The 144,179-nt window shown below is 42.1% G+C and overlaps 3 protein-coding genes across 9 annotated transcripts in view; 1 reads left to right on the top strand and 2 right to left on the bottom strand.

Annotated features, from left to right (window-relative positions):
* Positions 1-6,397, bottom strand: part of depdc5 (DEP domain containing 5, GATOR1 subcomplex subunit) — a 22,954-nt gene extending 16,557 nt beyond the window's left edge. For 6 of the 7 annotated variants that reach the window (XM_077242985.1, XM_077242987.1, XM_077242988.1 and 3 more), the window contains exons 1-17: positions 6,215-6,394; positions 5,902-5,977; positions 5,707-5,794; positions 4,812-4,858; positions 4,642-4,727; positions 4,450-4,533; positions 4,324-4,373; positions 3,592-3,661; positions 3,435-3,513; positions 3,283-3,344; positions 3,125-3,194; positions 2,971-3,043; positions 1,648-1,751; positions 1,319-1,393; positions 1,090-1,224; positions 949-1,010; positions 768-841 (exon numbers count right to left, since the gene is read on the bottom strand). In XM_077242985.1, coding sequence (XP_077099100.1) covers positions 768-841; positions 949-1,010; positions 1,090-1,224; positions 1,319-1,393; positions 1,648-1,751; positions 2,971-3,043; positions 3,125-3,194; positions 3,283-3,344; positions 3,435-3,513; positions 3,592-3,661; positions 4,324-4,373; positions 4,450-4,533; positions 4,642-4,727; positions 4,812-4,858; positions 5,707-5,794; positions 5,902-5,971 — 1,229 coding nt within the window. In that variant the 5' untranslated portion in view covers positions 5,972-5,977; positions 6,215-6,394. Of the gene's footprint in view, positions 1-767; positions 842-948; positions 1,011-1,089; positions 1,225-1,318; positions 1,394-1,647; positions 1,752-2,970; positions 3,044-3,124; positions 3,195-3,282; positions 3,345-3,434; positions 3,514-3,591; positions 3,662-4,323; positions 4,374-4,449; positions 4,534-4,641; positions 4,728-4,811; positions 4,859-5,706; positions 5,795-5,901 lie in introns of all 7 variants that reach the window. The other variant, XM_077242991.1, reaches the window with a different exon arrangement.
* Positions 6,398-24,010: 17,613 nt separating this feature from the next.
* Positions 24,011-87,495, top strand: LOC143750151 (sodium/glucose cotransporter 1-like). Its single transcript, XM_077243031.1, has 15 exons — positions 24,011-24,186; positions 24,698-24,769; positions 53,953-54,057; positions 55,396-55,455; positions 55,590-55,694; positions 56,352-56,457; positions 65,683-65,763; positions 65,859-66,070; positions 73,613-73,748; positions 75,913-76,020; positions 78,837-78,987; positions 79,092-79,260; positions 79,471-79,686; positions 86,755-86,860; positions 87,159-87,495. Exons 1-15 carry the CDS (start codon positions 24,052-24,054, stop codon positions 87,371-87,373), a joined length of 1,977 nt encoding a protein of 658 aa, XP_077099146.1. The 5' UTR covers positions 24,011-24,051; the 3' UTR covers positions 87,374-87,495.
* A 53,881-nt stretch (positions 87,496-141,376) lies between these two features.
* The window catches only part of rab36 (RAB36, member RAS oncogene family), a 5,733-nt gene continuing 2,930 nt past the window's right edge, over positions 141,377-144,179 (bottom strand). The window contains exons 9-11 of the mRNA XM_077243028.1: positions 144,074-144,164; positions 143,844-143,960; positions 141,377-143,753 (exon numbers count right to left, since the gene is read on the bottom strand). Of these exons, the coding sequence (XP_077099143.1) occupies positions 143,698-143,753; positions 143,844-143,960; positions 144,074-144,164 (264 nt within the window). The 3' untranslated portion in view covers positions 141,377-143,697. The remainder of the gene's footprint in view (positions 143,754-143,843; positions 143,961-144,073; positions 144,165-144,179) is intronic.

Raw genomic sequence — 144,179 nt, 5'->3', positions numbered from 1 at the left:
CATGATTGGGGAGGATTTTTTTAAGAAAGACCATAGAAAGAGAGATGGCTGAGAGACACTACAAAAGAGAAAAGCTCATAAGAATATCACTGGAAAATTAAGGGTTATGAACAGGAAAGAGCTTTATGACCCGCATTAATATTAGAAAAGAGAGACCTAACCGGTAAGGCCTGAAAACAGACACAGAGGTTGCATTGTTTCAGCTCCATACATGAGTAGTATTGGTTTTGCTGTTCTTGTAATGTTAGATATAGGAACAGGACGAATGTCATTGGAGCTGGTATGCTGCTGGCAACAACAAACTCTTGCTTGTGTACATACTCTTGTGTACTGCGTGTTCATTGTTTATTCTTCCTTGTCGTTTGCCATCTTTGTATTATTTTTCATGCATTATTTTACTTTGATTCAGCTACGATAAAGAAATATACACACTTGCATTGCGCATTCATGCACTTTAGGGGTGGAACAATGAAGATTTCAAATATTAACAGTGTTTCTCAGAAATCATTCACTGCACTGTTAAAACAAATGAAAAAATATTGGTTGTATGATATTCGTTAAAATAATAATAATAATAATCAATATAATGTTTTAATAAAATACATTATTATTATTTTACTATATTATAAATACATATATCACCAGCCCATATCAATGGCACTCAAAAGTGGGTAACTTGGGCCAGTAAGCAACCACATAGTAACCACCCAGAACACCCTAGCAACTACCTTCTAGTTTGTACTGTAGCAACAACTCTCACATCTCACCTATGGTTGATCCAGTGAGGCAGGTTGTAGTCATCCCCAATTCTGGAGTCACCGTGCACTGTGCGGTTATGTAACTAATATACATGATAAAAAAAAAAAATTTCTCACCCTATTCACAAGTATTAAAACATTCATATCTAATTTTATGCTCAAATGCCGACCTAATATGGCGTTTGCTAACCTTGAAGAGTGGAACAGCGTGTAGAGGCTGCTCTCCCATGCATACTAGATCTACACCGATGCCTGTTAGGAAGATACCATACCTTTAGCATCCGCCGCAGTTCTACAACACAAACAGCGATTGTACAATGCACTCACTGACCATTGTCGATCATGCGCTGTTTGGTGAGTATCATGAGCAAGCGGTCCACCTCGAACACGCCCACTCCTGGAGTAATGACCACCGACATCTGACCCGTACGATCAAAGTTACGGTTGATGTAGTGCTTATCAAAGACTGAAAGAGACCAATCAGGACACTGATATCAGGACAAACAGCTCTACTGAACTGCCATGGCTAAAGACAATGAACTAAATACACAACTACAAACCGTTGAAAGACAAGTTTATAGCTTCGAGATAGTTTCCCTGAGCAGAAGTGGAATTATGCCCACATGGATATCCATCTGCAATATTGAGACATGAACAAAAATGTGTTTGTAAATCTGCTTTACAGAGATTACAGAATTGCAATAATGCCATATTCATAACACACATCTTTCCACGCTCACTGCCAAATAAGTATACTTTGCACTCAACTGTGAAAATGAAGTATACACAGGCCTTAAGAGACTTCTTTCAAAATTATAAAAAAATTCTTTAAGACCCCAAACTTTTGAACGGTTGTATATATTAATCAGGATTGGATATACATACGCACCTGCTACTTTAAGACGCACCAGTACAGGATACTGAATGAAAAGCTTCTTAATGGTGATGAGCAGAGACGTCCACTCATCACGTCTTTCATTTTGGGCCACCACCCTGGAAGAGAATAAAAATAATGACTGCTGCTTAAACCAGTACAAAGCAGCAAGTTTTAAAGGGCTTAGCTTTATTATATCATTATATTATTATTACATTATATTATTATATCGCTTTATAATGAACAGATTTAATTTGACTTTTATTCACATATTCATTCATCAGCTCACACATCAGTTGTGGTAAACGGAAGCTTGTTTGCTTGATGTGCGAGAACTAATGAGTTTCATTCTTATGTGTTAAGCAGCACGTTTGAGCTTCAGCAAGAACCAATTAGGTTTGTTCTCACGCGTCAAGCATGTTTGGATGAGCTTCCGTTTATGTTCAATGATCAATGTTATTAATATGTGAATAAAAATCAAAATTCAATCTGTTCATCATATAAAGCGATCGAGTCTCTTCAGAAAATTTGGACTAAATTGCTCGATTAATATGGATTACACAGTGTCCTAACCAAACGTGATACGATAAGATTCCATCAACAAACAATTTGTCTGTTCACACCAGATGCGACACGACTATGAGACGCGATAAAGTCAATCAAAATTCCCAGCCAATCAGAAGAGCATGTGGGCAGGCTCTTTTTGCAAACTCCCTGCCCTCACAATGAAATGGATAAGTACATAATCAAATTGATGAATACTACACCATTTTAACATTATTAAAAATACATATAGAGTTACTGAAACAATCTTTGTCATAGAATACACTTGTCTGTTCTCAATGAGTTGACAGTTTAAACATTCTAGTTTCCTTTTATTTATTTTGAAGATCTGTTCATTGTTGCTTTCCGTAAGGCTATAAAAGAGACACAAAATGATATTCAAACTCACATTAGACGATTTTAACAATGAAAAAACACATAAACAGTACCATTACTCATAATTATCATTATTTTTTGTGATGCAGTGACGTCGCAGAAAAATCATTGCATGTCACCATCTTGTCTAGTTAGGACAAAAACTCTGATTAACATGGAAAAGATACATTTCATTGCGTGTTGCGGCATCGCGTTTGGTTCGTACACGTTGTTAGTTTTACGATCTCTTTATGAACTTTTTGAAGCGTCAAAGTGCTAGTTACGTAGACAGTCAATGGAGAGTACAGAACTGGCTCAGAGTTTTATTAAAAATATCTTCATTTGTGTTCTGAAGATGAACGAGACAGAATTTTCATTTTTGGGTGAACTACTGCTTTAATGCTTAATGAACATCCAGACCTGTAGAAATCCTCATAATACCGCCCATCATGGTCTTGTCGGACTGATGCTCTTTGCATCTCTGGGAACTCTTCTACATGAAGAAAGAGACATATTCAATTATTATAATTCAAATTATACGACCCAGGCAGTTTTTTAAATATGAAACATTTACCTAGTGATTTGGCCAAGTAGAAGGTTCGAGAGAACAGCACTACTGTAACCTCATGACTGCAGTTCTTCTCCTAAAATTAGAGGTTACATGTTAACAAAATGCCATAATGCCAATGCACTGAGTGATGCAAGCAGCTATATGATGGAATTGACACTCACTTTCCATTTGGCAAACAGATCAGAGAGGAAACCATTGACAGCTTTCTCAAAGTAAAGATCACCTGGGAATTAAGACAGCAGCTTATATGATCTTATATAACAGATTTATTCTTCAAATACACATAATGGTAAAAAAAAAAATGTCTCTTTACCATAGATATCAAAGTCCCACATCTCACAGCTCATTTGAATGAATATATAAACCATCGCAGAGGTGGATCGAAAAACAACCTAGGTGAATAAAACGGTCACGTTATGTGAACAAAAGTGATAATAACACTAACTGCATTTCCAAAGAGACATTCTCACCCTTGTATCTTCACTAATGTAGCCACAAGTGACCTTCTCTCCTTTAACCCACAATTCACTGGCCTGGGCCCTGTAATCATGATAAAACAATTTTTTTTTTAAGTTAAACATATACTACCGATCAAAAGTTTGGGATTTGTAAAATGTCTTAATATTTTTAACAGTCTCATGCTCAACAAGGCTCCATTTATTTAATCAAAAATACAATAAAAACAGTAATATTGTAATATGGTGGTGGTTGAGGAGAGATCCCCTGATATGATTGTACAGCGCTTTGGGTGTACAGTAGTACATATGAAAGCGCTATATAAATGCCTCTACATTTTAAAATATATGAATGAAGGAAAGAATATGTATTCCTGTGATGGTAAAGCTGAATTTTCAGCATCATTACTCCAGTCTTCAGTCAGATGATCCTTCAGATATCATTCTAATATGCTGATTTGCTTAATTTCTTATTATTATCAATGTTCAAATAGTTTTTGCCATGATACAATTTATTTCAGGATTCTTTGATGAAAGTTCAAAAGAACAGCATTTATTTGAAATCGAAATCTTTTGAAACATTGGTAACTCTTGATCAATTGAATGTGTCCTTGCTGAATAAAAGTACTAATTTATTTAAAAAAAATCTTGCTGACAGTTGAGTACTCATGTTATGAGATAACACTTCAGAGATTGACCAATCACATTGGAATATTCCAGACAGCTTGTAATAATGGATGTTGTTACCTGATTCCTGCAAACTCTACTTTCTGTGTCACATATGCACATGTGCTCACCTGAAAGAACATCATGGAGACATAAAGACCACAGGTGAGGCATCAAAAATTAACATTTCATGCAGATCTTACTCACTAAGCTCTTCTTCAGTCTCCACATGTCTCCTCGTCCAATATACTGATCTTTGAAGGTGAGCTCCACCAGATCCAAAGTCACATCCTGTTCAATTTCAAATGGAGAATTTAGGTAAGCTGTGAAATATTGTGAATATATTCTGTAATAAATAGTAGGACATTGTGCATTAAAGAGTATTTCTGTATAAAATACCTTTGGATCTACAATATTGATGATGACGTCCTGGTAGGCGCGAAGCTTGAAGGCCTGAGCCACTGTTTGATCTACACTGATAGTTTCTGTTGGTGGAAAAATCAACACTGACATGGCAGCTGGTTAATAGTTACCAGTACAGAAAGTTATGCAAATAATTTAAAATTAACCTTTTTGCAGGTCTTCTTTTAAACTCTTGACCTGCAGCAGCAGAGGACTAAGACAAAGAGATTAAAAATACAAGAATATTATCAAGAAATATGTACAAGACAATATTCAATATTGCATGATACAAAGACAATCAAAGAAATGCTTGGACAAAATAATATTTTTTTTTCACAATGCAGTTACAGTTTTTAGTTAACCACAATATTACTTGTTCTAGTTTTTCTAATAATTTTAGGATTAAATTGGACTTTTTTGGCGGTCAAAAGTTGTGAATAATTATGATTTTTTTTTTTTTACGTTTTTGAAAGAAGTCTCTTACACACTCACCAAGGCTGCATTTATTTGATCACAAATGTGATAAAAAAAACTGCAATATTGTGAATTAGTATTACAATTTAAAACAACTGTTTTCTATTTAAATATATTTAAAAATGTAATTTATTCCTGTGATGTTAAAGTTGGATTTTCAGCATCATTACTCCTTCGGTGTCATTACATCATTACGTCTTCAGTGTCACATGATCCTTCAGAAATCATTTATTATTATAGTTTTTTTTTTTTTATCCCAGATGAGAAATGTTTCTTGAGCATCAAATCATCATATTAGAATGATTTCGGAGGATCATGTGACACTAAAGACAGGAGTAATGATGCTGAAAATACAGCTTTGATCACAGGAACAAATGGCATTTTAAAATATATTCAAATAGCAAACAATTATTTTAAATTGTAATCATATTTAACAATATGTATTTTTTTTGTATCAAATTAATGCAGCCTTGGTGAGCATGAGACACTTATTTTCAAAAACCTCACAAAAATCTTCACAACTCCAAACTTTGACCGCCAATGTATTTTAGTGAAATTGACCTGAAATCACCAGAAAGCTCCTCTCACCTGTACTCATCATTTGGATGTGCAATCTCAACAATATCCCCCAGTTTAACATGAGGAAAGACTTTAGGATTCATCATCAACTCATCATCTGTGGAGAAACAATGCGTGTAAAGAGATGCAAGCAAAAACAAACCAGAATCATAAATTAAAACTAATTCAGCACACATATATATTATGTATTAAGGATATTCTCACCACTGCCTCCAAAGCCCTTCTTATGCACCACAAGTTTGTAGGACTTGTTTGCCTTCATGGTAACTGTCATTGTAGTCTTCAGTTGTATAATCACACACACACACACATATTTACATGCAGAAAAATGTCCAGTGGTGAAGCAGTCTGCAGAATTGCGTTTTTATTGCTGCATTCTTCCAATCGACATGACATGCTTGAACAAAAGTTTCAAATATCACTTAAAATGCTTGGAAATGTAGAAGCACAATCAAACTCATGACAGTCTCTCATCCTGCTTTTGTTTACAAGTTAGCGTGACGCATTTCTTACAAACCTGAGGACGCTTTGCAAAGACGTTTTCCAATTGTAAAACAATAAGGTAGAGGGTAGATATTCATTTATAAAATGACGATGGATAGTTTAACATACATCTTCCAAAAATAATGCAACATCTGAACTGTTTTCTGAACTAAGCGTACGGTTGCTTCTTCGGGTTTATAATGAAGAGTTGCACAGCGCCACATAGCGTGCGGGAGATTCACTTTCCTCAGTCGCTTTGGTACATTTCTTGAATCATCCTTAATTTGCAAACCAGTTAGTGCAAATATATCGTTCAAACAGCACCAAACAATATATTACCTGCAAAAGCGTGTAACTTAGTTAATCATTTAAATTATTTACGTCAATGAGATATCAGTGCTATCAGAATGACAAGTCATTATGACAAGTCTCCCATGTAGCCTACTCACTTTAACTTTTCAAAAACCTTTAGTTATTTGTAATTGTTTTGTTATTTAAAGTGTCAAAATAATGTGGTGCGACCGTCCGGCCATAACTTCTGTTTTGGAAACGTTTTTGAAATTACTCTAACTTAAATGTATTCAAATGTATTTTCTGCACTACTTGGCATGATTTCCAAAGTGTTTTGTAATCCTGTAAAAAAATTCAAAGCATTTGTATTTATATTTCCATCAAAATATACAAACAAACTTTGTCCGATGATATCCATTTGATGAAATTTCATGTGGTGCAACCATAGACAGTAAAAGACCATCAAGGAACTAACATTTTGGGAATTTTATGTTGAAAACTATACAAATACAGAAAGTTACATCAAATACCAATTTACCAAGGACCCATGGAAGCACCCTTATTGGAAGCACTAAGGAGGTTTGTAATTCTCTCAAATTAATATTATTATTTTTTAAACTTTTTAATGTTTGGTAGTTACCACATTTGGATGTCGTGTGGTATGACCTAAAAAATAATATTAAAGTTATTTCTACAAATATATATTTTTATTATAAATTTTATAGTTACCTTCTGTGGGAAGCTATAGCTTGTTTTGTTTTGGTGGCCAATTCTGTGCCTGTAAATCTTGACTGAATTTGAAAATATCATGTGGTGCGACCACTGCAGACTGTTTTCCACGATAAATATATGTCCTAGATTGTCAGTTTTTGTGCTTTTATATCCAATTGACCGTTTATATAAAAAAGAACTCAAAGTAGTATCATTTGGAATAAATATTTATAAAATTTGGGATATTATTTTTTTAATTATTTCAGACGGTTTATGATTACTCTTTGTACAATATGAGAAAAATGCAAAAACAAAAAATTAGAGCATGTAATTTCAGTTTAGTAATAATACATGTATTAGTAATGTATTTATTATTGCCTATTTATTTATTTAAAACTATTTTAATATATTTTACCAGATGCCACTGCCATGCGAAGTAAAAATTCTGACCCTGCAGCAAGAGTACCTTGCTAGGAGAAGAGTGAAATATTATTACAGTTTAAAATAGCTGTTTTCTATGTGAATATATAGTAAACTGTAATTTATTCCTGTGATCAAAGCTGTATTTTCAGCATCATTACTCCAGTCTTCAGTGTCACATGATCCTTCAGAAATCAATCTAATTATTATCAATGTTCATATTTTTGTGGAAACTGTGATACATTTTATGTCAGGATTATTTGATGAATAGAAAGTTCAAAAGAACAGCATTTATTTGAAATATAATATTTTGTAACAGTATAGCCTAAATATCTTTACTGTCACTTTTTATCGATTTAATGTGTCCTTGATTAATAAAAGTATTAATTACTTAAAAAACGATTGGCCCAAAATGTGCACTTATGTTTTCGATGTGATTTTTATAAAAAGTGTTCTGGAAAATTCTGTGAAATTTGTATAAAATCTGGTTTAAATTATTATTATTATTTGTTATAAAATGTATTGTTCATTGATCTCTTTAAATATTTGTAACTATATGAGGTCTTCCTGTCATTTGGAGCGACCACTCATCATGTGGTGTGACCAATAAAAGCAATTTCTGTATTAAATTTAAAATAAAATACTTATTTCTGTGGCTGAAATATGAATCACTGATACAGTATGCTTAAGTGAATGATATTTTACAATTTTTATGAGTTTTATGTGATTTAAAGGGAAAATAAGTCGGTTAACTAGATTTAAGAAGGCAACTCTGAAATTATAAAACAAAAATGAGATCATTACTTACAAAAACTCAAAGGAAATGCAAATTTGTTTCTAAACACTTTAATTTAGCCTGGTTAAAACCAGGCCATTCTCAGTTGTAACTGAGTTAGGGTCTGGCAAAGCTTCATAGACAAATCATTTCCAAAGGGGCGTCACCAACGGACGTAGCTCAAATGCCTCAGGGCGCAATTGGATAGACCTAAAACCAATCAGAGCGATGAAGGAGATGACGTATGCAGGGCGACGTTATAGAACAACATTTGAATACGAGCAGACACTAGCTCTACATTTATTTAAAATTAACAGCAAGACAACTGGAAGTGAATGTGCTTTCCATTAAATAAATCACACACAGTAAACAAAAACTTAACAAAAAAAAACTTTGCAATGAACTTTGCAATTTAGACGCGCAAACTGGGTGCCGGTGTGGTGAGACGTACATGCTCGGGCAGATTAGGCTTGAATTCGTTCATCCTCGGATGCTGCGCCGCGCTCGCTGTTACAAAAAACCTGTGCACACAGGCAAGCGAAATGGGGTCTTGCCGGTCTTGCGCACCGAACGCGTCATTTTTGCGCACCTTCGTGCTCGTGCGGACGCGTCGAGTATAAACAAGGCTTTACTCCGTGTCAGCGCGCGCTCTGATCGATAAAGGGGCACAGACCTCTCCCGAATCATCTCCAGCAGTAGCAACCTCCGATCACACCACTAACTCCGCCTCCGTTTCCCTCGTAAGCTGATATTAGTATTTAAACATTCTCTATGATAAATGTTTGTGAAAAAAATATTTTAATAACATGGTTTTGGCGGTTATAGAGTTATAATGACGGTGTTCAACTATAACCGTCACACATAGTTCCACGGCGGCATCCATCTTTGTAAATGTACAAAATAGGCTTCACCGTCGATGTGCTGTCATCATCGTGTAAAGCCCGCCCCAACGTTTCTGATTGGTGCCGATATTTCGAGGGATTGGAAATGGACTTCAATGAGCTCTTTGCCAGACTAACTTTCAGAGCAAATCTAAATTTGCCGGAAGTTGTCTGGGTTTTCCCAGCCTAACTTTAATTACTAAAAACTTGTAAAAAAAAGTTAAGCATGTTAATTAATTTTAAGATAAATCACGGTCGCCACACGTGACCTTTTTTAAGGCTATGGCCAATTCATCTAGATGAAGAAACACTAAAATCACTTAAATTAAAATAAAAAAATTTATATGAATTTATGTGTATACAACATCCGTAATGTTTGAACAATTTCAACAGGTATTATTATTTTTTGTATTTTAAAATTGGCCTGTCGAAAATCCTTCAGAATGAAATCAAAAGAATGAGAAATTGCTTTTTATGAGGTGTAGGCTACAATTGACTATAATTTCAATATATAATTATAGTTTGATAATTTCAGTTGTGATCTGAGAAATGCACCAAAGCAACTGAGAAAAACTGTAACAATATTGGTTCTCTTACGAGAGGTTCTCTCGTATTGCGTAAGTTTAGCTTACGCTACGGGAAAGATTCATCTTCTTGAGATATTGAAGCCAAAAAATTATACTTAATTTTGTATTCATTGTCAACGCAGTGCAGCAGCTAGCAGACCTAGAGCAGGCCATGTCGAGTGCTCATTGGCTGCCCTGCGGGCAACTGCTGCAGCCTACCAGTGAGCCCGGCATGACGTCACGCCCAATGAAAGGCGCCCGCGCCTTCATAGCATCACAGCCCGCTGGAATGGGCGTAGCTTAGCGTATAAAAGTAGGGGATGTAGGCTGACTTCTCTGATTTTTCGTCTCTTGAGCGAGCTCTTCACATCCCTCGATCTGAGAGAAGCCACCACCGCCGTTGAACAGCAAACAGACAGCTTAGGAAAGCGGTGAGGAAGCCGGCCGTCTTCGCCACCTTCAGCCATCCGTGCGAGCTACGCTATTCGGCGACTTATAATTTACCTTGCCTCCTATTCTAAAAGAGCAGCGAGTGTCTTTTTAAAGATGCCTCGCGCTTCCTGCGGCTCGTGTAGAGCCCCGCTCATCGCCAGAGACCGCCACTTGATCTGCGCTCTCTGCCTGGGCCCGGAACAGCTCTGTGAAGCGTTTCCGCTGTCGACCCTGCGGGCTCGACTCGAAGCCTTCAACACCGCAGTAGTCACTCCGCCCTCTGTGGGACCGCGCAGGAAGAAGCACCGTTCCCTGAGACAGCCGGAACCTGTGGCCACAGCGACGCGCTCGCAGGAGAACCTCCCTCGAGCCTCGCTTTCACCTTCCCCTCACCGACGCACAGCTGCCGCTCACGAGCCTCACTGCCATCGCATCTGAGGATGAGGCCGAGGGACACCCCACGAGAGACTGCTGCTTCATCCTGGCATCAGACAGCGAGGAATGGTCGCTTCACTCCGCCTCCTCGTCGATCCAGAAATCCACCCGTACCCGCGCTGGAGCTGATGCAGAACTGATGCGCCTGCTGACGCAAGCTGTTGACCGTTTCGGGCTCGAGTGGTCGCTGCCGAAGGAACCCGCGCAGAACAGGCTCGACGGCTGTTTCCTTCAAAGTCGCCACCGTGCAGCTTCAGCAAGCAGGCCCGTTCCATTCATGCCGGAACTTCACTCGGAGCTGACGAAGTCATGGAACGCACCATTCTCCTCGAGACTTCAGTCACAGGCCTACGCGTCGCTCTCCCAAGTGGACGGTGCCGCCGAGAAAGGGTACACGGCTATTCCCCCTGTGGAAGAGGCGGTCGCAGTGCACCTTTGCCTGACCTCCGCGAGATGGCGGTCACGGTCAGCCCTCCCGTCAAAAGCCTGCACAGCCACTTCCGCCTTGGTCGGCCGCGCATATGCCGCCTCTGGCCAGGCCGCGTCTGCTCTCCACTCCATGGCTGTGCTACAGATCCTGCAAGCCGACCTCCTCGGTGAATGGGATGAGAAGGGCCGGGATCCAGCTGCGGTTACAGACCTGAGAAGTGCGACGGATCTCTCTCTCCGCGCCACTAAAACCGCAGCTCAAGCCATTGGACGAGCCATGGCCGCGTTGACTGTAACAGAGAGTTACCTCTGGTTGACGCTCGCGGATATGAGGGAAACTGAGCGAGCCACCTTCCTGAACGCACCGCTCTCCCCCACTGGTTTCTTCGGCCCAGCGGTAAACGGGATCGTTGACCGTTTTTCTGAGGTACAGAAGACCATGCAGGCCATGAACCACTTCCTGCCGTGACGCTCGAGCTCCGCTACAAGCCGCTCTCGCGAGAGACAAAGAAAAGAACAGCCTCCTGTGCGAGCCAGTGCCCAGCGTCCAGCACAGCCTCAGCCTTCGCAGCGACGTCAGGGCGGCCGCCCTAGGTCGCGCTCAGACAGCCGTCACAGACCGCTGCCCCCCAGAGGGCCTCGGCAGAAGATCACGCTGAAGTCTGAGCACGCGAAGCCCTGCTAACAAAGAGAGAGAAAAGACGCGCGTGCCCCGCTGCGGCCGGACTGCCGTCAAAGTTTATTTCCCTGTCAGTCCCCTTCAAACAGGCTACTGCAGTGGTTCATTTAGCAGCCAACGAGCCGGTTTGTTCACCCTCTCGCCTGCACACAAACGCTGTTTTCACGGCAACCCAGAGAAATCTCAAAAAGAGTATAATGTCTGGTCCGACTCACGCTGTTGGTGTTTTAAATGTAGTGAAAGTGCCCACGCCCCAGTGTTCACACAAGCACTTCGAATCTCGTGTCACTCACAGAGCACACTCTCATAAAGCGCAGAAAAGCCGCTCGAGTGTTGAATGTAAGAAATGTGTCCACAGGTCTGTGCCCACTATCTGCCCGCTCTGTTACACAATCTAAAAAGCAGGTTATGAATGTAAGTCTCGTGCCCGCCAGAGAGCGTTCACGCTTGCTAACACAAACCTCCCCCCGGGCTCCGCCAGCGCGTTTAAGTGTTATCACAAAAACGCAGGGCATTAATAAGACGCTCCCCATCTATTATGATCGGTGCGTCAAATACACTTGTAACTCTCGTGCCCGCGCACAAACGCTCACGCTTACAGAAAGCTTTTCCGCCCGGAGCGCTGCTCGCGCGTCAAAAAGTGAAAAAAGAATGTTCCCCATCCCTTATGATTGGGACATCTCACATAAATCAGCCGGTTTCGGCTTTCAGCGAGCAGCCATTGCCCAGAACCGAGAGCGCGCGCGCCGCGGTTTCGGCTATGGTTCAGTTTCACAAGCCCGCAAATGGCGGCGATCCGAACCCGGAGGCCATTCACCCCCTAGCGGCTCACATAGCTGCGTGGGAAACTATCCCAGGGATTTCAGGATGGGTGCTGAGCACAATAAAGCAGGGCTATACACTTCAATTCATTCGCCGTCCCCCGTGCTTTCAAGCCCGGACCGCGACGATAGTGAATGCGGAAGTAGCACACCTACTTCACGCAGAAATAGCAAAGCTGCTGTGCAAAGGGGCTATAGAAAAGGTACCGTCTTCTCTGAGCGAGTCAGGTTTTTACAGCCGATATTTTCTCATACCCAAGAAGGACGGAGCCTTCAGACCTATCCTAGATCTGAGATCTAGATCTGAGCGGCGCTCGCCCCCCTGAGAAGTCAGGGGCTGCGATTAATGAACTATCTGGGCGATTGGCTGATATTGGCACAGTCAGAGACAGAACTGCTATCTCACAGAACAGTGCTTCTCAATCACCTGGAGAGCTTGGGTCTCACGGTCAACTGGACCAAGAGCTCATTACTGCCCAGCCAGTCAATTTCATTTTTAGGAATAGAACTGGACTCGGTGACCATGACAGCTCGTTTATCGACACAGCGCGCGCGCCGTGTTCGCCACCTAGCCACATCTTTCCAGAAGGGCAGCTTTCTCCCTTTGAAAACATTTCAAAGGATGTTGGGCTGTATGGCATCAGCTGCAGCGGTGCTTCAGCTGGGCCTACTGCGCATGCGCCCGCTCCAACGCTGGTTGAATGCTTGCGCGTCCCGCCGAGCCTGGGTTTCTGGCGGCCAGAAAATCAGAGTGACTCAGACCTGCATAGCGGCTCTGCAGCCCTGGTTAGTAGCCGACTGGTACCAGCAGGGAGTGATGATGGGAACCATCTCTTATCGGAAAGTCATTTCGACAGACGCGTCCAACTCTGGTTGGGGCGCGCTGTTTGAGTCAGACCGGTCTTCGGCCAGTGGTCAGACCAAGAGAAGTGTTTTCACATAAACTGTCTGGAAATGATAGCGGTCGAGAACGTGCTGAAGCGCTTCCTCCCGTTCATACAGGACCAACATGTTCTTGTCCGCTCGGACAACATGTCTGTGGTATCCTATGTAAACCGTCAAGGGCGGTATCAGATCCAGAAATCTCTGCAATCTGACGGAACGCCTCCTTATTTGGTCTCAAATCCACCTGCGTTCGCTGAGGGCGGCACATGTGCCTGGCCATTTGAACGAAGGCCCAGACAAACTGTCCAGGGACAATGTTCCCCCAGGGGAATGGTCCCTGCACCCCCAAATGGTCCAGAAGCTGTGGCGCCTATTCGGCAGAGCAGAAGTCGACCTATTTGCGTCAAAAGACAATGCTCAATGCCCGACTTTCTTCTCGAAGGACGAGGACGCGCTGGCCCAGGTTTGGCCCAGCCCCCCGCTATATGCTTTCCCTCCGGCCTCTCTGTTACCACAGGTGATCAAGAGAATCAGGGAAACGCGCCACTCGGTGCTCCTCATAGCCCCGCGTTGGGAGAATCAGATCTGGTTCCAGGAACTAGCACGGCTGTCACTTACAGCTCAGTGGCCGATTCCGGTGAGGGCAGATCTCCTCTCTCAGTCTCGCGGCGCGATCTGGCATCCCCATCCAGAGCGCTGGTCTCTGCACGCATGGTTGATCAACGGGTACTCGTTGCCCTGCCAGAAGGAGTGATGAACACGATCACGCAGTCTAGAGCTCCTTCCACGAGAAGGCTCTACGCGTCTAAATGGTTGGTGTTCTCCGGATGGTGCACCGACAGAGGTCTGGACCCACGGACATGCGGGGTGGCGCATCTGCTCACCGTCCTACAAGAGCTGTTGGATAAGGGGAGGTCCCCATCCACGCTCAAAGTATACGTGGCGGCCTTGGCAGCGTTCGCAGAATCGTCGTACGGCCAGTCACTGGGAAGACATGACTTGGTCATCTGCTTCCTTAGAGGAGCTAGAAGGATGAACCCGCCGCGCCCCCCGTCGGTTCCTATGTGGGATCTTTCATTGGTCCTCGAGGCCCTGACAGCCTTTCCATTTGAACCACTAGACTCCGTGGGGTTGTAATATCTATCACTGAAAACCGTCTTTCTGACTGCACTGTCATCAGTAAACCGTGTGGGGGACCTGCATGCGCTGTCTGTCAGCGCGTCGTGTCTTGAGTTCGGGCTGAATGACTGTAAAGTCATCCTCAGACCTAGACATGGCTATGTTCCTAAAGTGATGGGCACTCCATTCAGAGCGCAAGTTATTTCGCTGTAAGCTCTGCCAGCATCTGACAGCGAAGGTGAGGTGAATCTCCTCTGCCCTGTCAGGGCGCTAAGATTTTACATTACACGCTCCGCCTCCTTCAGGCGTTCAGAACAGCTTTTTGTTTCGTTTGGTGGGCGCACCAAGGGTCTCGCCTCCTCGAAACAGAGCCTGTCCAGATGGATAGTGGAGCTATAGCAGCTGCTTACGCGTCAAAAGGTCTGCAATGCCCTCTGGGCATCAGGGCTCATTCCACGAGAGGCGTGGCCTCGTCGTGGGCATGGTCCAGTGGGATTTCTATCCATGATATATGTGTAGCGGCGGGCTGGAACTCTCCGTCTACATTTGTCAGGCTTTATAACCTAGAAGTTCCTGCCTTGCAGGCTAAACTTTTGTCAGTTTGAAGGAGAGGTATATTCTGCCTAGATCTTCCTGCTCAGATCACTCTCACGTGACTCAGCTCTCCTGGTTGAGCTGCACTAGTAGGGTATGTGCCATGTTCCTATACAGACCAGCCCGCTGCTCTGTATTCCCTATGTGTGCTTATGTACAAGTAATGGCCCGCGTGGCTGGCCACCTTATTTTTTCCACTTATGGGGTTCCCCTGAAAGTTCCGGGTCTCATGGTGGATGCTTTGCTGTGACGCTATGAAGGCGCGGGCGCCCTTCATTGGGCGTGACATCACGCCGGGCTCACTGGTAGGCTGCAGCAGTTGCCTGCAGGGCAGCCAATGAGCCCGCGAGATGGCCTGCTCTAGGTCTGCTAGCTGCTGCACTGCGTTGACAATGAATACAAAATTAAGAATAATTTTTTGGCTTCAATATCTCGAGAAGATGAATCTTTCCCGTAGCGTAAGCTAAACTTACGCAATACTCGTTCCCTCTCTAGAGAGAACCGAGGTTACGTTAGTAACCGAGTATCGTTTTCTTGCTTGTAGTCAACAATAATCTGCATTCACAACACAATATAGTCGCATGACTATTTGTGTCATGGTATACAAATTCATTGCTTCCTTCTCGTCTTGTGTTTATGTTGTTGTATGAAAGCGCGTGTATTGTGGGCGTGACTGAGTGTCATTGCCTGATCCGCTCCAGCTGATCATCATCTCATCTCCAGCTGCAGTCTATCTCATCAATCTATATATACTCACCGTTTTCTCATCCCCTTTGTCAGATAATTGTTTGGTGTCTCCTGTGTCGGTGTTCCAGTCTTGTCTTCCTGCCTTCCTGTGTTCGTGTTTACTGTGGATTATCGTCGTCTTCTGTGGATTATCGTCGTCTTGGTGTGGGATTCGTCGTGTTCCGTGTCACCTCCTCACTGCACGGTTCCCGTTTCCTGACCATTGAAGTCCCTGCGCCATCCTGCCATGCCCGTCCAGCATCAGTTACTTCACTTAATAAACCTAAGTAATACTTGCATTTGCTTCCTGTCTTCTATTGACGACCATGACAATTTGTAACTATTTCACGTTTCGACAAATTCATACTCGATCTCTTTCATATGTTTTTGTACGGCCTGCCTACACTGAGAGTTTGGTTTAGAGGTTATAGGTTAATACTTACATTATTTTATTACAAAACGTATACTTTCCTATGAATCCCTTTGTAGGAATTTGTACAAAATTGCAACTTTGTAAAATACTTACATTTTCTCATGAAATAGAGTTAGCAATTGAAGCTGAATTAAAAATAATTTTAATATGAAATAAAACATTTAAAGGTGACACAACTGTCCTGATATCATAATAAATAAATCAGTCTAATTAAAGGAAATCTTGATGAGAAAATCTTAAGTAGTTTGACAATCTTTACTATTTATAATAATAATAAAATAATATTATAATAATAAAATAAAATTGTTTTTAACAAAACTTTTTATCAATATCTGAAAAACCTGCTGAAAAGTCACGTGGTTCAACCAACATGCAGGGGAAAAAATCAGGAAATGAAATCATATAAGACCTCTGTGGAGCCTCGTGAGTGCGTCAAGGTCAATAAGTCTTTTAAAGTGTCAGATAATTTTACCTTTTTATGACAAGTCTTTTACACCCTGAACTAACTTTGGTTTGTCATAAAACGGTCAAATTATCTGACACTTTAAAAGACTTATTGCCTTTGATGCACAGTATTTGTTTTTAAGACAGTACACTTTATTAGACATTAATTGCACTAGTATTAATTGTTCCTCAAATATATACTGTACATATACATACATACATGTAAAGAAACTTTGAACACGTTACATTTTTTAAATGGTATGAAAGTTTTTCAAACCGCATGTAACAAACTTATTCATTAGCCTGTACTGCCTACGCGGCATCATTTTCAAAGCTGTTTCTTGGGTGGAGATGTTTATGGGAGACTTGTATTATGAAGTTAAATAGCGTCTGATTACATTAGCGTTCATTAAAATGCCTAAATATTGGTGGCATTTCTGAGAAACACCTGCTCTTTGATCAGTGTAATCTTGCTGTTTTTGATTATGTAAAAATTCTGGCAAGAGATACCTTTAACAGACCATAAGTAGTGATATGCGGGAGTACATTGTATGATAGATTTATAACAGTATAATAATAGTGAATAAGATGAAGGCCGTGCTGTGTTTATGATTATAAGACCACATCTTAAAAGATAAATGTTCATGGCTGTGATGAGACATGATGGTATTCTTAAAGGCATTGTTGAGAAGTTGATGATGCCAAAAATGTCTTTGTCAACCAGACCTTATACCATATGATCTGTTTTTAACTTTAATCTGTACACCTTTAAAGCTAATCCATCAGTGTCTGGACCAAAAGAGAGCAGACTATGAATTTCCCATTAGATTTCCAAAACAAAGAGGATAGGTCATAGACATTGAGATTTAGCTGCTCATGGTATCATGATATAACCAACAAGATATTCATTTACTATCTGAACCTGAAAATGTTCAAGGCATCCTTGGTTAATGATTGATCCTTTAGCCGCACATTCAGAGTGTTGTTGCACATTTCTAAAGAAAAATATGGTTATCTAATGAACTAAAAGAATTTCAGTATTCATAAAACCTGGATACCTGGTACCTGGATGACTGACTACTTCTGGCTACATTCTGTGCACATCTAATGAACACTTTACTATCCCATGTGGCCTCGGGTTAGGATAAAATGGCAGTGAAGGGACACAATTGATGCTTTAGGGTGGAAGGGTGATTCATATCCATTAAATGATCCATCTGTAGTGGTGGAGCCCAGTATGCAAAATTTAGTTTGATGTTTAAACAGCTATTTTCACTTTTATTTGCCTTCGAGCTGCAATGCCACTTTGCACCTCAGGGTGTCCTCATAACGCATTTGGTTACCTAACGTAACCTTGGTTCTCTCTAGAAGAGGGAACGAGTATTGCGTAAGTTGCTTACGCTACGGGTAAAGTCATCTTTTCTCGAGACATGAAGCCAAAAAATTATCCTTAATTTTGTATTATTATCAACGCAGTGCAGCAGCTAGCAGACCTAGAGCAGGCTGTCTAGTGTGCTCATTGGCTGCCCTGCGGCTTCTGCAGCAGCCCACCACTGAGCCTCACGTGACGTCGTGCCCTCTACGCATTACAGCCCGCTAAAATGGGTATGGCTTAGCGTATAAAAGAGAGGCTCGGAGGCTGCTTCCCTGGTTTTCATCGACTGAAGCGAAAGTCGCTTGTGGCGCGAACACAGCAGGTTACGCAATACTCGTTCCCTCTTCTAGAGAAAACCGAGGTTACGTTAGGTAACCGAGTTGCTTACGCTACAGGAACCCCTTGTCAATGCCGTGCGCGCCAAGCATCCTCTTCATGAGTCCAAGGGAATCCTAGGGAACACAAATAAGCGGAAAACAGGCGACCAGCATTGTGGGCCGACACATGTACAAAAGCACTCATAGGGAATACAGAGCGGCGTTGCCGGTCTATATAAAGCATATCAACCCCTATATTACAGCTCAACCAGGAGAGCTAAAGTTGCATGAGAGTAGCCTGTGCACGATAACATCTGGGTAGAACGTACATCCCATTTTTACTGACAACAGTCTAGCCTGCAAGGCGGGAACTTCCAGGTTATAAAACTTAACAAATGTGGACGGGGAGGCCCAGCCTGCCGCCACACAAATGTCATGAATTGAAATCCCGCTGGACCAGGCCCATGATGAGGCCATGCCTCTAGTGGAATGAGCCTTGACGCCCAAAGGGCATTGCAGACTTTTAGACGCGTAAGCAGCTGCGATAGCGTCCACTATACATCTGAACAGGCTTTGTTTCGAGGCAGCGAGACCCTTGGTGCGCCCACCAAACGAAACGAAGAGCTGCTCCAAGCACCTGAAAGGGGCAGAGCGCGTAATGTAAACCCTCAGCGCCCTGACAGGGCAGTGGAGATCAACATTGCTCTGGCTATCGGATGCTGGCAGAGCCGAAGTGAAATGACCTGCGCTCTGAAGGGAGTGCCAATCACTTTGGGGACATAGCCATGTCTTGGCTTGAGGATGACTTTAGAGTCATTTGGTCCAAACTCAAGACATGCAGCGCTAACGGACAGAGCGTGTAAGTCCCCCACACGTTTGACTGATGACAGAGCTATCAGAAAAACAGTTTTGAGAGGTATTTTAGATCCACAGAATCTAACTGTTCAAAGGGATATGTTTTCAGGGCCTCCAGGACCAAAGAAAGATCCCACATAGGAACCAACGGGGGCCGCTGGGGATTCATCCTCCTTGTTCCTTCCTACTGACTGGCCGCGCGTCGACTCAGCTAACGCTGCTACGGCCGCCACATAAACTTTGACCGTGGAGGGGGATCTGCCCTTATCCAATAGCTCTCGAAGCATGCTAAGCAACCGTGAGACCTCACACGTTCGTGGGTCCAGATTCCTGTCTGTGCACCATTTGAAGAAAGTAGACCATTTAGACGCTTAAAGCCTTCTCGTAGAGAGAGCTCTAGACAGCGTGATCGTGTTCATAACCCCTTCTGGCAGAACAACGGGCATCCGTTCATCAACCAAACGTGCAGAGACCAGCGCTCTGGATGGGGATGCCAGATTGAGCCGCAGGGTTGAGAGAGGAGATCCCTCCTCATCGGAATCGGCCAAGGGGCTGTGCGTGACAGCCGCATCAGCTCCGGGAACCAGATTTGGTTCTCCCACCGCGGGGCTATAAGGAGCACCGAGTGGCATGTTTCCCTGATTCTCTTGATAACCTGTGGCAATAGTGAGATCGGAGGGAAAGCATGCAGCGGGCCGCTGGGCCAGATTGGGGCCAGCGCGTCCTCGTTCTTTGAAAAGAACATCGGGCAATGAGCGTTGTCTTTTGACGCAAAAAGGTCGACTTCCGCTTTGCCGAAAAGGCGCCATAGCAACTGGACTGTTTGGGGGTGCAGGGACCATTCCCCTGGGGGAACGTTGTCCCTGGACAGTCTGTCTGGTCCATCGTTCAAATGGCCCGGCACATGCGCGGCTCTCATCGAGTGCAGTGAGTGCTAAGACCAAACGAGGAGGCGTTCTGTTAGATCGCAGAGGGTCCTGGACCTGACGCCGCCCTGAGGGTTCACGTAGGACACCACAGACATGTTGTCCGAGCAGACTAGAACATGGTGGTCCGTATGAACGGGAGGATGCGCCTCAGCGCATTCTTGACCGCTAACATCTCCAGACAGTTTATATGAAGGCATTTCTCTCGGTCTGACCACAAGCCAAAGACCGGTCTGCCTTCGAAGACCGCGCCTCAACCCAAGTTGGAGGCATCTGTCGAGATGACCTTTCGATAAGAGACAGCTCCCATCGTCACCCCCCGCTGGTACCAGTCGGCAGCTAACCAAGGCTGGAGAGCTGAAACCCACGCTTGGTTAGGCACCCGAGCTTTCAGCCAGCATTGCAGCGGGCGCATACGCAGTAAGCACAGCTGGAGCACTGCTGCAGCTGAGGCCATACAGCCCAGTATCCTCTGAAATGATTTCAGAGAAGCGATGCTGCCCTTCTGGAAAGATGCGGCCAGGTGTCGAACACGGCGCAGGCGCTGTGTCAATAAACGAGCCGTCATAGCCACAGAGTCCAGTTCTATTCCCAGAAAGGAAACTAACTGACTGGGCAATAATGAGCTCTTGGTCCAGTTGACCGTGAGACCCAGGGTTTCCAGGTGACTGAGGAGCACTGTTCTGTGAGATAAGAGTTCTATCTCTGACTGTGCCAAAATCAGTCAATCGTCCAAATAGTTCAGAATCCGCATGCCCTAATTTCTCAAGGGGGCGAAAGCCACATCCATGCACTTTGTGAATGTATGGTGTGCTAGGGACAGGCCAAACGGCAGGACGGTGTATTGATATCCCTGACCGTCGAAGGCGAATCTCAAGAATGGCCTGTGACGGGGATTTATCTGAATCTGAAAGTAGGCGTCTTTCAGATCGAGAGAGATAAACCAGTCCCTCGGAAGAATTTGCACGAGAATTTGTCTGATCATGAGCATTTTGAACGGTCTTCTCATAAGAGCTTTATTCAAGTATCTCAGATTTAAGATAGGTCTAAGAGCTCCGTCCTTCTTGGGTACGAGAAAATAACGGCTGTAGAAGCCTGACTCGCGCAGAGAAGGAGGTGCCGGTTCTCTGGCCCCTTTGCACAAAAGTTTCGCTATTTCTGCGCGGAGTAGATGTGCTACTTCCGCATTCACTTTCGTCACGGTCCGTGCTCGAAAGCACGGAGGACGGCGAGGGAACTGTAGTGAATAGCCCTGTCTTATTGTGCTCAGCACCCAATCTGATATCCCTGGAATCGCTTCCCATGCTTTTACATGTACAGCTAGGGGCAGAATGGCCTCCGGGTACCGATCGCCGCACTTTGCGGGCTCAGGAAACTGAACCGGAGGTATGCTTGGTGCTTGCACACGGCGGCTCACTGACAGCGGTGGCTGGCTGTTTCATATGTTCATATGTTTCCATATCCCGATTGCTTTGAATGGGGAGCGTTTTGTGATAACTTTGTGATGCGCGAGCGGTGCCTGGGACGAAACTTTTGTTAGTAGGTGTGAGCGCTCAAGAGCGGGCACGTAACTTACATTCATATGTGACGTCCCGATTGCTTTTAATGGGGAGCGTTTTGTGATAACTTTGTGATGCCCGAGCGGCGCTGGGGCGAAGCATTTGTTAGTAGGCGTGAGCGCTCGAGAGCGGGCACGTAACTTACATTCATATGGCACGCTCGGACTCCCTCATGTCGGCGAGCGTCAGCCAGAGGTGCCTCTCTGTGACGGTGAGCGAGGCCATGCATCTCCCGATAGCCTGGGCTGCGGATTTTGTGGCACGAAGGGAAAGGTCCGTTGCGCTCCTCAAATCCGTGACGGCAGCTGGATCCGAGCCCTTCTCATCCCACTCGCAGAGGAGATCGGCCTGAAGGATCTGTAGAACAGCCATAGAGTTCAGGGTGGACGCGGCCTGTCCGGCGGCTGACCAGAGCTGACGTGGTCTTGCATGCTTTGGACGGGAGGGCAGACTTTGAACGCCAACCTGCAGAGGGCGGACAAAGGTGTGCTGCTACTGCCTCCTCCACTGGGGGAATTGAATTATATCCCTTCTCGGCGGCGCCGTCCACCTGGGAGAGCGTCGAGGAGACATTAGAGTGGAGTCTTATGGAGAATGGTGCATTCCACAACTTAGAAAGCTACGTGTGGAGCTCCGGCAGAAAAGGTGCAGACCTGGAAGTGGGCGTTTGGCGGTGGCGATGAAGAAAACCGCCGTTGAGTCTGTTAGGCGCAGGCTCCTTCGGCAGTGACCACTCAAGACCGAGCTGGTCGATGGCCTTAGATAGGAGGCGCACGAGCTCCGCGTCCACGCCAGCCCGAGTCCGGCCAGATTACTGGACCAAGGAGGAGGCGGATTGTGACCAGTCCTCACTGTCCGAGGCCAGGATGGAACAGCTGCCACCTGCGTCGTCTCCTTCCGCTTCATCACCTGAAGCGACGGCAGTGAGGGCCGAAGCCAGCAGCTCCGCGTCCGGGAGGAGCGGAGAAGGAGAGAGAGAAGCTCGAGGGAGGGGCTCCGGCGAACGTTTCACTGTGACTTCAGGCTCCGGTGGTCTCTGCAAATGGGCGCTTCTTCTTGCGTGGTCCAGAAGAGGGCGGAGCGACAGCTTCAACACTGAAAGCTTCGAGTCAAGCCCGCAGGGTCGACATCGGAAGCTCCTCGCAATAGACGCAGCCTCCCGAAGAAAGAGCGAGGGCTGCGTGGTCTGGGCCCAGGCAGAGAGTGCAGATCACATGGCGGTATCCGGCTCTCTCTGAGCGGGGTTCGGCACGAGCCCCAGGAAGTGCGAGGCAATTTGACAAAAATGCCTTGCGCTCTTTTAGAGGAATGTGAGTGTCGCGGCGGCGAACATGCACAGCAAAGCAAAGAGCAAAAGGATACTCGTCGCTGGATAGCATAGCAGACACGGAAGGCTGAAGGCGGCGAAGACGACCGGCTTCCTCAGACGCTTTCCTCTGCTTGCTGGTCGGTGGTTTCAACGGCGACGGCTTCTCTCAGGATCCAGCGATGCGAAGAGCTTCGCTGAAGAGATGAAAAATCAGGGAAGCAGCCTCCGAGCCGCTCTTTTATATGCTAAGCCACACACATTCTAGCGGGCTATGACGCGTAAAGGGTGCGAAGCCACGCGAGGCTCAGTTGTAGGCTGCTGCAGTAGCCACAGGGCAGCCAATGAGCATGCTAGACAGCCTGCTCTAGGTCTGCTAGCTGCTGCACTGCGTTGACAATAAATACAAAATTAAGGATAATTTTTTGGCTTCATATCTCGAGAAAAGATGACTTTACCCGTAGCGTAAGCAACTTACGCAATACGAGAGAACCTCTCGTAAGAGAACCAGTGTTACAGTGTGTACACTAATGTCTGGAAATTGCAGGAGTTGATCTTTAGCTGAATCAATGAAACCCATTAATTAAGACGCAGGTGATGTGGTTGAGGAAATTGCTTTTACACTTTACACGAACCCAGTCTTACACTTCCCACTATATAAGTTGATCATTAATAATTCTCAGTCTCAGCTTTTGACAGTTGTAAATCACAAACACACTTGTATAATTAACTCTTAGGAGGTCACACCCATCTGTAGACGCACACGTATAAGTGGAAGCGTGTGTACACACGGTCACACACCTGCAGGTGAATGTTTGAGTCAGGTCTCTTAAACATCCTTTCAGAGGGACGCAGTGTGGTGCTCCACTTGCCCTGCTTAAACACCATCAAAATGGGGGCAGATTATTTTGGATTCTCTTATCTCCGCAATGAGAACAAAAGAAATATCACCATTTATATTAACAATCCAGCGGACATCTCTGTGATTGTTATATATTTTCTGGTGGTTCTGGCTGTGGGAGTATGGGTAAGTGGCCGATAGTTTACATCCAACAATATTTTTACCATTCAAAGACTTGTGAATTTTTAACCTTGCGTCAACAACATATGAATGTAAAAGGGCTGTGTGAGATAAATCTGAAGAAAGAATGAGGATTCTGACTGATTTTGCAAAAAGTTTATAATATAATATAATATAATATAATATAATATAATATAATAATTGGAATTCAACATGGGTGTTTTTTTTTTTGCAAACATGATGAAATCTATCAGGAAAATAAATTGTTGTAATGGTCCTTTTTGTTATAAATGTACTAATAGATAACAATACTTCTATCTATTTACAACAACAAAACAACAACAAACAAGGCGATAGAACGCCAATCCATCAACACTTTGAGACTACAAATGTGAAATGTTATTGAGAAATGTGTCTGCAGGTATGACACCATATAAAGTCAAATGTGAATTTGTCTAAAGTGTTTAGTGTCTGGAACTTTTCTTATGCTGAACTTAATACCTCTTTTTGTTCAAAGGCAATGGTACGGACCAATCGATCAACAGTAGGAGGCTTTTTCCTGGCTGGCAGAAGTATGGTGTGGTGGCCGGTAAGGAAATGGCCATGGATGGTGGATGTCCAAGCTTTAAACCTTAAAAGCATTTTGTTTTGTGCGCCAGATGTGATGGACATAAACAAAATGACAATGCCTATCTGTTGCTATTTGATTATATTATGCCATGTCCCGTAACACACAAGATGTACAGGAACTCTAGTAGAAAAATAGGCCCACAACTTTAAAGATCCAGCAGTAAATGTAATTGTACACAAAGGGTACTTTTTTATCCCTATGCACACCAAACTCCATCTTGAGTGAGAATTATTTTTTCTGACCCAAAGACAAAAATTCTCCTGCTGTAATCCTTGGAGAGTCTTTGGCCACTTAATCCTCCCTGCCTTAAATTAAGACAATATAGACAATATAGACAAACACATCCTCTTCGTAACATTTCCTGTTAACTTCTTGATTATTGCCCTGATTGAAATTTAAATTTGCCTTGAAATTTAAATTTTCAAACTATTTCTATCAGAAAGACTCGGAAGGCAAGATAATATCACAATGACATGTATTAATTAATAGACCAACAGAAGGTGATACCACTTTCATTTGAGATGCTGTATGTATTCTTGCGATATTAAAGTGACTGTTCCAAACCATCTATGTAGGACGATTAGTCCTTCAACTGCTCAATAATTTTCTGTGGCTTCTAATGGCATTGATGGTGGTTATTCAATGTTCTCATATGGCCTTAACACAGATGACTTAACCTCATTGTTCTTTTTAACCTGTCAACGTACATTGGATACAGTGGCCCGTTTTAGGACTGTTCGAGAAAAAATAGAGTTCAACCGTGGCTGAAGGCTACTACTCGAGCTATAAGGCTTGAGTGCAGAAGGGCGGAATGGCGCTGGAAGAAGGATAAATTACCAATCTCTTTTGGTTTTAAAGGAGAATTTGTCTAATTATAAAAAAAAAATCAAAGTATCTCTGTAATGTCATCTGTAATAATTATCATAAGCCAGCTGTTCTGTTCAGTACTGTTAATGGTGTTTTGAACACTCCTCAAGCTACTTGTTTAGAGCCTTCTGCCGAAATGTGTGAAAAAATTCTATCACTTTGACACAAAACATCACATTTTTATTGATAATATTGACGCTGTTAGAGCTAATATTTCTTTTCCGTCTACTTTTTTATCCATTTTTACTGAGTGCTCTGGTGTTATTAATCAGTTTGAGCTAGTAATTAGTCTGTGTATTTAAGCCCTCATGTTTGCCCTGTGTCTTTGTCTAGTATTGAATATTTCTTGTCCAGGTTCTTGTTTTCAGTTACCAGTTCCCAGCCTTTTTTTTAGAGGTGTCAATAATAATCGACCGGCGATGCATCGCAATGCACGATTCAACATCGATGCGGCAAAGTGCCATAATCGATTATGTCACTGTTTCTTTTCTGGCCTTGGACAATAAAATTTTGAAGTTTCAATTACTTCCGGGGGCATAATAACAACAATAAAGATGGCTGAGGCGGAGGGAGATGACCGTGATAGATGGGTAATCAAAAACGCACCCAAAGCTTGGAAAGCGGACATCTGGGCACATTTCGGATTCTACGAAGTTAATGGGAAACTAGATAAGACTTACGCGGTGTGTAAAACCTGCCACACTAAAATCAAGCACGTTGGCAATACAACTAACTTATGGTCACTGCTGGGAAAAGTTGTCTGTTAGTGCTCTATTTCATTTCAAATAGTTCTAAAGCAGAGAGAAGAGAAACATTCGTCAAGCACTGAAAGCAGTGATTTATGTTTTCTTTTTCAGGTTTGAAAATGCCATATCCAATACAATTTTATTTTATTTAATGACATTTATGTCAAAGATACAGGAGAGTTATAATACACACATAGCAGCCAATAAAATCTGTTGTTCAGTATCTGACTGCTTGTATTGCCTCATGACTGATGAAAAATTGCCTAGTGTGCAGTAGAATTTTGATGCATCGCAATGCATCATAGAATCGAATTGAATCGAATCGTTACCTGGTGAATTGCAATCGAATCGAATTGTGAGGGCAGTGCCAATGCACACCCGTACTTTGTTTTATGTTTGATCAAGTGTTGATAATTAAGGTTGCATTTGGGTTCTCAACCAGCTTGCCTCCAGGACCATTCATTACACTATATAGGTAGTCAGACTGTCTCCTCTCCAGACTGTAGATGGTCCAGAATATAGCAGCTCGTCTGTTGACGGGTACACGAAAGCGGAAAGACATTACCCCTATTCTCGTCTCCCTTAACTGGCTACCTGTCCATTTCATGATTCATTTTAAGATTTTGGTATTTGTTTTTAAATCTCTTAATGGTTTAGCACCTAAATATCTTCATGACCTGATCAAGCTGTATGCTCTGCTAAGATCACTTAGGTCTGCTGACCTTGCTTTTAATTGTACCACGGGTAAAGTTGAAGACCAGGGGGGACCGAGCATTTGCAGTGGCGGCCCCGAAGCGCTGGAATAGTTTGCCCGGTATCACTTTATTTCGCTAGTCCACTTTAGACATTCTAATGACAATAAGTAAGTTTGCAGCTACATGTCAACTAGCCGTCATTAGTGTATAAGTAGACTGTCTGCTTAATATCTGCTAACACTTTATTTTGATGGTCTGCCAACAGAAATTATACTGACTATAAGTAACTTGGCAACTACATGTCAACTGTAACAAGTTAGCTCAAAGGGGAAATATTAATAATAACTCATAACTTATTCTGATTAATTAAACATTACAATCAATTAACATTACAATCAATTAATCAGTTCTTCCAACAAACTTTTTTGATTATTCATTTATTCTAAGAAAAGGGTATCTTTCATGGCCACAGAAAAATAATTCTTTCTTATGATGTACTTAGAGCATGTAACAGGTTCAAGATCGTAAAATAAATTTTGTATGCAAGCAGAGAATCAGAACCAAATACATATTGTGCACAAGTTTTATTAACAAAAACAGGAAAACATTACTAACATACAAACAAATACACATACAGGGGTAAATGGTAAATGACAGAATGAAACCGGAAAATTAAATGAAGCTACGGAGAAGATTCATTGAACATGAAAAGAACCATCAGCTTATCAATTTCAGAGCACCTCATTAAATGTATAATTGCATGGCCTTTGCAGTGGAGACATTTCTTAAAGTTATTGAAAATTGAAATTGTTGATGGTTTTGCGAGTGTCTAATATTGAAGTTGCAATCTTTTTCTTCTCCGTTGGATGAAGAAGATATGATGAACTTGCATGGTTAGTTCGACTCTGTTCTCATGGCTAGAGTGCAAATTGTGGCCTGCCGGCCTTGGGCCTGAGAGGACACACAGAGCAAATGGTGGGAGTTGCGATGGACTTCTTCTGTATTAAATGAAGATGTTTTGCCAAACTCCTGAGGTTGTCCTTGATTCTGTTGTGGTTGAGAGAGTCCTATCTCTCCTGAATGAGCTCATGGCTGGTTGTGAGTCAAGGCCTGTTACCATGGGGCCTGCTGAGGCCACGCAGGACAGCACAGCACCTTGAACGTACCGAGAAGAAGCCAAAAAAAAGTCGGAAGAATTGGTTGCTCATTCAGTGATGGTAAAGTTGCAGTTTTCTTCTGAGCTGGATTGAAGAAAATACAGTCTGACTCTGTTGTGAGAGTGAAGGCATAGCAGGCTGTGGTCACAGCCTGCTGGGGCCCATGAGCCACGTGGGGTGGGTCCCCACAGACATCAACCCGAAGAAGCAGAAGTGAAGGCCAGAGGAAGAGAGGACTAAGAGAGGGAAGGGCTTGTGGAGGTGCAATTTAAAGCCTGAAAAAGGTCCCACCTCTCTGGGTTGGCTCGACCAATAAGAGAGTTGGAGTTTCCAAGCGGGAGAATTTGATTTATGGATCTTTGTTTTAAGCGTTCTCATTTGCATGTGCAGCTGAATTGGTTGCTGATGAAGAAACAATGAAAGATTCTTGTAATACTAATATGTTGTTGTTATGGACATATCATTTACACAGTCATTTCGATCTTCAAAGTACCAATTTAAAGAGACCAAACATGGTATAGGTGAGGTTACATTGACCGTTGGTTCTATCAAAATCCAGTATCAAAAATAAAAATTAATAGAATTAAAGGTACAATATGTGGGAATTTTGCAGTAAAATATCCAAAAACCACTAGGCCAATGCTATATATTTTGTTTAGTTGATTACTTACAATATCCCAAATGTTTCCAACTATTTGTAAATCGTGGGAAAATTGCGATTTTAACCAAGGAAATGGGACGTGTGAGCAGGGGTGAGGAGTCGCCACTCAATGACGTCATATCCGTGTTACCCCCGGTTTCCGCCAGGTTTGCGCTTGTACTGGCTATAGTAACCATGGCGAACAGACGAGGACAACCGAGTTATGCCCATTATGCCTAGCAGGACGCTCACGGATTTGTTCAACCATTATGGGCCATTGCAAGCAGACTTTGAGACAAAAAGAGGACTAAAACGAAGATCAACATCTTTCGAGATGCCGAGAGCTTCACGTCCGCGACTAACTTCGACTTGACAGAGACAACTGTGTTGCATTTTACTTTATTAGACAGGTGAGCAAATGTACATTCAACTAATCAATGCTATTTAGTTCAACATGATGAAATGTTAGAATATGATCTGAATGTTATTCTAATGTTGATCTAGCTTACTGCTAGATCTCGTACAGCCAACAAACAACCTAACTAACAACATGCAGCACACTCAAATGCGGTTTAATGTGATAGTCAGAAGAATCAGAATCAGAAAGAGCTTTATTGCCAAGTGTGCTTGCACACACAAGGAATTTGTTTTGGTACTGAGGCTTCCAGTGGACATATACAAATACAACATGAAACATAATACTACAAATTATAAGAATAAAAAATAAAAATATAAATATATGAGAATAAAACTATCACAGTTGGGTTTAGTCAGAATAGACATTTTCAGATTTACAGATTATGAACCTATTTACAGTGTTTTGAATATTATAAATAAATAAATCTACATATAAGTATCACCTGAGTTGTGGGATATTGCACTAAACAGTGGGAGTATTGCACTTACAGGCATATGCCTTGGGAGGAGTGTTAACTGTTCAGGAGGGAAATGGCCTGTGGGAAGAAACTGTTCCTGTGCCGAGATGTTCTTGTGGCCAGTGATCTGAGTCTCCGTCTTGACGGTAACAGTTCAAACAGGTGGTGTCCAGGGTGAGTGGAGTCTGTGATGATTTTACCTGCTCTCTTCCTCACTCTGGAAGAGTACAGGTCCTGGAGGTTTGGCAGGGGGGCACCAATAATCCTCTCCGCAGTCCGGACTGTCCGTTGTAGTCTCCTGATGTCTGATTTGGTAGCTGAACCAAACCAGACAGTGATGGAAGCGCACAAGACAGACTCAATGACGGCTGAGTAGAACTGAATCAGCAGATCCTGTGGCAGGTTGAACTTCCTCAGCTGGCGAAGGAAGTACAGTCTCTGCTGGGCCTTTTTCACAGTGGAGTCAATGTGATTGTCCCACTTCAGGTCCTGAGAGATGATAGTGCCCAGGAACCTGAATGACTCCACTGCTTCCACAGTGCTGTTCATGATGGTGAGTGGGGGGAGTGCTGAGCTGTTCCTCCTGAAGTCCACGATCATCTCCACTGTTTTGAGCGTGTTCAGCTCAAGGTTGTTATAACTGCACCAGGCAGCCAGCTGTTCAACTGTCTGTAAGCAGACTCGTCACCGTTTCGGATGAGACCGATGACAGTGGTGTCGTCTGCAAATTTCAGGAGCTTGACAGTGGGGTCTTTAGAAGTGCAGTCATTAGTGTACAGGGAGAAGAGCAGTGGGGAGAGAACGCACCCTTGGGGAGTAGTGTAACTGTTAGAGCAAGTGAAACAGCGCTGCGTTACCTTAAGTTTCATTCGTCTAATAAACTGACCTGTGTGAGTATTAATTCAGCACTTAGCACTTAGCACTTTGCACATAGTGTAACTGTTAGAGCAAGTGAAACAGCGCTGCGTTACCTTAAGTTTCATTCGTCTAATAAACTGACCTGTGTGAGTATTAATTCAGCACTTGCGTGTAGTTCGGTAGAATAAAATGTCCTTATTCCTTTATATCCCGGGACTCGCGTTGCGTGTGGCAGTGGTATACGTCTAGCAATCGCACCCTGCTTCATACCACAGTCATGTTAAAAACATCAATGTATTCACTCATCCATAAAAGATCCATCAGCTTGACGACAAGATCCATACTTACGTTTAATGCGGAATATACCTCATCACTATACACCTTTGTTATTGTAAGTGGTTAGCGACCCCTAGTGGCGAAAATTCCTACATATTGTACCTTTAAAAGACACTACACAAAACAGTAAATCATTCACACAATTTTCTGGGGTGCATGTTCATTTATAGATCCGTTCGTCTATGATTAATGCAGCAAAGTTTGTTTTTAAGTCTGTTTCTGTCTTCTCTGTCTGGACCACATGATCACATTTTTAACAGCAATAAAACCAACTTATCTGATCGTAGTCATGGTAACCAAAGACCCTTCTTACCCTTGTTGGGGGATGGGACCACAGATCCCAGAGTGAGTTTTAAATATTATTTGTTAGCTATAACAAATAATTGTGTCTGATTTGTCTCAGCCATTACACAACTTATTCTACTAACCCAAACCCTAACACCTAACCATAACATAACAGTCTACTAGAAGTCTTCTACAGTGTACTTAAATTCTAATGAAAGTTTGTTGACATGTAGTTGCAAAGTTACTTATAGTTGTCATGAACCAGGAGGTTTCTTCATTTTTTTTCTGTTATTTATCTCTCGCCCACACCTGCAACCACTTAAGGCGGGCATACACTGTGCGAAGTCTGTGCGATTACAGCAAGGTTCCTACTCACACTGAACGAGTAAATCGCATGCGATGGGATTTTATGTGCTCACACTATACGGTCTGAACGTTGAGCTGCGACTTGACTGCTTACACTATACGTGTGAAATATGTGCGATAAACCCCCGTGCTGGGTTGGTAGACGATATTATGTATCCAGAGATAGTCAAAACAAGCATCAGTTATCAATATCAAGATGATTTAGCACTTCCAATTTATGTATTAAATTATTATTAGTATGATTGTATTAGGGAAGGCTAATTTTATTATTAAATTGATCTGCTATTATAATTAATTTGCCACGCAATAATTTCACAGCACATCACCCTAATGCGCTGTGAGCATAATAAAATATTACATAGAAGCTTACTACTCGAGGAATAATAAAATAATAATAAAATTGTGTATGCCTATAATTCATTGTAATCAACCAAAATGTTTTAGACAATTTTCAATGAGGATCCTCATTGAAAATTGTCTAAAACATTTAGGTGGATTACAATAAATTATAGGTATATAACTATATTAACAGTCTATAATATATCCGAACACTGCAATAATTAGTGATCAATGAAAATTAAAAGAAGGTTTATTTCAAAAACATTGTTTAACAAATTAATAAAAGAGGCACGGTGCTACATCGCAGCTTGGAAGATGTGGGTAGCCTAATAACTAGGGGTGGCACGGTTCACAAAAACCACGGTTCGGTTCGCATCACGGTTTTAGGGTCACGGTCTTAGGTTCTGTATGGTTCTTGTTGTTATTTTTTCTTTTAATCTTTAACACTCCAGAAATGTACTTCAGCATATGACATAGGCTATAGCTTAACTATCCACAATTCAGGATACAGTATTAAAAAAAATGTATATAATCATGCACAAACTGAATTTGACTTGACTTTAAGCACATTATTGAGACCATCTCTGAGGAAAGCTAGGTGACATTTTGATACAGCAAGAGAGAAGACATTGATGAAATGCTTTTGTTTATATTTGGCAAAAAAGGAGAATGTGTATTGCTATCTCTACAGGGACTTATGTGCATTTTTAGCACACAAAGATTAAAATTAACTTGCATTTATCAAACTGTCAACGTCAGTGTAGCTCTTACAAAATGTTTATCTTTTAAAAGAAAAAGAGAGAAACTCTTAAAGCACTATCTTTTAAATAAGTCAAAATATGTTACACATATTGCCTATAATGAGGCTATAACAAAAGCAAAGGCATAACCATAAAGTAAAACATAAGTTCAACCTCAACACAAAAACAGTATCAACAATCCTTCTATTCCCTGAGAGTGAGGATAATTTTATTTTCACTTGAAATTAAAGTGCAGTATTTGGAAACATATGACAGGAGTTCTTATCTAAACTTGGTGTCACTGTATTTAAATATCATAGGTAACATGAAATCCAAAATGTTCCCACACACCGGATTTGTACGACGCTGGCGCATCCTCCAACTCTGGTTAGCATTCCTTATATCTCCCACTTGACATTTCTATAAATGACGAGACCTGCAGCACTCCATACTCCACTTTTACTGTAGGCTTGTTCGACTTGAACCGGCGCTGCACACATCGATCGGTTTATGACATCAAAGTACCACGAGAGTGATTGAAAAGCATACGGAGCCGTTGCTCTCGCGGTACTTTGATGTTATTCATCGATCGGTCTGTGCAGCGCCGGTTCAAGTCGAACAAGCCTCATATGTATGGACTGCATTTATATATAGCGCTTTCACAGACCCAATGGCCACCAAAGCGCTTTACATATTGCCTCACATTCACCCATTCACGCACTCATTCATACACCAACGGCGGTGTCAGCCATGCAAGGCGCCATCCAGCTCGTCGGGTGCAGCTGGGGTTAGGTGTCTTGCTCATGGACACCTCGACTCTTGGTCAGGTGGAACCGGGGATCGAACCACCAACCTTTCGGTTTGTAGACAACCTACATGAACCACTGAACCACATCTCTTATTTCGCACGAAAAGTAAACACACTGTCTGAGGTCACGGGCACGAGGTTACATTGCGCATGCGTCCAACGTGCGATGCACACACGCACCGAACCGAGACAAGCGAACCGAACGGTTCGGATGTTTTTTCATGTACCGTGCCACCCCTACTAATAACTGGACGAACTGGAGGTAAGCAACAGTAATTTGTAGCTAGTTTGAACTACAGAACTTAAAGAGTTCCCTCTTTTTGTTTTTGTTTTGTTTTTTTTGCTGCAGATTGAAATGGTTAAAATTCTGTTTTCGCGCAGGCGCAGTGAGGAAAAGAACAATGAGTTTAGGGCAATCGGTTCGTAGCTCTGCTTCAACTGTGCGATATAGTCACGAGGAGCGACCAAAATTTCTGACATGGCAGAAATTCATCTGACCATCCGAATGCCGATCGGGAGAGGTTAATCGCCTCTCGGTACACTGCACGAACACTGCAAGACAAACGACGCACGACAAAGCTGAAAATCGGCCTGAATCAAAAAAAGAGTCGCACGAGTCAGAATTAGGCTCAGAATCGGACGAAAATCGCACAGTGTATGCCCGCCCGCCTTTACTCTCTGTCATTCACGCACACACTCTCTCTCTCTCAGCTGTCTCTTGTTACTACCAGCAATCATGTTGATTTTCTACTCACCTGTTTCTCTATCCCGCTGATTAGGTTTGCTTTTTCATGCTTTCCCTTTTCTCACCTCTTTGCCAGATTATTTCGTTATTCTCTCATGCAAGAGTTCTCTCTGTTCGTCTCGTTCCTGTCTTGTCTGAGTCTCGTCTGGGCCTCGCCCCATACAGGTATTGCTTTATGTTTACTGAGAAAACGTTCGCCCTGTACTCTGCCCAGTTACCCTACTGCTGAAGGCTGGCTTGCTCCGTATCCCGCTATCTGTCTTCCTATGCTTCTCTGAGAGACCCGCAACCAGTCGCCACCCGGTCCCAGATCAACGTGCAGTTTCGGTTCGGTGATAATTCAAGGAGAGGATTTCTGTTATATTGCCCCGACTACCGGCTTTGTTATTCTACATTTTGCCTGCGTTGGTGGCTCTCTCCTTGTTTTCATTAAAGACATTGATATCTGCAATTCGCTCTTGGGTCCTCTCTCACATCCCTGTCCTCCCTTCTTAAGGACATTTGATGTCCTTAAGAATATATATTTGCAGTATAAGGAAGAAAAACCATCTCAACATATTTTTTCAGCTCCTTTTTCAGGAGCTCTGCTAAGAACAGGTTGATTTTATGATGTCTAATTAATATTCATGAGCCTCTCTTCTGATTGACCTGTTGTTTTCTGAGTGACGCATGGCCAGGCCAACCACAGGTAAGTAGGGTCATGTATGCTGTAGCCTGGTGTGGCTTGGTGATGCTCACAAGTAAGGTAAGTAAAACACGTGTAATCATAGGCGGAGGGTGAACCAACTCCAGGGTAAGTCTAAGATGTGCGTTTCCCCTTGATGCATTTAAATAGATTTCCTACCAACTATAACCATGTAGTTTTAACCAACGTGTTGCCTAGCAACAACTTAAACTTCCCAAGCATAAATGCTTCCGTTAACTAATTTGTTATTAACGCAACTGCACGTTTACAAACTGTTAATTTTAGAAAAAAAGCAAGCAGCACTGTATGCCTGGCAGCTAAAATAAATAAAAACTCGCTTACCTAATGCAGCAAAATCCTGCGTTTAGACCTGGCATCATATGCGTTGATGATGTCCTCGTTGTTTCATTTTGTGGTTATGTCATTCTCAATATACAGCAGACTCAAGGATGAAAGTCTCTCCTGGCACATTGTTGAACGCATCCTCTTTACGTGTCGCATAGCTGAAAAAGATATCTCGCATGTTACAGTCCCCAACAGTAATGTTAGAGCCAACTTGAAAAGTTTTTCAAAGTTTGGATAAAATCCAGTTGAGAGTGCCTCCTTAACGAAGTCAGGAGATGTGTGACGTGAGTTCAGTTTCAGTAAATTCATCTCAGTAGGCTACATGCCAATTTAGGGTTGATAGAGAGGGTGGTCGCATATTTATTTAAAAGAAACTGCGTGCCTTCTGGGTCACATTTTAGCACTGCATCCATACTCTTCGCTATTCCCATGGTCTGGGTCATGGTCCTTTGTGCCCAAATCCACAGGTGTGCTGCTTTTATTTAACACACTCAAAGATCTGTTCACAAGGCCTGATGCAGCCAGACTCACCGGCTGTATCTGTGAAGACGAGCTTTCTTCTATGTTTTTGTCAGATATTTGCACACTTGAATTGTATGGGTAAGGGCTGTTGTTTAGATCGTTGCAGCTTGAAGTCTTTGTCTTAAAAAATATTCGTATGTCCATTGTCAACTAAATTGGCTGCAAGCTCAAAATTAGGCTAATAGCCTAAATAACTTTTTTTTTCTCTAGAGCACATAAACCCGCGTTTTTAGGTGAGTAATGGATATGGGTGTCATAAACTGTTTTTTAAAATGAATGAATTTGTATTTAAAGTGATCACAATTAAATAAAAACATTGTAATTTATGAATTATATTGCTTTCATTTATTTAAAAATTGTTAATTGAAAAAAAATCTTACATAAATGAATTATCTCTGCGTGTGCGCACGGCATGCAATTTATGTTTTCCACAGACCACAGCTGAGCCAGCCCAGTCGCGCTTATCATTTGGTTTTGGAGTGGAGGAAACTGATCCTAGACCAGCAATGATATGCAGCTTTTCTTTATAAAAGCAACTAGTAGTAGCAGGCAGGCTGCTCTTGAGGGAGAAAATTTCACTTGAATTGTATATTGCTAGTCTCAAGTCCGTGGCCAGGGGAAGGCTAAGCCTTATGGGCGTATATGTTCGAGCCGGACTCAGACCCCAAATCAGCGATTTGTGTTTCAGAATGGTAATTAATGGTTGTTGTTTTTTTTTACTGTTATTATAAGAGCATTATAATTACCATTATCCATAATCACCATAATCATGCTGCATGCAGATTAAACATTAATGCTAACTTAAACTGTCTGTAAACAAACTCAGACTTCTAAAATAACGTTACACATGCAAGTACACTAAACGTTAGTTTCTGTTAGCAAAACAAAAGACACAGAGACTAAATGAACTCAATCTCACTGTCTTTAACTCAATAAAAACCACAGACACCAACTGTGTAACTTAGGAAAACAAACAATGTATTTTGTCTTTTTTTGTCTTTTTTTTCTTGTTTCCAACAGATTTTCTATCAAAGCTTGTGGCAACCATAGACTGTAGAAAACAACACGGCAGCATCAATTTAGCAACACTAAAGTTAGTGTTGCATATCCGTTTACAAACTATAATTTCAGATTATGTTGGCTCCATAATGTAACATACAATGTGTTAGAAGTTTATTTACGGGTTGCGAATTTGAGGTCTGTTGAGGTGTATAAAATGCACAGCTACTTTATGCAGGCTGTGTACATTTGTCTGTGGATTTACTGTCTGAAACTTATATGGTATTTACATAGCCCCTAGACCTCTGTTATCATGAAAAAAGCCAGGAAATTTCACGCTTTGTGAGTGTTGCTTTTTTATTGTGTTCTTCTGTGCTGTTTGTCATGGTTCTGCCATCCTGTCCTTGATTTTTCCTAATCTTGTGGCAGGATCATGACAGACCCATGTTTTGTGTACAAGCACATGGCCTTTTTTTTGGGTGAATCTAGCTGTGAGTAACTTGTTGGAAGTCTTGTTTAAGCGAAATGTTTGTTCCTGTCTTAGTTGTTAGTTTATTGTCTGAGTCTTAGTCTAGTCTAGTCTATCCTGTCTTGTTTTGCCCCATCGTGGGTTGTCTGGATGGAGAGTCTGGAAGCCGCTCCTTAAGGTGGGGGTTCTGTTATGGTTCTGCCATCATGTCCTTGATTTTTCCTAATCTTGTGGCAGGATCATGACAGACCCATGTTTTGTGTACAAGCACATGGCCTTTTGTTTGGGCCATGTGCTTGTGTTGTCTCGTTATGTAACTCCGCCCCCTTGTTACCCTCGTCTTGTCATTATTGTTTAGTCAGTTTCACCTGCCTTCATCATTAGTGTTCCCCATTTAATCCCCTTGTGTTTGCTGTCTTGTGCCGGTTCATTGTTTGATGTAGTGACATGTGTTGTGTGAATCTAGCTGTGAGTAACTTGTTGGAAGTCTTGTTTAAGAGAAATGTTTGTTCCTGTCTTAGTTGTTAGTTTATTGTCTGAGTCTTTGTCTAGTCTAGTCTAGTCTAGTCTAGTCTATCCTGTCTTGTTTTGCCCCATCGTGGGTTTTGTTTTCTGTTTTTGTCATTAATAAACCCCTGTTTGTATTATTTGCTGTCTGCGATTGGGTTCATCCTTCATCCACATAACACTGTTGACTCATTGATATGTGATTGTACTGATATGTGTGGTTGATGTATTACATCTCGGATGTATTAAGCGAGGTACGAATAATGGACCCCAGGTGTTAGTAATCTGTACCTAATCTGTGTTTCAGAAAGACATTTTTTAACCCTCTAGGGTCTGAGGTGTTTTCTGGGCTCTGGAGGTGTTCTGACATGCCCTGGCATTTGTGACCGGTCACGGAAACTAGGGACACAAGTTGGTTCTGGGGCGTTTTGAGTTATTCATAGATTTTGAAAGTGTAGTCTCCAAGCTTTCCAACGATGTGTAACATGTGGAAATCTGATAATATTTGGAGAAGTTGTGGCCATTTGAAGATAGGCACTTAAAAAAGCTCAAAGATGAGAAAATGACCTTTAAAGATTGTGCAGTTCTCACCTGTCTCTGCTGCTGGGAGTGACAATAGGGCTCATTTACATCTCATTTAGATAAGCCATACCCCCTAACACACAAAGACCAATATGCCATATAGCCTTCATGTAACGCAAAACCAGCAACAACACACAAAGACCAATATGCCATATACATATAACGCAAAACCAGCAACAACACACAAAGACCAATATGCCATATACATATAACGCAAAACCAGCAACAACAAACAAAGACCAATAAGCCATAGGCCTACATACTGTATAACGCAAATAGCGCGTGTGCCCAAAATGTCAACAATATTAAAGTTTATGCAGGAGGCAAATGCATGCTGGCATTTTTCTTTAAGCAATCATGACAGGAATTTTCCAAATAATCACATTTCACCTCCTCAAATTACTGTTGCAAATCTCTTTACACCACTTTCTTATGTGCGTATACACACACAAATGAAATGTCCGCAAGCACATTATACCATCAGCAGGTTCAGCATCTTAAATAACGACTAAAGAGAAAATGATGCTTAACTTACATTTCAGAAACGCGCACGGCAGGCCTTCATCGCAGCAAAGGTCTTAACTGCATCCTCTATTTCGATTCTCTGTGCCAGTTCATGTTCTATGGAGATTGTTGCCAGTCCATTAACTCTGTTCCCTGTTCACAAAACGTACCCCATTCAAAGCAATCGGGACGTCACATATGAAACAGCCAGCCACCGCTGTCAGCGAGCCGAGCTGCCGCATTCAAGCACTGAGGGCGCGCGCGCCGCGCCAATATCTCCGGTTCAGTTTCCTGAGCCCACGAAGTGCGGCGAAAACATTTTCGGTTTAACTGCCACGGTTCAGCTCGTCTGCGACAATCTTTGCGGCATCCATCTTCATTGAATTTTGATATCAGATAGAGCCGGCCAGAGCACAGCATAATAAGTAGCCATGCGGTTCACTTGGAGGGCGGGGGCAAAAGCGCCGGGTTATTCAGTATGGAAATTCACACAGACAATGACACGCCACGCCCCCACTGCATGCTATAATCTCCGAAAACAAGCCGATTTCAACCTCAAAATGTAAGCTTTTAAATATACCAATACTGCTATCTCAAACATGGAGAGGCTTCTTCGTGATTTCAATTAACAGATTCTGCAAAAAATTGAAATTCACCAATTTTGAAAAACTCTTCTTTCTCATTTTCCTCAAGTTGTGCTGCCGACATGTGTCCCTGGTTTCTGTGACGGGTCACATTTGTGCTTATTTCTGTTACTTGTAAAATTTTCATGGCTAAAGTCTGATTACACTGTATTCAGCACAAATTCTGCTACAATACATGCTCATACATGCTCTGCTCATGTACATAAAAGCTTGTAATTTTGAGAAAATGGAAGCTTTAGCGTAAGTTCTGCCAGGACGACTCAATTGTTACATCACTTATTACTTTCTCATCTAACCAATCTAACATCTGGGAGCTGGTCGATTTGGGTATTCAGAGTGATATTGTGTGAGGAGTGTGGGATTGAGTGTGAGGATATCATCATGTAACACCCAGGAGCGTTCCCCGGGACCGTAATCCTCCCAGTCGATGAGGTATTCCAGTCTGGGACCCTGCCGTTGTGAGTCCAGGGTGGCTCAAACTCTATAGATGGACTCTTCCTCTGCAATGTTGGGAGGAGGAGGCACTTCGCCGTCACCAGATTCAGTGGGAGGGGAAAACAGAGGTTCAGAGTGAGGTTTGAGGAATGATATGTGGAAGGATGGTGAAATTCGGCAATGAGGTGGTAGGTTCAATCTGTAAGTGACTTCATTGAGCTGCCTCTGCACTGTGAATGGACCTATGTACCGGGGACTCAGCTTACGGCAGGGCAGGTGGAGATGGATGTCCCGCATCGAGAGCCATACCTTCTGTCCCGGTTGGTAGCGAGGGATAGGTGTTCGGTGGACGTCAGCTTGTCTCTTGTGTCTCCACACTGCCTGTTGTAAATGCACGTTCCATACCCTCTCGCTCTGTTTGAACCAGTGGTTGACAGCTGGAACCTCCGAGGGCTCAGACGACCAAGGAAATAGAGGAGGTTAGTAACCTAGGATGCAATGAAATGGGGTGAGCCCTGTGGTGGATCGACATAGAAAATTTTGAGCATATTCTACCCAAGGGAGGAATTGGCTCCAGCTGTCCTGGTTCAGGTGGCAGTAGGACCTCAGGTATCTCCCGATCTCTTGAATCTTTCTTTCAGTCTAGCCGTTAGTTTGAGGATGGTAACCGGAGGAGAGGCTTTTCGGATATTCCGAGGAGTTTGAAGAATGCCTATCAGACTTTTGAGATGAACTGGGGTCCACGGTCCAGCAGTATGTCTTCGGGGATGCCGAAGTGGCGGAACACGTCTTGAAATAAGGCTTCGGCCGCTTCGAAGGCTGTAGGTAATCCCTTGAGGGGAATAAGCTTGCAGGCCTTCGAGAAGCGATCAACAACTACGAACACGCAAGAGTTGTGGTTGGAGATGGGTAGATCAGTCATGAAGTCAATGCCTATGTGTGTCCAAGGTCATTGAGGATTGGGAAGAAGAACCAGTTTGCCCTTTGGGAGTTTTCGGGGAGTGTTGGTAACGGCACAGATTGAACAACCCTTGACATACTGGGAGATATCCTGAGGCATGGTGGGCCACCAGTAGCGTTGACATAAGAGCGAGAGGGTACGTCGGCTACCTGGGTGTCCAGAGCCCGGAGTATGTGCTGAGGCCTACCGGCGGAGCAGGGTTGGAGCAGTTGACTTGGATGATCTGTGTATCAATGGCCCACTTAATGGGACTGACGATCATGGTTGGAGGGAGAATGGGTTCTGGAGTTGGGTCATCCGGGGTTGATTGATAAAGGTGAGAAGGCAGTTCTCTACAGTTCTCTACAGTACAGAGCTCTACAGTTCTTGGTTCCTGGTCGGTATGAAGACAGTAAAGTTGAATCTGTTGAAGAATAAAGCCCACCAGGCTTGACGTGGGTTCAATCTTTTGGATTCTCGTAGGTATTTGAGATTGCGATGGTCTGTGATAACTTCAAACTTGTGATGTGCTCCCTCCAGCCAGTGCCTCCACTCTTCAAGTGCTAGTTTGATGGCAAGCAACTCACAATTTCCTATATCGTAGTTCTGCTCTGAGTAGAAGGCGCATGCATTGAGTCCCGGAGGATCCCTCTGCCACTGTGAGAGGACCGCTCCGACCAGTGGATGAGGCGTCCACCTCGACGATGAATTGCAGATCAGGATTTAGGTGAACTAGGATCAGAGCAGTTTGAAAGGCTTGTTTGAGTTAAAGGAAGGCATCGGAAGCTGCTGGGGTCCAGGACAGAGTCTTGGGCCGGCCTTTGAGGGTTGACGTTAGAGGAGAACTGATAAGACTGTAGCTATTGATAAATCGACGGTAGAAATTAGCGAATCCATGAAAGCGTTGAAGTTCCTTTATGGTTAAGGGTTGTGGCCAGTTTTCTCTTCCACCTTCCTCTGGTCCATCTGGATGCCTTCATGGTCGATGATGTATCCCAGGAATTGGACGGAGGTGGTGTGGAACTCTCATTACTTGAGTTTGAGGTAAAGTTGATGTTGACAGAGCTTTTCGAGGACCTGCTTAACGTGGTGGCGATGTTCGGCCAGGTTCCGGACGTAAAACAAGATGTCGTCAATATATACCACGACGAACCGATGAAGGAACTCCCGGAACACCTCCTTCATTTAGCCTTGGAATACTGCTGAAGAGTTGGTCAGGCCATACGGCATGACCCGGTATTCATAGTGGCCTGAAGGGGTGATGAAGGCCGTCTTCCACTCGTCTCTTCGGCGCATAGTCCAGTTTCGAGAAGATGTGAGTTCCCCTCAGCTGCTCCAGGGCGGCTGGGACCAGAGGAAGTGGATAACTGTACTTAACTGTGTGGGAGTTGAGATAATGGTAATCAATGCACGGCCTCAAGCCTCCGTCGTTCTTGGAGACAAAGAAGACACCGGAAGCGGCAGGGGATGTTGATGGACGGATGAATTGTTGCTGTAGTGCCTCCTGGATGTACTCCTCCATGGCCTTCTGTTCTGGGATGGACAGTGGATATACTCTGCCCTTGGGCAGAGTAGCCCCAGGTAGTAGGTCTATTGCACAGTCCCATGGCCGGTGTGGTGGAAGTTGAGTTGCTAGCTGTTTGCTGAAGACATCCTGGAACGCCCGGTACACTGGAGGGATCTGTATCTGATGAACTACTTCTGGACTTTCGATGCAGGTGGAGTTGATGGAGAATGATGATCGCTCAGGAATCGTGGATGAAGGAGAGTGAGTGTTAGATGGCTTCGGGACTGAAGAGAGACAGGATTGGAAGCAGTGGGAGATAAATGCCTGATGCGACCACGGCCCAGCGGCTTTCCTTGGATAGTGTGAATTTTTAGGTCTTCATCACAACGTCTCCGGTGGACGTTTAGTTTTTGGAGTAGCTGGGTCGAGATGAAGTTCCCTGCCGAACTGGAATTGATGAGGGCTTGCGCTGAGACACAAACGGATGAGGTCAGGATATGAACAGTGGTACGGGAGAGAAAATTAATTTGAGGTGGAAAATGAATTGTACTTACCGCCAGGCGTGGTGGTCTAACAGGGCAGGAGTTTATAATATGATCTTCTCCCATGCACTACAGACACAGTCATTGGAGAATTCGTCGCTGACGCTCCGCACGAGTCAGGTGGTAAGAATCGACTTCGATGGGTTCAGGTGCTGGAAGGACAACTGATGGTGCAGCGGGATTCAAAAGGGAACAGGCGGTGAGGCGTTGTGAGACTCAGATGGTTTTTTGAATGAGATTTTCTAACCCTGTAGCATCGTCATACAGGACCATTAACTGGCAAACTTCAGCACTGAGTCCTTGACGGAAGGCTGTCACGAGTGCAGTTTTGTTCCAACGGCTAGTGGCTGCCAGGGTCCGAAATTGGAGAGCATAGTCGCTGACTGAATTTTGTGATAGGGTTGATGCGGTTTGTCTAAAAACGTCCTTAAAGTGACTGAAGAAGGCTGATAGTGAAGTGATTATGGCAGCGTTGGACTGACACAGTGACTGGGCCCACTGGAGGACGCATCCGGACATCAATGAGATGATAAATGCCACCCTGGCACGACAGAGGAAGTGAAGGGGAAGTGTCTCTTTATAGTGAACAAGAGGGCGGATGGTGCTGATCTGGTGCCTCCGTTACAGATACACTATGGAAGCAACAATTACAACAAGTCTGTTTGAAGGATGGACCAATCACAGCTCATGACAAGGAGCCACTAACGGCATTCTAAGCACGGTCTTCCACCATTGTATGCGAGTAGGGAAACTTGGTGAGATACCTCGCTATGTTCTCAGTGGGTTACGCAAGTAACCTAACATTTTCTTTCAAACAATCGCTTGATATCTCATTATGGGAATGATATAGCCAACTACCTTAATGCATACTTTCTGAAGCTGCTAAACAGACCCGGCAAGAAAGAAAGATAACCTTTCAATACTGCAAAGAGCCAACTTTAAGAACTGTATGAGACATAGTAAGCACAGTGACATCAAGATGTTAAAATCTGAAAGATGCATGAGGGGAAGCCCAGCTTGCCGCAGCACAATTCAAATGATCCCTTTGAATAATGCCCATGAGGTAACCATACCCCTTGTAAAATGAGCCATTAAGCCCGCTGGGGAATGAAGACCCACAGATGTATAGGCCAATTCAATCGCTTCCACCATCCAATGGGAAAGGTGCTACAAGGAGATCTACATAATACATAATCCTGTTTACATAATAGCGTAATGCTCATACAGGAAACAAAGTGTGCAATTTCCACTACTCTTCCAAGAAACAGCTGGTCCCAGCGCAATGGGAGCAGCCAGGGTTCTCCCTGAAGCAGCTGAAAAATCTCTGCCATCCACAGCCTCTGTGGACAACGGGTGCTATCAGAAGGACAGATAATCCATTTACTTTTGAGGGTGGAAGAAATTAGACTCAGTGGTGGAATGCATATAGCAACACATATGGCCATGGTTGTGCCAGTGCATCCACACCCAAAGGTAAATTTTGTCCCCGAGAGAGAAATACAGCGGACACTTTGCGTTTGCTTGCGAGGCAAAGAGATCTACGGCAGCCCTGCTGTGTATCTTCCAAATCTAATCTACCACCTGTGATTGAAGCTCCTACATTCATGACTCCCGGGATGTGCGTTGCACACAACGAGCTGAGGTGCACAATGCCCCGGACAATCAGCTTGCAGGCTAGATTGTGCAGTTGCAACTAATGCGTTCCCCCCTGGCTATTGATATGCCACCACCAGTGTGTTGTCTGTGCTAACCAGAACACATAACGTCTCTGGTTACGTATGTAACCCTGGTTCCCTGAGAGGGAACGAGGCACTGCGTTGAGACGCGGTGGGAACGCCCTGCGTGATTGGGTCATGAAGCATTTGTATAATCAGCCCAATGGAAAGATGAGACGTCATAGATGACATCATAGACCAGTAAGCTATAAAGCACCCCTAAAAAAAACAGACCGCGTCAACTTCTGGAAAGCCTGAAGCAAGTCGATCAGGGCATGCAGGAAGTATTGCAGGAGAACGCAGAGTCTCGTTCCCTCTCAGGGAACCAGGGTTACATACGTAACCTGAGACGTTCCCTTTCAAGGGAACTCGAGCTGCGTTGAGACGCGGTGGAAACCCCATACCCACCACACCATAATGACAAATGCCCTTTCTGTGTGAAGTCTTTGCGCACACTTAGAAGCAAGCAACCTAGCCCCAGGAGTGGAGAGGTCTAAGTCATAAAATCTGACAAATGTATGTGGTGAGGACCAGCCTTAGAGGCAGCCATACTCCATGTAGAATGGGCCCGAACAGCCATTGGTGAAGGCTGTCCGGCTGCTTCATAAGCAAGTGAGATAGCCTAAACTACCCACTTGCTCATTACCTGTTTAGATGGAGAGCAACCTTTCTTAGGTGACCCGAAGCAGACAAATGACTGCTCAGATTGACGCCACAGGACAGCTCTGTGAAAGTAAGCATCGAATGCCCGAACGGGACATAACAGATTAAGTTTTTCCTGATCTGGGGTATTAAAAGGTGGAGGATAAAAGGCCTGCAACACTATTGGGCCCGCAACATTAGCAGGGACCTTACGGGTGTAACCCGGCCTAGGGTAAACCAGGTGCAAATTCCAAGCATGAAGGAGCAACCGACAGGACTTGCAAATCTCCAATTCTCTTGATAGAAGAAATAGCTAGTAGAAATACGTTTTTAGAGTGAGGAACCTTTCTGAAACCTCTTCAAAAGGCTCGAAGGGAGCCAAGGCCAGACCCTCAAGTAGAATGGCCAAATCCCAAGCCGGTGCTCTAGAGTGCAGTGCAGGTCTCAACCTCAATGTACCATGGAAAAAACAAATAATAAGAGGATCTCTCCCAAGAGAAGTGCCCTTCAGAGGGGTGTGGTAGGCCGATATAGCCGCCCCATATACCTTTAAAGTAGAAGGAGATAATCCTGCAGAGAAACGGTCTTGCAAGAAATCAAGAACTGTACCAACAGGGCAGTTAACAGGCTCTAAGTGACTTCCACCACACCAGGTGGAGAATAATTTCCATTTCAATGCATATAGTTTTCTCGTGGAAGGCGCTCTGGATTGGAGAATGGTCTCAATGACCTCAGTCGAGAGACCGGATTCTATGAGCCAGGCCCACAGTTTCCACAACTGCGGATGAGGGTGAAATATCGTGCCCCTTGCTTGGGACAACAGGTCCCTCCTGACTGGAATCTCCAGAGGAGAGCCGTCTAGAAGGGACACTAGGTCCGAGAACCATACTCGGGCCGGCCAGTAAGGGGCTACTAATAATAGACGGGCCCCTTCCCGGTGAACCCTCTCCAGAACACCTGGAAGCATGGATATCGGGGGGAATGCGTACAGGTGCAGTCTCTGCCACACCTGCACCATCGCATCCAGTCTGAGAGGAGCTGGGTGCATAAGGGAGAACCACATGGGACAATGGGTTGTATCTGATGATGAGAAAAGGTCGACTTGAGCTTGACCAAATTTCTCCCAAAGGAGCTCCACCACCTCCGGGTGAAGTCTCCACTCCCTGGGCCTCAGCCCCTGTCTCGACAGGATATCCCCTCCCAAATTCAGATGCCCCGGAATATATACTGCCCTGAGTGACAGCGTTTTCCCTTGGGCCAATAGGAGGATCTGATGTGGTGACTTGACCTCAGACCTCCCTGATGGTTGATATAGGAGACCACCGATGTGTTGTCCGAGCGGACAAGCACATGGTGGCCTCTCAGATCTGGCAGGAAATATTTGAGGGCTCGAAATACCACCATCATTTCCAAACAATTTATGTGCCAGGAACATTGATGGTCCTGCCAAAGACCTTTCGCCGAGCGGCCACTAATGACCACCCCCCACCCCGTGAGGGAAGCATCTGTCGATAGCGTGACGCTTTGACAAGAAGCCTCCAGCACTGGACCCTGGGCGAGGAACCAAGGTGTTTTCCACATGACCAAGGCACAAAGTAGTTTTACATTCTTTACGGCTGTGAGAATCGCAGAAATACGTGCAGAAGACAGACGTGCTTGCATTGTTGTCGAATCCCACATTACACCTAGAAAAATGGTCCTCTGAGCTGGGAGGAGTACACTCCTTTTGATGTTGAGCCACAACCCCAACATCTTTATGTGGGACAGAACGACATCTCGATGTTGAACTGCCAAAAGCTCGGACTGAGCTAAAATCAACCAATCGTCGATATAATTTAATACGCGAATGCCCTGGAGTCTCGGAGGAGCTAGAGCTGCATCCATGCATTTTGTAAAGGTGCAGGATGATAAACCTAGGCCGAAGTTGAATGGCTGAATATAGTGTATTAATATAGACCTCATATTATAATCTCAAACAAAAAAGAATACAAGTTAGTTTGCATACAATCGTAAGAGAACGAGAGAAAGGGAAAATCCCGTCTGCTCAGTTCCCTGCGCATATTATACATTGCAGAGGAAACATTTTCTCCCGTTCTTAAGAGGTTCCCTTTCAAGGGATTGCGTCATGAAGCACGTGTATAATCAGTCCAATGGAAAGACGAGACGTCATAGATGACGTCAAAGACCAGGAAGCTATTAAGCACCCCTGAAAACAGATCGCGTCAGCTTCTGTGCCTTCAGCAAGTGCTCTGTGTGATCTGTCTCTGTCTATTTATTGTTGTTTGTCCACAAGCATATTTATTATATTAGACAGGAGTATAATAGCAAACACCTTTGGATCATGTGTTCGTCCCTGCCTTCACTTCCTTACGCCATTCATGTGTTGTTTGTTTGGGAGTGGAGCATGCACGGTCAGCTCTAGTAAATTGGGGCTGACCGTGTTTATTCATAAATTCCCGACATGTAACATTATGCACTATCGAGAGTTTTAGCTCTGCTCTTGTTGGCTTTCTTCTCGAGAGAAAATATTTCCGGGCCAGAAAGACTGCAGTCAACTCTATAAGATTTATGTGAAGTTTGTGATGCTTGGGCTACCGTTTACCAATCTGCCATTACACAGGGTTCCTGCACTGATGAAGAGCCATCACACCCTACCTGTGCGTGAGGTGCCGACAAGGACACAGGTGCCTCACAGCTACCCACAGCTATTATCCTTCTCTCCTAGACCTTTGCGAGGGATGCCACAGAGTCTGTTTGTAAACCTAGATTCTATCTCCTGGAATGAAATCAGCTGGCTTTTTGCATAGTTGATTCTGAATCCCATATTCATGAGATGAGACATGATTATCTCTGTGTCCCCTTCTGTGTGCTCCCGTGAATGAGCACAAATCAGATAACTGTCCAAATAAGCAGATATTCTGAGACCCTTGTGACTCAGCTGTGATAACACTATCTTTATGCACCTGTTGAACACACCGGAGCTAGGCTAAGCCTGAATTGAAGAGTAACAAATTCGTACACTTTTCAAAAGGAAAACCTGAGATACTTCCTGCACGCAGGATAGATGCTTATGTGAAAGTAAGCATCCGTGAGATCCAAACGAGTGAGAGTCCCGACTTAGTGCATCTTAAATTTGTACTTCCATAAGTGTTTGTTTAGAGCACATAGTTCCATATTTATCTTTCTTTGAAATTGAAAATGATGGGAGTAATAGCCCTTCTGAGTTTCCCCCACTGGAACTTGTCTTATAGCTTATAGCTTATTTTTTTGAATTTACTGATGAAGAATTAATAGTACAATTATTTAATCAATACATCCAATGAACAGAAAGCATAATCAATTATCATAATCAATTACAGGAAAAAATAACCTTTTCCAACTAAAGTAAATAAATTACTGGCAGGATAATAGCATAGGTATCGCTAGATCAAGATGTTTAAGTTACTTAGATATTTTTGTGAGTGGCAAACACAGAAACCGTGGATATAATGGTGTAATAAACGAAACTATGATAGACTACACACACAACTAAACTAAGCAAAGATTGTATAAAGAATCAAGAAAGTGAAGAAAGAGAGAGAGAGAAGAAAAGAGAATGGCAAGATTACAATCAGTTACCCACAACCTACGAGAAACATCTGAGAATCAGGGTCACCTTAAAGGGGCACAATAACTTAAAAACACATCGATGTCATGGAATGGGTGAACGGAGACGAGGATACAAAAGCAGGTTGAGGTGATGTTTATTAAATAATACAAACTAAGCAACCCCGAGGGGGGAAACAAGAAAGGCTTCAGGCAAAAACCGGATACACAAGGAAACAGGAAACGTTGACAACGAACCAGCACAGGACTACAAACACAGGGAGGCTAAATAGAGGAACAAACAAAGGAGGGTAACGAGCAGGACAGGTGGGACAAATTAACCAATAATCAGATAACAAGATGGGAAGGGCTAGACAATAGACAGGAGAGCACATGGCACAAGGGAAACACATGACAAGCCATGTGCTCACAATAAACAGAACTAGAACACAAGCACATGACAAACCGGGAAATGTCAGAGCTCTGTCACCCAGTAAGATAAAACCAGACAGAAGTGACAGAACCCTGACAATCCAAAGGCTGCGAATGGGTACTTGCATTGATTTTGGTTGCTGTACAAGTCCAGATGCGGGAGATTGAGATTCTTGATGATTTTGCCAGGAGTGTGCTGAAGTGTTCGTTTGGGTTCTTGGGGTGGTCCACATTGAATCCAAAGATATTAACTTAGTCCAGGTTGAATCCAAAGAAGTTAACTTGAAGATAAGGTTGCCAGAAGAAAAACAGGAAACGTTGTCTCAAAGAGATTATGCCAAGATCTGAACTAATCAGACACTCTTAAAGGTCATATCAGTTCACACCCATTTGCTGAGGTGACCAATCAAAGATGACCGGGAGAAAGTCTTTGTTCTATCTTATTCCCATTTGCATGTTCATGGTGGCATGGAGAATTTGTGCAGTCTTTACACAAAAGTATGGTAAAAAATATTATGATGTAATTTATCATAACAAGTTGTAAACTATTGATTAAGGATTCTTTTGATACCAAGAGGGGATTTGAAGACATTACAGCAGTGATACATCATCTTTGGATATCAACATTTGAAGTTACTCTTACATAACTGAAGAATCTTAATTAGGCTAATAAAACATAGGGACATGCATAAAAAACACAGGAGAAATACTATATTCATTTGGGAAAGTTTGTGGGTAAGAATGGAGTCAATGTCCTTTTGTATGGCTAGTGCCGTCAGGTCTCCTCTGCTGTCTTTGAGGTTTGCAGACACAGTCTCTTGCTGAGATCGTTCAATTGAGCAGATGTGATAACGGTCTTTGAAGAGAACTGGTTTGATGGCTGATGACAGGGGAAGGTTTAATGATGTCTAGAGCATTTTGATTAAGTCCATTCGTTACAGTCTGCTTCCAATACCCGAGCTGTAACTCCATTTGCTACAGATGCTATGATCCCATTGAAAGGAGGAGGGTGTTTTACAGCGAACTGAAGCCTTTAACTCCTGGTTACAGTTGCGCAGAACACTCTCCCCAAGTCTCCTAATAAAGACTCTTTATTAGGAGAGTCTCCTAATAAAGACTCTCCAAGTCTCCCAACCCCAGAGGTTTGAACGATTCCATAGATGGAGTTCTGCTGTCATCTAGTGGACAGATTTATCTCTTTTTTGTCATTGTTATTGTACTGTTTTTGTCTCCCTGCGCCCTCCGCATTTAGCCTGGATGAGATGGATTTTTTGCTTTGATCCCAGAGGCTGAAATTCTTTGTGACAATACACTCTAAAACTTGCGCTTTTTCCCACCTGACCAAATTGACCTTTCGCCGGCCCCTCCCCCAAAACGGCCATTGACCAATCACACATCACAGCAACCGTTACTATGTGAGCAGGTCCGTCAAACATTGACTCCAAGCAAGATGGTGAAGCGGTGCCCACGGCGTTTGTAAATCGGACACTAGATACCCTGAGAGATTGTCTGGAGGAGTTGTGTTCAATCCGTTTCCAAAGCCGAAAACACAACGTGAGCGGTGCCTACAATGGATAAAAACAGTGTGGACGGCCCCACTCCCAGTTACATGTGTTGAACATGGTTAACTCGCGTGCAGCGTGCGTGAGACTGACACTGAGATTTGTCAAAGAAACATGGAGAAAGCAGATCAAGAGGATCCACAAAGGAATTACGTTTTCTAAAGGTTTGTTGTTAACATGATATTTTCGGGGGGAAATGAGCAACAGTCACTAGCAGTGCAGCACCTGTAGGCTAACGTTACAGTTTAGAGGAGTGCAGGTTCGCAACGGGGAAAGCATGAAGCTTGCTTGACAACATCAGTTCATATATCAATATCGTAACGAATATAACCTTAAATAATGTATGATTATCTGCATCTTTCTGTCTCTTATGTATAGTTACTTTATAAACACGAAAATCGCATTCAGCATGACACGCAAGCGGTTGCCGTGGTAATGAACAACCTGCTCATTAAAGAGAATGTATAATCCTGTATCGGAGGCAAATTACTAAATATGCAGCGTGACTTATATATTTCTAACTCCAAACAATTGGCCACTGAACCAGCTTATAAAATCTTCTTCAAGGCTGTGCTGGATGCATTTGAGGGACAGGTCATAGGGTTTCTCAGATTTCGCTTGAGACAGTATAAGCATTAGCCTCGATAGTAGTCATGTCTCCTTCATTGCGTATTTTATATTTTGAATTTATCCCTCCACTGCATACTGTAACCCCTTTTGCCTCGATCTGGAGGATATCGCGGAGGTATTGATCCAAAAAAGGTCACTGACACGCACCGGTATACCTCTTCCCGTCATGGCAATCTGTCACGCTGGTCGTGTTTGACCATTTGTTTGTCGGCCATAGCAACAGTAACAAAGGGGGGCGGGGCTCGGCGAAAGGCTAATTATTTTGGTGTCTGAGTTTTTTGCACTCAAACTTGTGGTATTGCTGTCAGAAATCCACAGAACATTTTGTGTTGAGGGGGAGCTGAACTGGCCTGAACACAATTTAAAACCATTTTTCCATCCAAACTCCAAATCCTTTTTTTGGGTGGGGGAACAGACATGGTGACTATCGGGAGAGGATATCACAGAAAACCCTAGGTGCTATTCGTCCCTCCCATGCAGAGATTCCATCCTAGGTATCCCTCTTCTTTTTGTTGAAGACTTTGCAGCCTCCGCCGCTAATGACTGCTTTCCCCATGGCTTAGCGTTCAAAGCAGCAGGGGGATGAGCCACCTGCTCTGTGTACTGGGGTTTTGCAGTCCTGTACGCATTCAAGAACCTCCTGTTCTGCATCGGAGGAACAGGCTGCGGGAGAACAGAAGGACACAGTGCTCTTTTACACGGCAGACAGATGTCAAATGCCTCGCCTACCTTTTACTGAAGTTTGCACCACTGTCTCTTTGCTGCCATGGCCTGGGACGAACAACCCACTTGCAACCCGGGAGCATCGAGAGAGTCAAATTTCTACCATCCCCAATGTTTGAGAGATTAAGCCAAAGCCACCCTTCGCCTGCAACAGCAAGAGCCATAGTACAGCCGCATGCAGCGTTGCACCGCACCACACGTTGTGCATAGATGAGGTTTTTTATGTTACAGATCTCCTCCCAGACCGCCAAGTTTGGATTGCAAGCGGATTGCTGACTGCCCAGCTCCTCGAAAAACTTGGCTTGATAGGCCATCAACAATGAAGTCACGTTAAGTGCCCGCTCTGCCAATGCTGATTATTAATATATTTTCTGGTACATGGAAGTGGTGAAGCGTCCCATTTTCCTAAGGAGGGAGGGACTGGCAGATGAGGGTGTGGTCCGCCTGTTTGGATGTAGGTGGTGAGCCACTGACTGTTCAACTTTAGGAGGGTTAGAGACAATCAAAAAATGTAAAACATCCTATAAATTTACTATCAGCAGACCAAAATTGCCCCAGGATAAGAAATCCTCTCCTTTACTTTTATTTTCCATCCGTTGAAAATGACAAGTAAATGCCTACTCTGTGAGCGCTTCACAAGTTATGTTTGTTTATACAATCTGGACACTCAGTACTGACTTGGTGACTGCCTGTTTTACGCATTTTATTGTACAGGTAAGTTAATTTGCATTCTAAACTAATGTGCTGCTATATTGTAGCACACAAACACGCATACAGCCAGTATCTTGCACATCATTTGCAGATCGCAGGCACACAGAAAAATTCAGGAGCAGTTATCTTTTTGTTTAAATCATCTGGATACTCAGTACTGATCCTTTGAATGCACGTTTTAAAGAGTGTAATGTACAGGTATAGTAGGTTTATCGTCATTCTAAACTAATGCACTGGTACACTGTGATACACACACTCATACAGACGGCGCACAAGCCCCGAGGCACGTTCTGATTGTGTCTCTTCTTGTGCTTAAACAGACTTATACACCTTACCAATTTGAACATTCAAGCGATTTTACGTAAATCATTCAAGCATAAGAAGACATGAGATCATAAGAGATCCGAGTTTGAGACCCGGTTCAGTCTTTATTAAACCAACATCAAAGTTTTTTCACAAACTTCAGCCTTGTTACTGATATGGCATGATAATGACCCTAACTGCCCATCGATTGAAGGAAATCTTTTGTGGGTCCATAATGCTATGATGCCCGATGCGACACAATTCATTACAGCTGATATGCTTTTCTCATGCAGTATTTATGGAGCAATCATGCTTTGGTCCATGATATAAAGTTATCACTTTATAAACTTTACGAAAGTTTGAAGCTTTTTATTTGTTATTACAGAGTTCATTGTTCCAATCGTTATTATTTGAGTTACACCTCAGGTTGTGCACAAGAAGCAGTTTTATTTGCTTGTCATCATGTTGATTGTATTGCCAGATATAGTCAAACAATAGACAGAGTTAATAAATTCGGAAGCAAGACGCTTCACATACAGTTCTTTGCTAATGACTTTTGTAACCATTTTTGCATGCAAAAAGGTAGCAGATCATTTAGATATGGATTTCTTTTGAGTTTACCCCTCACACTGAATATCAAATATTTTTAAATAATACATATAATATGAAGCAAAACTAAAGTATCTTAAACTTTTTTCAGATTGGAGCCTCTCTCTTTGCAAGTAACATTGGAAGTGGGCATTTTGTGGGACTAGCAGGAAGTGGAGCAGCTGCTGGTATCGCCATTGGAGGCTTTGAGTGGAATGTATGTTTAAAAAAGACTAATAATTACATTTATGATATTTAATAATTATGATGTTTCATAAAATATGTTTTATCCTACTATCTATGACTAAATGGATCATTAAAAAATAATTATAAGTTTTATAAGTATTTTACATATATATAGCCTATTGAACTATATTATTGCAATTTTTATAAATAAAATTTTATTAATACTTAAGGAATAATAAAAATATCAGATATGCAGAACTGATTTTTAATTATTATTTTATATCTGTCTTTCAACGCAATAAAAACAAATGTATAGCCTAATTATTAATTAGAAGTATACTATGCATTATTATTATTATTGTTGTTGTTGTTGTTGTCTTTGTTGTTGTTGTTATGGATAAGATATTAATAATATAATAAGGAACCAATTAAACATTAATGTTATTTTAATATTTATATATTGTTATAGTATTTATTAATATTTTAAATTAGCTTTTATTTGTACATTTTCATGTTTCATTTGAATTTAATTTTAAATTTAGTCATTAAGTTATTTATTTTTGTAATTTTTTTATATTCCTGTTTAGCTATAATTTATTTTTATTTCAGTTAAAGTTTTAGTGATTTAAGTACTTCATTTAAACTTATTTTATTTCAGTTAGTTTCCAAGGCAATATTTCTAAATTCTAATATAATTCTAATTAAGTTTGTAGTTTTTATTTTATTTCAGCTTAATTTAAATAAATGAAAACACTTCACAATAAGGTCTCATTTGTTAACATTAGTCAATGCATTAGTTAACATGAACTAACTATGAGCAATATATTTTTTACAGCATTTATTAATCTTTGTTAAGTTTAGTTTGTTCATTAGTCAATGTTAGTTTACATTGCAAAACTAATGTTAACAGTTACAACTTTTGATTTTAAAAATGCATTAGTCAATTAGCAAACACCATCGCACACATGCAGGTGATAAGTGCGTGGGGAAAAAGACCAAATAAGTTGGTCAAAAAATCTGCAAGCCTGATGAAGGTCGTGAGACTGAAACGTTGCTAATACAATTTTGATACTCATTTGCAAGTACTGATAGTGTGCGGGAGTTCCTTGTTTTATGTAAAAATGTATTAGTAAAAGTAGAAATTAACAACTTTATTTAATTAGCATTTATTAACATTAATAAATGCAGTAGTATTTTTCATTGTTAGTTTGTTAACTAATGTGTAAACTAATGTTAAGAAATGAAACCCTATTGTAAAGTGTTACCCTTTTATTTTTAGTAAACAATTACAACACTGATGGGATTATGTGTAGAAAATATCAAATCAAATATCTGTAATTACAATCTCTTTTTAATTTTCCCCTCTCAGGCACTTGTTGTTGTGATTTTTCTGGGATGGCTCTTCGTGCCAATCTACATAAAGGCTGGGGTATGCTTACATTTCTTCCTCTCCAACCAGCATTACAGAACAAATCTTTCAAATATTGCTTACTTACATAACATGACTGTGTACTTTATCTCTGTGGTATAATTTTTATGGTCCTTTGTTGGCGTTATCTGCAGGTCGTGACTATGCCGGAGTACCTAAAGAAACGCTTTGGTGGGCAGCGTATCCGTATCTATCTCTCTGTGCTGTCCCTGTTTCTCTACGTTTTCACCAAAATCTCCGTGAGTCCAAAATCTGTCTCAGCCCTTACAGAAAAGTACAGGTATAAAATGGTAATAACATGGTACTTTGAGAGGTAGTTGTCATGCAATACTTCTAGAAAACTTTAACATACTATCAGTGGTGTAACATGCTACACCCAATCGAAAACTATTTTAAAAGCATTTTGACATTTCGTTAATTGTTATGAATGCAGATTTTTTTTTTTACAATGAGAGACTACATGCACACATCAAGTACAAGAACATTTTAAATAAACTACTTAAGGCGTAAAATAAATTGTAACCAGTTTGTGTATCAGTTAAAAGACCAAAAATATACACTTTCCCTTATGCTTTTATGACTTAGAAGTTTTACCATACATTTGCTTTTTCCCCTTATGTGTATATTGACAATAATTAACTGAAAAATGAGTTGGAACTTGCCAAAATTTTTACAATACGGTGCTGTCTTTCCAGCCTCTGTATTTAGTTTGCTGATAATCTTACATCTTACATCTTCATTAACACAGGTTATAGTCTGAATGGCGGTGATTTCCTTGTAGAAATATATTTTATTGGCATGTGAATTCAGACTAAAATGGGTTTAGATTATAAAGATAAAGACTTTGTTTTGAAACGGACAGTTCAAACTATTTTTCTCCCTTTTCCATTTCTCAGGGGGACATGTTTGCAGGGGGCATTTTCATTAACCAGGCTCTGGGACTGAACATTTACCTGGCTGTGATTATTCTACTGCTGATTACAGCTCTTTATACAGTAACAGGTCTGTTGACGTAAATTCTGCAAACTTGCACTGTATTGTATTTATATATATATATATATATATATATATATATATATATATATATATATATATATATATATATAAGCATGTGTGCTTATATATATGGTATTTAACGCATACAGTATATTTGAATTATACTCAAATTCCATGCATTACATTTTTTTAAAATCATTTTAAGAGATACAAAAAAAAAATTATATGGTCCTTGAAGTTTATACTACAACAGAGAGTAAAGTCCAAGGTTGTAGGACCATGTGGTGGGATGCTTATTGTAGCGTGATATGTATGTGTTATGAGAAATTGTCCATTCTAACAATAGATGATAAGCCTGCAGTGCAAGGCAAGCTGCATAGTGACTTTAAACTTTTGTCAACCCCATGGTCTGTTGTGTAATAGGTTTATCTCAGGAACAAACCAGCCCACCAATAAACTATAAGAAATCAGACATCATCCTGCCAGCTGTAAACATTTACATGAGCTGTGGCTGTGAGTGTTTGTATGCTCCTGCGGCTGCTAAACTGCTGTTGTTGAAGCTTTAGAGAAATAATTTTTTTTGAAACATTTATCAGCCAAACCAAAGACATGTGGTTCGACCAACATGTAAAAATGTGCATTAACCCTGTGGGGTCTGAGGTGTTTTCTGGGCTCTGCCAGTGTTCTGACATGCTCTGACATTGTGCTTATTTCTGTTACTTGTAACATTTTCATGGCTAAAGTCTGATTGCACTCTATTCAGCACAAACTCTTCTACAATAATATGTGAGCAGTATGTATGTAAACGTTTTTAGTTTTGAGAAAATGGCTTTTTGATTATTTGGATTTATTTACAACACAACATAATCCAAAGATACATAACAAAGGACAAAAAGGCACATTATTGAGCACACTGATCTAAACAGAGAGACATGAACAGTCACACACCTTTGTGTCATTCCTGAAACAGTTCCTGTTCAACATATCTGTCATTTCCAAGGTTTTTGCTTTTTCATTTTACCATGTTCATGTACAGAGACTTGTGTGACAGTTTAAGTCGGCAGGACTCATCAGTGGCATCTGGTCTCTGTAAAAATAAACAAAACAAAAACTGTGAACATGCTGATATCAGGAGCAGCTGCACGATTTGGGAAAGAAAATCTAATTGTGACATTTAGACACTATCACTTTATCGCACTATCACTGCTGGCCTGTGTCCGCAGTGCATCCTGGTGCCATAGCCTCTGTTGGTAATAGATGTGATGCACTAGGAATCTTTTTTCATCAGACCAGGCCACTTTTCTTCCAATCATCCACGTCCAATCCCGATGATCTTGGGCCCATTTCATGTGTTGTCGGCGATGTCGCGCAGTTGGCATGGGGACCTGGCTGGGTCGTCGCCTACGCAGGCCCATATGCAGAGGCTGTGATGAACTGTGTGCACATTGCCCTGGTCACCTCTGTTGTAGCTGCTGGTGATTTGTCGCACTGTGGAACAATGCACAACAGTCTCCGCTCCCCTCTGGCATCAATGAGCCGCAGACGACACATGGCTGGATGACTGTTCATCGTTTGGCCATTCATGCACCACTTTTTTCATATGTACTCACTACAGCAGCATGTGAACAACCCACAAGGCACGCCGTTTCCGAGATCGAAGTTCAGAGGCGCCGTGCCATCAAAATTTGTCCTTTCTCTGAAACAATAAAACTACATATAGCCTACACACAGCTTAAAACAAAACATGAATGAAACGTAAATGGTCTCCATTGTATGCATGTCAAACATTATCATCATCATTTGAATGCGTGGTGACATGACATGACATGCAGTACACTGTAAAAAAAAATCCTGTAAAAAAACGGCAAATCTCTGGCAGCAAAGTTTCCAGACGGTTTCCGTTAAATTACAGCAAATAACCGTTTCACAAAATTACATGGAAAAACCGTAAAAATACAGAATTTACTTTACAGTCAAAATTGATTAAATTACAGTATATTACTGTTGATAATGGCTTATTAAACCGTGGAAAAACGGATAAATGATGTCAAATTACATTAAAAAGACATTTAACTTTCAGGTTAAACTGTAAATTTAGGGTTTTATAAAGTTATTTTATATAATAATGCTGTCTATCTACAGTAATTATCTTTTAATATATAGTTTTTCTGTGTTAAATAACAATGAAATGATGTATAAAAATGCATAAATTAAAATACAAATGTTTGTAAATTTAGTTTTATTTTTTATTTGTACAGATCCAATTTCACAACTTTGACCAATCTCTATTTAAGTACTTAATAATAGCAAATTTACAGTCACTTTCTGTTGATTAACTAAATGTATGAGTACAGAATACCTGCACATTTACAGTATTAGTAACTGAACAAACACTGAACATCAAGATAAGTGATTAATTGGAAATAGAAGCTTAGTATATCATTTAGAACATGTAAAATTATCCACATTAAAAGGCAATTGCTGTATACCTTTATAGTCTAATATAACTTTTTTTAAACATTTACAATTACATTTAATCCAAAGTGATTTACCAATTAAGATAACGATAGAAGCAACAAGTGCAGAGACAAGTCCCAGTTAGTCTAGCACAGTACACATAGCAAGTTTTTTTTTTTTTTAAACAAAGATTTAGTATTATTGGGGCAAGTGTTTATGAAAAAGGTGGATCTTTAGCAGTTTCTTGAAAATGTGTTGAGTTGCGCCAGTCATTCTACCAGCTGGAAACAGTCCAGGTAAAGGTCATTGAAGAAAGTGTTTTTGTGTCTCTTTGGGATGATGGCACCAAAAGGCGCCGTTTATTTGCAGAACACAAGCTTCTGGAGGACACATAGATCTAAAGTTTATGTATAGGGCAACCATTAAAGAGCACTCTTGCTGCAGCATCTGGATCAGTTGCAGAGGTTTGACTGATGCTGGAAGGCCTGTCCAGAGAGAATTACAATATCCAGTCTGGATAGAGCAAGAGCTTAGACCAGGAGTTGTGTAGCTCCGATAGGAAGGGCCTGATCCTCCTAATGGTGTAAGGCAAATCAGCAGGATCACAGCAAGTATGGTTTGACTGAAACCATAAAGCAGTTCTGTCCTGGCAAGGTTGAGTTGAAGGTGAAGGTCATTCATCCAGCAAGAATGTTCCATCAGCTCATCTGGCTGGAATGAAAGGTAGAGATGTGTGTCATTAAGATAGCAGTGATAGGAAAAAACATGTTTCTAAATCTAACCGACAGAGCCTAGTTACAAAAAATTGTAGCAAAACCAAACCTTGTGCACACTTTTAGTCCAATCACATGAAATCAGAAGACTCGTCATTACTATTTTTTTAAAGTTAATTCTTCCCATACCTTGTTTGCCATGATCATCTGCTTTCCACAGGACCTGAAATCACAAAAAAATAAGTTATTTTAAAACTCAGTATTACACATGTCAGAATGTGTTGCATTGGGACAGTGCAAAAACTCAACTGACTATGATCTGGAAGCTGAGCAGGAAAGGTTACCAGTATGTTTTGAGCTGATTTTAGCTACATATAAATTAAAAATGAATATGATTTACCGTGACCTAGCTGCATCAGTTACACATAGGGGTTCATTATGTTATACTCATACTCTAGTCTTCGCTGTATTATTAACAAGTAACGTTACAGAACTGAATTCGATTTCTTAACATTCTTAACAAAAAAGGTAGGTCCATTTTTAGTAAAACTGTGGTTATTAAATTGGTAATAAATCTGCCAAAAACGTGGTTACTACAATTTTACTATAATAAAATCAAGGATGTTTTTTTAAGACAAGAGTTTCAGCTTCCAGACAGGGTTTCAAAATGTCCCGCCGTTTAAGAGATTGATTGACTGACTATCATAACGAAGATTTTATACAAAATTGGACGGATTTTGATACGCATAACAAGTCTACTAAAGCTTGTTTTAGGTCTTTAGAGATGTTCAACTGATCTAAACAGATGGCAAATTGAAAGGCATGCTGCAGTGTTTTGCCCTCCACTTCTCGGCAACAGTTATGACTGAACATTTATGAATGCTAATGTTACCTTGGAAACTGTCAATTAACACAAATGTAATATAAAATATCGTTTACATATTATAGTATGAGACTCTTACCTCAGCCGGTGATCGGTTGCTTGGCATGATGATGTCCGCTGTGACGATCCAGGCTCACTGAAAAAGGGCGCGTTATTTCCGAACGGACACACGGACTGTAACGTTAACATAACTCATGTGTTCAGTGCTCCTGCTTACGGCTGCTCCTGACGAATACGATTATAGCTTTGAACCACTGTGATCGCAAACAATCCACTTCACAACCGTAGACTAAATTCAAATCTCCCGCTTGCCCTTGACACAGGTCCAAACAGCTAACCGTTGTGGTGGGCGGGACTAAGCAACGGAAAAGTATTGGCGGATAATTTGAATCTGCGTCATTGCGCGCGCGCGAGCACACACACACACACACACACACACACAGTCGCACGCACACAAAGCCACGCAATGTGTGCAGCAACGCAGATTTGGAAAAATATTCATAAAACACATAACATGAAATTAGGGGAGAATAATACAAATGATTATCAAAATGAGCACATTTGCAAGACAAAATTAAAATACGGTCTGAAAGATTTGCAAGACTTTATTGCAATACAACTATAAAGATTTTATATTTGCAAGACAAAATTTAAAAGACTGTTTGTATACCTACTGTATACAAATACAATTAGCTTAATGATCTTCAAGGACAACATGTTAAATGACTGCTGATTTCTGCGGTTATACCTTCTTTTCTTTGTTTTCTAATTTCACAGAAATAATCTGTAAAATATTACTGAATATTTAATGTAAAATTACACATAACCCAGTAAAAATACAGACAATTTCCTTTAAAAAACGGTAAAATTGATGTAAAACCAAAATACAAACAATTACCTGTAAATATAATAGTGGACCTTTAAATTACAGCAAAAATCTGTAAATTACCAGGTATTCACTGTATAATGGAAAAACGGCAAAATTCTGTAAAAAAATACAGGGCGTTACCTGTAAATTAACTTTTTTTTTTTACAGTGTACAGGTATAAACACTGAGGTGACCGTTTTTTTTTTAACATCCACATATAAAACTACAAGAGACAAAAATATTATATATTTTCTATTATATATTTTCTATTTATATACAACATCTCTCAACAGCAATAACATTGTTGTGGTTTCTATGAGTTTATGAATCTAAAATCTTAACGTTTTATGGTACGGACATGAATAATAATTGTAAAATAAGAATCCATCAATACCTAAAATAAATGTTGATGTTCACAGGTGGACTAAATAGCTGTTAATAAACTATTGCTTTAACGGATCTCTAACTTATTTCACTTAAGCAAATATTGAAAAGAACCGATCCACTTTCCTCTGTGTGCCATGCTTTCTTATTTTGAGATTTTATTGGTGGTAGTCAAACAAGAATATGGTCTATTACCGCTACCGACTGGTATGAAGTGTGGATCAGAATGACATATTTTCCCTCCCTTTTTATATTCTCTCCCACAAATTAGTTATTTTAAGATACTGAAAAAGATTGATTTTTGAGTTATTTTCTAGAAATCTCCTAGATCTCCTAGTATATTATCCATTTTTATCTTTGCTAGATTTTTTTATTAAAATCCTTCTTTCATTCTCATATTTCTGACAATATATTTTTGACAGCATTTGTTCCGTTTTTCCTTGCCCACAAAATTCACATCTTTCCATATTATGTTCACTCATTTTGTAAAGTGTACTGTTAAGTCTTGTATGTCCAAATCTTATCCTGATATTATTATTATTATCTCATCTCTCGTTTTTTCCTGCACTTCTCATCTCTCCTACTTTCCTTTGTATTCTTCAAAACCTTTCACCTTTTTCTCCTTATTCCCATTGTTTTTGCAACCTTGGCTTCAACCTTTTTTAAATAATACTCTTCATTTCATTCTGACTTAGACTAACTGATAAATTGATATCATTGTTTTTTATGGCTTCTTTTGCTGCCTTATCTGCTATTTCGTTTCCTTGGATACCAATATGTGCGGTACCCATACAAATAGTACGTTTGCTGCATTTCTATTCAAATATCCGGAGAAACTAGCCAGTGATGAACTTGAGTCAGAACAAGTAATTAAAATAATTGGGGTGGGGGCTGGTCTGTATGACTGACCCGGGTGGGAGGAGAGCACTGCTAGGAAAGTCTAAAAAATACACACTTACAAACCCAAGGCCATATGAATTATGGCTTGCACATTCAGATTTAAGGATAAATTCGTACATTTTAAACATTCCAAAATTTTGTATATCTATGAATTGTGCTTTGCATTTGTGAAATGTATATGTTAAGAAGGATTCATCCAATCAGAGCGCTTTTTTCCGAATGACTTTAGTCAGTGCCTCGCAGTCAGCAAGAGATGAACTATGAATGCTCATATGCAGAATTTATATCTCCTTTTTCCTTTGGTAGTAATCTTATGTGAGCGAGTTAAAGGTGCAATGTGTAAAAAATTTGAGTATCTATTAACAGAAATGCAATATGACATCCATAACTATGTTGTCAGTGGTGTATAAAGAACTTACTTAATAAACCGTAATGTTTTTATTACCTTAGAATGAGACATTTATATCTACATAACCGCGGGAATCCCCTTCTATGAAGGTCGACATATTGTGACGTAATGTTTCTACCGTAGCCGACAGAGAACAAACAGCGCTACAGAGCGCGTTTCGTCACAACCTTGAAAGAGAAGCAGCAGAAAGCTAGAAGCTAGCCATAAACACCGTGAGTAGTGACTTTTCCCTTGTCAGTGGTGTAAAATATGTAGTTGGATTGTTTCATGTAACTTAGTTCTTCTCCCTCGCTGTGTTATGGATTTGCTATGAGGGGATAATGTGCTGCACGTTCGTGAGACAGCTGATTAGTACTCTTGTCATTGACCGTAAAACAGTAACGTTACAGGAATCACCAACCCGTCGATCTTGGAAGCATTTTAAGTCGATCGCGAAGAGTTTTCAAAATCAGAGAAAAAAAGCCTATTGTGTGTAGTAAATGGTGTCCACTGTAACAGCTCATATTGAGCCAGCTAAACGTTTACTTTCCTGTTAGAAACAATATATAGTTGCATAGTTTCATGTGGTTCTTCTCCCTCGCTGTATTACGGGTTTGCTATGTGGGGGGAAATGTGCTGGTTACGTTTGTGAGACAATCAGCTGATTACTATTATTATATTATATATTAAGTCCCTTGATCCTCACCTGACTATGGCTTTGTAAACTTTATCCATGATGTGGTTTATAATGGACTGTGGTACAGAAACAGTGACAATGTTACACACTCTTGGCTTACTCTGGCTATTCTCTGCTGTCTCAGACGACGATATGTTTGTCCAGTTTCAGGCACCGTAGCTTCTTCGAAAGGGAGGGGTGAGCAGTGGGCTGAGCCCTCAGTGCAACTCGCAGCCGAACCGCTAGATGTCGCTAAAAATCACACACTGCACCTTTAATGACAAGAATTTTAGTTGTTTATTTACTAATATCCTGTGACCTTTCTGGTGTTTGGAAAGTAGATTTGTGTACTTTATTGAGTACAAAAATGAAAGAACAAACCAGTTATTCCCAGAATGGCAGATCTACCACGAGCTCGACTCAGACTGCTCAAACCCCATTCTACATTACAGGCATGGACTGTTTTGGACCATTCCAAATCAAGATTGGAAGACGATGTGAAAAGAGGTGGGGAATCATTTTTAAGTGTCTTACAACACGAAGCGTTCACCTAGACCTCCTCACATCCATTGATACTGATTCCTTTCTGATGGCCTTGAGGAGATTTGTAGCTCGCCGCGGCACACCTTCTGAGTTATATTCAGACCATGAAACAAACTTCCATGGAGGACAAAGAGAGTTGCAAGAAGCCTTTACATCGCTCACTCCCCAAATCCAGCTACATTTAGCTAAACAGAAAATTTCTTTCCATTTTAAACCACCTGGAGCCCCACACTTTGGAGGTGTGTGGGAAAGAAAAATTAGGTCTGTCAAGACTGCCCTTCGGGTCACAGTCAGTTCCCAAGTTGTAACAGAGGAAGTTCTCCAAACAGTACTCATTGAAGTGGAAGGAATGCTTAATAGCAAGCCCCTTGGTTATATTTCCAGTAATGTAGCCGACCTTGACCCCGTTACACCAAATTATCTGCTTATGGGGCGGCCGGACAGCTCACTACCCTTTGTAGTTTAACCTGCTACCGAACTTATGGGCAGACGGAGATGGAAGCAGAGTCAAGTTCTGGCCAATCTGTTCTGGTTAAGTTTCATTCGTCACTACCTGCCTACACTACAGACCCGCAATAAGTGGCACACATACAGATGACATTTCTACTGGAACCGTGGCAATGCTCATTGATCCACAGCACCACAAGCATTGTGGTTGGTAGGCAAAGTTGTGAAGACTTTCCCAGGTTCTGATGGCCATATCAGAGCTCCCGAGATTCAGGTTAAGGATAAAACCTACACCCGGCCTGTCTCCCGCCTGATCCCCCTTCCCTCATTCTCAGATTAAGAGGAACCTATCTGAGCCCCCTCAGACTGATTAATTCTACAGAGTACAAATATGCATAGCATATTTGGGGGCGGCAGTGTTAAGGATTCATCCAATCAGAGCGCTGTTTTCTGAATGACGTTAGTCAGTGCCTCGCAGTCAGCAAGAGACGAACTATGAATGCTCATATACAGAATTTATATCTCCTTTTTCCTTTGGTAGTAGTCTTATGTGAGCGAGTTAATGACAAGAATGTAAGTTGTTTATTTCCTATTATCCTGTGACCTTTATGATGTTTGGAACGTAGATTTGTGTACTTTATTTATGTACCACTAGCTCATTTGGGTTTCCATCGCGGCAATTTGTCGCTACATTTGTGGCAGCTGTGCACAAGGCGATCCGTGATCAAATCCTTGTTCAAGATTCGGGCTCTCTCAAGCCAGCATCAAAGTTTTTTCACAAACTTTAGCTTCTAGTAACTTTTTACTAGATGGTGACACCAACATTTGTAATATCAATCAATTTAAAGTTTCTTTACAATTTTATATAAAAAAAGCAACCAACATGAATACCAAAAGTACATCTCTAAGAACTTGATTTTTTCAGTTGCTCAGTTGATTTCCTTTGAAAAACCTTCACTGTTTCTCCTACAGGTGGTCTAGCTGCAGTCATCTACACAGACACCCTGCAGACTGTCATCATGGTTGTGGGATCATTCATTCTTATGGGCTTTGGTACGTTCATTCACTTTTTTCTGTACTTTAAACGTTTTGGATTAAAAAAGTCGGCTAAACAACTACTTGGTTCAACATGTTCCGTTTTCTTCCAGCGTTCAATGAGGTCGGAGGCTATGAGAACTTCAAAGACCGATACATGAATGCAATCCCGTCAGTGCTGGGTGCAAACATCAGTGAAGCGTGCTACACCCCTCGTGCGGACTCATTTCACATTTTCAGAGACCCCATTACTGGCAATCTGCCCTGGCCTGGAATGGTCTTTGGTCTTACTATCCAGGCTACCTGGTACTTTTGTACTGACCAGGTACTGATCCATTTATCAAGGTTGCTGACTAATTTTTGTGCAGTAAACCTTTCTAGACTGTGGCTACCTTCTTGTATTGTTTTATTCTGTGCGTAGAAAAGTTTTATTAGGACATAAGAAGCATTGTTTGAGAAAATAAGAGGTATATACTGTATGTCCTACGTGTTAAGACATTCACACATCATTCATACAACTGACAAATGTCTTCTGTGTCCAATTTTTGACAAACTGCACTTGAGTTTCTCAGGATGAACAGTGTGCTTCTTGTTTTAGTCAGAGCGAGTCCAAGCTTAAACAGACATGCTTTTAGTTTGACCCCTGATTAGTCCCCACTAAATAAGATAAGAGAAACAAACAAGCAGATATAGACTTACCACAGTTAAGCTAGTTCAACCGCCAAAACTTAAAACATAAATGTTTCAGACTCCAATGTTTGGTTGCCCTAGTCTGGTAATTGGGTGATTTAGGTGACATTAGTAAAAAAAATCAATATTTTAGCTTTAAAAGATGCATGGAGACATTAACATATTCACTCATGTCAAATATATGGGGATGGTGGTGATGGGGATGTTCTTCCTCTAAGGGGAGTTTATTTTTTAGTGAAACATTTTACCAGAAGGTTTTATCAGTCATATCGGTGTCACGGATCATATCGGTGTCACGGCCCGCCGCACACGCTGCCGCCACACCCCAGCTGCTGATGGATGCCACTGCTAATGCAGCTGTCGCTCCGCAACAATCACTTCAAGATACCCTCACTGAATTCCGTCAAGCTCTTCAGAACTACCGACCTGCCTCAGTAAGTCCCATGGCCAAACCAGCTTCATATTCAGGCGAGGAGGAGTGCAATGGATTTCTTCTTCAATGCAAACTCTACATGGAGGTAAACGCTGTTCAGTTTATTTCTGAAAGAGCCAAAATTGCTTTTATAATTTCTCGGGTCGTGCATTAAACTGGGCTCAAGCTCTCTGGGAATCCAATGCACCTGCATTACAGTCTTTAAATGGATTCTTTGAACATTTTCACACTGTATTCGCTCAAACTTCTAGTGCCATCTCCGTTCATGATCAGCTGTATCGCCTACGACAAGGCACCTCCTCTGTTTCAGATTACGCTTTGAAGTTTCGGACGATCGCGGCAAGTAGCGGAGGGAACGTTATCGCTTTTATGACCGTTTATCGTCAAGGACTCAACCCAGATGTCGGGCTACAATTGGCCATCTATGATGACACCATCGGGATTGAAAAACTCATCCAACGCTTGATCCTCATAGCCCAACATCGCACTGCATGTTTGTTTAATTCCCCTACACGTCCTCACATCTCCTCGTCCATAAGCCCTCCAGGACCTGAGCCCATGGAAGTTGATACAGGACGTTTAACTGTATCTGAACGTAACCGACGTCGAACTAATAACCTATGTCTCTACTGTGGTGCTTCTGGACATTATCGTGTCGAATGTCCCGTCCGTCCCAGCCGTTCGGCGGTGAGTACTGTAGATCTACTATTTCCAGTGTTAAACCTAAAACAAACTCCGGTCTTAATAACATATCTGAAACACTCTATTCCAGCGAAAGCACTGATTGACTCCGGCGCGGTGGGGAACTTCATTTCAGCTTCACTACTCAACCGTTTGCAAACCCCCCGTCGACGATTAAATCAACCACTGAGTATACACTCCATCCTTGGAAAACCCCTTTGTAAAAGAAGTATTCAGCACTGCAGTCCCGAATTACACCTTTCCATCGGTTGTCTACACCAAGAAAGTTGCTCTTTACTGGTACTGGAGAGCTCCACAGCAGATATCGCCTTGGGAAGCCCGTGGCTTAATCAACACTCGCCTGACATCTGCTGGACTTCTGGAGAAGTACGTCGTTGGAGTGATCACTGTAAAATGCATTGTCTTCGTCCTGTCAAGAAACAATCCTCAGCCGCCATATCCGCTGTCTCTGCAGTCCTGGGTTCAATCCTCTGTCGAAAGTTCAGTCACAGAGTCTTCTCAACAGATCCCTCCGGAATACCGGGCATTCCAGGACGTGTTTAGTAAACAACTCGCCACCACTCTACCACCTCACCGGCCATGGGACTGTGCTATTGACCTGCTGCCTGGGGCCACTCTTACCGCATGGGAAGATCTACCCGTTGTCCATCCCGGAGCAGAAGGCCATTGAGGAGTGTGTGGAAGAAGCCTTACGCCAAGGATACATTCAACCTTCTACGTCCCCTACCGCCTCAAGCTTCTTCTTCGGTAAAAAGGACGGAGGACTTCACCCATGCATTGATTACCGCATCCTTAATGCTTCTACCGTCAAGTACAGATATCCATTGCCCTTGGTACCTTCGGCTCTTGAACAGCTACGTTCACTCGGGTGTTCACCAAACTCGATTTGAGAAGTGCTTACAACCTGGTTCGTGTTTCTGAAGGCGATGAGTGGAAGACTGCCTTTATCACTCCTGCTGGGCACTATGAATATCGGGTCATGCCGTTCGGGCTGTCGAATAGTCCAGCAGTCTTCCAGGGCTTCATGAACGAGATATTCCGAGATATGATCCATCGGTTTGTGGTCATCTACATTGATGACATCCTAATCTACTCCTCCAACCTCGATGAACATGTACTACAGGTGAAGCAAGTCCTTAAACGCCTCTGTGAGTACCAACAGTACCTGAAGTTAGAAAAATGCGAGTAACATCAAGAATCCATGCACTTCCTGGGGTACGTGATTCAGCCAGACGGCGTTTCTATGGATCTAAATAAGGTAAACGCGGTGATCAACTGGCCTAAACCCCAGACCCTGAAGGAGCTGCAACGTTTTCTTGGCTTTGCCAATTTTTATCGCCGGTTCATCCGTGATTACAGTAAGATCTGCGCTCCAGTAACATCCATGGTGAAGAAGGGTACCACACAGTTAACCTGGTCTGCTGAAGCTTCCGAGGCCTTTGAGGGTTTGAAGAAAGCCTTCTGTTCTGCTCCTACGCTGTGTCATCCCAATCCTGATCTCCCGTTCATAGTGGAAGTGGACGCGTCCACCAACGGAGTTGAAGCTGTTCTTTCACAGCGGCAGGGGACCCCTCCACGACTCCATCCATGCGCCTTCTTTTCACTCAAGATGTCCCCGGCGGAGCAGAATTATGATGTCGGTAATCGAGAACTCTTGGCCATTAAAATTAAGAATTACCTCCACTGTAATCAACGAACCCATACTCCCTCCAGCCATGTTTGTCAGTCCCATCCAGTGGAACATCGACGAACTCCTTGCCGACGCCACCCTTGCCGAACCTGCTCCGCCGGGGGGGTCCTGAGGGGAAGATTTTGTACCTACCAACTTCCGCCTTCACCTCATGGACTCTGTACACTCTTCTCCGGGCTCTGGACACCCAGGCAGCCAACAAACCCTCTCACTTCTCCAACAGCGCTACTGGTGGCCCGGCATGGCCCAGGATACCTCCCGATACGTGCAGGGGTGCACCTCTTGCGCTATGGCCAAGGTACCTCAACGTCTCCCAGAAGGGAAGCTAATGCCTCTACTAATTCCGAACAGACCCTGGTCCCATCTCGCTGTGGATTTTGTTACCGATCTACCATCATCCAACTCCAAGACCTGCATTCTAGTGGTCGTTGACAGATTTTCCAAGTCATGTAAATTGATATCCCTCTCTGGACTTCCCACAGCCTTCAAGACAGCAGAGATATTATTCACCGAGATTTTCCGCCACTTCGGAATCCCAGAGGCTATAGTATCGGATCAGGGACCACAGTTCATATCAAGAGTCTGGAAATTGTTCTTCAAGCTTCTAGGAGTATCGGTCAGCTTGACGTTCGGGGTACCACCCTCAATCCAACGGCCAAGCGGAGCGTAAGATCCAGGACATCGGGAGATACCTGAGAACCTATTGCCATGACACACAGGACCGCTGGGACCAGTACCTTCCATGGGCAGAGTATTCCCAGAACTCTCTACGCCAAATATCTACAGGCTTGACGCCGTTCCAGTGCGTTCTGGGATACCAACCACCTCTGTTCCCATGGACAGCCGAACCATCGGACGTTCCAGCGGTCCAACACTGGTTCACCGAGAGTGAGAGGGTATGGGTCTCAGCCCATGTCCATCTACAAGGGGCAGTACGGAGGTTCCAACAACAGGCCGATGTACGTCGAAGACCCACACCCCACTACACTCCTGGCCAGCTGGTGTGGCTCTCCACCAGGGATATCCGCCTCCGACTGCCCTCCCGTAAACTGAGTCCAAGGTTCATAGGTCCATTTGCACCCACCGGATTTCACCCACCTTCCATGTTTCCTTGTTAAAACCTTACACTGCACCTCTCTCTTCCCCTTCCACGGAAGCTGAAGCTGGCGAAGTGCCCCCTCCTCCTCCAGTGGACCCCACAGACGAAGCCGTATACCAGGTCCGCACCATCCTGGATTCCCGACGACGGGGGGCCAGCTGCAGTACCTCGTGGACTGGGAGGGGTTTGGACCCGAGGAACACTGTTGGGTCCATCGGGACGACATCTTGGACCCCATGCTCCTCCAGGACTTCCACCGTGACCACCCGGATCGTCCAGCCCCCCGTCCACGAGGTCGCCCTCGTCGTCGGGGTCTACGGCCCTCAGGAACTGGCCGTGGAGGGGGGGAGGGGGGGAGTACTGTCACGGATTCACCCAACGACACACCCCAGCCAGCTTCAACCCAACACACCTGGTCCCGATCGCAATCACCGGAATTCTGATTTACCTCACCTGCACCTTCATCACTTCGCTCACCACGCCAGCTCTGCATATAAACCCCAGTCAGTCTACAGCTCACTGTCAGGTCTCGTCTTTTGACGCCAGTGACTCTCCGGTTCGTAACTCTTCGGTCTGGTTCCAGTATACTCAGTATATCTACGCAAGTATTGTCCTTCAACACTAACCTCTCAGTGTGTGTGTATTCCAAGCAGCCTCTGTGTGCCGTGGTTCCCCGGGATTCTCCAAACCGCCTCTCTGTGTTCTTCAGTGGAATTCTCGGATCTCTATCAGGACTCCAGTGGTCAGCTATTTCCAGTATCTACGAGACGGCCAGTATCAAGTTCAAGTCTTCTCCCTGTGTTCCCCTGTGTGGATCTCGAAGCTCATTCCGTATTCAGGAGTTGCATACCGTGTCTAAAATAAAACCTGTTAACGCCATTCTCTGTGTCTTCATCCTTGCAGTAGTGTGACAATCGGCAGATGTTTATGTTTTTACAAACAGTAGTCAATATTCTTTGTTTTTAGTCTGACACTATAGAGAAAAATATAGCTTTAAAAAGTTTATTACAGTTCATGACATACATTACCTGCATCTCAACAATTGTTTTATTTGCGTCTGTTTTTGTTTCTCTAGTGTTGATTCTGGAGTGCCTGATATGTTTAGGCGGGAAATTATGATACTTTAAATGTCCTAGGTATTATATGAAATATATGTATAAATGCAATTTTGAACAAAATGACAAGCAGAAAAAAATCAACAGAAATGTAAAAAAAAAAAAGAATGAAAAAAGTTTGGGTCAAGTCACATTTATTTATATAGCATTTTTTTACAATACAGATTGTTTCAAAGCAGCTTTACATAGATAACAGGAAAATAATGCAACAAAGTTTGTGTCCAGAAGAAAATAGCGTCACAGTACAGTTAAGTAAGTTCAGTGATGTTTAATTTTTGCTGTAAAAAAGTTGTTTATTTATATATATATATATATATATATATATATATATATATATATATATATATATATATATATATATATATATATATATATATATATATATATAAAATGGGAGAAACCAGGCTCAGGCGGGGAGCCAGTTCTCCTCTGGCCAATGAACGAACAGTGTATATGATTATGATTCAGGCAGCATTATGATTATGATTCAGGCAGCATTGTGATTATGATTCAGGTCAGAAGACAGATTGTATTGGAACAATCAGAATATTATCCAGTTCCATCTAGTTGCAGATCAGTGTTTTTTTTTTTTTTTTTTTAAAGAAATTAATACTTTCTTTCAGCAAAGACACATTAAAATGATCAAAAGTGACAGTAAAGACTTACATTGTTGCAAAAGATTTCTATTTCAAATATATGATATTTTTGTTTTAAATATTCTATTCTATTCTATTAATCAAAGAATGTAAAAAAAAAAAAAAAGAATTTCCACAAAAATATTAAACGCGTCAACTGTTTTCAACATTGTAAATAATTAGAAGAGTTTCTTAAGGATTAAATTCATCATATTAGAATGATTTCTGAAGGATCATGTGACTGAAGACTGGAGAAATGATGCTGAACATTCAGCTTTGATCACAGGAATAAATTGCATTTTAAAAATATAATCAAATGGAAAACAGTTATTGTAAACTCTATTAATATTTCATAACATTACTGTTTTTACTGCATTTTTGATAAAATAAATGATGAGCATAAGAGACTTATTTCAAAAACAATAAAAAATATTTTGACCTTTGAACAGTAGTGATTCAATGAACAACAAACTGATTTTTTTAATCAGCAAGCCCTTGTAAACTTTTTAAACAGTTGTTTAAACATTCAATAACTGGACTAAATTATTCCAGTGTTACAGGATTTTGTGAAACTGTGGTGGGTAGACCTCGGTCACTCTAGGGTCCCTCGTAAGAAAATTGTGTGCATTTTTATGTTAAATTCAAAAATCTGGTGAGATTTTTTTTTTTTAAAAATTAAAAAATAATCTTTGAGAGTTTAAAATTAAGAGCTCCAACCCATATTCAGTGTGCAAAACGAACAAAGAAAAAGTCTGTGCCTTAACTTTAAAAGGGACTCAAACCTCTTTTAGTGATATAGTAACTCAGTCTACATTACACTACATAATACTAATAAATAATAAAAAATAATAATATTCCTATGACAGTAATTGCCCTATATTGTAAAACAAATGCACTGAAAAATAAACAAAACTTTCCAAATTAATTTTATCCTAATTTCTATACATGCAAGACTCAGCAAGAGTGAGCTTTTTATTTAGCCGGAACTGCAGTCGAGCTTTAATTTTGTTTACAAGTTTACAAAAGCGTCTCTTTACAAATTTAGTGAATGCTGTTATTTAGTGAAACACTTTGCAAATGTGAAAATAATGCATGCTAAACTCAGCACATGCACAGATGGAGTTCTCTGCATTCATTCACTGTGGACTGAGACGCTGAGCTGATCATGTGCTGATCGCGTGACTTCGCACACTTCTCTTTGCGCAGCGTAAACAGACAGTCTTTTAAAAAGGATACAAAGCCTTATCGAGCTTTCGATTTTAATTAGTTTGAGAGCAATGGCACAAAACACGACATTAAAGACCTTTTATATTATTATCATAAGTTGATATATATTTTCGGGCCGCCACTTTCTAGTTAATGAATGTTAAGCATTGAAATATATTTGTAGCGGCCAATGCTCATATTGTGGTGGGCCGCTACAAAATGTATGGAGAAACACTGGATTCTGAGCACTAAAATGTTCCTCTGGGTTATTCACACAAACACTCCATCTTGTTTTAGGTGATAGTGCAGCGCTGTCTGTCTGCCAAGAACCTGTCCCACGTGAAAGCTGGCTGCATCCTGTGTGGTTATCTCAAACTTCTGCCCATGTTCCTCATGGTTTTCCCTGGCATGATCAGCAGAGTGCTGTACACAGGTGAGAACGATTGGCAGCATCCTGGCTGAGATGGGTGATCAACGGATTAACTATTTTGTACATGTTAGCAAATATGTTGACAGAATCCTGACTAAGTGATATTATATGGCAACTTTAATGTTAATATATGGCCAACTAGGTTTTGTTAGTCTCACCGAACTAGACTTTTGCCCATTAGAATAAAGTCTGGACCATGTATTTCTCACAGAACAAGCAATTTACTAGCATCTTATTCTAGCAAATAATTAGAGAGGGGTGCATTTCCAAAAAGCATTGTTAGCTAACTAGGTATGGTTGCAAGTTCTGTCATTATTAACATCGTTAAATGAGTCTGTGTTTCCCGAAACCATGGTTACAGTGAACATACACAAACAGCATCGCAAAGTTGTGTGGTCTGAACGACAGCTATCCACAAGTTTCCTACGTCCAATGAGGCCTTGCGTCAAAAGTGGGCGGCTGGGCGCGTCTTCCGGTTGGAAGTAAACAAGCGAGACGTGACACTCGTTTATTCATTGAACAGTTGATAGTCATTCAAGATGTAACGTTAGCGATCCAAACTTGCTAACGATAAACATAACCTCAACGAAATTAAAAAAGGGTGAAATAGCAGTAACTTAGGCTACTAGGGATGGACATTCGATTACATTTTCTTAGTCGATCGTCGGGAGAATTAATGATCGACTAACGTTATAGGCTAAACTAATATTTATATTAAAATGTATTATTAACTTTTTTATAAATTAAAAATGCAATAAAAATACGAAAAATACAGCGTGTTTTTCCACGATGAATTCTTTATTACTAGAAGATCAACTTGTGGCAGTTACTGGACGTTCGGTTAGGCTAAACTTGGAGATTCGCTGCGGTAGTCTGGAACCTGCCGCTGCGAGCCGGCGTTTCTTAAACAGAGACCCTCGTTTGTTCCTAAATAATAATAAAAAAAAAAAAGAATCCTGTTAAATACGCTGTAACATACCCGATTTAAAACCGAAATCGATCCACGAACCTGTGTCGCGGTGTGGGAAAGCAGAATTTCAACTCCCAGAGTTATCCTTCCCGTCCAGATCCAATAGGCTATAGCATAGCTTTACATTACTATTAGTAGCCTAGCCTATTATCTGAAGTTAACATTATACAATAAAATACCACAAAAATACATTGAATATATTAAAACTTCTGTTTATATATCATACTCCATTAATAAAGCAGTCTAGACATTAGAAAAATATAACACATGCATTTTATATTTAATATGAGGGAAATACACATGCGTGACGTGACACAAAATGTTTCATCAACAAATTACCTGAATTTAATAAATAATAAGTAAATATAGCAGACAATAATATCACCACACGGAGGCGGCAGCGCCTGAACTGCAGCTTGTCTCATAAATGAACCGAAACTCAGCATAGTCTACTTGCCTTACAGACCTGAGAAATATATATATTATCTACAGAACGCTTGAAATGTCTTAAACGGAACAATTCAAAACGAAAGAAAACTATGTAATCCGTATGAAATGTGCATTTTTCTCCGGCGCTTTCACTACTGTGAAGATCGCGAGTCAGCATCGACACAGAAGACACTTGTTTATTAATAAATAGCCTAATTAAAATGTATCATTGCTTTATTTTACATATTCATAATCATTACTTTTGCCGGTTCTTTGTGACAGCTTTTATGTGTTTTATTGGCAGCGCCACCCTTACATGTTACATCAACATGTCTGCATCAGCACCGAAAACATGGAGACGTTTATATAATGGGATAATTGTAGGCTATAATAAAATTGGCCACTGAATTAGCACATGTTGTCCATGAGCTCCGTAACGACATCTCTCATAAAGGTTTGCGACTTAGTTTAAATAGTAGAAAAATGATCTGAAAAAAAAGAATAATGCATTGTATGTTTCTATCCTTCTTATAAATAATTCTAATTTTGTTTTAATTCTTTTGAAAAGCAGACATGAAATAATAATTAAAAACCAGTTCTGCATATCTGACAAACATAACATAATGTCTAAAGCTTAAACAAAAATAACAATGAAAATTGACAATAAAAGCCAATTTAAAATTACATTTATAATTAAAAATATAACGTTTTTGTATGCAATGTGAAACTACTGTTTGTGTATATTGTATATTCTCTTGTTTGTGTTAGATGAGATTGCATGTGTGGATCCAAAAGAGTGTGACTTGTACTGTGGAACCAGTGTGGGCTGTAGTAATATTGCTTATCCGAAACTAGTGGTGGACCTGATGCCAAACGGTAATATCCAGATATTTCTAGTTCCCATTCAGCCGGTCACGTTCAAGGTTACATCGGACTGATGTCATGGGGTCTCGCCTGGGAGCCCAATCACCTCCAAGTGGTATTAGAACGAGCCAACATTGGCCAGTGAGATTTGCATGCTGAGTCACACCCACCTGGACATACAGGTATAAATAGGACCGGCATTACTCACTTAATTTATATTTTGCTTTGGAGCCGAGATTCGTCGTTCTTCCAATTCCCCTCTACTGAAAAGAGAGTAAATTTCTAAAGAGCAAATAACAGCAATTTTAATTGCTATCAGGGGAACACTCTGTAAACAGCAATTTGAATTTTGCTTGCAGCTCATCGTGGGACGGGGGATTCCAGCGGTGTTTGCATCCAGCTTACTGTGCACACAGTGCAGCTTTGCCCCTGGGCGTTTCGGCTAAAAGAGCAGTTCCCTAAAAGAGACAGCACGGGTGGTCAGCGTCTTTTTCAAGATGTGTTTCCGTCCGTGTGTTTCTGGATGCATTCGTTCCTGACTTCATCTGACTGCCGAGTACGCTCACTGTGAGAGTATGTCCATGTTGGCAATGCATTTGCGACTCCCCTTCTTCAATACGGAGGCACGAGTCCCCTCTGCTGCTAACCAGCCCCCTGCCACTTCTTGCAGTAGAGCCGTGGGTCTGGTTAGCACTCTGGGAGATCTGAGGGTTACAATGAGAGCATCTTTGTCGGGTCCGCCCCCACGAACCTCACACTCCTCTAGCATGCCATGTGCCATGATTCAGTTGAGCTTAAAATCCTGTCTTTGAAGACAGCACTCGCTTCCTTCAGGAGGGTGGGGGACCTGCAGGCCTTTTCGGTAAGCGAATCATGCCTAGAGTTCGGGCTGGCCTTGTCTCACGCTTTCCTGAGACCCCGGCCCGGATAAGTTCACATCACTCCCTTTCGGGACCAGGTAGTAGGAGACCCAGCCCTCATGCTGCTGTGTCCAGTTCACGTGTTGCATGTTTATATGGACCGCACACAGAGCTTTAGAAGCTCAGAGCAGCTCTTTGTCTGCTTTGGAGGCCAGCAGAAGGGAAAGGCTGTCTCCAAACAGGTTGGCCCACTGGATAGTGCATGCCATCGTCTTGGCGTACCAGTGCCCCCTTGGGGTGAGAGCTCAATCCACTTGGAGTGTTGCTTCCTCCTAGGCGTTGCTCTTTTTGCTAAAGTAAAGCATTTTTTATCTAGTGAGGATTTAGAAATTGTAGTTCATTCTTTTATTACATCTAAGCTTGACTACTGCAATTCTTTATATATCGGTCTCCCCCAGACTCTTCTTGTCCGCCTACAGTTAGTGCAGAATGCAGCGGCAAGGCTTTTAATGGGGGTGCGAAAGAGAGAACATATTACTCCGGTACTGCAATCCCTACATTGGCTACCGGTCAAATTTAGGATTGATTTTAAAATTCTCTTGTTTGTTTACAAGGCATTGTCAGGCCTTGCCCCCCAGTACATCAGTGATCTTATAGTTCCTTACTCTCCTTTTAGAGTTCTCAGGTCCTCCGATCAACGACTTTTAAAGGTACCTCGTTGTAATTTAAAATCAAAAGGAGATCGTGCTTTTTCCGTGGTAGGTCCCAAACTTTGGAATAGTCTCCCATTCCATGTGAGGTCAGCTCCATCGATTACAACTTTTAAGTCTTATTTAAAAACGTATTTATTTTCTTTAGCTTTTGAATAAAGTATGTCTGTTTTGTTGTATGACTTCCATGTTATTATTCTGTAAAGCACTTTGGGGCAATGTCTGTTGTTTAAAAAATGTGCTATATAAATAAAGTTGCTTGCTTGCTTGCTTGCTTGCTTTCCTCTCTGGTAGACATCTGCAGAGCTGCTGGCTGGGCGACATCTAACACATTTGCGAGATTCTATAATCTCCAAGTGTAGCCGTTCTCATCCGTGTTGGGTACAAGCAGGTAATGTGCGGGAAGACTGGCTCGGTGTCTTGTCTTTTCCTGGGCGGTTCTGCTCTGCCCTGTCTCTACACCAGTTAGAAGCTCCTCCCTGGCTAGCTAGGACCTTCCGCAGAGATCTTCCATATGCATCACTGCCCCACGGTTCAGTCCATATGTGTACCTCCACACGTTACCTCCCTTTGGACAGGGTGTGGTCTCCGTAGCTTTCCCCTCTGTTGGGACAGGGCACGCTTCCCAAACGTTACGGTCATGGTTGGGAAACGTTGGGAATTGAGTTCCAAAGCACTCTTCCCTGGGGTAGGACCAGCAGCTTCGACCGTCCCCAGAATAAGATCCTGCCCCTTCCATCCTATATGGTAAGACTACTTTCTCGGGCTTACATGGGGCGCTGGTTAGGTTACGAAATAGTCAGAGCAGTTGCCAAAAGGAGCCATCATCTGCATCTCCAACACTCGTAACACAGTTCAGTGGCTGTGGCACTTTCCATAGGGATGTAATGCCGAACGTGACTGACTGAATGGGAACATCTAGGTTACTAATGTAAACCCCATTCCCCGAAGGAGAATGCCACCGCTGAATGGCCGGGATCCTGTCTCGGCTCCTCAGCAAAACATGAATGAAGTGAGTAATGCTGGTCTTATTTATACCCGGACGTCCGGGTGGATGTGACTCATCATGCAAATCTCACTGGCCGATGTTCATTGGCTTGATCTGTTACCACTTGGAGGTGATTGGGCTCCCAGGCGAGACCCCATGACGTCAGTTTGATGTAACGTTACATTAGTAACCTAGATGTTCTGTCTCTTTATATGCTTTGATAGATCTGTCTGGTGTTATGGGTCTAAACTGCTGTGTGTGTTTCTGAAGGTCTCAGAGGCTTGATGTTGTCTGTCATGCTGGCCTCTCTGATGAGTTCACTCACTTCCATCTTTAACAGTGCTAGCACACTCTTCACCATGGACATCTACACCAAGATCCGTCCCAAAGCCAAAGAGAAGGAGCTTATGATTGCTGGGAGGTGCGTTTTTGTGTCTGTTTGTATGTGTTGCATATTGATTTCTGTCCTTGTGAGCAGAAAATGATGTGAAAGGGCTCTTGAGATGCCTGTGTTCATGCATACAGGTTGTTCATGCTAATTCTGATTGCTGTGAGTATCGCATGGATCCCCATAGTTCAGTCAGCTCAGAGCGGCCAGCTCTTCGACTACATGCAGTCCATCACCAGTTATCTGGCACCGCCCATCGCCGCTGTCTTCACCCTCGCCATATTTTGCAAAAGAGTAAATGAAGCAGTGAGTCAGTCCTTCACATTTTACAGTTTATTTATTTTGCTTAGTATTCGTTTATTTATTTTGGTTTATATCCATTTTGCTTGTTAAATTCAGCTTGATATTAATTATATTGATAATATTTTTTCTCTCAAAACCGCTCAAGATTTTTTCAAGAAAGTCTTGCTGTACATTTTTTATCTATTGACACCTGGTGTTGATATTTCCTCACAGGGTGCTTTCTATGGGTTGTGTATTGGTCTTTTGGTGGGTCTGGCGCGTATGATAACTGAGTTTGCCTATGGCACTGGCAGCTGTGTGAGCCCCAGTAACTGTCCCACGATCATCTGTGGTGTGCACTACCTCTATTTTGCTCTGATCCTCTTCGGCCTGTCCTGTATATTGATACTGGGCATCTCCCTCATGACCAAACCCATTGACGACAAACATGTAAGCTCTTGTTGTAACAAAACTACTACAACTCTTCAGTATTATACAGTGTTCTTAATCATGCTTCTGTACCACCATTTTTTCCATTAACAGTTTTTTTATTCACTTTAGTACTATTTTCACAAGTAAGGTGTACTTTTTCAAAATTGTTAGTGCTAATATCACAACAGATCATCAAAAGGGCACTTTTTTCAAACATTTTGGCATGTTTTCAATTGTGTTTTTGTATCTTTTTCACAACACAAAATAGGTGTTTCAGCTACATAAATGTTTCATTCACAGTAACTGTCTTTCATAAAACTGCTCTTACTATCAAACTTTTGATTTGTATCTCTTCTTGTTCAGTTTAATAAATTTATCTATTATTTAATCCAACTGAACTTAATGGTTAATCAATTAATCATTTGATTTATGTAGATATTGATTCTATAGAAAGTTTCTAAAGAACTTGTTTGCAATTTCCGAGATGTATAACCAAATGTAATGAATTCTTTTTTACATTGATTTATAGATAATTACATTGATAACAGATTACCATGGTAGAGACTGTCACATTAGTGTAACTCACCCACCCTTTATCTGTAAAGGTCAACTACAGTATAGATTCAGTCATATGGTATACAGTGAGAACATTTACTGTATTGCCAGCAAAATCTGTTCTAGCACGAAACCTCATGGCAGTTTCATAACTTCATCACACCTTCTGATAACACACTAGATACTATTACAAACATTTTGGATTCAATTACATAAGTTTAGTAATGTAAGTGTATTTTCTAATGTGGCAACTGTAGCCTGTATTACTGTAATTATTTTAGCAACAAGGGTGATTCGAAACATGTTTGTTGCATTATTTGCTGTTGAATGAACTGACTGTTAAAAGTACTTCATTGAAAGAAGATCATACTGTTGTGTTTCGGTGATTAAACCAAATGTTCTCATTACATATTACAATAATCTTGTGTTTGAAACAATGATTATGTGGAATGAAATGTGTATAACTGTAATGAAAACATGGGATCAGGTTTTGAGAGAATGACCAGCTGCGTTACAAGTGTGATCAGTTTGAATTGTTCAGAGTTTTGAAAATGTACACCTTATTTGCGAAAATGGTACAAAAGCGAATATTTTTTTTATTTATTTTTTACAAATATTTAATATTCTTATTTCACTTGAAATACACATATTATACGTATAACATTATATACTACAGTTCAAAAAGTTCAGGTGAAACGTTTTTTTTTTTTTTTTTGTATATATATAAGTTATTACTTTTATTAAGAAAGGTTGCATTGAGTTGATCAACAAATACAATTGATAGATTAGATAGATCTTTGGAAATTGATCTTAATGCCTTAATTTAAAAAATTAGGGAAAATCCAACCTTTAAGGACTCCAATTTTGGCCCGGAACTGTTTAATCTATACATGCTCCCCTTGGGTTATATTTTATCTAGACATGGGGTTTCTTTCCATCTGTATGCCGATGACACTCAAATGTACTTGCCTTTTAAGGCGTGATGACAAGCTTGCTTTAAAGCCAATATTGGACTGTCTGGATGAATTGAAACTCTGGCTTTCTAGTAACTTCTTGAGTCTCAATGAGAGCAAAACTGAAATTATCTTGTTTGGGCCCAATGACCGTCTACTCATGATTTTGATCTACAAACGTTGTTACCATTTAGCACCACCTGTGTTCGAAATTTGGGGGTCTGGTTTGATAACAACCTTAAATTTAATAAGCAGATAAGTGCTATGGTTAAGTCCTGTTTCTTTCACCTCCGTCTTTTAGCCAAGGTTAACCCTCTGGGGTCTGAGGTGTTTTCTGGGTCCTTGAGGTGTTCTGACAAGCTCTGACATTGGTGCTTTTTTCAGTTATTTATAAACATGTTCAGATAAATGCTGTTCTTTTGAACTTTCTATTCTTCAAAGAATTCTAAAAAAAAAAGGTACACAACTGTTTTCAACATTGATAATAATCATAAATGTTTCTTGAGCATCACATCATCATATTATACTGATTTCTGAAGGATCATGTGACACTGAAGACTGGAGTAATGATGCTGAAATTCAGCTTTGATCACAGGAATAAATTACGCTTTTTACTATAAATTCACATAGAAAACAGCTGTTTTACATTGAAATAATATTTCACAATATTACTGGGTTTGTTTTGTATTTTTAATCAAATAAATAAAGCCTTGGTGAGCATAAGTGACTTCTTTTAAAAACATAAAAAATCTTACCGACCCCAAACTTTTGAACGGCAGTGTATACAAGGTCCTTCTCAAAAAATTAGCATATTGTGATAAAGTTCATTATTTTCCATAATGTAATGATAAAAATTAAACTTTCATATAATTTAGATTCATTGCACACCAACTGAAATATTTCAGGTCTTTTACTGTTTTAATACTGATGATTTTTGCTTACAGCTCATGAAAACCCGAAATACCTATCTCAAAAAATTTGCATATCATGAAAAGGGTCTCTAAACGAGCTATTAACCTAATCATCTGAATCAACTAATTAACTCTAAACACCTGCAAAAGATTCCTGAGGCTTTTAAAAACTCCCAGCCTGTTTCATTACTCAAAACCGCAATCATGGGTAAGACAGCCGACCTGACTGCTGTCCAGAAGGACATCATTGACACCCTCAAGCAAAAGGGTAAGACACAGAAAGAAATTTCTGAACAAATAGGCTGTTCCCAGAGTGCTGTATCAAGGCACCTCAGTGGGAAGTCTGTGGGAAGGAAAAAGTGTGGCAAAAAAACGCTGCACAACGAGAAGAGGTGACCGGACCCTGAGGAAGATTGTGGAGAAGGACCGATTCCAGACCTTGGGGGACCTGCGGAAGCAGTGGACTGAGTCTGGAGTAGAAACATCCAGAGCCACCGTGCACAGGCGTGTGCAGGAAATGGGCTACAGGTGCCGCATTCCCCAGGTCAAGAAGCTTTTTCAACCAGAAACAGCGGCAGAAGCGCCTGACCTGGGCTACAGAGAAGCAGCACTGGACTGTTGCTCAGTGGTCCAAAGTACTTTTTTCGGATGAAAGCAAATTTTGGATGTCATTCGGAAATCAAGGTGCCAGAGTCTGGAGGAAGACTGGGGAGAAGGAAATGCCAAAATGCCTGAAGTCCAGTGTCAACTACCCACAGTCAGTGATGGTCTGGGGTGCCATGCCAGCTGCTGGTGTTGGTCCACTGTGTTTTATCAAGGGCAGGGTCAATGCAGCTAGCTATCAGGAGATTTTGGAGCACTTCATGCTTCCATCTGCTGAAAAGCTTTATGGAGATGAAGATTTCATTTTTCAGCACGACCTGGCACCTGCTCACAGTGTCAAAACCACTGGTAAATGGTTTACTGACCATGGTATTACTGTGCTCAATTGGCCTGCCAACTCTCCTGACCTGAACCCCATAGAGAATCTGTGGGATATTGTGAAGAGAAAGTTGAGAGAAGCAAGACCCAACACTCTGGATGAGCTTAAGGCCGCTATCGAAGCATCCTGGGCCTCCATAACACCTCAGCAGTGCCACAGGCTGATTGCCTCCATGCCACGCCGCATTGAAGCAGTCATTTCTGCAAAAGGATTCCCGATCAAGTATTGAGTGCATAACTGAACATAATTCTTTGAAGGTTGACTTTTTTTGTATTAAAAACACTTCTTTTATTGGTCGGATGAAATATGCTAATTTTTTGAGATAGGAATTTGGGGTTTCATGAGCTGTATGCCAAAATCATCAGTATCAAAACAATAAAAGACCTGAAAGATTTCATTTGGTGTGCAATGAATCTAAAATATATGAAAGTTTAATTTTTATCATTACATTATGGAAAATAATGAACTTTATCCCAATATGCTAATTTTTTGAGAAGGACCTGTATATGTATATGTATTTTGTAAATATATATACGAACACCTAGTTCCTTGTGCCTTGTATATAGGCATGTGTAGGGCTGCATAAAATAATAACAATAGCCTAGATAGCAGGCAGCCTATAAATCGTTAAAAATGAACACTTCAGTAACACTACACTAGACAAACATATATTGTTCATCACATGTTACTTCAAATATTTCTATTTGTTATTAAATGAGATGAGTTTGGCGTGAAGCCTAATGTGTGGTGTTTTTTGCTTTTCAGACCCAAACTCAGCGCGTGCAGCGATCGAGCCGCTCCAAACTATGAAACATTATTGTTACATTATACATCTACGTTTGAGCAGATATCCACAAACACCGTATTTAACAGTAAACACAGGTCTAAACATTAAAATACTCCCCATATTAGAATAAACACTCATACTAGCATACTTGTATCTCATTTCATAACATTTTAGGCTGGCACCAGTTTAGTAGCTACAATGTAAAGTTTATGCAACAATAAAACACTTACTATTATGTCTCTTACCTTAAAAATTGTTCTCATAATCAAAACGTCTTCTGAGGTAAATCCAAGGTAAATCCACAGCACAAACAGTCTTCCAAACTGATGAAAAGCAGAGAAATACTGGAGTCGCTGATTCTTTGTTTAGAGCTGATGAGGGCGTTAACAGCTCTGCGTTCCTTGACGTGGATCATTTGAATGAGAACAGCTCGCGCGCGTGGGTGTGTTGTCAAATTAAAGTTAATGAGCTCGGGCTGGAAAACTGTACATGTCGTTTCTTTCATACGAATTTCTTAAGACAGAACTTCAAGACAGACAGACAGACAAGACAGAACGTGCATCATGTTTTTTTCTTTATTTTACGAAAAACACAACTTTTGTTTTTATTATTAGTGTACACAAAAAAAGAAGACATTTAACAGTTTTTAATGATGTATAACACTTGCCTGTATGACAAAAAGCGACGGAGTTATTTGAGTTTCTTTTGCACTGATAAGAAAAAAAGCAAGACTATCGCGCCGGCGTGATAGCCGACTCCAGGGGGTTAAGTCTTTCTTGTCTGCTAAGCACTTTGAGATTGCCATACATGCATTCGTAACATCCAGATTGGACTATTGTAATTCTTTATATATTGGTGCCCCTCAGAAATGCATCACTCGCTTACAATTGGTCGAAAAAGCAAGTTGCACGCCTTCTCAAAGGGAAGCGTAAATTTGAACACATTACACCAGTGCTGATCTCGCTTCACTGGCTACCGGTTAAATTCAGAATTGATTTTAAACTTCTCTTATTTGTTTTTAAGTCATTACACAACCAGTCTCCACAGTACCTATCTGAATTACTTCGCCCAATCACACAGTCAAGATCACTCAGATCGGGGGACTCTAACTTAGCCTACTATCTGTGCCTCGAACCAGACTAAAAAATAGGGGTGATCGTGCCTTTGCAGCCTTCGGACCTAGGTTATGGAATAGCTTACCGGCTCAGATGAGATCTGCCCAAACTCTGTCAATTTTTAAATCTTCTTTGAAAACTCATTTCTTTTCAATAGCTTTTAATATATCTTGATGTCTGTGTCTTTACTTTGTACTTGTTTTTTATGTCTCTTGGCCTTGTTAAGCACTTTGGTTACCGTCAGTTGTTTTAAATGTGCTATACAAATAAAATTGTATTGTATTGTATTGTATTGTATTGTATTGTATTGTATTGTATTGCCCCCTTGATTTTAAGGAAGAAAATTTCTTTATTTACGATACATTATTCATTGACAAAGAAAATTTGTGTCCTTAAAGGAGAACTCCGGGCAATTTTTAAGTTAATCTTGATCGTTAGACCTTTGTGAGTACTGACTATAGAAAAAAAAACGAACCGGATTGGTGCTTGCTACGCGGAGCTGCGACCGCGAATGCCCAGAGCTCCCACCCAGCTAAAACGGCAGCTATGGGGGCATCGACATAAAGAGCGTTTTTGAGCCTCTTAACAGACACAAAATGCAATTAAAATGTCTGTCCAACATGAACAGGGACCCTACATGTGAACAAGATGCGTTTAGCAACTTAGCCATTGTTTCAACTCACCTAAATAGTCTTTTAGACGGCAAGCTGTAGTCTCGCGCTGCAGTCCCGTGCTGTAGCCGGAAAAGGTAAACAATGTCCAGGTGGGAGGAGCGTTGATCATGTGCGACGAGTCTTCGTACATGGAATGGCATTTTTCTTCAAACGGCCCCGCTGTGTTGAGTGTGTGTAGTCATCCTTGTCAAAGTGTTCACTGCAAATGCGGTAATCTTTACCGCGTAGTACTTCTACGGGAGTTTGCACATCAAGTTGAAATACAACTAGCCACAAACTGCAGAATCTCGAGGTCATGGAAAGGAAGACGATGAAAATTTAAGCTCTTATATTTTCGCATTCTGTTGTCACAATTCGGAAAGGCACAAACACGAACCATTTCTTCTTCACTTGTAACCAACTCTGATCATAACTCGTCGCACATGATCAACGCTCCTCCCACCTGGACATTGTTTACCTTTTCCGGCTACAGCAAGGGACTGCAGCGCGAGACTACAGCTTGCCGTCTAAAAGACTATTTAGGTGAGTTGAAACAATGGCTAAGTTGCTAAACGCATATTGTTCACATGTAGGGTCCCTGTTCATGTTGGACAGACATTTTAATTGCATTTTGTGTCTGTTAAGAGGTTCAAAAACGCTCTTTATGTCGATGCCCCCATAGCTGCCGTTTTAGCTGGGTGGGAGCTCTGGGCATTCGCGGTCGCAGCTCCGCGTAGCAAGCACCAATCCGGTTCGTTTTTTTTTTCTATAGTCAGTTCTCACAAAGGTCTAACGATCAAGATTAACTTAAAAATTGCCCGGAGTTCTCCTTTAAAGGCTGGCTTTTTCCTCATTCTTTTTAGTCAACTTTAGCATGGGTGTATTCACTTATGCTAAGCATGATAGATAGATAGATAGATAGATAGATAGATAGATAGATAGATAGATAGATAGATAGATAGATAGATAGATAGATAGATAGATAGATAGATAGATAGATAGATAGATAGATAGATAGATAGATAGATAGATGGAAATCTATGAAGCAAGTGTATAACTATTTTGTTTCTATAAAAAAAGCTCCTTCTCTGTCACGGCCCCTCATTCTGTGGCCCCTTGTTTTTGTGCAGCTGTACAGGCTCTGCTGGAGCTTGAGGAACAACACTGAGGAGAGGATAGATCTGGAGGTAGATGACTGGACTGATGAACAGGATTCCAACTTTATGGAAACAGAAGGTACGTCTGCACAAGCCACCAAATTTATAATCATTGATAGGTAGCACAGGTAACACTCACTGTTTTTGTGTGCAACGTGCATCACATGGTTTAGTGAACAGTATGTGGGCGTCTGTGGGTGGACCGTCTGATGCTGAGACTAGTTATGGCCATTTTAATTGAATAGATTTTAGTTTGTTCTAGGAAAACAAAGGATGTTGATCCAGACATTTCTTATTTGTGTAAATCACATTGCACATGTAACATTAGCTTTTAATAACCAATAACCACCGTTTCCGTTCATCTCTTGACCCTGCAGAGGTGCGTGAGGAACCCAGCTGTTGTAAGAAGGCCTACAACTGGTTCTGCGGCTTTGATCAAGGCAGTGCCCCTAAACTGACTAAAGAACAGGAGGCGGAGATAAAGTTGAAGCTCACCGACACCACTGAAAAACCTCTGTGGAGAAACGTGGTCAACGCTAACGCTATTATCCTCCTCACCGTCTGCGTCTTTTTGCATGGTTACTTTGGTTAAAGATCACATCTGTATCATCTAACTCTGTTAAGGATATTAGACCTGTATTCTGTGGACAGAAATGTTACCTTATCAGTAACATCAAGCTAAATGTGATTAATCAGATTGTAAGATCAAAATTCCTCTTGAAACATTCAATACTTTTTATAATATCCTCAACAAAAATCCATTTCTTCCTTATAGCTGCTTACTGTACTTTGTTTGATGGCAGGAACAACAATACAATAATTTTTTGTCATTTTTAATTTATATAAATTTTTTTAACACCTAAACTAACTTAACTTAAAAAATTCAGTAACCTGGTTGCCTTAAAATTGAGTTTATTGAAATTAAAATGAAATATTTTATTTAATAAAATGGAGATTGGTTTAATCAACAGAAACTCAAAATATTATGTTATCCGAAACACATTAGTCATCTAAGTTGATTTGACAAAAGAAAAAAAGTTGTTATAACAAATCATGAATATATTTTTTATTGTGTTGAGGTGTAGGTTTTCTGATTCGGGATCAGACTCGCGCTTAATGGCAAAGATCTGACGAATTCAAAACAATTCCACATGTGTAGCAGATATTTTGAAAATTATTTTAATAAGCAAAACAGCTACCCAATTATAGCAGTGGGCGTTTACTTCCAAGTCTTGGATGTCACTCTGGAATAAAGGGGGCTGCTGCTGAGTGGTGGGGCTATGGAAGGCTTAGGCTTCCTGTTTGGCTGTACAATGATCTGGTAGCCTTGCATCAGTCGTTGACAGATGAACTCTTCAAACACCTGATGGGCCGTCATCACTGGAGACCCATCGTCACGTCTTCATAAGATGGAGAGCACATCAATTTTGGACTGAGTTCTTCAAAATATATCAAATCTACAGTGGGTTTCAAAAGTCTAAGGATACTTGAGTTTTCATAATCTTTTTTCTAATTTAGTAAAAAAATTTATTACAAATAAGGAATAAAATTTTGAGTTCAATAGAAGCAAGAACATGTAACTATTTACAAAGCATTTCACATGCTCACTGTAATGTTTATTAGAGACCTAGAAATAGGGTAATGTTTTAAATATTTCCCAATCCCTTTTTTGTCATGTTTAATTGTTTCATGAGAAGGAACAATGTAATATCCAATATCAACTGACACCAGTAAATGTAAAAAGCCCACCCACTTTTTCAGAAGAGCTGGATCTGGAATTATAAATTTTCCCTATTGGGAGCCAAATCAACCAGGTACTGTCACCATTATGTTGTCACGTAATCACACACGGAAACAGATGATCCAATAGCAGGTATATTTATTAAAGGGTAATCCATACTCACAACAGTCCAGGCAAATGGTCAAAAATCCGATAAGTCAATCCAAGAACATGAAACATGAACAAGAACAAGAACAAGAACAAGAACAAGAACAAGAACAAGAACAAGAACAAGAACAAGAACAAGAACAAGAACAGGCAGCATACAGGAACAGAAGTGTGCGGACATTAAACAAGGACTCCGTAACAAACACTAACACAGACAGGGATTATATACACACAGAACTAACAAGGTGATGGGAAACAGCTGAGTGCAATAATCAGATAAGTGACAGAACAGAATGCAGGGAATTGTAGTCTAATGTGAATGGCACCGTGAGAACGAGGACCTTTAGTGATAACCCAGGGAAACACAACCAGACACTGTGACATATGTTCAGTTTAGTTTTGTTTTAATGGACTTTTTGTTTGTTGTCATTCGTCATGTGTCATTGTTCAGATTCCTGCCACTCAACTGTCTCCTTTGTTAGTCTTTTGTCGTTTGCTTTATAAGTTCATCCCTCACATTTATTCTCTGTTCGGTCTGTTACCTTTCGTGTGTGTTGCCCAGCCTGTCTTTGTGTTATTTGTATTACCTTCATTAAACTTCATATTTGAACTTTATTCATCATCTTCATCTGCCTTCCTACAACCACCCGTGACATTTACAAGGTGAATAGCAAAATTAAAAACTGTTTTGAAGCAAAAATGTATTGCAAAAGGCTGTATACCAGCTTTCATGAGGGAATGAATGACAATCCCATGAAGCATTGCGAAAGACATGAATTTAAAAAATGTTGGATAAGTGGGCAGGTGCTAAGTGTTCTTTTAGTGCAATTTGCTTATTGCAATTTGCTCCCTGACTGCTAGAGATTTCTCTGAAGTCTTGAGTAATGCTGTTTTTCCAGCAGGAATTCCAGATAAACATGATTAACAAGTTTAAATAATTTGAACTTATGACTTTAACCAAAGCATATCAACTGGTAAATTATATAGTGCTGATACACTGTATGGGTCATTATATGAAAATGTGCCATTTCCCACTTTAAATGTTTGATTTTCAAAAGTACTGTTTTGAAAATCTTTAAGCCCCTTTTTGTATAAAGTAAATCCTTACCTCTCAGGACAATGTGCCGTGCCATCTCAGGATATCTTATTTTTATTTTTTTCATATAACTAACGTAAATGTGTGTTTGGTCAACCCTGTTACCGACATATTAATTACTTTGAAAAGGTTTTAAATACATATATAGAACAAATCTGATATACTGTGAAAGATACCCCTGAACACCCCCCCCCCCTCCCTTTTTATTGTTTTTAGTAGATGAATACGTTCATTTGCAAATGACACTCTCCCAGCATGTTCTGTTTTAAGAAAAATGTATGAAAAAAAAAATAAAACACCTCAATTCAACTTTGAGTGGATTATTAGCCTCTCTTACTAAACATATACAATTAGTTGATTACATTTTTAATTTTTTAAATGATATTAGAATATTATACAAGCAGGGCTGGACTGGGACTAAACATCGGCCCGGGCATTTTGGCCCAGACTGGCCCACTACATAATTATAACCATAAACACAACCGATCTTTTCAAGCCCCTGAATATGTATACTAACTCCTATTAAAACCACTAATGCCATGTAGCCTAATGAGTGAGTAGGAATGAGTAAGAGTTAATAGATGAAACAGGGCTCTCAAGTATCACGCATTGGGCGTGAGACACACACGCATTTTAACCCGTTCACACGCTCACACGCCACACCTTGTATTTCTCACGCTGAGGAGTAAGGGAACTTGTCCCGCTAATTAATGGACGAGACGCAGGCAAACGGAGGGAAGTTCTCTGCCGAGTTCATAGCATCTGTCTCGAGTTATACAGAGTTAAATGCTAGCTACCAGCCAATCAGAAATTAGAATTAGTTGTTTCCGGGTAAATTATGTGTTCCCGCTGCAAGCACGTTCGTTACTAGACAACACGCGCACACACGGAGTGGAAGTTGAAAGAGCACGATCTGATGAATGCGGTTTGCGTACATCTTCATTTATTTTTTTATTTTTTTTTAGCATTTTGATTTTACGATTCCTGGACGATATCTCTTGCCTGTGATCAAAGACAGTGAGAGCTGATGTTGAGGAGTATAGCCAAATTCGTGCTAAATTATTTTTGATGTATTCAAAAACTCTCCAACTGCTTTTAAAGGGGTCATCGGATGCAAAATACACTTTTATAAGGTATTTGCAAATAAATGTGTCTTTGCAGTGTGTGGACACAATCACCATGCAATGAAAAAAATCCATTCACTTTTTTTAATCCTCAAAAAGCCATAAAGTTGTTGCTCATTATCATTTAAAGAGACATGCACCGAAACGGGCCACTGTGAACAGAGCTGTTTTTGAAGAGGTAAAAAGGGTGTTGTTTTACACAACCATTGAGAAATTTTAACCAAAGTATGTTACAAACTTTACATGAAGACCCAAAAGAATCATACCAGCTTGTGGAAAATGGGCATCCGATGTAAAGCCATGAAAGGTGTTGTTATGACACAATGTTATGTACATTGAGCACTGATGTTCAGTTGGCTTGTTTGGGGTCAAATTTATTTTTATTTTTCAATAAATTTGTATTTTTTAAAAAATAACTATTTATTTTATTTGGATGAATTTGTCTTTTTATCAGATCTAACAATTGTTATAATTTCCATTTGTGCTGGTCAATTATGAACAATAGGCAAAATTGAACTGCTAGCAAAAATTGAAGCGAATTTGGTTTGGGTCGAGGGACCGGTGCTGCAAATATTTGGGTGGCTCCTCCCCTAAATCTCACTCTAAACTTTTGATAAAACTTGAGAGCCCTGATGAAATAACTACTAATCGTAAAATACAATCGAACTACTCCACAATGATGAATCCTAAAACAAGCTATAAGCTGCATTGGCATAGCAAAATACCAGTGTTTGACACAGGATTTTTGGTAAATCTGTGGTAGGTGGACTTCTGTCCCTTTAGGGGGGTTTGGGGGAGCCCCCGTAAGAAAACATTTTGCTTTTTAATGTTAAATTCGTCAATCTGGTGCGCTTTGAGAGTTAAAATTTAAGAGCTTCAACCCAAAATCAGTGTGCAAATTGAACAAAGAAAAACTCAAAACTCTTTTAGCTGTGATATAGTGTCTGTCTGCATTACACTACTACATAATAATAGTTATAATATTAATTCCATGACAGTAATAGCCATATATTGTAAAATAAATGCACTTAAAAATAAAAGGAACTTTCATAATTAGTTTTGTACTAATTTCCATGCTTGAAAGAGATAAACACATGATCTTTTATTTTGGCGGAAAACATGGTTTACAAATGCGTCTCATTACAATTCTAGTAAAATGCGTAATCATCAACTATGCAGATGTGTAATGCGTAACTGGGTAATGGGTTCCTACACTTTCTTCCTACACCTTTCTTTTTTTACGCTATTTCTCTGCACATTCCTTGCGTTTCTTATCCATCTCTGACTATTTTGACAGATACACACTAACACTGCACGCGCGCTCAGAACCCAAAGGGGGAGGAGTTTAAAGATGTGATTGGACCAGCCCAGTGCCAATCAAGAAAAGAACCAATTGGTTTTGTTAAAAAAAAAAAAAAAAACTACGCTGACTTTTTTTGGCCAATGCATTACACCGGCACAAAGATCCCAGCGCCGCCAATTAAGCAAAACTAAACGAATGGGCCGCCGATGTACGAGTATTATGGGCCGTTTAGACAAAAAAAAAAGCTTTTATATTTTTTTTAAAGAATGATCTGTATCGGCCCAAAAAGCACGTCGGCCCAACGGCCAAATGCCCGGTATGCCCGATGGCCAGTCCAGCCCTGTATACAACTAACAGGGTTGACACATCAGTAACAGGGTTAACAGATACCGTATGGGTTATACTGCTTGTTTGAGTTACAGTTATGGGTGTAATGGAGTCTTAATTTGACATTCATAAACCTTTAATTCAACATGACTAATCAGCCTATTTTGGAGACAGCTCTATTGAGATATTTTAGCATAAAAATGATGAAAAATGATGATGATTCTGTGGATGTAAATGTAAACCAATTGTTTTATCAAAACATTAAAATTACATTGCAATTAAATTATCAATTGAACATGTTAGGCCTTAACAGAATAAGCAAAAACGATACTCGGTTACTAAACATAACCTCGGTTCTCTCTAGAGAGGGAACGAGTATTGCGTAAGTTCAGCTTACGCTACGGGAAAGATTCATCTTCTCGAGATATTGAAGCCAAAAAATTATCCTTAATTTTGTATCCATTGTCAACGCAGTGCAGCAGCTAGCAGACCTAGAGCAGGCCATCTCGCGTGCTCATTGGCTGCCCTGCGGGCAACTGCTGCAGCCTACCAATGAGCCCGGCGTGACGTCACGCCCAATGAAGGGCGCCCGGGCCTTCATAGCGTCACAGCCCGCCGGAATGGGCGTGGCTTAGCGTATAAAAGTAGGGGCTGTATGCTGACTTCCCTGGTTTTTCGTCGACTGAAGCGAAGTCACTCGTGGTGCGAGCACGGCCGGTTATGCAATTCTCGTTCCCTCTCTAGAGAGAAACGAGGTTACGTTTAGTAACCGAGTATCGTTCTCTTACGAGAGGTTCTCTCGATTGCGTAAGTTTAGCTTAACCTACGGGAACACTTTGTCAACGCCGTGCGCGCCAAGCATCCACCATGAGACCCCGAACTTTCAGGGGAACCCCATAAGTGGAAAAAATAAGGTGACCAGCCACGCGGGCCATCACTTGTTCATAAGCACACATAGGGAATACAGAGCAGCGCGCCGGTCTGTATAGGCACATGGCACATACCCTACTAGTGCAGCTCAACCAGGAGAGCTGAGTCACGTGGGAGTGATCTGAGCAGGAAGATCTGGGCAGAATACACCTCTCCTTCAAACGGACAAAAGTTTAGCCTGCAAGGCAGGAACTTCTAGGTTATAAAACCTGACAAAGGTAGACGGAGAGCTCCAGCCCGCCGCTACACATATGTCATAAATAGAAATCCCACTGGACCATGCCCACGACGAGGCCACGCCTCTCGTGGAATGAGCCCTGATACCCAGAGGGCATTGCAGACCTTTTGACGCGTAAGCAGCTGCTATAGCGTCCACTATCCATCTGGACAGGTTCTGTTTCGAGGAGGCGAGACCCTTGGTGCGCCCACCAAACGAAACAAAAAGCTGTTCTGAACGCCTGAAAGAGGCGGAGCGCGTAATGTAAAATCTCAGCGCCCTGACTGGGCAGAGGAGATTCACCTCACTATCGCTGTCAGATGCTGGCAGAGCTGACAGCGAAATAACTTGCGCTCTCAATGGAGTGTCCATCACTTTAGGAACATAGCCATGTCTAGGTCTGAGGATGACTTTAGAGTCATTCTCCCCGAACTCAAGACACGACGCGCTGACAGACAGCGCATGCAGGTCCCCCACACGTTTTACTGACAACAGTGCAGTCAGAAAGACAGTTTTCAGTGATAGATATTTCAACCCCACGGAGACTAGTGGTTCAAATGGAAAGGCTTTCAGGGCCTCGAGGACCAATGAAAGATCCCACATAGGAACCGACAGGGGGCGCGGCGGGTTCATCCTTCTAGCTCCTCTAAGGAAGCGGATGACCAACTCATGTCTTCCCAGTGACTGGCCGTGCGTCGATTCTGCGAATGCTGCCACGGCCGCCACGTATACTTTGAGCGTGGATGGGGACCTCCCCTTATCCAACAGCTCTTGTAGGAAGGTGAGCAGATGCGCCATCCCGCATGTCCGTGGGTCCAGACCTCTGGCGGTGCACCATCCGGAGAACACCGACCATTTAGACGCGTAGAGCCTTCTCGTGGAAGGAGCTCTGGACTGCGTGATCGTGTTCATCACTCCTTCTGGCAGGGCAACGAGTACCCGTTGATCAACCATGCGTGCAGAGACAAGCGCTCTGGATGGGGATGCCAGATCGCGCCGCGAGCCTGAGAGAGGAGATCTGCCCTCACTGGAATCGGCCACGGAGCTGTAAGTGACAGCCGTGCTAGTTCCGGGAACCAAATCTGATTCTCCCAATGCGGGGCTGTGAGGAGCACCGAGTGGCGCGTTTCCCTGATTCTCTTGATCACCTGTGGTAACAGAGAGACCGGAGGGAAAGCATATAGCGGGAGGCTGGGCCAAACCTGGGCCAGTGCGTCCTCATCCTTCGAGAAGAATGTCGTCATTGAGCGTTGTCTTTTGACGCAAATAGGTCGACTTCCGCTCTGCCGAATAGGCGCCTCAGCTTCTGGACCGTTTGGGGGTGCAGGGACCATTCCCCTGGGGGAACATTGTCCCTGGACAGTTCGTCTGTGCCGTCGTTCAAATGGCCAGGCACATGCGCCGCCCTCAGCGAACGCAGGTGCATCTGAGACCAAATAAGGAGGCATTCCGTCGGATTGCAGAAATTTCTGGATCTGACACCGCCGTGACGGTTTACATAGGATACCACAGACATGTTGTCCGAGCGGACAAGAACATGTTGGTCCTGTATGAACGGGAGGAAGCGCTTCAGCGCGTTCTCGACCGCTATCATTTCCAGACAGTTTATGTGATAACACTTCTCTTGGTCTGACCACTGGCCGAAGACCGGTCTGCCCTCGAACAGCGCGCCCCAACCCGAGTTGGACGCGTCTGTCGAAATGACTTTCCGATAAGAGATGGTTCCCATCATCACTCCCTGCTGGTATCAGTCGGCTACTAACCAGGGCTGCAGAGCCGCTATGCAGGTCTGAGTCACTCTGATTTTCTGGCCGCCAGAAACCCAGGCTCGGTGGGACGCGCGAGCATACAACCAGCGTTGGAGCGGGTGCATGCGGAGTAGGCCCAGCTGAAGCACCGCTGCAGCTGATGCCATACAGCCCAACATCCTTTGAAATGTTTTCAAAGGGAGAAAGCTGCCCTTTTGGAAAGATGCGGCTAGGTGGCGGACACGCTGTGTCAATAAACAAGCCGTCATGGTCACCGAGTCCAGTTCTATTCCTAAAAAGGAAATTGACTGGCTGGGCAGTAATGAGCTCTTGGTCCAGTTGACCGTGAGACCCAAGCTTTCCAGGTGACTGAGAAGCACTGTTCTGTGAGATAGCAGTTCTGTCTCTGACTGTGCCAATATCAGCCAATCGTCCAGATTGTTCATTATTCGCAGCTAGGGACAGGCCGAACGGCAGTACGGTGTATTGGTATACCTCACCGTCGAAGGCGAATCTCAAAAATTGCCTGTGACGGGGTATTATCTGAATCTGAAAATAGGCATCCTTCAGATCTAGAGAAATAAACCAGTCCCTCGGGCGAACATGCGCAAGGATTTTCCTGGTCGTAAGCATTTTGAATGGTCTTTTCGCAAGCACTTTGTTCAAATGTCTCAGATCTAGGATAGGTCTAAAGGCTCCGTCCTTCTTGGGTACGAGAAAATATCGGCTGTAAAAACCTGACTCGCTCAGAGAAGACGGTACCTTTTCTATAGCCCCTTTGAAAGTGAAAGTGACACGTGATGGCCAAGTATAGTAACCCATACTTGGAATTTGACCTCTGCATTTAACCCATCCAAGTAAGTGCACACACATTAGGAGCAGAGTAGTGAGTAGTGAACACACACACACTGCAAACGTGGATACACACACCCGGAGCAGCGGGCAGCCTTGAGTGGCGCCCGGGGAGCGATTGGGGGTTAGATGCCTTGCTCAAGGACACCTCAGTCATATTCCTGCCGGTACTGGAATCGAACCAGCAACCTTTGAGTCACCAGTCCAACTCTGTTACCATTAGGCCATGACTGCCCCCGCTTGCACAGCAGCTTTGCTATTTCTGCGTGAAGTAGGTGTGCTACTTCCGCATTCACTATCGTCGCGCTCCGGCCTTGAAAGCGCGGGGGACGCCGAATGAATTGAAGTGTATAGCCCTGCTTTATTGTGCTCAGCACCCATTCTGAAATCCCTGGGATAGTTTCCAACGCAGCTATGTGAGCCGCTAGGGGGCGAATGGCCTCCAGGTTCAGATCGCCGCCATTTGCGGGCTTGTGAAACTGAACCGGAGCCGAAAGCGCGGCGGGCGCGCTCTCGGTTCTGGGCAATGGCTGCTCGCTGAAAGTCGAAACCGGCTGATTTATGTGTGATGTCCCAATCATAAGGGATGGGGAACATTCTTTTTTCACTTTTTGACGCGCGAGCAGCGGTCCGGGCGGAAAAGCTTCCTGTAAGCGTGAGCACGGGCAAGAGACTTACAAGTGTATTTGACGCCCCAATCATAATGGATGGGGAGCGTCTTATTAATGCCCTGCGTTTTGTGATAACACTTAAACGTGCGGGCGGAGCCCGGGGGGAGGTTTGTGTTAGCAAGCGTGAATGCTCTCTGGCAGGCACGAGACTTACATTCATAACCTGCTTTTTTGATCGTGTAACAGAGCGGGCAGATAGTGGGCACAGACCCGAGATTCGAAGTGCTTGTGTGAACACCGGGGCGTGGGCACTTTCACTACACTTAAAACACCGACGGCGTGAGCCGGACCAGACATTATACTCTTTTTGAGATTTCTCTGGGTCGCCGTGAAAACAGCGTTTGTGTGCAGGCGAGAGGGTGAATAAACCGGCTCGTTGGCTGCTAATTGAACCACTGCAGTAGCCTGTTTGAAGGGGACTGACAGGGAAATTAACTTTGACGGCGATCCGGCCGCAGCCGGACACGCGCCTCTTTTCTCTCTCTTTGTTAGGAGGGCTTCGCGTGCTCAGACTTCAGCGTGATCTTCTGCCGAGGCCCTCTGGGGGGCGGCGGTCTGTGACGGCTGTCTGAGCACGATCTAGGGTGGCCGCCTAGACGTCGCTGCAAAGGCTGAGGCTGTGCTGGACGCTGGGCGCTGGCTCGCACAGGAGGCTGGCTTTGTCTCTCGCGAGAGTGGCCTGTAGCGGAGCTCGAGCGTCGCGGCAGGAAGAGGTTCATGGCCTGCGTGGTCTTCTGTACCTCAGAAAAACGGTCAACGATCCCGTTCACCGCTGGGCCGAAGAGACCAGTGGGGGAGAGCGGCGCGTTCAGGAAGGTGGCTCGCTCAGTTTCCCTCATATCCGCGAGCGTCAACCAGAGTTGCCTCTCTGTTACAGTTAACGCGGCCATGGCTCGTCCAATGGCTTGAGCTGCGGTTTTAGTGGCGCGGAGAGAGAGATCCGTCGCACTTCTCATGGCTGTAACCGCAGCTGGATCCCAGCCCTTCTCATCCCATTCACAGAGGAGGTCGGCTTGCAGGATCTGTAGCACAGCCATGGAGTGGAGAGCAGATGCGGCCTGGCCAGAGGCGGCATATGCGCGGCCGACCAAGGCGGAAGTGGCTCTGCAGGCTTTTGACGGGAGGGCTGACCGTGATGGCCATCTCGCGGAGGGCGGGCAAAGGTGTGCATGCGACTGCCTCTTCCACAGGGGGAATAGCCGTGTACCCTTTCTCGGCGGTGCCGTCCACTTGGGAGAGCGACGTGGAGGCCTGGGACTGAAGTCTCGAGAAGAATGGTGCATTCCATGACTTCGTCAGCTCCGAGTGAAGTTCCGGCAGGAATGGAGCAGGCCTGCTTGCTGAAGCTGCACGCCGGCGACTTTGAAGGAAACAGCCGTCGAGCCTGTTCGGCGCGGGTTCCTTCGGCAGCGACCACTCGAGCCCGAGACGGTCATGGCTTGCGTCAGTAGGCGCATCAGTTCCGCATCAGCTCCAGCGCGGGTACGGGTGGATTCCTGGATCGACGAGGAGGCGGAGTGAAGCGACCATTCCTCGCTGTCTGATGCCAGGATGGAGCAGCAGTCTCTCGTGGCGTGTCCCTCGGTCTCATCCTCAGATGCGACGGCAGTGAGGCTCGTGAGCGGCAGCTGCGCGTCGGTGAGGGGGGGCGGGGAAGGCGAAAGCGAGGCTCGAGGGAGGTTCTCCGGCGAGCGCGTCGCTGTGGCCACTGGTTCCGGCTGTCTCAGGGAACGGCGCTTCTTCCTGCGCGGTCCCACAGAGGGCGGAGTGACTGCTGCGGTGTTTGAAGGCTTCGAGGCGACCCCGCAGGGTCGACAGCGGAAGCTCTTCACAGAGCTCGCAGCCCCCGGACGCGAGGGCGAGCTCTGCATGTTCAAGGCCCAGGCAGAGAGCGCAGATCAAGTGGCGGTCTCCGGCGCTGAGCGGGGCTCTACATGAGCCGCAGGAAGCGCGAGGCATCTTTAAAAAGACACTCGCTGCTCTTTTAGGATAGGTTAGCAAGGTAAAGGATATGTCGCCAGATAGCGTAGCTTGCACGGATGGCTGAAAGTGGCGAAGACGGCCGGGTTCCTCAGCGCTGTCCTAAGCTGGCTGTTCGCTGTTCGACGGCGGCGGTGGCTTCTCTCCGATCCAGCGATGCGAAGAGCTCGCTGAAGAGACGAAAAATCAGGGAAGTCAGCCTACAGCCCCTACTTTTATACCTAAGCCACGCCCATTCCGGCGGGCTGTGACGCTATGAAGGCGTGGGCGCCCTTCACTGGGCGTGACGTCACGCCGGGCTCACTGGTCTGCTGCAACAGTTGCCCGCAGGGCTGCCAATGAGCACGCGAGATGGCCTGCTCTAGGTCTGCTAGCTGCTGCACTGCGTTGACAAAGAATACAAAATTAAGGATCATTTTTGGGCTTCAATATCTCGAGAAGATGAATCTTTCGAGTAACGTAAGCTAAACTTATGCAATACGAGAGAACCTCTCGTAATAGAACCACTAACAATCACTTACTAAAAGCCACTATAAAAAAAGTATAAAAAACAAAATACAGATCATATAATGATTATGTAGGCATTTGGTGAGTGTGTTGTAACATGGAGGAAGTATCTTAAAGAGATAGTTCACCCAAAAATGAAAATTCTGTCAGTATTTACTCACCCTCATGTTGTTCCAACTTCGTAAGACCTTCGCTCATCTTCGGAACACGAATAATGATATTTTTGATTAAATCTGAGAGCTGGATCACTCCTCCATAGGTTTCTTAATTGAAGCTTGCCAACCCCTAAAAGTTATTAAATATATCGATAAAATAGTCCAAGTGACTACAGGGACTCAATCTTAAGTTTATCAAACGACGAGAATACTTTTTGTGCGCAAAAAATAAATAAATAATGACTTTATTCCAACTATTCGATTTCCTTCTCTGTGGGCCTTGAGTCAGTTCACTAGTGATGTAGCGCAGTTCTTCTGTTGTTGTACGGCATACGCATCACACACATGACCAGCGTCAGCCAATAGTGAGCCTACGTGTGACGTAGCTCTACGCTATCTCACTACTTTAACTGACTAGAGGCCCAACAAGAAGGAAATGAATAGTTGAAATAAAGTCTTTATTTTATTTTTTTTGCGCACAAATTCTCGTCGCTTGATAAACTTAAGATTGAGCCACTGTAGTCACTTGGACTATTTTAACGATATCTTTAATAACTTTTTGGGGCTGGCAAGGTCTTACGAGGTTGGAACAACATGAGGGTGAGTAAATACTGACAGAATTTTCATTTTTGGGTGAACTAACCCTTTAAGGAAGTATCATAAGAAAAATCTTATGTCTAAAGATTAGACACATATCTACATTTCAGAGTGGCCATTTCCTGCTTCTATCCTGAAGGTGAATGGTGATGCAGCGATTTCTTTTATCGTTAGTCCTCAACTACGTCCACAACAACGTCCACAACAAGGTTTTAAGTACTGGCGCTCAGGACCGGAGCAAAAGGACTCGGTAAAGGAAAAGCTAGCTGTTGAACATGTTTGGCCTTAACAGAATAAACAAAAGCCACTAATGATCACTTAATGTAATATTCCTGTCTGCCTACCCAACAAGTTTTGACCAGATGTCTTTCCGTATTTCTACGTGCCGTGCTGTCACATTGGCCCTCATTTGTCATTCTTGCGTAGAAACGGGCGTATATGTTGGCGTAAGATTATGCTTACACTCCTCTCACCGCCTGATTTATGAAGCTGTGCGTACCTTTGAAATCCAGGTGTACGCAATACCTGCCCTTGATAAATGCCGCGGCTGAAAACGATCGTCATTAGAATAACACGCCCCTATATATTCAAGTATCCGCTTCCCCCACGCCCTCATTTTACGCCATGGACACACGGAAGACGGCAAAGAGGAGGCACTTCTCCGACGTGGAGATCGAGACCATCACCATCATGAAAAATTATTATTAAATCAAACAACAATATTCTTGATGATAAATTCAAAGTTAATTGTATTTTTTTTCAAAACGCTATAAATCCATCAATTTTTTGTCAAAAAAAACAAAACAACAACAAGAGAACATGCAACATATAATCAGGGACTCATACTATAAATGAATATAAATTAAATAAGTGCAACTGCATGACATCAATAAAAGCCAAACAAAATAAATAGTAAAATAAATTAAATAGTAAAAATAAAATAAATATTTCCAATGTCACGTTCCAATATTGTCCACCACATAAAACAAATAATTTAAAAATAACACACAAATACAGTCCTTAAATACAACAATGTTAAAAATACATTCAAATCTTTTAGTAACACATTTAGGCTAATAGTCATTCGTGCCGAACTTGAAAAAAGTAATGATAACAATATTCAGGCCTACTATTAGGCTATGTGTTGTAGCCATTAACTAAGTGCATTTAGTTTCATATTTGTTAAAAAATTATAATGTTATTTTTTCCCCATCTATGTTGATTATGAAAAGTGAACATAGGCTAAGATAGGATGCGCAATATATCGGGAGACATGCTCAGACATGATTTTGGCCACCTAATTAAGTTTTGTTTTGTAGAAAGCCTTTCTTTAAAGTGAATTTCGTTTTGTATAAATTGTATCTCAATTTTAATATTTTTTTCATCAACCAATTGCTTGGATTTAATAAATAAGAAGCAAATAGCAGACAATATTATCATGAGTCATGACATGGAGGCGCGGCCGCGGTCCCTTGCATTGCACGTGAACTGGAGCGCATCTCATCACAAATGAACCGAAACTCAGTATATGCCTTACAGATATGAGCAATATATCTATAAAGAAAGCTTGAAATGTCTTTAAACTAAACAATTTTAAACAAAAATAAATAGGCTACTCTCTCTATAGGCGCGTTCACTACGGAGATGGTGATCTTCGATTTTCATCTTTGCAGACACAACACTAGTTTATTAATAGAACTAAAATACAAATTTATTTTTAAAAATGGTGTTTATCGTGTTTTGGAAAAGAGCTCCTCATTTCTTTTAGTTTGTCAGTGCGTTTTGTGGTGTTAGGAATTGTTTTTCTGCGCATTTCCGCACTAACTCAAAACGTGCGTACATGTACACCACCTCCTGACCTGGCGTAGGATTTGAGCGTGCCGTACGCCAACGTCCATATTGATCAAATTCACCATGGTTTTGGGTGTACGCCAGGTGTACGCTGGAAATTTGGTGTACGCACTTTTGATAAATGAGGGCCATTGGGAAGAGTGAGAGCGTTCTTTCATCGCGTATGAGATTCAATGGCCCTCATTTATCATTCTTGCGTAGAAACGGGCGTATATGTTGGCGTAAGATTATGCTTACACTCCTCTCACCGCCTGATTTATGAAGCTGTGCGTACCTTTGAAATCCAGGTGTATGCAATACCTGCCCTTGACAAATGCCGTGGCTGAAAACGATCGTCATTAGAATAACACGCCCCTATATATTCAAGTATCCGCTTCCCCCACACCCTCATTTTACGCCATGGACACACGGAAGACGGCAAAGAGGAGGCACTTCTCTGGAGATCGAGACCATCACCATCATGAAAAATTATTATTAAATCAAACAACAATATTGTTGATGATAAATTCAAAGTTAATTGTATTTTTTTTTCAAAACGCTATAAATCCATCCATTTTTTGTCTAAAAAAACAACAAACAAAACAACAAAAAGAGAACATGCAACATATAATCAGGGACTCATACTATAAATTAATATAAATTAAATAAGTGCAACTGCATGAAATAAATAAAATCCAAACAAAATAAATAGTAAAATAAATTAAATAGTAAAAATAAAATAAATATTTCCAATGTCACATTCCAATATTGTCCACCACATAAAACAAATAATTTAAAAATAACACACAAATACAGTCCTTAAATACAACAATGTTAAAAATACATTCAAATCATTTAGTAACACATTTAGGCTAATAGTAATTCGTGCCGAACTTGAAAAAAGTAATAACAAAAATCAGGCCTACTATTAGGCTACGTGTTGTAGCCATTAACTAAGTGCATTTAGTTTCATATTTGTTAAATAATAATAATGTTATTTTTTTCCCATCTATGTTGATTATGAAAAGTGAACATAGGCTAAGATAGGATGCGCAACATATCGGGAGACATGGTCAGACATGATTTTGGCCACTTAATTAAGTTTTGTTTTGTAGAAAGCCTTTCTTTAAAGTGAATACCGTTTTGAATAAAGTGTATCTTAATTTTAATATTTTTTTCATCAACCAATTACCTGGATTTAATAAATAAGAAGCAAATAACAGACAATATAATCATGAGTCATGACATGGAGGCGCGGGCGCAGTCCCTTGCATTGCACGTGAACTGGAGCGCATCTCATCACAAATTAACCGAAACTCAGTATATGCCTCACAGACATGAGAAATACATCAGTGTCGTCAGTGCGTTTTGTGGTGTTAGGAATTGTTTTTCTGCGCATTTCCGCACTAACTCAAAACGTGCGTACATGTACACCACCTCCTGACCTGGCGTAGGATTTGAGCGTGCCGTACGCCAATGTCCACATTGATAAATATCAAAGTCACTGTGGTTTTGGGTGTACGCCAGGTGTACGCTGGAAATTTGGTGTACGCACGTTTGATAAATGAGGGCCATTAAGAGGAGCAGGAATCATTCTTAAAATGTCATCAAGTATGTACCAAATGCTGTCCTCATGGGCTTTCCAGAAACATCTATTCGGGCCAACACAGTGCATGCACTTCACTTGGGCAGATCCTTCATCTTTTGCCACGATGATTCCTGGGTAGATCTTCTTGTCATACTGTATGTCATGACACCATTTTCCGATAATCTGGTCGTCATTCTTTAGTCGATCTCCTGGGGTCCCTGAAGTTCTTCTGTCAGGTGCTCCTCTGACTGGATTGGTTGAGCTGACAGTGGAGGGAAGGTAAAGTGATGAGTGTTGAAACATGTGCAGGACAGGAATTCAGTGTAGCACAGACAGCTGACGTCCCTGGAGATCAAGTGGCCTTTTCTGATGGTGACCACTTGGTGTATTCGCATTGTCCCAGGGACCGATGGGATGTTTGCTGGAATGTTACGGTATGCATACACAATATGCAATATACACAATACACTCCCCCAACACCATCAGGAGCACCCTTGCAGTGGCTTGCTTCAAAGAAATTCCAGGTGCCACTCTCAAAGCCCCTCTTGCTCAACTCAGTACTGAACAGGAAGAAATTAGCTTTCTACCTGTATTGAGTACAAGGGCCATCACTGAAGAAGTGGACCACAGACACAGATGGATGATGGGCTTTTATGTAGTCCAGTACTGGTTCAAGATGTTGCCAGATTGCCGGGGGACCTTTTTGCTTGGATTGAGAGATTGCAGAAGCAGAGAGGGCTAGCATTGTCACCAATATTTAACACACCTGTGTGCATTGTTGCCTGTTGGTGTGAGACACCAAAATGTACAGCCTGGATCTCAGCACTGTATTTGCACGAGTAGTTTTCCGAGAAGTCCACATGTATAATGCATTCATGTGAAGACAGACTTCTCTTTAGTTCTCTGGAGAATCAGAACTACTGCTTGATGTTGAACACATGCTTCTTGAACTTATGCAGCAGGCACGTGAAATGCTCAATGAGCTCCTCTAAAGAGCTTTCGAATTGTTTTTTTTTTCTTTCACTTTGAATGACACAGCTTCATTTTCTTGTGGCATTCTGTTTTTCTCTTTCTCCTCCAGTACCCACTGTGTGTATGATAAATGCATTGATGCATTGGTAACAGTTTCCAGTGGGAAGCTTTTCAGTTTGCATTTGGGACACTCTCCATACATGCACTCCTTACTGCTGGTGCTGCAAGATACTTCCTCTATTAGCTTCTCAAGGTTTTTTGGGATGCAAATTTAGTCGCTTCAACTTGTCAACCACAAAGCCGAGGTTCTCATGGATTTTGCACATGCAAGTATCTCTGTCTTGAATGGTTGGATGTACAACCCAGAAGGGACGAAGTCTGCAAAAAAGAGTGTAGGACAAAGCTGTTTGCATTTTCAGACTGAAACTTTCTGCGAAGGTTTACATTTACATTTAGCTGACGTTTTTATCCAAAGCGACTTACAATTGCTATATATGTCAGAGTTTGCACGCCTCTGGAGCAAGTAGGGGTTAAGTGTCTTGCTCAGGGACACATTGGTGTCTCACAGTGGATTCGAACCCAGGTCTCTCACACCAGAGCCATGTGTCTTATCCACTGCGCCATCACCACCCATAACAGTGAATCAACAAGAAATCTCTTCTGTTTTTTTTTATTTGTTTTGCGTTATTGTCTGTTTTCTCCCAGTGGTGACCTGACTGACATCATCACGGTCATAGAAGGCTCTGATACTTGATTTTATATGTGTTGGAATGCGGACCTTTTCTTTACAAGAAAAATAAAGTGCATTTCCATCTAAAGTCTTCCACCTTCTTCATGGAAGACCAATGGCACTCTGCCAATTTGAGGGTTTTTCGAGCTTGCGACCGCGCAGCTGCGGTGCTCAATTGATGTTTGACTTTAGAAGAAGGGGATGCTGTTTTATTCTTTAGGCGGAAGTATCTTTTTTTGTACTTATTTGTCTTTTGTTTTTCTTTTTCCAGGCTTCAATTGCCTCAATTTCCCCAGGTCATAGTGGAGCCTCTTTCTCTCCTTCTTTGACCTTAAACACCCCTGATCACGTGGCCTGCAACACAATGAAGCACTGAATAATGAAATACTTGTACAACATGAGTAAGGCACACAAAAGCATATACTTTCGTCAACCCTGTTACCCTGGAATGGTAACAGGGTTGACGGTAACAGGGTTGACGAAAAATGTTATTGGCGGCCATTACTAGCCATAAGGTATAGGTAATGACACGACATTATGTGCCTTGATTGAGAGGCTTAAATGATGTTATATATGTAATTTTTTAAATATGTAAAATAACTTTTTAACTTATGCTTTTCTAGTAACAGGGCTGACACAATGAGCGTGTCCCGGTCTTTCAGACATTACATAAACTCAAAGAAAATGTATTAAAAGAAGAGAACACTTACTTGTCTTTTACCATCAGCTTAATGAAAGGCAGATGATGTTACTTCCTGGAACTGGTGCAACTTCTGGAACAGTCCATTATCTTTAAAGAGGTGTTTTCATAAAAAGAAACAGGGTTGACGAGAACCTAGGGACCCGACTGAACTGCGTTTTTTGTTTTTTTTTTCAAAATTTGACACGTTAAGAATAAAATACATTCATGACTAATGAAATGTCACTTAAGGCTTTATACAATTATAGGTTTTTTATGATAGTTTGACATTTTTGGCCTCGATAGCAAGTAGAATTAGAAAAATACTGAGGAACAGGCCATTTTCAACATTTCTGCAAGATGCTTTGCACAAAAATTTGATTAAAATCCGTTAAAAACAAAAGAAACAGAAATTAATTTATTCTTATGAGACATATTATGGAAACTAAATTATAAAATATTTTATTTGTTTTATGGTTTATTAAGATTTACAGAGCTTTGATCGAGTATAGAAACAGAGCACAACACGTCATAATCTGAAGACCACGCCCACCGGGGGGGGAAAACAATCCAACTGTCTCCATTGACTTTGCATTGCGAGAGGCTGCCTCCTTGTCATTTATGACATATAACAAAAGACAGAAAAATGCCTAAAAGATACTGTGTGACAAGGTGTAGAGCAAACAAGCTAAAAAACCCAGAAATACATTTTTAGAAGCTTCCAAACCATAAATAGAATAGAATAGAATAGAATAGAGCATTTATTTGTCATTGTAACGAGTAAAACGAAATTAAGTACAGTCCTTATCAGGTACTAACCATCTAAAACAACTAAAATACTACTACTACATACATATTAATACTAAAAACGCATAGGAGACACTCCCATGCAGACAATCACATTTAAAAAATTGCACATGACTCTATGACACAGATCAGTGGTGGGGACTATAATGGGGGCAACCAGTGATTTTCTGTGCTGCCTTTATGACACCCTGGAGCTTTTTCCTCTGTGCCACAGTGCAGCTTGGAAACCACACACAGAGACAGATGACAGGATGCTCTCAATTGAGCTGCGATAGAAGGACATCAGTAGTTTTTTGGGGATGTTATTCCTCCTGAGAAATCTTAGGAAGTAGAGTCTCTGCTGGGCCTTCTTCACTACCTCAATGGTGTGGACAGTGCAAGTCAGGTTCTCCATGATGTTGACTCTCAGGAAACGGAAGTCAAAGACCCACTCTACACAGGTTCCAGCTATGAACAGCGGCTGGATAACCGTTTTCTTCCTCCTGAAGTCCACAATGAGCTCCTTGGTCTTTGATGTGTTGAGGATCAAGTTGTTAACTCCTCACCACCTCACCAATTTCTCCACCTCGTCTCTGTAATTGGACTCATCCCCCCTTGTGATGAGCCCCATTACCGTGGTATCATCAGCAAATTTGACAAAGGTGTTGCTTTGATGAGCTGGGGTGCAGTCGTGGGTGTAGAGGGGATAGAGCAGGGGACCTCGCTCACAGCCCTGCGGGGAGCCAGTGCTGAGGCTGAGGGCCGTGGATGTATGAGGACCAATTCTTACCCTCTGAGTGCGATGTGACAGAAACTCCTCAATCCAGAGGCAGGTGGAGTGTGGTATTCCAATGTTGGACAGTTTGGACACCAGTCTATGGGGGAGGATTGTGTTAAAAGCAGAGCTGACGTCTATGAAGAGTAACCAGGCATAGCTCCCCTGCTGCTCCAGGTGAGACAGTGCAACATGGAGGGCTGTAGTCACAGCATCCTCAGTCGATCTGTTCATCTGTAAGTGTGATACACCTTTATGTGGTAAATAATAACCAGCACAGCGTTTAGTAGACTTCAATTTTTATTGTGTAACACAATATTAATGTAGGGGGGAACCAAATCAGAGCGGAACCAAAGTGCGGGTATTGTTGCATCACGGTATCTAGGATGACGGCGGCCTTCCTCTTCTCTCAGATCGAGATTATGGAACGAAGATGGCGGTTCGCTCTTTCACTTACTGATTCTGTTTTGCAGGTTGGTACTTAGTGAAAGAATGTTTAAAACAGTTTCTTTCTGATGTGTATGTGGTGTATTTAAAGCTTGAATGAGTGTTTAGGGAATTTTTGAATGGTGCTGCCGAATTAAAGAACCGCGTTTACAACCGCGGGAAACGGGTATTGTAAGCAATGGCGCGAGCAGCTGAATACTACATGACTATTGTAGCTATATGGATGAATAGGTGTGCTGATGTCCTCACTTCCTTATAATGTGTATTTCGAGTTATTAAGGTGTCCTGACAGGCTATAAATAATTAATAGTTAATGTTAAGAGAAAAGGGGAAGGTTTGTTAAAACATAAAGCGCAGTTGTTACTAAAGTAATACAGAAGCAGTTACGTGTCTGGTCTGTATTTAAAATGTATTGTAAGTTTAACAGTTAACCCTGTGTATAATGATTCATGTTTTGTCACTAAAAGCCATTTAAATATTCATCTACAGCCAAAGAGGGTTTACAATTCATATTATTACATCAGTATAATGGTGTATTTCTGGAGTTAAAAAGAAAACAAATATATGTATAGCCTATATATAAAAATATATATAGCTTAAAACATGATTTATACTTTTGATATTATTTCACTTTAAAGAAAAAGTTATGTTTATTTTGGTGAAGACATGATTATGTCTGTGAATTTGAGATATGTTGCCCACTGATATGTGAAAAGTAGAGAAAACTATTAATGTGTTTAAAATTGAAATTAACAAATGAACACTGAAACATGTTTACACCAGGGAAATGTTATTTTGTTTATTGTATGTGTTGAGAAATTTGTAATAAACAGATCGAGATTTGGGAACGAAGATGGCGGGTCGCTCTTTCACTTACTGATTCTGTTTTGCAGGTTTCATCTAAGAGAGTTGAGAGTAGCGAATCACAACCAAAATCATTTGTTACGGCAGTTACAGCATTTGAAACCCGTAACATAAGCAAACTGGTGTGGGTCAAAGGTGGGAGCATAGAATGACATGATGTGACTACGGATCAGTTTCTCAAAGCACTTCATCACCACAGGAGTGAGTGCTACTGGCGGTAGTCGTTGAAAGTAGTGATATTTGTTTTTTAGGCAGGGGAACACTCTCAGAAAAAAAGGTACAAAAGCTGTCACTGGGGCTGTACCTTTTCAAAAGGTACACTTTAGTACCTAAAGGGTGCATATTGGTACCTTAATGGTACATATTAGCACCTGAACTCAGAGGTGGGTAATCCAGGGGTCAGAAAGTAAAAGTCCTGCCATAGTTTATTCCACCCATGAACTCAGTCAGCTGATTTCACTAATTAGTTATATCTCCTGTCTGAATTAGCAAATCCAGGTCAAGTGATTGGAACAAAATACTAATGAGGACTTTTACTTTCTGAACCTGGACTTTACACCTCTGCATAGCAATGCCACATGTCAGCCAAGAGCAAAGAAATAAACCAGAACTGGACCTTATCGTAGCCAATAAAAACAACTCCACAAACAGCATTACCAGCTTCACTTATTACTAACCAGACTGACTTTATTTCTGTCAGACGTCTACACAAATTTTTATTGAGAATTAACAGAGGTTTAACTCTGTTTTTCATTTGAAGTCACCATAACAGTGATTCGTGTTTCCATTAGTTGGGCTCTTAACTCTTATTGTATATTTTGTTTTTTTTGGCTGCTGTGACGGTGTGTTTGTCAAACACATTTGGAGCAGCAAAGAAAGCAAAAGTGAAATGAGATCAGGTGATGATGGTTACCTGTTGATGGTTTTATAATCTTCATGAAACAGACTGATTCACTGAGATATTTTAATCTAGCAATTTTTTTTCACATCACATACCTTGTGTTACTGCAGCATGAGATCAAGCAATAATATAACAATAAGTTAGAAGACCTTAATGAACGTGAGCACAAAAAAGTCAGTTTATAATGACACACACAGACATAAACAATCAGCGTATAAATCTCAAGAATGGTGACAATCAAAAGTACTATGCTGCAATGCGTGCTGGATACCACCATAGTACAAAACTCCCAGCATGCATTGCAACATGAATAAATTATGCTGAATTGTCCTATAATTTTGTTTGATTCTAAATATTTGCTATTATTTTTTTCTGTTGTTTTTGTTGTGAATTAGTAGCTTTTCAGTGATGTTCTGAATTAATCTGTTTATCTAAATATTTGTGACTGTCACCATTGTTGAGATTCATGTGCTGATTGTTGATATCTGTGTGTGTCAGCTTAAGCCAAATTTTTTTTAATTCATTTTTTGGTAAAATGTCTAAACTGACTGTTACATTGCTGGACCTCTTGCTGCAGTAATACAGGGTTTGTGATGTGATTATATTAGTGGAACAAGATAATTGATAGATTATAAAAATCTCAGTAAATCAGTCTACTTCATGACGATTATTAAACCATCACTAGGTAACCATCATCACCTGATCTTATTTCACTTTAGCTTCCTTTGCTGTTGCAGATGTGTTTAATAAACACACTGTCACAGCAGCCAAAAAAGACAAAATATATAATAAGAGTTAAGAGCCCAACTAATGGAAACACTAATCAATGTTATGGTGACTTCAAATGAAACAGAGTTAAACCTCTGTTAATTCTCAATAAAACTTTTGTAGAAGTCTGACAGAAATAAAGTAAATCCGGTTAGTAATAAGGGAAGCTGGTAATGCTGTTTGTGTAGTTGTTTAATCCTCCTCTGCTGAGATCTTCACAGATTTAATGTCTTCTTTTCTCTTCCAGTTGATTTCATCTAAGGCTGTAGCTGCAATTACTCCATATTTAATATACACATATGTTTTGGCTACAATAAGGTCCAGTTCTGGTTTATTTCTTTGTATCCAAGATGGCGCCGCGGATGGCTGCCTCGGTGTGGAGCTCTCCAGCTATTGTGTTGTTTTTGTTCGTTTGTTCTGCGTTTAGTCATTCTTTTCCTATCAGTTTCACCAAAGACGAACTACTGGACATTAGGAAACACACACCAGAAACCTTTTCTACAGTTTTTGATTATTCGGACGTTTTGCTGGACATTCTCGTCGGAGGGGCAGCGTTGTTGTTCAAACGCGCGTTCAGACGCAAACGCGGGAAGCGAGCCGGCGCGCTGGTTAAACTCCGCGAGCGCGGCCTGCGCACTGCACTCCCCTGCATTCATCTCGCGAATCTCCGATCCCTTCCTAACAAAACGGATGAACTTCTTCTCCTCACCCACACTAACAAGGATTTTTTAAACTCTGCTGCTTTGTGCTTCACTGAAACCTGGCTGAGTGAAGCCATACCGGACAACGCAATACATCTGCCGGGCTTCCAGCTGTTCCGAGCGGATCGCATCGCGGAGCTAACGGGGAAAACGAGAGGTGGTGGATTGTGTTTCTACATTAACGAAAGTTGGTGTTCAGATGTAACAACACTGAAGAAGATGTGCTCTCCTAATTTAGAGGCACATTTCATAAACTGTAAACCCTTCTACTCGCCTCGGGAATTTTCCTCTTTCATTCTCGTGAATGTATACATACCTCCAGACGCGTGCGTGAGCGCGGCGCTACAACAGCTGGCTGAACAAATATCTGAAACGGAACAAAGGTACCCAGACTCTCTTTTAATCATTCTTGGGGATTTTAACAAAGCAAATCTTTCCCGTGAACTACCAAAATACAGACAGCACGTTACATGTCCCACCAGAGACAGTAATATACTGGACCACTGTTACACCACAATAAGAAATGCATATCACTCCGTCCCACGGGCAGCTTTGGGGCTCTCTGATCACTGTTTGGTTCATCTCATACCGACCTACAGGCAGAAACTGAAATCAGCTAAACCTGGAATAAGGACTGTAAAAAGATGGACTAATGAAGCAGAGCAGAATCTACAGTCCTGCTTTGATTGCACTGATTGGACTGTTTTTGAAGCTGCTACCAATGATCTGGATGAGCTCACAGATACTGTAACATCATATATAAGTTTCTGTGAGGATACATGCATTCCTACCAGGACATTCTTATCATTCACTAATGATAAACCATGGTTTACTGGGAAACTCAAACACCTTCGTCATGCCAAAGAGGATGCTTACAGAAGTGGGGATAAAATCTTGTATAACCAGGCCAGAAACAGATTGACAAAGGAGATCAGAGTTGCTAAAAGGAACTACTCTGATAAACTGAAAAACCAGTTTTCATCCAACGACCCATCATCAGTCTGGAATGGCCTGAGGAACATTACCAACTACAAGTCACTATCCCCTCGATCTGTGGACAATCAACACCTGGCTGACGATTTAAATTCATTTTACTGCCGGTTTGAAAAGCCCTCATTCACACCACACACCCGGTCTGATCTGCACTTCACACATTCAGCATCACCTCCTGTTCTCCAATTATCACTCCCCCCTCCTGCCATCCAACCTGAGCTTAAGGTCTGTGTGGAGGACGTGAGCCGAGTCTTCAAAAAACAGAAGACTAGGAAAGCCTCAGGCCCAGACGGCATCTCATCTGCTTGTTTAAAAGCCTGCGCTGACCAACTGGCCCCGGTCTTCACGCAGATCTTCAACAGATCATTGGAGCAGTGTGAAGTTCCCTGCTGCTTCAAACGCTCCACTATCATTCCTGTCCCCAAAAAACCCAAAATCACTGGACTTAATGACTACAGACCTGTCGCTCTCACGTCTGTGGTCATGAAGTCGTTTGAAAGACTGGTGCTGGCCCACCTGAAGGACATCACTGGACCCCTGCTGGATCCCTTTCAGTTTGCTTACAGAGCAAACAGGTCTGTGGATGATGCAGTCAACATGGGACTGCATTATATCCTGCAACATCTCGACAGACCAGGGACTTATGCAAGGATCCTCTTTGTGGACTTCAGTTCGGCCTTCAATACCATCATGCCTGGTCTTCTCACAGCCAAACTGACCCAGCTCTCCATACCATCCTCGATCTGTCAGTGGATCACCAGCTTCCTGACGGACCGGCAGCAGCGAGTGAGACTGGGGAAACACACATCCAAGACACTCACAATCAGCACTGGTGCTCCCCAAGGGTGCGTTCTCTCCCCACTGCTCTTCTCCCTGTACACTAATGACTGCACTTCTAAAGACCCCACTGTCAAGCTCCTGAAATTTGCAGACGACACCACTGTCATCGGTCTCATCCGAAACGGTGACGAGTCTGCTTACAGACTGGAGGTTGAACAGCTGGCTGCCTGGTGCAGTTATAACAACCTTGAGCTGAACACACTCAAAACAGTGGAGATGATCGTGGACTTCAGGAGGAACAGCTCAGCACTCCCCCCACTCACCATCATGAACAGCACTGTGGAAGCAGTGGAGTCATTCAGGTTCCTGGGCACTATCATCTCTCAGGACCTGAAGTGGGACAATCACATTGACTCCACTGTGAAAAAGGCCCAGCAGAGACTGTACTTCCTTCGCCAGCTGAGGAAGTTCAACCTGCCACAGGATCTGCTGATTCAGTTCTACTCAGCCGTCATTGAGTCTGTCTTGTGCGCTTCCATCACTGTCTGGTTTGGTTCAGCTACCAAATCAGACATCAGGAGACTACAACGGACAGTCCGGACTGCGGAGAGGATTATTGGTGCCCCCCTGCCAAACCTCCAGGACCTGTACTCTTCCAGAGTGAGGAAGAGAGCAGGTAAAATCATCACAGACTCCACTCACCCTGGACACCACCTGTTTGAACTGTTACCGTCAAGACGGAGACTCAGATCACTGGCCACAAGAACATCTCGGCACAGGAACAGTTTCTTCCCACAGGCTATTTCCCTCCTGAACAGTTAACACTCCTCCCAAGGCATGCCTGTAAGTGCAATACTCCCACTGTTTAGTGCAATATCCCACAACTCAGGTGATACTTATATGTAGATTTATTTATTTATAATATTCAAAACACTGTAAATAGGTTCATAATCTGTAAATCTGAAAATGTCTATTCTGACTAAACCCAACTGTGATAGTTTTATTCTCATATATTTATATTTTTATTTTTTATTCTTATAATTTGTAGTATTATGTTTCATGTTGTATTTGTATATGTCCACTGGAAGCCTCAGTACCAAAACAAATTCCTTGTGTGTGCAAGCACACTTGGCAATAAAGCTCTTTCTGATTCTGATTCTGATTCTGCTCTTGGCTGACATGTGGCATTGCTATGCAGAAGTGTAAAGTCCAGGTTTAGAAAGTAAAGTAGTATTAGTATTTTATTCCAATCACCTGGATTTGCTAATTCATACAGGAGATGGAATTAATTAGTGAAATCAGCTCATGGGTGGAATAAACATATGTCAGGACTTTTACTTTCTGACCCCTGGATTACCCACCTCTGATTTCAGGTGCTAATATGTACCATTAAGGTACCAATATGCACCCTTTAGGTACTAAAATGTACCTTTTGAAAAGGTACAGCCCCAGTGACAGCTTCCGTACCTTTTTTTCTGAGAGTGTATGACAGGATGCTCTCAATTGAGCTGCGATAGAAGGACATCAGTAGTTTTTTGGGGATGTTATTCCTCCTGAGAAATCTTAGGAAGTAGAGTCTCTGCTGGGCCTTCTTCACTACCTCAATGGTGTGGACAGTGCAAGTCAGGTTCTCCATGATGTTGACTCTCAGGAAACGGAAGTCAAAGACCCACTCTACACAGGTTCCGGCTATGAACAGCGGCTGGATAACCGTTTTCTTCCTCCTGAAGTCCACAATGAGCTCCTTGGTCTTTGATGTGTTGAGGATCAAGTTGTTAACTCCTCACCACCTCACCAATTTCTCCACCTCGTCTCTGTAATTGGACTCATCCCCCCTTGTGATGAGCCCCACTACCGTGGTATCATCAGCAAATTTGACAAAGGTGTTGCTTTGATGAGCTGGGGTGCAGTCGTGGGTGTAGAGGGGATAGAGCAGGGGACCTCGCACACAGCCCTGCGGGGAGCCAGTGCTGAGGCTGAGGGCCGTGGATGTATGAGGACCAATTCTTACCCTCTGAGTGCGATGTGACAGAAAGTCCTCAATCCAGAGGCAGGTGGAGTGTGGTATTCCAATGTTGGACAGTTTGGACACCAGTCTATGGGGGAGGATGGTGTTAAAAGCAGAGCTGACGTCTATGAAGAGTAACCGGGCATAGCTCCCCTGCTGCTCCAGGTGAGACAGTGCAACATGGAGGGCTGTAGTCACAGCATCCTCAGTCGATCTGTTCATCTGTAAGTGTGATACACCTTTATGTGGTAAATAATAACCAGCACAGCGTTTAGTAGACTTCAATTTTTATTGTGTAATACAATATTAATGAAGGGGGGAACCAAATCAGAGCGGAACCAAAGTGCGGGTATTGTTGCATCACGGTATCTAGGTGACGGCGGCCTTCCTCTTCTCTCAGATCGAGATTTGGGAACGAGAAGGCGGTTCGCTCTTTCACTTACTGATTCTGTTTTGCAAGTTGGTACTTAGTGAAAGAATGTTTAAAACAGTTTCTTTCTGATGTGTATGTGGTGTATTAAAGCTTGAATGAGTGTTTAGGGAATTTTTGAATGGTGCTGCCGAATTAAAGAACCGCGTTTACAACCGCGGGAAACGGGTATTGTAAGCAATGGCGCGAGCAGCTGAATACTACATGACTATTGTAGCTATATGGATGAATAGGTGTGCTGATGTCCTCACTTCCTTATAATGTGTATTTCGAGTTATTAAGGTGTCCTGACAGGCTATAAATAATTAATAGTTAATGTTAAGAGAAAAGGGGAAGGTTTGTTAAAACATAAAGCGCAGTTGTTACTAAAGTAATACAGAAGCAGTTACGTGTCTGGTCTGTATTTAAAATGTATTGTAAGTTTAACAGTTAACCCTGTGTATAATGATTCATGTTTTGTCACTAAAAGCCATTTAAATATTCATCTACAGCCAAAGAGGGTTTACAATTCATATTATTACATCAGTATAATGGTGTATTTCTGGAGTTAAAAAGAAAACAAATATATGTATAGCCTATATATAAAAATATATATAGCTTAAAACATGATTTATACTTTTGATATTATTTCACTTTAAAGAAAGAGTTATGTTTATTTTGGTGAAGACATGATTATGTCTGTGAATTTGAGATATGTTGCCCACTGATATGTGAAAAGTAGAGAAAACTATTAATGTGTTTAAAATTGAAATTAACAAATGAACACTGAAACATGTTTACACCAGGGAAATGTTATTTTGTTTATTGTATGTGTTGAGAAATTTGTAATAAACAGATCGAGATTTGGGAACGAAGATGGCGGGTCGCTCTTTCACTTACTGATTCTGTTTTGCAGGTTTCATCTAAGAGAGTTGAGAGTAGCGAATCACAACCAAAATCATTTGTTACGGCAGTTACAGCATTTGAAACCCGTAACATAAGCAAACTGGTGTGGGTCAAAGGTGGGAGCATAGAATGACATGATGTGACTACGGATCAGTTTCTCAAAGCACTTCATCACCACAGGAGTGAGTGCTACTGGCGGTAGTCGTTGAAAGTAGTGATATTTGTTTTTTAGGCAGGGGAACACTCTCAGAAAAAAAGGTACAAAAGCTGTCACTGGGGCTGTACCTTTTCAAAAGGTACACTTTAGTACCTAAAGGGTGCATATTGGTACCTTAATGGTACATATTAGCACCTGAACTCAGAGGTGGGTAATCCAGGGGTCAGAAAGTAAAAGTCCTGCCATAGTTTATTCCACCCATGAACTCAGTCAGCTGATTTCACTAATTAGTTATATCTCCTGTCTGAATTAGCAAATCCAGGTCAAGTGATTGGAACAAAATACTAATGAGGACTTTTACTTTCTGAACCTGGACTTTACACCTCTGCATAGCAATGCCACATGTCAGCCAAGAGCAAAGAAATAAACCAGAACTGGACCTTATCGTAGCCAATAAAAACAACTCCACAAACAGCATTACCAGCTTCACTTATTACTAACCAGACTGACTTTATTTCTGTCAGACGTCTACACAAATTTTTATTGAGAATTAACAGAGGTTTAACTCTGTTTTTCATTTGAAGTCACCATAACAGTGATTCGTGTTTCCATTAGTTGGGCTCTTAACTCTTATTGTATATTTTGTTTTTTTGGCTGCTGTGACGGTGTGTTTGTCAAACACATTTGGAGCAGCAAAGAAAGCAAAAGTGAAATGAGATCAGGTGATGATGGTTACCTGTTGATGGTTTTATAATCTTCATGAAACAGACTGATTCACTGAGATATTTTAATCTAGCAATTTTTTTTCACATCACATACCTTGTGTTACTGCAGCATGAGATCAAGCAATAATATAACAATAAGTTAGAAGACCTTAATGAACGTGAGCACAAAAAAGTCAGTTTATAATGACACACACAGACATAAACAATCAGCGTATAAATCTCAAGAATGGTGACAATCAAAAGTACTATGCTGCAATGCGTGCTGGATACCACCATAGTACAAAACTCCCAGCATGCATTGCAACATGAATAAATTATGCTGAATTGTCCTATAATTTTGTTTGATTCTAAATATTTGCTATTATTTTTTTCTGTTGTTTTTGTTGTGAATTAGTAGCTTTTCAGTGATGTTCTGAATTAATCTGTTTATCTAAATATTTGTGACTGTCACCATTGTTGAGATTCATGTGCTGATTGTTGATATCTGTGTGTGTCAGCTTAAGCCAAATTTTTTTTAATTCATTTTTTGGTAAAATGTCTAAACTGACTGTTACATTGCTGGACCTCTTGCTGCAGTAATACAGGGTTTGTGATGTGATTATATTAGTGGAACAAGATAATTGATAGATTATAAAAATCTCAGTAAATCAGTCTACTTCATGACGATTATTAAACCATCACTAGGTAACCATCATCACCTGATCTTATTTCACTTTAGCTTCCTTTGCTGTTGCAGATGTGTTTAATAAACACACTGTCACAGCAGCCAAAAAAGACAAAATATATAATAAGAGTTAAGAGCCCAACTAATGGAAACACTAATCACTGTTATGGTGACTTCAAATGAAACAGAGTTAAACCTCTGTTAATTCTCAATAAAACTTCTGTAGAAGTCTGACAGAAATAAAGTAAATCCGGTTAGTAATAAGGGAAGCTGGTAATGCTGTTTGTGTAGTTGTTTAATCCTCCTCTGCTGAGATCTTCACAGATTTAATGTCTTCTTTTCTCTTCCAGTTGATTTCATCTAAGGCTGTAGCTGCAATTACTCCATATTTAATATACACATATGTTTTGGCTACAATAAGGTCCAGTTCTGGTTTATTTCTTTGTATCCAAGATGGCGCCGCGGATGGCTGCCTCGGTGTGGAGCTCTCCAGCTATTGTGTTGTTTTTGTTCGTTTGTTCTGCGTTTAGTCATTCTTTTCCTATCAGTTTCACCAAAGACGAACTACTGGACATTAGGAAACACACACCAGAAACCTTTTCTACAGTTTTTGATTATTCGGACGTTTTGCTGGACATTCTCGTCGGAGGGGCAGCGTTGTTGTTCAAACGCGCGTTCAGACGCAAACGCGGGAAGCGAGCCGGCGCGCTGGTTAAACTCCGCGAGCGCGGCCTGCGCACTGCACTCCCCAGCATTCATCTCGCGAATCTCCGATCCCTTCCTAACAAAACGGATGAACTTCTTCTCCTCACCCACACTAACAAGGATTTTTTAAACTCTGCTGCTTTGTGCTTCACTGAAACCTGGCTGAGTGAAGCCATACCGGACAACGCAATACATCTGCCGGGCTTCCAGCTGTTCCGAGCGGATCGCATCGCGGAGCTAACGGGGAAAACGAGAGGTGGTGGATTGTGTTTCTACATTAACGAAAGTTGGTGTTCAGATGTAACAACACTGAAGAAGATGTGCTCTCCTAATTTAGAGGCACATTTCATAAACTGTAAACCCTTCTACTCGCCTCGGGAATTTTCCTCTTTCATTCTCGTGAATGTATACATACCTCCAGACGCGTGCGTGAGCGCGGCGCTACAACAGCTGGCTGAACAAATATCTGAAACGGAACAAAGGTACCCAGACTCTCTTTTAATCATTCTTGGGGATTTTAACAAAGCAAATCTTTCCCGTGAACTACCAAAATACAGACAGCACGTTACATGTCCCACCAGAGACAGTAATATACTGGACCACTGTTACACCACAATAAGAAATGCATATCACTCCGTCCCACGGGCAGCTTTGGGGCTCTCTGATCACTGTTTGGTTCATCTCATACCGACCTACAGGCAGAAACTGAAATCAGCTAAACCTGGAATAAGGACTGTAAAAAGATGGACTAATGAAGCAGAGCAGAATCTACAGGCCTGCTTTGATTGCACTGATTGGACTGTTTTTGAAGCTGCTACCAATGATCTGGATGAGCTCACAGATACTGTAACATCATATATAAGTTTCTGTGAGGATACATGCATTCCTACCAGGACATTCTTATCATTCACTAATGATAAACCATGGTTTACTGGGAAACTCAAACACCTTCGTCATGCCAAAGAGGATGCTTACAGAAGTGGGGATAAAATCTTGTATAACCAGGCCAGAAACAGATTGACAAAGGAGATCAGAGTTGCTAAAAGGAACTACTCTGATAAACTGAAAAACCAGTTTTCATCCAACGACCCATCATCAGTCTGGATTGGCCTGAGGAACATTACCAACTACAAGTCACTATCCCCTCGATCTGTGGACAATCAACACCTGGCTGACGATTTAAATTCATTTTACTGCCGGTTTGAAAAGCCCTCATTCACACCACACACCCGGTCTGATCTGCACTTCACACATTCAGCATCACCTCCTGTTCTCCAATTATCACTCCCCCCTCCTGCCATCCAACCTGAGCTTAAGGTCTGTGTGGAGGACGTGAGCCGAGTCTTCAAAAAACAGAAGACTAGGAAAGCCTCAGGCCCAGACGGCATCTCATCTGCTTGTTTAAAAGCCTGCGCTGACCAACTGGCCCCGGTCTTCACGCAGATCTTCAACAGATCATTGGAGCAGTGTGAAGTTCCCTGCTGCTTCAAACGCTCCACTATCATTCCTGTCCCCAAAAAACCCAAAATCACTGGACTTAATGACTACAGACCTGTCGCTCTCACGTCTGTGGTCATGAAGTCGTTTGAAAGACTGGTGCTGGCCCACCTGAAGGACATCACTGGACCCCTGCTGGATCCCTTTCAGTTTGCTTACAGAGCAAACAGGTCTGTGGATGATGCAGTCAACATGGGACTGCATTATATCCTGCAACATCTCGACAGACCAGGGACTTATGCAAGGATCCTCTTTGTGGACTTCAGTTCGGCCTTCAATACCATCATGCCTGGTCTTCTCACAGCCAAACTGACCCAGCTCTCCATACCATCCTCGATCTGTCAGTGGATCACCAGCTTCCTGACGGACCGGCAGCAGCGAGTGAGACTGGGGAAACACACATCCAAGACACTCACAATCAGCACTGGTGCTCCCCAAGGGTGCGTTCTCTCCCCACTGCTCTTCTCCCTGTACACTAATGACTGCACTTCTAAAGACCCCACTGTCAAGCTCCTGAAATTTGCAGACGACACCACTGTCATCGGTCTCATCCGAAACGGTGACGAGTCTGCTTACAGACTGGAGGTTGAACAGCTGGCTGCCTGGTGCAGTTATAACAACCTTGAGCTGAACACACTCAAAACAGTGGAGATGATCGTGGACTTCAGGAGGAACAGCTCAGCACTCCCCCCACTCACCATCATGAACAGCACTGTGGAAGCAGTGGAGTCATTCAGGTTCCTGGGCACTATCATCTCTCAGGACCTGAAGTGGGACAATCACATTGACTCCACTGTGAAAAAGGCCCAGCAGAGACTGTACTTCCTTCGCCAGCTGAGGAAGTTCAACCTGCCACAGGATCTGCTGATTCAGTTCTACTCAGCCGTCATTGAGTCTGTCTTGTGCGCTTCCATCACTGTCTGGTTTGGTTCAGCTACCAAATCAGACATCAGGAGACTACAACGGACAGTCCGGACTGCGGAGAGGATTATTGGTGCCCCCCTGCCAAACCTCCAGGACCTGTACTCTTCCAGAGTGAGGAAGAGAGCAGGTAAAATCATCACAGACTCCACTCACCCTGGACACCACCTGTTTGAACTGTTACCGTCAAGACGGAGACTCAGATCACTGGCCACAAGAACATCTCGGCACAGGAACAGTTTCTTCCCACAGGCTATTTCCCTCCTGAACAGTTAACACTCCTCCCAAGGCATGCCTGTAAGTGCAATACTCCCACTGTTTAGTGCAATATCCCACAACTCAGGTGATACTTATATGTAGATTTATTTATTTATAATATTCAAAACACTGTAAATAGGTTCATAATCTGTAAATCTGAAAATGTCTATTCTGACTAAACCCAACTGTGATAGTTTTATTCTCATATATTTATATTTTTATTTTTTATTCTTATAATTTGTAGTATTATGTTTCATGTTGTATTTGTATATGTCCACTGGAAGCCTCAGTACCAAAACAAATTCCTTGTGTGTGCAAGCACACTTGGCAATAAAGCTCTTTCTGATTCTGATTCTGATTCTGCTCTTGGCTGACATGTGGCATTGCTATGCAGAAGTGTAAAGTCCAGGTTTAGAAAGTAAAGTAGTTTTAGTATTTTATTCCAATCACCTGGATTTGCTAATTCATACAGGAGATGGAATTAATTAGTGAAATCAGCTCATGGGTGGAATAAACATATGTCAGGACTTTTACTTTCTGACCCCTGGATTACCCACCTCTGATTTCAGGTGCTAATATGTACCATTAAGGTACCAATATGCACCCTTTAGGTACTAAAATGTACCTTTTGAAAAGGTACAGCCCCAGTGACAGCTTCCGTACCTTTTTTTCTGAGAGTGTATGACAGGATGCTCTCAATTGAGCTGCGATAGAAGGACATCAGTAGTTTTTTGGGGATGTTATTCCTCCTGAGAAATCTTAGGAAGTAGAGTCTCTGCTGGGCCTTCTTCACTACCTCAATGGTGTGGACAGTGCAAGTCAGGTTCTCCATGATGTTGACTCTCAGGAAACGGAAGTCAAAGACCCACTCTACACAGGTTCCGGCTATGAACAGCGGCTGGATAACCGTTTTCTTCCTCCTGAAGTCCACAATGAGCTCCTTGGTCTTTGATGTGTTGAGGATCAAGTTGTTAACTCCTCACCACCTCACCAATTTCTCCACCTCGTCTCTGTAATTGGACTCATCCCCCCTTGTGATGAGCCCCACTACCGTGGTATCATCAGCAAATTTGACAAAGGTGTTGCTTTGATGAGCTGGGGTGCAGTCGTGGGTGTAGAGGGGATAGAGCAGGGGACCTCGCACACAGCCCTGCGGGGAGCCAGTGCTGAGGCTGAGGGCCGTGGATGTATGAGGACCAATTCTTACCCTCTGAGTGCGATGTGACAGAAACTCCTCAATCCAGAGGCAGGTGGAGTGTGGTATTCCAATGTTGGACAGTTTGGACACCAGTCTATGGGGGAGGATGGTGTTAAAAGCAGAGCTGACGTCTATGAAGAGTAACCGGGCATAGCTCCCCTGCTGCTCCAGGTGAGACAGTGCAACATGGAGGGCTGTAGTCACAGCATCCTCAGTCGATCTGTTCATCTGTAAGTGTGATACACCTTTATGTGGTAAATAATAACCAGCACAGCGTTTAGTAGACTTCAATTTTTATTGTGTAATACAATATTAATGAAGGGGGGAACCAAATCAGAGCGGAACCAAAGTGCGGGTATTGTTGCATCACGGTATCTAGGTGACGGCGGCCTTCCTCTTCTCTCAGATCGAGATTTGGGAACGAGAAGGCGGTTCGCTCTTTCACTTACTGATTCTGTTTTGCAGGTTGGTACTTAGTGAAAGAATGTTTAAAACAGTTTCTTTCTGATGTGTATGTGGTGTATTAAAGCTTGAATGAGTGTTTAGGGAATTTTTGAATGGTGCTGCCGAATTAAAGAACCGCGTTTACAACCGCGGGAAACGGGTATTGTAAGCAATGGCGCGAGCAGCTGAATACTACATGACTATTGTAGCTATATGGATGAATAGGTGTGCTGATGTCCTCACTTCCTTATAATGTGTATTTTGAGTTATTAAGGTGTCCTGACAGGCTATAAATAATTAATAGTTAATGTTAAGAGAAAAGGGGAAGGTTTGTTAAAACATAAAGGGCAGTTGTTACTAAAGTAATACAGAAGCAGTTACGTGTCTGGTCTGTATTTAAAATGTATTGTAAGTTTAACAGTTAACCCTGTGTATAATGATTCATGTTTTGTCACTAAAAGCCATTTAAATATTCATCTACAGCCAAAGAGGGTTTACAATTCATATTATTACATCAGTATAATGGTGTATTTCTGGAGTTAAAAAGAAAACAAATATATGTATAGCCTATATATAAAAATATATATAGCTTAAAACATGATTTATACTTTTGATATTATTTCACTTTAAAGAAAGAGTTATGTTTATTTTGGTGAAGACATGATTATGTCTGTGAATTTGAGATATGTTGCCCACTGATATGTGAAAAGTAGAGAAAACTATTAATGTGTTTAAAATTGAAATTAACAAATGAACACTGAAACATGTTTACACCAGGGAAATGTTATTTTGTTTATTGTATGTGTTGAGAAATTTGTAATAAACAGATCGAGATTTGGGAACGAAGATGGCGGGTCGCTCTTTCACTTACTGATTCTGTTTTGCAGGTTTCATCTAAGAGAGTTGAGAGTAGCGAATCACAACCAAAATCATTTGTTACGGCAGTTACAGCATTTGAAACCCGTAACATAAGCAAACTGGTGTGGGTCAAAGGTGGGAGCATAGAATGACATGATGTGACTACGGATCAGTTTCTCAAAGCACTTCATCACCACAGGAGTGAGTGCTACTGGCGGTAGTCGTTGAAAGAAGTGATATTTGTTTTTTAGGCAGGGGAACAATGATGGAGGACTTCAGGCAGGATGGGACAGTGAGCTGGAATAGTGACTGGTTGTAGATCTTAGTAAAGACCCCCACCAGCTGGTCCGCACAGTCCCTTAGTACACGTCCGCAGACGCCATCAGGGCCGGCCGTCTTCCGCGGGTTGGCTGCCCGCAGCGTACGCCTCACCTCATGTTCTTTTACCTCGAGGACAGTGTCGCTGTGAGCTACTGGATGCGGTGTGGCTACTTCTGGTGGCTGAACCTCAAAACGGGCAAAGAAGTGATTTAACTCCTCTGCCAGTGAGGCATCCCCTTCCACAGCCCCAGGGTTGGTCCTATAATTGGTGATGTGCTGGATTCCCTTCCACACTTGCCTGCTGTTATTGCTGTCCAAATGGTCCTCGATCCTCCTCCTATAGTCAGACTTGGCCTTTCGGATGCCCCTCTTCAGATTAGTACGTGCTGCACTGTAGAGAGCCCCTACTGTGACAATGTCTATGCAGTATTTAATATAACACAGAACCCTGTCTGTAAATATATCCAGATCTGGGTGTTCAAAAGTATCCCAACAGGTCCTTTCAAAACAGTCCTCCAGCTGCTGGGAGGCTCCATCAGGCCATGTTTTAACAGTCTTTGTGATGATAGGAGGGGTTTTCCTAATGGATGTGTATGCCCGGACTGACAGCAGTGACAAGTGGTCAGACTGAGCCAGGTGTGGTAATGGATTAACCTTGTAGCCCCGCTTGATGTTTGAATAGACCTTGTCCAGTGTATTAGCTCCTCTAGTTGCACACTTTACGTGCTGATGAAATTTAGGGAGCACTGCTTTTAAGTCTGTGCGGTTGAAATCCCCCCCAAACAAATACACACTGCATCAGGATATCTACTCTGCTGATTGCTAACGCTGCCACTTAAAAAAAAGCCAGCCTTTAAGGAGACAAAAGTACAGGCAATAAGACGTGAAGCATCAGCAGGAAGAATGAGTAAATTGTGGGATCCTGACACTCAGTATGTCTACGTGTGCAGTAAACATTTTGTCACTGGTAAGTCAAATATCCAAATGTCAGTTTTATATTTATGTAAGCTAAGCAATATCATATCGCGTTCCAGTGGGCGTAGTTCTCAGAGTAGTTCGAGAACTTGTTGCGCTCTGTCTCATTTGATCCACTTTTATGTCCTTAAACAAACCGTTTTTTGGGGTCGACAGCTTATAAACATTTATTTCTGGGTTATTTAGCTTGTTTGCTGTTCACCTTGTCGCACAGCAGCTTTTAGACATTGTTTTGTTTTTTGTTATAAGTCATAAATGACAAGGAGGCAGCCTCTCGCAATGCAAAGTCAATGGAGGCGGTTGGATTCTCACGGTCAGCTGGACCAAGAGCTCATTACTGCCCAGTCAGTCAGTTTCCTTTCTGGGGATAGAACTGGACTCTGTGGCTATGACGGCTCGTTTATCGACACAGTGCGCTCGCCGTGTTCGACACCTGGCCGCATCTTTCCAGAAGGGCAGTGTCGCTTCTCTGGAAGCATTTCATAGAATGCTGGGCTGTATGGCATCAGCTGCAGCAGTGCTTCAGCTGGGCCTACTGTGCATGCGCCCACCTCAAGACTAGTTGAACACTCAGGTGCCTCACCGGGCTTGGGCTTCCGGCTGCAGACAAATCAGAGTGACTAAGAGCTGCGTTTCAGATCTGCAGCCCTGGTTAGCGGCCGACTGGTACCAGCGGGGGGTGACGATGGGAGTTGTCTCATACCCAAAGGTCATCTCGACGGACGCCTCCAACTTAGGTTGGTGCGCTCTCTTCGAGGGCAGACCGGTCTTTGGCCTGTGTTCTCCTCTCTGTGTTATTGCTGTGAACGCAGCATAACGCAGCGCGAAAGTGTAGGCCTACTTTTTGAGAGATATCGTTTTTCTTGTGACTCGTGAGAGTGTCATTTATATTATTTATTTATTATTTATATCCTTAATTTGTTGAAAAGACACATTTAATGCTCGACTTGTTGGAGTCGGGCTTTTACATCAGCACAAACTGTGTATATTGCCCTGAGATTCTTTGAGAGTTATTCTTTCCTTTACACTATTGGAGATGTGGAGAATTTGGTGATAAGTGCTGTCTGTTGTGCCATTCGCAAAGTTTACCTGGCACCACAGGCGTAACTATCGGTAAGCAGGGTACGCGGTTTCTTACGGGCCCGGACTAATCAGGGGCCCGCGTGACTGGAAGATTTTGATTGACAGCAGGGGCCCCCTATCACATTTTACTACTTTTAGTCTGATTGCATTTTACTTTATCGCAAATTTATTTGAATGAATAATGACAACATATTTTACTGATCATTAAATACATGTGTGAAACGAACAATGATGGATTTTGGGCTAATTTCTATAAAGATCCATTCAAATTCATAAAGAAGTTATTCACCAGTGAGAAGAATGGCCCTTTAAAAGCATCTAGGGTTGAGCTAGAGAGATATTTGGAGGAAACGCATACAGATGCAAAAAGGCATGAGCCTATGTCAATTCCGTCAGACATCCCACCTGTCAATCCACCAGAATACCAAATGGAGGTCTGTGCACCTAAGTGGAAAGAGATAGAGCAGGTTGTGAGAAAGGCAAGGGCTTCATCATCTCCAGGGCCTAATGGAGTTCCGTACAGAGTGTACAAGAGTGCTTCAGGAGTTCTAAGGATTCTGTGGAAATTGATAAAAGTGGCTTGGGAAAAACAGGTTGTACCTAGATCATGGCGCCGAGCAGGGGGAGTCTTTATACCCAAAGAAAAAGATGCTACAAGCATCAGTCAGTTTCGCCCTATTTCACTATTAAACGTCGAAGGCAAAATTTTCTTCAGCATTATTGCTCAGAGATTGTCAACCTACCTATTAAAGAATGGCTTCATTGACACTTCAGTTCAAAAAGCGGGCATTCCAGGATTCTCAGGATGCTTAGAACATATCAGTGTTATCTGGCAACGAATACAATCAGCTAAAAAGGAGAGGAAGGAGCTCCACGTGACATTCCTGGATTTGGCTAATGCATATGGTTCAGTGCCACATGAGCTTCTTTGGGCATCATTTGATTTTTTCAGGGTACCGATGTCGATAACAAATTAAGTGAAAGCCTATTTTGGAGATTTGCAATTTAGTTTCTCAACTCCAGAATTCAGCACTACATGGCAATGCTTAGAGGTTGGAATAATGGCAGGATGCACCATTTCTCCACTGGCTTTTACCATGGCAATGGAAGTAATCATTAGGGCATCAAAATGGGTAGTAGGAGGAGAGCGCTTGGCTTCTGGGATGCGACTACCACCAATCAAAGCATACATGGATGACATGACAACCATGACTACAACGGTAGCCTGCACTAATCGGTTATTGGGGAAGTTAACAGATAATATTGAATGGGCACGAATGCAATTTAAGCCCTCTAAATCAAGGAGCATCTCAATAGTTAAAGGCAAGGTAGTAGATAAAATATTCTTCATTAATGGTGAGGCAATACCAACAGTTTCTCAGAAGCCAGTGAAGAGTCTAGGGAGATGGTACGATTGGGATCTAAAGGACACAGTTCGAGTGGGAGAAGTTAGACGACAAGCAGTGGAAGGGTTGAAGAGCATAAACAGCTGTGCTCTACCAGGCAAACTAAAACTCTGGTGCTTTCAGTTTGGTCTACTGCCAAGGTTGCTGTGGCCACTGACTGTGTACGAGGTTTCTTTGACAACAGTGGATAAGCTGGAAGCGTTAATAAGTTCATACATCAGGAAATGGTTGGGAGTTCCACGCTGCCTCAGCAGAGTGGGACTTTATAGTAAAGGAGTATTGCAGCTGCCAGTCTCTGCTTTAACCGAGGAGTTTAAGTGTGCCAAGGTCAGACTGGAAATGACTTTAGCAGAGTCACGCGACAAATGTGTAAGGGAGGCAGCCCCTGTGGTAAAAACTGGTAGAAAGTGGTCAGCAAAGAAATCTGTAGTAGAGGCAAAGGCTGACCTTCAAATTGGGGATATCGTGGGACAGGTACAGCATGGAAGAGGGGGTTTTGGGCTCAGTTTAGCTCCTCCTAAATGGCACACGGCAGGCCCAGCTCAAAGGAGGAAGCTGGTAGTCAACGAGGTGCAAAAGCAGGAGGAGAGGATGAGATGTATAAAGGCCATTTCCCAGGCCAAGCAGGGAGAGTGGATGAGATGGGAGAGTGTGGAACAACGAAAAATGGGCTGGCAAGACCTTTGGTCAATGGAAGAGAGTAGGATCAGTTTCTTTATTAGGTCAACATATGATGTTCTCCCATCACCGCAGAACCTAAACCTCTGGGTAGGAGAGGATCCCTCTTGTCCTTTGTGTTCATCACCTGCCACATTAAGGCACATTTTGACAGGATGTAAGGTGGCTCTTAGCCAAGGTCAGTTTACTTGGCGCCATGACCAAGTATTGCGATGTTTGGCTTTAGCATTGGAAGGCAAGCGTAGTATGACCAATAAATTGCCGCCTGTTCTAGCAAAACATTACACCCAGAAGACAATATTCCTCCGCCCAGGCGAGCAACCACCAAGAAAAGGTGCCAACACCAATTCTCGCCCAGGACAACTGGAAGCTGCTAGGGACTGGAAGATGCTGGCTGATCTTGATCAACGGCTTATTTTTCCACCTGAGATTGCCACCACTAACCTACGACCAGATATTGTTTTGTGGTCTGGATCAGCACGCATTGTTCAACTGATAGAGTTAACAGTGCCATGGGAGGATGTGGTAGATGAGGCATATGAGAGGAAGAAATTGCGGTATGCTCATCTGGCCACTGAAGCAGAACAGCGAGGATGGAGAGTCCAGGTTTATCCAGTGGAAGTGGGTTGTCGAGGTTTTGTGGCACACTCTACAACCCGGTTCCTCAGAGACGTCGGATTCAGTGGTCAAGAGTTGCGTCGCACAGTAAAGAACTTATCTGAAGCAGCAGAAAGGAGCAGCAACTGGCTGTGGTTGAGACGGAAAGATTCTAGCTGGCTGAGTACAGGCCGCCATGCTATGGTTTCGTAGAATTCTTGAAAACTTGAAGGGTGTTGGTTTATTTGTATAGGTTGTATAGTATTTACAGTCAATACGTTCCTGTGTATATTGCGTGAATGACGGGATGTTGGGCAGATATTGTGTTTTGCGGTAGGTAGTATGCCATACGGAACCGTTGCCACTGAAACTGCATATTAACGCACCAGTGGGGCTCGACAGCCTTAGTCAAACGGGTTGCCGCGTATGGTTGGGTTGCGGAGAGATTGTGAGATTGTGGTTAGGTCTCAGCAGCACTGTTGGTTTATTTGTAGAGGTTGTATAGTATTTACAGTCATTACGTTCCTCTGTATATTGCGTGAATGACGGGTGGTTGGGCAGATATTGTGATTTGCGGTAGGTGGTATGCCATACGGAACCGTTGCCACTGAAACTGCATATTAACGCACCAGTGGGGCTCGACAGCCTTAGTCAAACGGGTTGGCGCGTATGGTTGGGTTGCGGAGAGATTGTGAGATTGTGGTTAGGTCTCAGCAGCACTGTTGGTTTATTTGTAGAGGTTGTATAGTATTTACAGTCATTACGTTCCTGTGTATATTGCGTGAATGACGGGTGGTTGGGCAGATATTGTGTTTTGCGGTAGGTGGTATGCCATACGGAACCGTTGCCACTGAAACTGCATATTAACGCACCAGTGGGGCTCGACAGCCTTAGTCAAACGGGTTGGCGCGTATGGTTGGGTTGCGGAGAGATTGTGAGATTGTGGTTAGGTCTCAGCAGCAAGAGGGAAGTAGAGGTCAGTAAGCTGGGCTGAGTTGAGTTGCGGACGGAGGGGGGTGACTCTGGGACGCCAGAGTCACTGTCGAGCACTCTTGAGGTGTCGTGGGCTAGTCGACGAAACACTGAGGACGGAAGGTGCCCACTTGAAGACCCTAGAGATGTTCCCTACTCTGCTCAATCCAGAGGGTTGTTATGGGGGGACCGCACTGTGGTTGCAGCCGTTGTGTGTGCTGACGCGCAAATACACTATTAACACCAGACAGAAGGAGATTCACGTCACCAGATGGAAAGAAGCGTAAATGGATGGAGAAGCATAGGTTACTGTAAAGCTACGTCTTAGTTGGTGCTTATCTTGGCGAAAGCCGAGTACAAATCAGCATGAAGTTTTAACATCAACTCTCGTGTAATGGATATCTTGGTGTAATTTGTTTCGAATTGGGACTGAGGAATCCCCGGGTTGCTAAGTGAACATGCGTATTGCGTGCAAAAGAGTAAAAACGTTGAACTTGAGACAGACAATATCGATATGTAGTCGGCGTCAAATTACAAACACAAAAGTGGCTTTCAAAAGCGAAAACGAAAAGAGGAATTCGAGAAATTAAAGAGTAAATTACCAAAAATAGGAATCTTCTTTAATCGACAGCTTCGCACAGAGTAAAGCCCGGAAAATGCAGCTATAATGTAAGTGAGCATCTTTTTTATGTATTTGAATACATTATGGGAATACATGTATTCATGTACTTCTATGTGTGTGTGTAATCATAGCAGTGAGTAACAATGTGTTATGGTGCGCATTCACCAGTGATTTTTTTGTTTTTGGTGCGAGTAGGCTACTCCTGATTTTGTCAGTCATCTTATCTCTTATATGCAGTGTCTTTATGATCCTATCCTGTCCTATTCATGGTAGCCTACTTGTGGATATTGTATCATCACGCGCTGTAGTAGGGGGCCCGCCCTGATAAGCCTGCATAAGGGCTTGTTGGGTGTTGGCTCATTACGCCACTGCCTGGCACCCAAGCAGTTTTTAGGGTTTTTTGTGGTATTTCCAAACCACTTAAGACCCAAGGTTGTAAAGCAGATTTTTTATTTATTTTTGCCAGTGCAGGTACATTATAATATTTAATGAAGATCCTGCAATCATGACCTTGCCAATAAGACCTTGCCAATTACAGTCTGTGTCCCTCAGGCTTCCCTAACGTGTGTCACAGTGTCTGGTTGTGTTCCCTTGTTTATCACTAGAGGTCCTCGTTCTCACGGTGTTCTTCACATTTGACTTCAATTCCCAGCATTCTGTCTGTCACTGTCACTCATCAGTTCATTGCACTCAGCTGTTCCCCGTAATCATTGTTCCCAGCTGTTCTGTGTTAGTCTTGTTAGATATGTGACCAGTCACGGAAACTAGGGACACAAGTCGGTTCTGGGGCATTTTGAGTTATTCATAGATTCTGAGAGTGTAATATCCAAGCTTTCCAACGATGTGTAACATGTGGAAATCTGATAATATTTGGAGAAGTTGTGGCCATTTTAAAGTAGGCACTTAAAAAAGCTCAAAGAGGAGAAAACGAGCTAAAGATTGTGCAGTTCTCACCTGTCTCTGCTGCTGGGGGTGACAATAGGGCTCATTTACATCTCATTTAGATAAGCCATACCCCCTGTAAAGCTCCTCCATGTGCTTTACAGCTTTTTTTACACTTCGAATGAGTGCACTTCTGCCGCACTAGGCGAAAAACAATTGTGCTGCCCCTCTATTTGCAACGTACCAGCAACAACACACAAAGACCAATAATGCCATATAGCCTGCATATAACGCGAAACCAGCAACAACACATAAAGACCAATATGCCATATACATATAACGCAAAACCAGCAACAACACACAAAGACCAATATGCCATATAGCCTGCATATAACGCAAAACCAGCAACAACACACAAAGGCCAATATGCCATATACATACAGTATAACGCAAAACCAGCAACAACACACAAAGACCAATATGCCATATACATATAACGCAAAACCAACAACAACAAACAAAGACCAATAAGCCAAAGGCCTACATATAGCGCAAATAGTACGCAACGTACACCTCTTTACACCACTTTCTTATGTGCGTATACACACACAAATGAAATGTCCGCAAGCACATTATATCATCAGCAGGTTCAGCATCTTAAATAACGACTAAAGAGCAAATGAAGCTTAACTTACATTTCAAACACGCACGGCAGGCCTTCATCGAAGCAGCAAAGGTCTTAACTGCATCCTCTATTTCGATTCTCCGTCACATATGAAACAGCCAGCCACCGCTGTCAGCGAGCCGAGCCGCCGTATTGAAGCACTGAGGGCGAGCGCGCTGCGCCCATACCTCCGGTTCAGTTTCCCGAGCCCACGAAGTGCGGCGAAAACATTTTCGGTGTAACTGCCAGACGGTTCATCTCGTCTGCGACAATCTTTGCGGCATCCATCTTCATTGAATTTTGATATCAGAGAGAGCTGGCCAGAGCACAGCATAATAAGTAGCCATGTGGTTGACTTGGAGGGCGGGGGCAAAAGCGCCGGGTTATTCAGTATGGAAATACACACAGACAATGACACGCCACGCCCCTACTGCATTCTAGAATCTTCGAAAACAAGCCGATTTCAACCTCAAAATGTAAGCTTTTAAATATACCAATACTGCTATCTCAAACATGGAGAGGCTTCTTCGTGATTTCAATTAACAGATTCTCCAAAAAATTGAAAATCACCAATTTTGAAAAAAAAATCTTCTTTCTCATTTTGCTCGAAAGTTGTGCTGCCGACTTGTGTCCCTGGTTTCTGTGACGGGTCACATATGTGTATATATTCCCTGTCTGTGTTAGTATGTGTACGGAGTCGTTGTTTTGTGTTACCACACTTCTTGTCTGTTTAGACCTGTTCTTGTTTTGGATTGCTTCTCTGGATATTTGACCTCTGCATGGATTACTGCGATTTTGGATTGACCTCTTAATAAATTACAGCACTTGGATTTTCCCTCGTCCTGTGTGTGTTCGTGACAACGTGATTGGTGCCATAGACTGCACACATGTTCCCATTAAGGCCTCAATAAAGGGGATTTTCTGAACAGAAATTGGGTTCACAGTGTAAATGTGCAGGTAAGTTACTATTACAATTCTAAATATACCAGATTAGTAATAATATTATTTCAAATTTAAAAAAAAGGAATGGAATCAAATATTATGAAGTTGACTGACAAAAAATGTCTTAGATGGTGTGTGACTATGTTCCATATCACAAAAGTGGAAGCAAAATGGCCAGGATTTTTTTTCCAGCCCCGATGGAACAAGCTCTGGAACAATTACTGGAGAGTGACGAGGAGAAAGCATTGCTTAAACTCTAAGCATTCCTAAGAAAAACGCCTGGGACTATTTGTAAATAAAGTTAAATTTTTCATTGTTCTTTACACATTGTATTTAACAATTACACATGTCTGTCAAGCAAAGGCTGTGAGAAATATATTTTTTGTTCAAAAACTGTTCACTATTGTTGTGTGATTTTCAGAAATAAATGACAAATCGAAATTTCCGTTTTTGAAATTCTCTAGTTTATTGTACATTTTTTCACTCATACTTCCTTTATAAACACATTACATGCTTATGTTAGCTTAGGGTCTTCTTCTGTCTTCCATCTCCATTATATATAGTTTATAAGCCCAAATGTAAAAACAGAGAAAACGGACCAAAAAGGGCTTAGTCCCCAGAGGGTTAATAAACCACGAGTCCCAGTCACGCAGATCCCTGTCTTCTTCCTTCCTTCCACCCACACACTAAACCTCATCACAGTGTTTATGTGATTGTAACTAACAAATGTATATTTCTAAGGTTATTGTCACGTCTGGTTTTTGTTTCATGTCAGTCATTATCCATGTCTTTGTCATGTGATTCCCTGTTAGTCATGTGATCCTGCCATGTGTTTCCTTGTCATGTTGTCATTGGTTCATTGTTCATTAGTCTCTCATTCATTAGCAAGTTATTAGTATTAGTATTGTGTGTATTTAGCCCTCAAGTTTGCCATGTGTCTTTGTCAAATATTGTTTCACTATAACCCTTGTTAGTAAACATGAAACAAAAGCATGGCGTGGCATGAAACGCAAAGCAAGAAACGTGAACGTGAAGCTTACTAACAACGGTTATAGTTATAGATCATGTTTGATCACGTTTTTATAAATTAACTGCACTTGGGTTCTCATCTACACTTGCCTCCAGTGGACTATATATATATATATATATATATATATATATATATATATATATATATATGTGTGATAAATTATCATTCATGTAAATGAAGTACAGGATTCAGCTCGTTACTGGAATTTCCCCAGCCCTGATCTCATCAGCATAACAGTGTGATTCAAATACATAGATACTAATCCAATCAGCCGGACTATTCAATGACTGGGACAGTAGCTCAGAGCGCCATTAAAGACAAAGGGTCTCAAAGAGTCTCAGTAATCCGATTCATTTAATTTACAATAGAGTGAACAGGACTGGCAGGAATCTCATGCTTAACAGCTGATATCAACATAACCTTAAATGCTAAATTCACTGTACTCTACCTTAGTTTTTCATGTTATGTTATGTAAGGACATAAGATCAGCAGATCTTAAACAGATTCTTAAATTTGTAATCCCAAAGTCCCCTCTTCTAATAAGAGTTCTAATAAGTCTCACATAATAAAAATTTTAACACTTAAAAGTTGATTCTTGTAACCTGTGATTGTAACAGGCACATAGCACATGCTCTGTGTTGATTTTCTGTAATTGCATGCTGACACAGAAACAAACATGCAATTAGGGTCCGTGAAGTTCTTACGGGTAATAGTTTTTTCTGGTTGAAACTGTCATTTTATTGTGAGAGGCGTGAGTCATTTGTTGAATGAAACACTTGATAATGTGGACGCATAGATAGTAAGCCAGAAGAAGAGGCAACAGCAGAATTGCTATTTCCTTGATCCACAGCCAGGGTTTACCTAACAAGTTTCTGAACCATGAAGATCTTCAGTCATCTGGTGTAATTTTGCTGAAAGATCTAGAATGTCTTGTTGGATTTTGTTCAAGTTCTCTGTTGGATCCATTAATCCGGTGCAGCACTCAGGGCCGATAATGGTGCAGGCTCCCCCTTGCGTTGCAAGAATATAATACAAGCCAGGGCCAAAGCCGTATCATTGGCCAATTTCTGAACAGAATTCGATAAGCTTCTGACTTGATCAAGGGCCTGCATGACACCATAGGACGGGATAAATGCTCCCAGAGTTCTTGACCACCATGTTTGTGTAGAAGTGAGTCCTGGAATGCAGCCATCTTCTTTGTTTGTGGTAGAAGCTGAATTTTGTAGATGTGGAGAGCTTGGGATGGAGTGTGTATTTTCTCTGATAGCCGGTAGAACATAAACCAGGGTGCAACTGCCATTGAATTGGCTGGGTAGGACGTTGTAGACCGAAGTTCCACATTACCAAAAAGTGCCAGTTGGTGGAGGAATCATACACCACTGATTTATTGCAAAGAGTTTCAGGGAGGATGGTGTCCTAAGGAGACACCCTTCTAAAGGCGATGATACACAGGGCAACTTTTTGAGCAATGTTGCCGGGCAATGTTGCTGAGCAATGTTGCTTGGTCACTTTCTCATTGAGAATGGGCAACAAATTTTAATCTGGATTCTTTAGATCTGTCGTGGGCAACTTTTTAAGATCCTCCAATCAGAGTGCTAGCAGCCGAACACGTGACCGGCTTGGAGAATTAAGAATTTTTTTTCTAGAGTCGGCTAGCAAATCGCACAAAATACATTACTGCCGTTCTACAATGTACCTTTGTAAAAGTGGGGATTTAGCACTTAACTTACTAGCATGAAGAACAAGTATAAACACAAACCGTGCATAGAGATCGATTTAAGATTCAAACTCTCTTCGATACAAAAACATACCTTGTGTGAGTTCTTGTTTTCAATGTTGGTCATTTATTATACAGCAAGAATACAATGTTTCCCGAATATCCACACGATTGAAAATGTGACATTGATTGTATCAGTAATATTAAGTGATGTTCATTTTAAACAGTATTGTAAGTATTTTTTACTCAATTTTTCAACGAAATTATAGTTTCAACAAAAGCCACTGCAGAACTGTTATGCATCTCCAACACAGCGTTGTTTCGTGAACGAATCTGCGGCTTTGAACAAATCGTGAGAGGCAATGATTCATTCATAAATACAGTTTGTTTCTATGAATGAATCGATGACTCACTCATAAAGACAGGGACTTAACGCCACCTACTGGCAGTTTTAATTGAATATTTGGAAGTATAATTTCTATATTTAACATGTTTTATTTAAAGCATTATTTATTCTATTAAGGCAAAAAATGCACTTGAAAAATGTATTTAAGGGGGCAAATATCGGGGGTACGCCACTCTAAAAAGTTTGAGGACCACTGACTTGTAATAAATGAAGTAATAAATGAAATGCTCATCAATTTTTTTTTTGTTGTTGTTGTTTGTTTATTTGATTTTTTAAAAAGTTGGAACAGTGTTTGTCTAACATCACCGTCTTGTATTATGTGTCCTTGTAAATACAGAGCACGACTATTTGTGGAACCAAAAAGCAAAGCTGTATAAACACCGGGACCTTAAAACGAGGGACTTCCAGACTCTCTGTCAGCAGCTGTCAGATGAGCAACAAGTTATAACCGGTACATCCTGTTGTGAAAATTGATTTTTGCATCTTTTTTGAACTTCTAATGGCTATTGCAATAATGTTGTTGTAGTAAGGTAGTATTTATCAAACATAGTTTTTACAGCGTTAGTCATGGACAAAGGCTTAAGGACCGATCAAAATAATTTCTGATCTATCACTATGCTCAGAAGGAAAAAAGTACATTTTCTAAGGGCAGTCTTAACTTGTGTCCATGACTGTAATTGCTACAGTTGATTCCACATTGCTTCATAATATAAACTCTGCGTATAAACAGTACACATAGTAAAAAAAAAAAACTATGTGATATCACCTATATAGTATTTATGTTACAATATTATGTTCCTTTTTTCCTCAGATGAAGATATCAAGAGGAAATTTAAAATCCTTAGTACTGTATTTTCGCGGGAGCACGTCATGGTTCGGAAGAGCAGCAAATCGGGGGCCGGAGCTGAAGAGGTTTACCTCCCCAAGTGGAAGTATTACAACATCCTGTCTTTTCTCCGTGACCCCTGCACCCCTGAAGAAAGTTATGACAATTTGACAACAGCTTTGGCTGCTCCCTCAACATCCCAGTTCCCAGAGAACATCACATCTTCTCCTCCTCCTTCAACATCCACTCCAACAACTCCACCGCAACCCCAACGCCACAAGTCTGTGTCTGAGCCCAAAAAGCTAAAAATTGATAAAGCTACAGAGTTTCCTGAAAAGAAAGGCCTCCTCACCACACACTGGCTTTTTACATTACTTAGAAAGTTGCCTAGAAAACCTGCCAGACAAAAAGGCGAAGAAGCTGAAAAGGCAGATAATTGAGTTGGCTCACTCCGTCCAAGATGAGGAGTAGAATGTATAGTAATTAAACAGTAATTTAACTTTCATTGTGTATTTTATATTTTGCATTTGCCAGGGTAGCTGAATTGAAAATGAAAAACAAAACATGTATTTGATTGTAACATTTTATTTATTATCTTTTTGTATTCTGCATTTTAAACAAATGGAGTATGTATATTAGTATGTATAGTAATCTGTTATTTAACTTATTTAATAGTAATAGTTTGCATTTGCCTGGGTGGCTGAACTGAAAATAAAACAAACAAAATGTTTTTGTAGCATTTCATTCATTATCGTCTTTTTGTATCCTGCATACTGTATTAAACAGATGGGTAGAGGTTATGGCAGTGCGGAGGAAGAATAAGTAGTCAAGACATTGCGTTCTCTTGCCAGCTTACTGCTCCGTTTGTGTTGAAGTAGCTGCAGTACTCCTCTCTCACTTGTTTTGCCTGCAAAGATGAATTTCTGTCTGAGGAAGCTGCAATAGGGCGCATGCATTCTGGTTCTTCTCTCCAAGCTCCGTGTATAAGTCGATCCGTTTCTGTGTCCTCCTGATCCACCAGACTGGGAGGTGTGTAGTGTAACGGGTAAGAGATTCAGTTCTTAGGTAATTGTGAAGAACACATGCTGCCTTTGTTATTATTACAGACTTTGAAGGCTCCAATGCGATTGCTTGGCGAAAAACTCTAAATCTGTTTGCCAAGATTCCAAAAACATTCTCAACACAACGACGTGAACGAGAGAGCCTGTAGTTAAAGTTTTGCTTGTTGTTATCTAGTTGTGTCCTTGGGTATGGTCTCATCATCCGTGGCTTCAAACCAAAGGCCTCATCTGCCACGACAACATAAGGGACAGGGGTTTGACGTCCAGGCAGGTCTTCTATTGATGGTATTTTCAGTGTGTTGTCTTCCAATGCCCGGCTCAGCCCACACTTAGCCCAAACTCCCCCATCGCTAACTCTGCCATTTGTCCCTACATCAATATAAATAAATTTCAGGTCCGCATCTACTAGAGCCATGAGAACTATTGAATTGAAACCTTTGTAGTTATAGTAATGGGACCCTGAATTTGGTGGCGGAAGGATGTTGTCATGCTTGCAATCTAAGGAACCAATGCAATGTGGGAAGTTCCACCACTCCGCAAATCTGATGGAGATGTGTTTCCACTCCTCTTCTGTGGATGGTACTTTGAGGTAATCCTGTTGTAATGCCTTGTAAAGAGCCTCACAGGTCTCGACTACAATCCTGGAAATGCTGTGCCTACTAACCCGGAATGTGTATTCCAGAGAAGAGAAGGTCTGTCCTTTGGCCAAGTACCTCAATGTTATTGCCAGTCTCTCCCCAACAGGTATTGCCTCCCTCATCACTGTGTCTTGCCTTCTTAATGATGGTTCCACCAGGCTCACCAGACTGTTAAATGTGTTTTGCCCCATTCTTAACCAGTTTCTGTAACCAGGAGCATCTTTGTCAGCCAGCTCCCTTAGTAGTTGGCTGTAACACCCCCTCTTCCTCCTGAGCAGCCATCTTCTGGTCCATGTCCTTTTTTCCTTTTTTGCTAAAATGAATGAATAATGTTATGACACAGTGATATGCTATATACTTACAGTGGTGTGAATATGTTAGGCCCCCCATGCTAAAGTTGCCTAAAAAGAGGAATAAAAAATCATCTTTTGGAAATTGATCTTAATGGCTTAATTGGAAAAATGAGGAAAAATCCAACCTTTAAGGACACCAATTTTCTTTGTGTATGAATAATGTATCATAAATAAATAAATAAATAAATGTTCTTCCTTAAAATACAGGGTGTATAAGTCATTGCCCCCCTATGTTAAATTCCCATAGAGGCAGGCAGATTTTTATTTTTAAAGGCCAGTTATTTCATGGATCCAGGATACTATGCATCCTGATAAAGTTCCCTTGGCCTTTGGAATTAAAATATCCCCACATCATCACACACCCTTCACCATATCTAGAGATTGGCATGGGGCACTTTCCATAAGATCATCTTTCAATGCAAATCAAACCAGCTATTAGGCTAACTGAAATAAAACCATGCCAATCTCTAGATATGGTGAAGGGTGTGTGATGATGTGGGGATATTTTAATTCCAAAGGCCAAGGGAACTTTATCAGGATGCATAGTATCCTGGATCCATGAAATGACTGGCCTTTAAAAATAAAAATCTGCCTGCCTCTATGGGAATTTAACATAGGGGGGCCATGACTTATGCACCCTGTATTTTAAGGAAGAACATTTATTTATTTATATTATTTATGAGGCAGTGTTGTCTTCTGTGCTGTACTACCTGAACACTCTTGTACAGTTGCATAGGAACAAGTCTGTTTAGCCGCTACATCAGCAAGAGCATTACCTTTAGCTTACGTAGTATTAGTTGTGAGATGTGCTTTCACTTTGATCACCGCTAATTCCTTTGGAAGTTTCATGGCAACATTAGATCTTTCACTAATCCAGCATGCTTAATGGGGGATCCAGCAGAAGTTAGAAACTGTCTGCTTTGCCACATGACACCAAAATCATGAATTACCCCAAAAGCATACCTGGAATCTATGTAGAAATTTGCAACCGATCCTGAAGTTAGCGTGCATGCTCTAGTTAGGCTACTAGTTCTGCAGCTTGAGCTGAAAAATGATCTGGAAGACGACCTGAAGCTACCACTTCAGTGGTGGACGTTACTGCATAACTTGCTCATCTGTTACCTTCAAGGACTTGAGCAACAAACAACTCAAATTCTGAATTCTCTATGGGAGTTTCTTTTACTTCACTCGTAGGTGTGTATGTAAGCGTAACGCAATCGTGAGTCATTTCTCCTTCATCCTCTAACACAACTTCAGTCATTGCAGACATCATACATGAGGATGGGTTCGTAATGGGTACTTTCATTTCCCTCAATTCCCTGAGATCTTCTCCTAGCGCCACATACCTTTACTGAGTCTACAGGCTCATCCGTTACTGATTGGATGGCTACATCTGTTTCAAAGAAAGCTTGTAAGTCCGGATAATTGTTACCAGGCTGACTAACTTCATTTTTTTCTGCAGCTTTGTTGCGGTGTAATTTCTGAGTCAAAGAGGATACTCTAGCACGGAGCTCTTTGTTCTGTTTCTCTAGCTCTGAGTTACGAGGAGACTGTTGTGTAGCTAGTGCTAAACCAAATTCTCTGTGGCAGCGGATAATGCCTTTTACATTGTTCTTACGAACATCTAGTACCTTTTTACACTCCTCTAAAGACCAAGTCTTGTCTGGATGAATCTTGTATTTCTGAGTTAGCTCTTGTCTAACTTTCTCAGTGACTATTAGGTTAATTTGTACTCCTAACAGTGCTTTGAATTTGCTATCTGACCACAAAGGAGTTGCAAGACCACCTTTTTCAGTTTTGGGGATCAGTCTAGCATTTTTTTTCTAAACATTTTGTGAGTTTCTTTATTACCACACAATCAAAAACACTAAAATTTCTCTGATCTACAGAGGGTACACTTGTTAACACAGATCAACTATGGTTAACCTTCCTTGGCAGAGCAAAGAATAACAGAAATTACTAGCACTTTATACTAATCTTCCCTGCATGCAACAAAGGATAACCAATTCTTCCCTGCCAAAAAAGAGGGTAACCAATATTAGCTTGTAATGCGAAGTCGTCCCTGTCTGAACAGAGGATAACCAATTCTTCCCTGACGAAACAGATGATAACCAATATTAACACGTAATGCAAATCTTCCCTGCCAGAACAGAGGATAACTTTCATCTCTAAAAGAAAACTTTAGAGGATAACTTGGTTAACTAAGGCACCATAAGTGGACAGTGGCTTTTTCTGGTTTATAATAGAGATGGACAGCGCCGTGTGCTGGAGATTCGTAGTCATGACTAAATACAGACTGCCTCAATAATTTAATAGAGACATTTTTTTCTCTTTATCACAAATACCATTTCAAAGGGAAAATCTTACTATTTTAGAAGATAAATGTGTCATTTTGCTTTATTTGGTTTCTCAAGCTTGGATAATGTAAAGACAGATAATGATTAAACAAATGTATAAGCTGTGTTCCATTATAATGTATGTTTATTTCATCAGCCAAAGGAAAATAAAAAAGTACAAAAAGTTGCAATATAACATACAATATAATCATTAAATGGCAGTTTATTGAGCAGTGTGAAATACTGACGTTAATACTACAGTATACATTGTCTCAGTTACTAATGTAACCCTCAGTCCCTGAAGGAGGGAACGGGAGACGTAACGTTGACGTGACGTCATAATTGGAATCACTTCAGGGAGCACTATCATGTTCGAGTGTCTACAGAACGAGCCAATGAACGTTAGCGTGCATGAATCGCATCACGCACCCCGCCCCGCAGCGCGGGTATAAACAGGAAGCGGGCGCACGCACTCATTGTTTTTCGCTAAGGAGCCCAGATTGTAACGGCCGTACAGCGATGGTCAGCAACGTTCCCATGGAAAACGCCACGGTTGCTGCCAGATCCAGCGCCCTACGCAAGACTCTCAGACCCCCAACTGGCTGGGGCGGAAGGCCTCCGTAGAGGGAGTTCGAACTACTGTTTACTGTACAGTGGAAATCTTTGGATAACACTGGGAAAGCGTGTCTTTCCCGGGGAGAGGGACGCTGCGGAAGCCACATCCTGCCCGAAGGGAGGTAACATGTGGAGGATACACATATGGACTGGCCGGAGGGGGCAATGCAGCACTCCATGTCACTGGGGTGGCTCCAACCTGAGAAGGGGGAGACTACACCAGACAGTGACGGCAGAGCGGACTCTGCCAAGGGAAAGACATGGGCTCACCGCAGGGAGCTGATCATGGGTCTTGGCACCTCAGGGTCGTTTGCACCTCCGCTTGCCTCCTGGTTTGGCAGCGGCCTGGATGGGCATGGTCGACTTCCTGCGGCTTGCTCCACACTGAGGCCTGGATGGTGGCTGCTGCTGAGGTTTCGCGGGAGCAGCGACGAGCGGACGGAGGAGCCACCAGGATGGCTTCTGGCACTATACTTCGCCGTCCAGGTCCTAGTTAGCTCCTCATGCACTTCCGGTAAGAATGGTACCGGGGCGGCGCGCTGAGAACCAGCACAGCCTGCTCCGAGAAACCAATCGTCCATCCGGGAAGGTTTGGGACGTGGTGGAGGGTTCCACGCAAACCCGACCTTCTCGGCGGCCCGGGAAAGCATAGCCGCCCATTCTGGATCAGACTCGGGCAACGCTACACTCCCAGGAGGCGGTAACGCAGAGGTCTGAAGCTCCCCCACCGATGCTGCGATAGATATCTGGTCGTCAGGAGGAGCCCAAAAGGACACGGCTGGTCGTCCATGAGAAGGTCCAGCGTGTTCCTTTGGAGGCGTGAGGGACCCACGGAGATTGCCTTGGCGGGGAAGCCCTCACGGTAATCCTCAGGTCACCCTGACCATGCGCAGAAGTAGGACTATTCTGAGGTCCACAATAGATGCTTGATCGGGGCAAAGGCGATGGGGCTGCACCTCCCTTGAGGTAAGCAAGTCTCGATCTCAGTGCTGTCATAGTCATATTCCCGCAATGGGAACATTAACTATTCACAAAAGCTGCCTCAGCGTGCTGAATGCCCAAACACGAGAGGCAACAATTGTGGCCGTCTGCTGGCGCCAGGGAACGACCACACCCAGAAACGCACAAGCGTAATGACATCCTGAAAAAGACGCACCTGAGAAGGTCGCACGCTTGTGTTGCTTTTTTAGTTGAAAACCAAAAATATAGAAAAGAAAAAATTATTTGTTACCCGCGGTGTAATCGGGGTACACACTCAAAGAGGAACGCCCACCGAGACCAACACATACACACACACACACACAAGCAATGCTGTGAGAACAGCAGTTGTGAGCTGTAATGCTCGCGGCCACCGCTGATCGCGCCTTCACTCCAGCACTGGATACAGAGTTCTTCTTTTCTTTGAAGTCTCAACGTAGCAGCAGTCTGCAGAACTCAGGGTCAACGATAGATCGGCTCCGAAGTGAAAGAAAATGTGTGCATGTGCCCGCTTCCTTTTTATACCCGCGGGGTGCGTGACGCGGTTCACGCACGCCAGTGTTCATTGGCTCGTTCTGTAGACACTCGAGGATGATAGGGCTCCCTGAAGTGATCCCAATTACGTTGACGTTACGTCGAACGTGAGCGACTGAAAGAGAACAAATTCATACGGAATATCTGTCCCTTATTTTTGTAAGTGTTCTGACATGGTGGTCCCTCTCAGAGAGTACATTAGTGATGCACCAACTCAGAAGTTGGTTATGTCAGGGAGAAACACTTCTTTTTTTAAAGCATGTTAAATGTTTATTCTGTTCTGTCGTACAAATTGGTTCTTTATCGTCTTGAACCATCCGATCAACAACAGGACTTCTTCTTCGGCTTTTCTTGTGCATTTTTCAGTGCTGTATCATCTGAAATAACAAAGCCAAATCATCTTACACCTCAGAAAATTTACATTTGTGAACATCTCTGTTTTATGATTTTAGAGCGGAATCTCTTACTGAGAATACTTCCATCTCCAATCTGAGCGGTACTGGGTTCTGTCTCCAGGTCCTTCAGAATGGCATCTTCAAAGGCCAGAGCTGCCACGCGAAAGAAAAACTCCTGGACGTTCTCCCCTTCAAATCAATAGTAGTAACAGTTATATGTTGTAACCATCTTATAATCCTTAAAATGGACATTGCAACCAATAGATGAAGTACATATGTATTCTTATCCTTTTAGAATGTACCTGTTTTTGAGGACACTGACCAGAACTCAGCGTTCATTTTTGCTGCAATGTTTATAGCATCCCTCTCTGTTCTCTCGCACTCTTCTACAGACTTCACATAAAGACA

This window comes from Siphateles boraxobius, unplaced genomic scaffold (genome assembly GCF_051911475.1).
Source record: "Siphateles boraxobius isolate OS27281-9 unplaced genomic scaffold, OSU_SipBor_1 25, whole genome shotgun sequence".
Taxonomy (NCBI): Eukaryota; Metazoa; Chordata; class Actinopteri; order Cypriniformes; family Leuciscidae; genus Siphateles; species Siphateles boraxobius.
Note: the sequence above shows the minus strand (reverse complement) of the source record. Positions and strands in the feature narration are given on the sequence as shown.

Coding starts and splice junctions, on each gene's coding strand:
- LOC143750151 (XM_077243031.1), top strand. CDS start 24,052: ATGGGGGCAGATTATTTTGGATTCTCTTATCTCCGCAATGAGAACAAA. Junction 55,695..56,351: donor ACGTTTTCACCAAAATCTCC/GTGAGTCCAAAA, acceptor TCCATTTCTCAG/GGGGACATGTTTGCAGGGGG. Junction 79,687..86,754: donor AACCCATTGACGACAAACAT/GTAAGCTCTTGT, acceptor GTTTTTGTGCAG/CTGTACAGGCTCTGCTGGAG.